The 144,179-nt window shown below is 36.7% G+C and overlaps 2 protein-coding genes, 2 non-coding genes and 1 pseudogene across 8 annotated transcripts; 2 read left to right on the top strand and 3 right to left on the bottom strand.

Moving 5' to 3' along the window:
* Positions 1–5,460: 5,460 nt before the first annotated feature.
* On the bottom strand, positions 5,461–8,879 carry LOC108394156 (cyclin-G1 pseudogene; annotated as a pseudogene).
* Positions 8,880–9,959: 1,080 nt separating this feature from the next.
* On the bottom strand, positions 9,960–10,152 carry LOC140850642 (U2 spliceosomal RNA). Its single transcript, XR_012133593.1, has one exon. It is a non-coding gene; the product is annotated as a U2 spliceosomal RNA (small nuclear RNA).
* A 13,711-nt stretch (positions 10,153–23,863) lies between these two features.
* CISD1 (CDGSH iron sulfur domain 1) lies at positions 23,864–50,027 on the bottom strand. The gene is made up of 3 exons (XM_017655525.3): positions 49,859–50,027; positions 42,978–43,183; positions 23,864–24,186 (listed from the first exon to the last, which is right to left on the bottom strand). The coding sequence occupies exons 1-3, from the start codon at positions 49,881–49,883 to the stop codon at positions 24,097–24,099; spliced, it is 321 nt and encodes a 106-aa protein (XP_017511014.3). The 5' UTR covers positions 49,884–50,027; the 3' UTR covers positions 23,864–24,096.
* Positions 50,028–51,174: 1,147 nt separating this feature from the next.
* IPMK (inositol polyphosphate multikinase) lies at positions 51,175–102,389 on the top strand. 5 transcript variants are annotated; one of them, XM_073241032.1, is made up of 7 exons: positions 51,175–51,701; positions 70,755–70,840; positions 73,502–73,597; positions 76,944–77,040; positions 85,124–85,242; positions 95,889–95,970; positions 97,336–102,389. In XM_073241032.1, the coding sequence occupies exons 1-7, from the start codon at positions 51,512–51,514 to the stop codon at positions 97,956–97,958; spliced, it is 1,293 nt and encodes a 430-aa protein (XP_073097133.1). In that variant the 5' UTR covers positions 51,175–51,511; the 3' UTR covers positions 97,959–102,389. The 5 variants fall into 5 exon arrangements, with proteins under 5 accessions (XP_073097133.1, XP_073097132.1, XP_073097134.1 ...); XM_073241031.1 differs by having other exon boundaries at positions 51,181–51,701; positions 85,124–85,296; XM_073241034.1 differs by having other exon boundaries at positions 51,182–51,431; positions 85,124–85,296.
* A 14,479-nt stretch (positions 102,390–116,868) lies between these two features.
* Positions 116,869–117,067, top strand: LOC118969255 (U2 spliceosomal RNA). The gene has a single exon (XR_005057200.1). It is a non-coding gene; the product is annotated as a U2 spliceosomal RNA (small nuclear RNA).
* The last annotated feature ends 27,112 nt before the right edge of the window (positions 117,068–144,179 follow it).

A 144,179-nucleotide genomic window follows, 5' to 3' on the forward strand; every position in this document is an offset into this window, starting at 1 on the left:
GCACCCAGAACTGCAAGGGGGACTTGACTTAAACTCTGAAGATAATAAATGCAGCATTCCTTAGCCTTTAAAAACCAATGCCTTCAACCTTAAGAAAGAGGGAAATTCTGACCCATGCTACTGATGGAGGAATCTTAAGGACATTATACTGACTGAAAAAAGCCAGTCGCACAAAAGTAAATACTATATGATACCATTTATATAATGTATCTAGAGTAGTAAAATTCATAGAAACAAAATACAATGGTGTTTTGCAAGGGCTAGGAGGTAGGGAGGTAGGGAATGGGTGATGTTTACTGAGAATAGAGTTCTAGTTTTGCAAGGCGAAAACGTTTTAGATATTGGTTGTATAAATGCAAACATTCTTAATGCTTCTGAACTGTACACTTAGAAATATTTAATGTGGAAAGTTTTGTGGGTTTTTCTTTACCACAATTAATTTAAGATTAATTAATACTCAAGAATTATTATTAAAAAACAAGCAAGTGTTGGGGAGGATATGGACAAATTGGAACCATTACACACCACTGGTAGAAATGTAAAATGGTATAGCCATTTTAGAAAAATATTTTTTTAGTTTCCTACCAAAAACATAAACTTTATATGATCCAGTAATTTCACACTTAGAGATCTGCCCAGAAGAAATAAAAATAATTCACGAACATATATGAATGTTCATTGCAGTATTACTCATAATGATCTCAAACTGGACATAATCCAAATGGCCATTGACTGGTGAATAGATAAACTGAATGTTTATAGTATATAGATGGATGCAGTGGAATATTATTAAGCAATAAGAAGGAACAAACTACTGACATGCTACAACATGGGTGAATATCAAAAACATTATGCTAAGTGAAAAAAGCCAGATGCTAAAGACCAACATACTGTATGAATCCATTTACATGAAATGTCTAGCAGAGGTAAATTTTGTGTGTGTTTTAAAAAACAATTTCATTGACATATAATTCACATACCATAAAATTCACTCTTTTTCAGCACATAATTCAGTGATTTTGGGGTGTGTGTGTGTGTGTGTGTGTTTATTTATTTTTATTTTTTATTACGGTATCATTCATATACAGTCTTATGCTCAGGTTTCAAATGAGCAATGCTGTGGTTACTACATTCCCCCATATTATCAAGTCCCCACCACATACCACATTACAGTCACTGTCCGTCAGTGTAATAAGATGTTGCAGAATCACTACTTGTCTTCTCTGTGCTATACTGCCTTCGCCATGACCTACCTACATTATGTGTACTAATTGTAACACTCCTTAATCCCCTTATCCCTCCTTTCCCACCCACCGTCCCAAACCCCTTTCCCTCTGGTAACTGCTGGTCCATTCCTGGGTTCTGTGAGTCTACTGCTGTTTTGTTCCTTAAGATTTTACTTTGTTGTTATACTCCACAGATGAGTGAACTCATTTGGTACTTTTTTTTCTCTACCTGGCTTATTTCACTGAGCATAATACCCTCTAGCTCCAGCCATGTTGTTGCAAATGGGAGGATTTGTTTTCTTCTTATGGCTGAATTATATTACATTATGTTTATGTACCACATCTTCTTTATCCATTTATCTACCAATGGACACTTAGGTTGCTTTCAAGTCTTGACTGTTGTAAATAGGGCTGCAATAAACATAGGGGTGCATATGTCTTTTTGAATCTGTAATCTTGTTTTCTTTGGGTAAATTCCTAAGAGTAGAATTCCTGGTAAAATGGTGTTTCTCTTTTTAGTCTTTTGAGGAACCTCCATATTATTTTCCACAATGGTTGAACTAATTTACATTCCCACCAACAGTGTAGGAGGGTTCCCCTTTCTCCACATCCTGGCCAGCATTTGTTGTTGCTTGTCTTTTGGATGTTGGCCATCCTAACTGGTGTGAGGTGATATCTCATTGTAGTTTTAATTTGCGTTTCCCTGATGATTGGTGATGTGGAGCATCTTTTCATGTGCCTGTTGGCCTTTGGAATTTCTTCTTTTGATAAGTGTCTGTTTGGAGTAGTTCAGATCCTCAGCCCATTTTTTAATCAGGTTATTTGCTTATTGGGTGTTGAGGTCTGTGAGCTCTTTATATATTTTGGATGTCAACCCCTTATCAATATGTCATTTATGAATATATTCTCTTGTAGTGTAGGATGCCTTTTTGTTCTACTGATGGTATCCTTTGCTGTACAGAAGCTTTTTAGTTTGATATAATCCCACTTGTTCATTTTGGCTTTTGTTTCCCTTGAATGAAGAGATGTGTTCAGGAAAAAGTTGCTCATGTTTATATTCAAGAGATTTTTGCTTCTTCTAAGTTTTCTAGGTTTTCTTCTAAGAGTTTTATGGTTTCATGACTTGCATTCAGGTCTTTGATCCATTTTGAGTTTACTTTTGCATATGGAATTAGACAGTAATCCAGTTTCATTCTTTTAAATATAGCCATCCAATTTTGCCAACACCAGTTGTTGAAGAGGCTGTCCTTTCTCCATTGTATGTCCATGACTCCTTTATCATATATTAATTGGCCATATATGTGTGGGTTTATATCTGGACTCTCTTTTCTATTCCATTGATCTATAGATCTCTGTTCTTGTGCCAGTACCAAATTGTCTTGATTACTGTGGCTTTGTAGTAGAGTTCGAAGTCAGGGAGCATAATCCCCCCTGTTTTATTCTTCCTCCTAAGGATTGTTTTGGCTATTCAGGGTCTTTTTGTGGTTCCATATTAATTTTAGAGCTATTCTAGTTTACTCAAGAATGTTGTTGGTATTTTGAAAGGGATTGCATTGAATCTGTAGATTGCTTTAGGCAGGAAGGTCATTTTGACAATATTAATTCTTCCTACCCATGAGCATGGGATGTATTTCAATTTATTGGTGTCTTCTTTGATTTTTCTCAAGAGTGCCTCATAGTTTTCAGGGTATAGGTCTTTCATTTTTTTAGTTAGGTTTATTTCTAGGTATTTTATTCTTTATTATGCAATTTTGAATGGAGTTGTTTTCCTGATTTCTCTTTCTGCTAGTTTATCATTAAAATATAGGATTGCAACAGATTTCTGTGTATTAATTTTGTATCCTGCAAATTTGCTGAATTTAGATATTAGTTCTAGTAGTTTTAGAGTGGATTCTTTAGGGTTTTTATGTATAATATGTCATCTGCAAACAGTGACAGTTTAACTTCTTCCTTGCTGATCTAGATACCTTTTATTTCTTTGTGTTGTCTGATCGCTGTGGCTAGGACTTCCATTACAATGTTGAATAAAAGTGTGGAGAGTGGACATTCTTGTCTCTTTCAGCTTTTCACTGTTAAGTATGATGTTAGCTGTGGGTTTGTCATATATGGCCTTTACTATGTTGAGGTACTTACCCTCTATACCCATTTTGTTGAGAGATTTTATCATGAATGGATGTTGAATTTTGCCAAATGCTTTTTTAGCATCTATGGAGATGATAATGTAATTTTTGTCCTTCTTTTTGTTGATGTAGTGGATGATGTTGATGGATTTCTGAATATTGTACCATACTTGCATCCCTGGAATAAATCCCACTTGATTGTGATGGATGATCTTTTTGATGTATTTTTGAATTCTGTTTGCTAATATTTTGCTGAGTGCTTTTGCATCTATGTTCATCAGGGATATTGGTCTGTAATTTTCTTTTTTTGTGGTGTCTTTTCCTGGTTTTGGTATTTGAGTGATGCTGGCTTCATAGAATGAGTTTGAAAGTATTCCCTCCTCTTCTACTTTTTGTAAAACTTTAAGGAGGATGGGTATTAGGTCTTCTTTAAAGTCTGATGAAATTCAGTGGTGAAGCCATCTGGTCTAGGGTTTTATTCTTGAGTAGTTTTTTGATTACCGATTCAATTTCATTGCTGGTAACTGGTCTGTTCAGATTTTCTGTTTCTTCCTGTGTCAGTCTTGGAAGGTTGTATTTTTCTAGAAAGTTGTCCTTTTCTTCTAGATTATCCAATTTGTTAGCATATCATTTTGCATAGTATTCTCTAATAATTTTTGTATTTCTGTGGTGTCTGTAATGATTTTTCCTTTCTCATTTCTGATTCTGTTTATGTGTATAGATTCTCTTTTTTTCTTGATAAGTCTGGCTAGGGGTTTATCTATTTTGTTTATTTTCTCAGGGAACCAGCTCTTGTTTTCATTAATTCTTTTTTTTCTTGCATTTCAGTAACTTTATTGAAAGGTATATCCTTTAGTAGCAAAACTTAATGGCAGTTTGTTAGGTTACCCCTGCCAACTCAAAATTAACACTGATGTATTAACAATATTGAAATATATCAGCCTTATGTGAAAAATGAAAAGTTATTCATAAAACACAGTTTACAAAAGTGTAAGATATACTGTGGTTCTTTGGTTTATTATTGAGTTATTTATCCATAATATGATGTCAGAATTGGGTACTGCCATCCTGGATAGACTTGGGCTGCACACTGCATTGAGTAACTGTTTACAACACTTTTAGCACTATAGATCTCCTTACACTGACTGACTTAGTAGGACATCCTGAACACTACCTTTGCAAACTCATAATTAGATCTCCTTACACTGACTGACTTAGTAGGACATCCTGAACACTACCTTTGCAAACTCATAATTATGAAGATACCTACTTACTTGTCTTAAGATTTTCTTTTTGGCACAGTAGAGGCAAATAGTATATTTACTTCCTTTTAAACAAAATTCAAATTTAGAAACAATGGCAGTTTTATACCAATAGTCCTTAGTATAAAAACTTCTGGAGTGTTAGTAAATTTTTGGAGCGATGTTAATTTGAGTTACTAATACAAAAAAATTTTTCTCACTAGGACTAGATTGAGGCCAATTTTGTATAAAAATTTGTCATGGATACAAACACCGCCTGTTTTCTTGAAAAAAAAAACATTGAAGATAATATGTCAAGATTACTCAGTCTGCAGGTTTTTGCTTTATATAAAATGCTCTCAGATTTAAATGTAATTCCTATGTAGCAATGAAGTCCACATTTCTGGATAGTCAATTACTTACTTTAGGTGACAACAGACCACTTTTACTGCCTAAAATAGTAACACTTGTTATACCTTAAAAGTGCACTCCTGTAATGTTGGTTTTGATATAAGCCTCATAAATTTAAAATTTAAATTGAGTAGGTCACCATTTTTAATATCATCTAAATACAATATATTGACCCAATATAGAAAGTTGGATCAATGTTAGAAATGAAGATTCACAGTTTATCTTGACAGGCTTGTCATTAGCATCTCACACTTACGCTCTTAACCTTGATTTTATGCTTCACAGATTAATTCAAATTTTAGTGTAATTCCACTTCAGCATAATATTAGGCAGTTTTCCCAAACCTGAGAGGATCAATGCTACTCTAGTTGTAATGTTTTGAGGCCTCCCAGCTTAAATCCATTATATTATTATAGAATCCATAGCTCAGGATTTTGAAGAGGGCTTCAGAGGAGTTTTCATTGCCATAATAATCCAGTTAAGGGACCATTTCAGGAATTGTTGGAAGGTGGGTTATTTTATAGTAACTATGCTTCAATTGCTGTGCAGTACACCCAGAAACAATCCATTTCAACTTCTGAACATTTGGTTTGGAACACTTGTTTGATGAATATTCAGTTAAATACTTGGATACGAGTTCTTGTCAGAAGGTCAAATCTCTGCCGTTTATCTTGGAGTGTGTCTGAAGACATTCTACTCCTTCTGTTAACTCTACATACTTCTGTGCTTGGATCTCCAGTACGGTGATAGACAATGCCAACACAGAAGGCTGTGCTTTAGAAAATATGATCCTACAGTGGCATGCCTTAAGTTGAGCTTCTAGTCTTTCAAAATTAAGGCTATTCCTCCTTTCAAATGACAAGTTCTCTTGAATAAGTAATAGAGTTGTAGAAATTGAAAGGCAGTAGTAGCTTTAACTTTCCAACACACCTTCTCCAGTACAATTTTTTTACATTCTCATCAAGTCTGAAACCATGAACTTATACTGGCTTATTTGTATAAAGTCAGTTGCCAAGGGGACATTCCTTTCCTCTTCTATTGCTTTTACAGCTAAATAGAAGCAGCTCAGATCAACACACCCAAGGTGTTCAGGCTGTACCTTGCTTGAGACTTTGGCTCCTCAGCGATAGGTACCCTCCACAGGCCTGCTCTCACCTCACCCCATGATACTAGATCTGAGAGGCCTACAAGACTAGGGAACTTGCGGCGAAGAGGGGTGAGACCCGGGGAGGGAGAGCTGTCCTGGGTGGAGGCCTCTGCAATGCCACCCATACACACCACCCACCTCAGGGTCAGGTGGAGCTGCTCATTGATTCTTCCTATTGTTTTATTCTTCTCCATTTTATTTATTTCTTCTCTCATCTTTATTATGTCCCTTCTTCTATTGACTTTGGGCCTCATTTATTCTTCTTTTTCCAGTTTCATTAATTGTGAGCTTTATTCATTTGGGATTGTTCTTCCTTCTTTAAATAGGCCTGGATTGCTATATACTTTCCTCTTAGAACTGCCTTCATTGTGTCCCACAGGAGTTGGGGCATTGAGCTGTTGTTGTCATTTGTCTCCATATATTGCTTATCTGTGTTTTTATTTGGTCATTAATCCATTGATTATTTAGGAGCATGTTGTTAAGCCTCCATGTTTGTGGGCCTTTTTGTTTTCTTTGCACAATTTATTTCTAGTTTCATACCTTTGTGATCTGAGAAGTTGGTTGGTACAATTTCAATCTTCTTGAATTTACTGAGGCTCTTTTGTGGCCTAGTTTGTGATCTATTCTGGAAAATGTTTCATGTGTACTTGAGAAGAATGTGTATCCTGTTGCTTTTGGGTGGAGTGTTCTGTAGATGTCTGTTAGGTCCATCTGTTCTAATGTGTTGTTCAGTGCCTCCAGCAAAGGTGAATTTATAAAGACCAAAGTAAAGCAGAGCAGTGGTTGAATAGGCTTGGGAATGCACATAGGAATTAACCATAAATAAGCACAAAGGAGCTTTTTGGGCTGATGGAAGTGTTCTAAAATTGGATGGTAGTGATGTTTGTACTTGATAAATCCACTAAAATCCATTGAAATGCACATTTTAAATCAGTGAATTTTATAGTATGTGAATTATTCCTCAGTAAGATGAATGTTAAAAATTAAAATAAAAAATAATGCCACACCCCACATATGGTAAGCCATCTGAGAAGTAGATCCTCCAGTCCTATTCAAGTTGCCAGGGCAAGTGCTTCCTGGAGCAGAGGTGAGTGGTCTCAGTTGAGCTCTGCCCAACATGACAACGTGTGAGCAAAATTCACACGTCTACACAAACCCACATCCTCAATAATAAAAATAAAAACCTCAGGTTTTCACAGATTCTTACATGCCTCCCCTACTATCTCAAAGAGAAACTGTCTGTCATGGAAGAATTCCCACCAGTGATGTGCACCTTACACACACAATCACCTCTCGGCCTCTTAACAACCATAGCAGGTAAGCACTAGTATAAATGAAATAACGAAAGAGCACAGGTGTCAGATATCTTAATTTCATAAACATTAAAATACAAAAAGTCTACCTTTCAATGAAAAAAATACTTATTAGCCCCATGTTATATATATAGAATCTGAAATTAAAGAGAAAAAAATAATTTCATGAGGTCATGCAGCCCATAAGTGACCAAGCTAATAGCCATGCTGTTAGCCACGGTACTTCACTATAACACACTACAATATGCTTTTTCTAAATATATATATATATGCTGTCCCCACAAATACCCCCCCTCTTAAGAATAGTCAATCTCCTGTGAGGTTGGGATCTGGCATTCACTCTTCCAAGGCTGGCTCTGGACAGTCAGGCTAAGAAGTGTTGCTTATCCCTTCTTTAGAGAGAGCAAGATGGGTGGGTGACTCAACTCTGAGCCAGTCCTCTTTACACAGCTGCCTCTCTGACTTGTATCTGTCAAAGAACTCCATCCATTGCTGCCTGGGGAAAAGCAACACACTCTATCATTAGAAGATTAGGAAATGGAAAAAATGAGAAGAGACTGAAAATGAAGGAGTCAGTCCACTTTGTCAAGCTTGAAAGTAAAAAGAGTACAGCTGCCTGGGAAACAGAAGAGAAAGTATATCTGACCAGAGAAAAAGTATGTGCCTTTGGGCAGAGGCCCTTTGTTTGCTAGGCGGTAACTGCTGTTTTGATGATCACCTGTTGGGAAATAGGAAGAAGGCAGTTGACAGTTCCTGGGTTTTGACAGAAACATCCCATAATGTTGCCTGTACATAAGTGACTGTTGTGTTGTTAATTTCTTCTGTCTAGCCAGCCCACCACCCTAGTGGGGGATGGGAAACAACTGTCACATCTTAACTAACATTACCATCCCACCCACCTGAAAACAAAGCAAACTTTTTGGTGTCTGGGTTGAAGTTTCTCTTGTCTTTGCAGGAAAAAGAAGTGGAATTAGTGTGAACGTAGGTGCTGTAGCTACACTGCTGCCATAGCCTACATACCTTAAAAAAGAAAAACACCTTATTCTGCTGGTGTTAAAGTTTCAGGCAACTGACAGATTTAAGAACATTAAACCTTTTGGAATAATTTTCAGATGTTTCTAACACAGAATGCTAGGGAGGGGAAAAGGGGAAAAGAGAGATCAAGTGAGGGGGAGAGAGAGAGAGGAAATGCAAAACAGAAAATTCAGTATCAGAGAAGGTAAACTGCAAAGTCACCCCTGACTATGTCATTTAATGCTGGATTCCACCACTGCTTGTGTGGCTTAGCATTTGGACAGCCGTAATACAGCTGCCCTGAGTTTAGAGCATAAGGGAGCAAAATTTAATAGCAATTACATTACACAGAATTATGGACACATGAACTGATCCAGTGGTGTGCCAAGGGTGCTCTTCACCCTCATTACAGGTTATATCGAGCTCATTGTATAGAGTTTAAGAATATAAAACTGCCAGCAATTCTAAATAACACTAGTGATCAGATGCTCCTACTCCCCAAAAGCTTTCACTGATTTTAATTCTAAACTATTCCTGCAGTTCCTCTTGAGTTTTTCTTTTCTTTACATCTTTACTGTGATATAATCCACCTACCATAAAATTTACCTATCCAAAGTATACAATTCAACAGTTTTTAATATATGCACAGACTTGTGCAGCCATCACTACCAAGTTTAGAACATTTTCATCATCTGTTGGAAATAGAACATTTACATTTCTTAAAAAGTTCAAAGAAGAGAAAAAAACGAAAGATGCTGGTCAGTTTTTACTTTTGCACTGACACCATTTTAAAGCAATAGATCAAAAAGTGCCAATATTTACTACTATTTTCTCAATTATTTTTATGAAATGAAAAACTTGGGAAATTTTTACTAAATTGCATAAAAAGTAATTGTTGGCAAAGATAACATTTTAATGGGAATTTCCTCATTGTGCAAACACTGGAGAGCCTCTAGAATCAATCCCAAAGACAAAGACATGAAGAATATTGAAATTTCTGGAATTTCTTGTTAAACCCAACATTTAAGACTGCCAAATGTGTCATCCTGTTTAAGGCTTTCCCTAAGTTTTTTTATGTCTTCTGCTTTGTGTGAAAAAAGTTTTCCGAGTGAAAACTCTTAAAACATGTTATTTGCTCCAAAGATGGATTGACAAATCTGGCTATACAATCTATTGAATATGAAGATACAAAGAAGGTCAAATTTCATGCAGTCATTGACAAATTTTTCTAAGTTTTTAACATTCAGAACAGGAAATGTAATGTTATTCATTTCTGTGATAGACCAACTTGCAGGTATTTTCCCCTTCTTGCAAAAATTACAGTAATGTAATTAAAAAGCATTTGATACTCTCTTTTCCTTTATTTTACTGAAATATTTAAATTTTTATTTTTATTTTTATTTTTACAAGCATGCTTATATATATGAAGTTAAAATAAAAATTTCTCCATCTGCATTTTTTTTTTTTCTTCTTCTTTTTTTTTTTTTTTTTGGTGCACCGTTCCCGGAAGTACTGCAATACCAGGTCGATGCGTGGAGTGGACGGAACAAGCCCCCACTCCATCTCCCCGCTCCAAAAATCCATTCAATACACTGTCCTCGGACAGAGGACGCATCACACATATCAAACCGACAAGAACAGATACTACACTTGATCCCAGCCAAAAGGCCGAGAAGCGATCCATCTGCATTTTTTTTCTGGCCATTATGATAATTCACTTTCAAGATGATGTTACTGAAATTGATTTGGCCATATGGAATGGGGGGAGGCATTGTGGGGTGGCATTTCAAAACAACAAAACAATTGCTCTGGATGTCATATATGCAAGATATTTAACCACTACATTGATCACTAATCAATCTTTGAAAATTACTTTTGTGTTTGGTTTCCTTTTTTTTTGGATCCATGTTATCATAAATAAAATTACATGAATGACTTCCTAGTTTTAAGCTGCCTGGAAAGAAGGACTGAAATGTTATTTTTACTTTTCCCTCCAAAAAATAAATACACACACACACACACACACACACACACACACACACACACACACACTTTAAAGGAAATTCGATATGTGATGAATCTTGATCCATCTTTCAGTTTGCCCACCCCATATCAAAACGTCACAAGGAACATCCCGAAGTTACAAACTCCAAAAGCAAAGACCTCCCATATACAAGGAAGGGAAATAACCAGTCTCTTTTAGGAGCATAGACTCATCATAGACGTGAGGCTGTAGGGAGGGTGGAGACTTGGCTCAGTGAAGAATGTGAGTAGAAAGTACTTAAAATTATTTCCTTACAGTGATGACTAAGGCTTTGGTTCCAGATTGAGCTTGCCTTCTTCCCTTTCTCCCTTTAAATGACATATTTTAAGCATATAGAAAATGCAAAAATTACATGACTCCCTACTCCTATGCCTACCACCCAGATACAACGAATGTTTATATTTTGCAATATTTACTGTTATAGATAAAGACATTTCATTCTCCTACTTCATACGGACTGGGAATTCAGAACACAACATTCACTTAAAGAGTATTCCTAGTGTCTATTGTGGGCATGATGCATTTTAAAACATTGGTGTGTTCTAAAAAAATGAGAAAATATTTTGTAGAGGAAAGTAGCTGTATAAATTAAGAAAAAAGAAACCATTTCTTATATTGTTTAAAAAGACAAGAAAAAACAGAATACACAAGAGGTAGCTCCTATCGTGTATTTTTAGAACTTGATTACACATTTATGAACACATAGCTATATATTACATATGCAATATATTGCTATATAAATATTAAATATTATATACATTGGTTTATATAAAATATTGGTTTGTCTTAAAACATTAATGATATTGTACTTTATCAATCTGTAGCTTCTTTGCTCAACAAAAATGTTTTTGAGTTTTATTCATTTTGATGCATATAGAGCTTGCTGAGTGTTTTTAATTACTGTATGATATATGTAAACATTCCATAATTTATCCATTAGTTTATGTTATGCACAGATTGCTTCCATTTTTTGCTACTACTAATAATGTGTCACTAATGGTGTTGGTTTTTGGATCTTACAATGAAGCAAAACTTTTTCTGAGTTGAAGTCTAGAGCTGAAATTGACAGGTCATAGAGTATACACATCTCAGTCTCACGCAATATTGCTAAATTGTTCTCCAAGCTTTGGAGCCAACTGCACTCCCTCATTCTCTCCCAGCATTAGTGTTATCAGTTCTTTCTTGGCAATCAGATGAATGTCAAATTTGTATTACTTTAAATTCTGCATTTCCCTGATTACTCAAGAGGTTGAGCCTCTTCTACCTGATTATTGGTCATTTGGTTGTCCTTGTCCATGAATTGCCTTTTCACATCTTCCAATTTTTGTATCTTTTCTTTCTTTATGACCTTATAGCTCTTTATATACTTTGCGTACTAGAACAGTTGTCTTTTGTCAAGCAGAAGTTTAAATATCTGTGTGATCCAATATCTATGAGATTTATTTAATTAGACCTGTCCCTTCAGAATTTGCTTTTCGGGACTTAGGAAATCTCTCCATATCTTAATGTCATTAAAATGGTCTGCTATATTGTTTCTGAACATTTTAAATTGGTATTTTTATATTTAGTTCTTTTAAAATTTACCTGGGACTTGTTTTTGCATAGGATGATACAGGAATACAATTTTCTGTCTCTCCATATGCTTAGACAATTGTTCTGCATCTGTTCACATGTGTATGTTGAACTGGTATATGCTCTATTCTTTTTCATGGGTGTTTTTGTCTCACACAAACCATGCTGTTTCAATGACTCTTACCTTACAGTGAGTTTTGCTTTCCTGTAGGACAAGTGCCAGCTTTCTTATTTGCCTTGAAAATTAAGTCTTGTATTCTTTACCCTTTCATAGTCTTTACCTCACAGGCCTGGTGATCATTGGCTATTGGTTCACATTTAAGAGGAGGCACTACTAAAATGCTAGCTTCTGTCTCTGTGTGCATAAGCAGGTTTTGCTGACGAATGGATATTACTTTAGTGTCATCTATATAAGTTACAGTCAGTATTTTCTATTATCTATTGTATTGGAGTGGGATGGTTCACTGAACTGAATGTTTGTGTCCCCCAAATTCATACGTTGAACTCCTAATGTGAAGGCATTTGGAGGTGGGGTCTTTAGGAGATAATTCATTTGTGAAGATAGAGACCCCATGATGAGATCAGTGTCCCTATAAGGAAAGGAAGAGGATTAGCTCTCTGTCTGCCATGTGTAAATACAATGAGAAGACTTCTATCTGCAAACCAGTAGGTAGGCTCTCACTCCAGAACCATGAAAAATAAATTTTTAAGCCACCCAACCTGAATAAGGTGGGGAGGGAACATGGGAAGAAGTTATAAGTAACCCTTTAGGAAAAGGGGCTGCAGATCTTGCCATTTTATAGACAGATTTTATCCTAGCCCTCCTGTTTTAATCCAGCCTCTTACCAAGTCTAGAGTCCTGGGATCTAGTACCCATACATAACAACCTCTCCTCAGAGTAAATCTCACGTCATTTTTCAGAGAATGACGGGGAGGGGCAGTCACCTCCCCATGTGGGCCTGACAGGGAATTTGGTGGGGGTGTCTACAGCTTCCTAGTCACATGTTTAATATATCCTCTTGGTCTAGTGCCATTACCTTCTCTTTTCTTCAGTTATCCCAATTCCTGAATCTATTTTTCTTCTTCTATTTTATTATGAGATTTAAAAAATAATTAATTTTATTAATACAGAAAAGTTGACAAATCACATATAAATGATGTGTGGTCTGTGTTACTTGCAAATATAGCGTCCCTCCCCGTTTCTTGTTTATCTTTTGATTTGCAGAAGATTTTTGGTTTTTTAAAGTGAAGGCAAAAGCTATGGCCTCTGTGTTTTGCATTATACTTGTAGAAGTCTTTTTCACTTCATGAATTAAAAAGATTGTCTTTTTTTCTAGAACTTTTTAGTCCCTTGCTGTCTTTACATTTTTGGGGGAGGATTATCAATTATTGTAAGATATCAGGTAGTGGTAGGTAGCAATGTTATTCTTTCTTCCCAGCTGTCTATTTAGTTGTTTCAGTGTAATCCTTTGAATTATTTATCCCTTTTTTTGGTGATTAGAAGTGCTACTTTTATTTTAAATTCTTATTTGAATTAAGGTCCCTTTCTAAGCTTCTGTTCTTTTTCCTAGATTTTCTTTAGTGTAAATTCATGATCCATTATCATACCATTTCAATTATTATCGTAGTTTAATAATAGGTTTAACTATCTGAGGTTGCTAATTTGGGGTTTAATAATAGGTTTTGCTATCCTCCTACAGCAATCTGGAGAACATTGCAGCAAACGCTCAGGTCAAAAGCCTTGCAGTAATCCTTTCTCTTTCTCTCACATTCTACATCCAACCCTTCAGGAAATCCAATCCTTCTACCTTCACAATATATCCTGAGTCTGACCCATCTGGCCAAGCTAACATCACCATTCCATCCTAGATGAAGCTGCCATCGTTTCTTTCATCTGGCTTATTGCAATCACCTCCCAAATGGTTTCTTTGCTTCTGTGCTTGGCGTCCCTACAGTTAATCTCCATAAAGAAGCCTGAGTTACATGTAAATCATCTGTCAGCCTCCTGGTCAAAAACCTTTCCATAGCTTTCATCTTACTCAGAGCAAAAGACAAATATTCACACAACCCCAGTGACTTCTCTGACCTCATCACCTCCCACTCTCTCATTCACTCTCAGCTCCAGCCCCAGCTCCTTGCTTTTCTTCAAACAAACACATAAACAGAAAAACTTCCTGTGTTTTACCCCAGGCCTTTACAGTTGTGGTTCTGCCACAAGGAATTTGTTTCCCTCAGATACCTATTTAGATTGGTGGCAGAGAGGGAAAAAAGGGAGAAGGAAGTTCAATTATGCTTATGTCATGCTTTCTGAATAGGTAGTAGCTAGACATTATCTTAATAAATAGGAGATAAAGTGTATTTCATAATAAAGGTAGTAACAAAAGCAAAAACACAAACTTTCTAAATTGTCAGAAGAAACACACACATACCAACACAAGCAAAGAATATATAGTGAAAATTATTTTTAAAAAGCTAAAACTAAGAAAAGAATTCATTAAGAAATGATAGACTCATCTGACTATTACACCTAGAGATGTAAATATGCTAAAACCTACCTATTAAAAAAAAGCCTCTGGTTGAATTATAAAACAAAGAACATTCTACATTGTGTATTCTGTACGTAGAGAAAGCACTAAATTAAAATGAGTCAGAAAATTTGAAAATGAAAAGATGAACTCAGCTCCAGCCCCAGCTGGAGTACAAATCAAATAAAGTACAAATCAAAGAAAGTAGGGATTCTAATGTTAATATCAGATGAAATTAAACTCTGGAAAATAAGTACAAGGACACTTTATAAAGGGTGCAATATACAATGAAGCCCTTAGAGATGTGCCCAACTTATGTGTACAATTTGACCAAGATTGTTAGAAGTTACAAGTGAGGATGGGGGTGGCAGTGGTAGAGAATCTGGAAGCCCGTGTGTTGTTTTCTATGGACTTGAACCATCATTTAAGTACCAGCTACACTTTTTAGACCATATTCAACTACTGCCTGTGCAGTTATTTACCTGATGTTTTTCTTTACTGAAATAAGTTTTTTTTAATATAAGACTGGTAAATGTGAGAGTTAGTGCCCTATCTAAAAAAGACAGCTGTTCCTAAGTTCTGGGAATACAGTTCCATGTTACCAAATTATTCAAATGAAGCCAGAAGTCCATCTTTTTATATAAAATCTTCTGACTTTTCAATGTGAGCTTAAAGTATGCCAGTGGTTCTTTTGGCTGTGGGTCTACCAGTTTTCAGTCTTTATGTTAGTAGATGCTGGGGACACACAGAAGGAATCTCCCTCTTGTCTCCTCCCTGCAGTCTCTGCCAGTGGCTCCTATGATTCAGTGTCTTATCTCGTCCCCCTTTAACCTCAGCCACTGATACACCACTTATGACTTACCTAAACTGGAAACTCTTTAAGAGCAAGGATGAATTCTTATGAGTAGGCACCCCTCCCTGCTTCCAGAGTTTCTGGTACTTAGTAGCTGTCATGCATTCATTCGTTTTGGTTTGTTCATGCATTCAGAAAATGTTAAATATTAGGGAAACAGAAAAGACTTCATAGCTTAAGTGAAAAGGCTTATAATAAGTGTAATGAAGACTAGGACAAAAAAAATAGGCAAAATTCTGTAGGCTGCAAGGATGGGGCACCTAATCCTTACCGAGGCTACCCAGAGGAGGCAATATATGAAATGATCCTTTGGTTCTTGAACAAGTTGGATATATCTAGGAAGAAAAATAAAATGTGTGGGAGGCATTCAAGAAGGAAGAGCAGTTTGGTATGGGATCTAAGTGAGACTGGAATAGCTGAATCCTAGAGCATGGGTTGGGAATGATGAATGATGGTGTGGGAGGGTAGTCAGACTTGGTCACTGAATAACTTCATGCGATACCAGCATGCTACGCAACCTAATACCTCTTAATTTTTTTTTCCAGTGGGTTTTCTCCCAAGTCTGTAGTTTCTTCTTATTCTCTGGAAAAATCTTACTTATCCTTCATGGATATGCCAGTTCAAATGCCAGTTTTTCTTGAAGGATGATTTCAACTTCCCTGTAACCCTCATGAACAGAATTTGAATTGACTGAAAGACTGTACTTTGCACAGTTTCATTTTACCTCTAATTATTTTGATTTGTAATTATTATTTTTAATTTCCAGCTAGGCTGGAACCATTTTAAAGTCAAGGACTGTTTTTAAGTTCATCTTTTTATCCAAAGCATCTGTAAGGCATTTTGTATTTGTTCCTTGAAAGAATAAATCTCTGCATGTTAGTGTCTGCGAGGTGCAAAAGGAACAAGAGATAATCATTGATTTCTCAGAGGAAAGAGCATTTGAGATGGATGTTGAGAATAAGTACTATTAGACACAAAAAAGAGTGAGGAAGAACATACCATGCAAATGAAATAGCAAGAGCAAAGATATGATTTCTTATTCAATCATTTAAGTTAAAATTATTGCCCAAATGACTAGTGGGGATTAAGAAAATTTGATGGCATTTGCACCAGAGGACAGTAGTCATGAAATTCCATTTCACACTGAAATCTTCTCCCATTGCTTTGACCTATGTTCAAATATTTTTGAGTGGATAAGGCTATTTGTTTATTTGTGCTAGTGCAGCTGAGCAGACAACTGTGACAGTGTGCCTTTTCCTTGCTGTGTGTATTTTAGGACCCAGTTCATGTTTGACTTTCTCACGCAGTCTTGTCCAAGTATTGAAACCCAAAGGGCTCCTTTCTTTTTTCTGAATCCCTCTGTACTTTCTACTGGTACATCTTCCAATACAAATTATAACCCTCAAAGGCATGTTTACATCTTTTGTAATTGTGTAGCATACTTTATACTTTGTTGTGTATTTGTAACGTCACTTTTTGGCTTGTAGTTCATCCTTGTAAGGCATAATAATTATTTTATATATACACACATACACATACACACAGGAAGTTGACTCATTCACTTTACCCTCCCAAAGAATTATGAATATATGGAATCTTTTTTACCAAGGAGGAGAAAAAATCTCATTGCTCTTTGGAGGTTTAGAAGGTAAAGGCAAGAGAAATGTGCTTTGCTCAGGAAGTGTATTATTTTAAATGTTTCCTATTGTTTCAGATATATTTGAAGGCAATGCAGATGAGAATTTTTTAAAATTAAAGTGTAGTTGATATATAATATTATATTGGTAGAATTTATAGTTGATATTACACATGGAGTTTATTGGAGTCTTATTTTTATGTGCCTACTCATAAGGAACAGTCTGAGATTCTCTTACTTTGACCTGCTTACTCTCTGGAGTTTGATTCTGCCCTAAGGGTTTACATTCTCCTTTTTTTTTCTCAGGATACTAATAAAATTTAGCTGGTTGAAACTGCTTCTTGGAAATCAAGTGGTATTCTCCCATTAGTCAACAGTACAGCAGTTTTTCAAATCTTGTTAATGTTAGGAGAAACTTTCACAAAGATTTTGCTTCCCTCTACCTTTACTTTGCTATAGAAAGGTGTGGCCAGGACTCCCCCTTGTGGTGAACAAGTACATGAGACTTTAGAACCTTGTCTTTCTCAGTAGGTTTTCACCCTATGAAGAGAGCAGATTATTAACAGAGGCTGAAAGACATGAAGAGAAAAATGTAGGAATGTTTGGGTTATTTCCCATATTTGGGAAATACAAGTTTAAATTTTCAATCTCATCACCTTTGTGTGGGGTGTTTTTTATTCAGTTCTTTTCCAGTTTCTTGTTCTAGGTCTTCAGATTAAACAAAGGGTCTAACAATTAAAGCAATTTATCCTCAAACCAACTATAATTGGTTGACTATGATTCTAACCAAACTGTAGTTTTTAATCAAGAAATTGGTTTCTTTGAACTGCAATGGCCATGGCTGTGAGTTGTAATAACGCCTACAGCTTTTGATATGCTAAAGCAGCATCATTAGCCAATGATGAAAATACATAGTATCATTTATTTAACTTCTTGGGCTGTCTGGTGAAGTGATCAAGGTTGAATATACGACCTTTAAGATACAAGATCTTTATGCCTAAAGCAGTAAGGGCCAGCCTTTTCTACTTGGGTTTAATCCTGACTTTGTCCTGCTTTCACCTGATGAGTCTGGGTTAACAACTGGATTTCATCTTGCACACTAAAAGTCAGGGAAAAGACTATTAACGAGCTGTTTCCACAGGAAGTTATACTGCATGCATAAAAGTGATAGAACTGATCCAGGCCATCTAGAGAGCGCAAGGTGGACTACTCTGAGATGGTCTCCCAGACTTGAAACTTGCTCACCTTGTTTCCCCTTCACTTATTCTTCCTTCAGCTCTTGCTACCCTGACCTCTGATACTGTATTTTTCCCTTCTTGCTCTTAGTTTTTGTACTTATCACCATCATCTCACATGTCTCATCATATTGATGAATAATAGCCTGATTACTTGTCAGTGACACCAACCATCCCCCTTCTAAGAGTAGGGAGTCCATGAACTCCATAAGGGCAGGGATTGTTTCAGTCTTGTTATGTGTAGCCTGGCCAACAGTGGGTGCTCAATAATTATTTGCAAAAATTACTATAGAAAGACCATGCATTTTTTAAAACTGCTTTTTTCCTCTCATGGAGAAAGACTGAGGACCTTTTTTGAAAATTACCTTGGGAATGTTAAGTAAATCTACCTAATGTTCAACCTTTATATTATTGTCTACGTAGAAAACAACCCTAATTCTCTTTCTGTACTACTTATGGCAGGGGACATTTTAGAGTACAGAAGCCAAGCTAGTTTGTGAGATACCATGGTAGATGCTTAAATCTGCTAACTCTAACCCCCTCTTGAGAGGTTGACTCCCCTTAACATGTTTACAAAATAATAAAGGGGACTATATTAGTTAGAGATATGTGGAGTAATATCCAGAGGAACACCTAGAATAACGTTTGACCGACTACCTGGGCACTCTTTGGCCCAGTCAAGTTAACATATACACTAACCATCAGAGAGGCCCACAGAAAATGATTTCCTCAAGTGGCAGAGCAGGGATTTGAACTTAAGTCTGATTTAGAAGCCTGTGATTGTTGTACAGTCCACACACTGCCCCAAAAGAGATAATAAATAAAATCAGGAATCCTTCCAGGTTGGCAAACACTAGAACCTGTGGTCTTTTTCATAGCAGCTTTCTCCTCTCCCAAAGCAACATCCACAGATTTTAAATAGCCCCAGTGATACATTTTCCCCCAGTTATGATGCCTGATACGCATACTGGCTTAAAACAAGCTGAATTAGCTAGTGGTAGCATTTATTTGTTGATTTTTATGCAAGTTGAGGCACAGACATATTGGTTAGACTAAATTATGGCCAATCTTGTCAAGATAAGATTCAGTAAACTTTCCTAATAGGCATGTTTGATAAGTCTGTAATACAGGATGTAGAGGAGCAAATTTGAAAAAAAGATCAGGATTTGGGGGCAGAGCAAGACAGAAACACTGACCTTTTGGCTATTACCTTCGCAACCTTTTGAAATTACATTCAAATATTTATTAAGACAAGTATTTACTGAACACCTGCTATGTGCTTATAACTACTTTGGGTACTGAGTATATTGCAATGATCAAAAGTTGGACCATTTTTTCAGGGGTTAAAAAGTGAGTTGTGTAGCATTATGATGACTTAGCCAACAAGATGCCAAAAGCATAGGTCACAGAAATGACTGCAAGTGGCCAGACTTCTGGGGATACAATGGTACTTCAGCGTCAGGGACTTACCTCAAGTGTATATACTGGATGGTATTGTTAGATTGAGAACTGTAGTTTATGGTTTAATATTTTCATCATCAGAGACTCTACACTAGGTGGCGTCCAGGGTCAGGGAAGCAACCAGCAATAGAAAGTCAAAGTTATTTCAGCTTCTTTACTAGAAGCAGTTCCTGATGGATCCTAATATTTAAAAATAAAAGGGATGCAGATGCTTTAAGTGATGATCAAAATGGTCTTCATTGGATGGAATGCAGAGATGAAGAGGAAAGGAAAATACTCACATGATGCCTACAGGGCAGACTGCAAGTTGAAAAGATGAAGGCTGAGAAAATGTAAAAGTATAAAATCATATTAAGGTGAACACACAGCCTCACTGTCTGGAATGAAGGGAGGTAGCCGGTTTCAAGAAAGTTTAGGATAAAGAAAAAGGATTGTCATATAGAGATAGGAGTACATAAATGTAATTTTACCTTTCATAGTTCAGAGATTTTGAAATAAACTTAACAGATTTAACTAAGTTTAATGAACAACAGAACCTGAACAGATATCATCTCTCATTTCTATGTGTATGGAGTTAGATGAGGCATTGCCTAACCCCAATAAGGAAAACGTTGGCAGGCTGTATTGCTAGCAAAAAATAATTTATCTCACAGTAATGAGCATGTAGGCAGGTGGGTAATATTCAAAATTATTTTAAACATAAATCTGGGAACCTATACAACTCTGTATACTCATAAATGGAAACAACTTTTGAAATAACACCTGAAGAACCACATCTTGACAGAAATTGATTTCTGTATATCTCTAAAAGACAAGTTGGAAGAGCTGGAAAAAAACCAGACTAACCTCAAAGACACAGGTGTTACTGAAATTTGTGAAGACGGCCTAGTTTACACAATGCCTAACTGACAGCATTCTTAGCTCAGCACTCCTCTGTTCCGCGTTTGAGGTTGAACTGCCTTTTTTGTTTAGAGCCTTAGGGGTAACACTGTATCAGTACTCCTAATTTATAATATTGATTATATTCACTGATTTACTACCGACCAGAACCTTATTCCCAGTTTTTCCCCTTTGTCATGATTCCTGACAACTTGTTAATATATGCAGCTTTTGTTTATGAAGTCAAGCACATAAAAAATAGACTTTTCTCAATAAAGGTAGATGCTCAGTTAACAACCATCCTTTGCAAATCTCCTGTATATTTTACTTAATCTTTAAAGTTATAGGTTGTGATGGGATTAGGATGGATTGGCATTACTTTGTAGTTTGGATCTGGGATGGTAAACTGAATGGAAATAGAAACCATCTTTTTTACACTAACTTTGCATGAAGCCTCAATGCATTGTGGTAACAATTATATATGAAAAATTTCAAACATAAACTAAATATCAAAATCAATAAAACTATTGTTTTAATATCCTAATAATCAGTAAATCCCAACTTTAGATAGGACTTTGGCTTTGTGGTTCTGACTTTTAGACTTCTTGGAGCAGTTAAAAAAAAAAAAGTGGGGACCAATGTAGAGCTGCCAACTTTTTATTTTGCTAGGTGAGGATAAAGCAACTATTACTACTATCAACAGTTCATAAATGGTACTTCAATGCCACAAAAGTTGGAATGACCTTAAAATAAATTTGAGTTGATAACCTATTTTTTTTTCTTGTGTAGATGCTGAAAATTTAATCTTGGTCTAACATTTTGGATTAAGCCTAAAATGCCATTTATTCCATCCACTTCAATTCGATGGCTGAGAGGTGAGTGGCTTTGCCTTGAAATCAGTAAGTGTTCAAATCTGGGAGAGAAAGCATAGTTTCTGACTACAAGTAGAGTAATACACCCTCACAGATACCCAAGCACTAAACATGTTGCTAATTAGGAACCTTAATTATCTTAAAAGTAAAATCCTCATAACTAATGTAAAATCAAATAAACACACCTACTTTGTAGTGGAAACACTTGGTTTACATGTATACCTGTTGTAATTTCTCAAGAAAAATAATCCCAAATCATAAATTATAATTATATGACCTATGTTATAAGTGATACAATCTAATCTATGAACTTTTAAGTCTTCAAAATGTTCCATTCTCAATTACATGATCTATGGAAGATGCTTAATAAATGTCTGTTGCATGAACAGACGAATGTCACCCTAAATCATGATAAAAGAAATTTCTTCATAACATTAGAAACTTCTAAGGTTGCACAAAATCTTATTGCAGGTATCAGTGGAACATAAATGATATAGAGAAAAAAAGATGGTGGTGGTATAGCAGCACCCCACTTATCCAATTTCTCAAATGAAAAAGTCTCTTAGAAGCTTCAGTGTGCTTAAATGGTACAGGAATCACACACACTGATTTTTATAAAAACATCTCACATTAATGTAAGTATACCCACTTTACTTTTTAGGTTAATTAAAGTAACATGAAAAAGTTTGAGTATCTTGAAGGAAATATAGTTCAAAAGCATGTAATACAATTTTAACATGACCCAGGGAAAACATTTATCTAATTATTTGACTATCAAAAATGCTACAGTACGTTGCATTTCAGTTAGGTGATCATTTCCAGATTCATCAAAATATGCAAACCCATACACTCTTACACATTTCAAAGATAGTTTTGAATTGGCACTTTTCTTTCCCCCTCCACTAGCTATAAAAATGCATGGCTAATAATAACAAATTCAAAATTAAGTTCATTTAGTTTGCTAAAAGGATGTCTCTTTATCAGAAACTTTAGGAGTTCATGGATTTTTCTTTAAAACAATTAACCTTTAAAAGCATAATGCTCTCTTTTGCTGTCCCATTCATAATTATTTTTAAAAGGGGGAAAGGGCATGGAAAATATTCACCTTAGGAATCTGGTAAGTAGAATCAGGTTTTGTATAGTTTTAAACACATGGCTGAGTCTCATGGGCTACTTAAAACCAGTAGACATAGTTTTGGTATCAACTTTATCTACTGTAATACACAAAACTATACACTTAATATGAGCAATCACACACAATAAAGGAATGCTGTAGTTTTCATTTATCCCTGTGACTTCCAAGGTAATTCTGGATCTTGGCAAGTAGAAACTTGTGATTAACTACTACTGAGAAATTCAAGTATATACTAAAGGAAATGATGAGAATGTTTACCTGTTACCTTTGTCAATTTCAAATTGCTCCTATATATATATATAGAGAGAGAGTCATAATTTTTCTCCTAACTCATAAAATCCAAAAAACTAAGCTTTAAAAAATATATATTTACTACTTCTGTCTTAATTATTTTATTGCTCCTCATTATTTTCAGTTTTCACACTTTTTTCTGAATCAGTAAGGAATGCAATGTTTCTGGTCTGAGTTTTTGAAATTATATAAACACTTCAAATTTAGCTTTTAAGAAAAAGATTATATAATTTAAAGGACGATCTAATTTCTATTTTCTCCCCCAAATAGTTTCTTTGCTAGAATTAGTCACATGCCTGATTACTGAAAGTGGGAAATAAAAATCTCCCCATGCCTTTGGTCCAATGGCTACTATTTGTCATGGACATGTGGCTTTCTGCTTCAATGTCCCTAGGCTAGAATTCTGAATATTACATTTTAAGACTTCCTTCATGACTACTTTAAATCTAATATCACTTTGATCTGTAATTTCCAGTATTGGTTCTTTTAATCAATCGATCTGATGTCCAGGAAGATGAATACAAAGAAGTTACTATCTCTTTATTATTGACCTTGTCCTCTTATAAGTAAGAAGAATAACATTCAAACTTTATTTGGTTGAAAACTGTGAAAACCCAGAAGTTAGATTTTCTCAGTGTCATTACTACTGTCAAGAAAATCAAGGTCATAACAGGTTTTTCCTATATTGCATTAAGTGATTAATGTAGCTTAATTACACTGACTTTCTTTTTAGGTTAACTGTAATATTATAAGGTGATAATTTTTCTTTGAAACTTAAAACAATCTACATATACATGATTTTGATAATAATACATTAACTTCAACATCCAACTGTATTCTAGTGTCATTATTTTAAATGTAAAGAAACGGATCCTTTTACGACCAAAATAACGCACAGGCCATGAGGTTGGTTTTTACTTTTTCTGTTTTTTTTTTTTTTAACAAATGTACACCACAATGGTTCAACAAGTAAGGCAAATGCTGTGAATATGAAAGCTGCAGTTTGCCGTATACCACATCTAGAACCCAGGGGAGGTGAATCAGACAGAAGTGGTAATCATTCTAACTAAACAATCAGGTAACATCATGACAAGCTGGTTTGCAGCATCAAAACTGTCCACTTAAGTTTCTTTTTTCTTAATGATCAGAGGTCCCACGTTGTCTCCAGTTTCTTCATTGTGTTTTGTGTGAGCTCCATCACAGAATGGGAACTAGGAAATGAAAGAGAGAATATGAAATGCCTAATTGCAAAATGAGTATTATGGTTGGCAGAGTGGAGGAGATATTTAATTTGCATATATATCATGGTAACTCTTAAAAAAGATTTTTCTTGCTCCTTCATATAGGTTTTCTTAAAGAGCATTTATAAAGTGTATATACTAAGTAGGAGGAAGAAAATCGACTTGTGAATAATACACAGATCAAACTGCAATTCCATATGATATTTGATTATGGATGTTGAAAGCATTTTCCATGTTTATGTACTACTTATAGTTCCTTTCTAGTGAACTGTGTCCATTTTCTATTTATTTGTAAGAGCCTACATGCCCTCATTTAAAATAAATTTGTAATGTAGTCCCTCTGTTGATCATCTTTGTAGGAATTTCCTTCCAAACCTTTTAATTTTGCTTATTTTGTCATTCCTTAATTTCTCCATTTAAGCCAGTATGCCAGAATTTCCCTTTTTAACATCCTTTATGGAGACATCTTTCTCTTAAGAGATGTGATAAACTTCCACTCCTTTCCATGATTTCACATTTTAGACATAACTGACATTTTGGAGTCCAGTGGGAGGCAAAGCAACAAAACTGAATTTCTAACACAATGTTCTCTAGAGTTTGCCCCAGAGAAGTTAAGTCCTGCAAGATGTTCTGATTTGGTTTCATTCTGTGTTTAAAAAACATACCTCTTGATTTGTAGAACACATTATTATTTAAAAGAGGTCTTGTGAAAACACTATTTCAGCCCAAAAATTCCCAGGCTAACTAAACTATGGACACTTTTAACTTTGACATCCATTATCATAGTGTTCAATAGAGCACACTTTGCAAAATGTTCTAAGATCCTATAGCTTATGAGGCTATAAAGTCCCAAAGTGTTATATTACTCATAATTTTATCAAAATAAATCCTACATATAAAAATGCCTATGTATAGGTCTATATTATCACATTTATCAGCCTACTCCAATGAGATACTATATTTAAAATATGACTCAAATCAAAATAGATTTTAAGACAAAGAAAGTAACAAGAGACAAGAAGGACATTATATAATGATTAAGGGATCAGCCCAACAAGAAAATATAACAATTATAAATATCTATGCACCCAACATAAAAGCACCTAAACATGTAAAACAAATACAAACAGAATTAAAGGGGATATAGACTGCAACTCATTCATATTAGGGAACCCTAACACATCATTAACATCAATAGCCAGACCAAATAGACAGAAAGTAAGTAACGAAACAGGCACTAAATAACACATTAGATTAGATGGACTTAACAGATATCTACAGAACATTCCACCCAAAAGCAGCAGGATACACATTTTTCTCAAGTGTACATGGAATGTTCTCTGGAACAGATCACATACTAGGCCACAAAAAAAGCCTCAATAAATTCTGAAAGTAGAAAGGGAGGGAATACTTCCAAACTCATTGTATGAGGTCAGCATCACTCTAATACCAAACTAGACACAGATGCTACAAAAAAAGAAAGTTTTAGATCAATATCCCTGATGAACATAGATGCAAAAATTGTCAACAAAAATATTAGCAAACCGAATTCAAAAGTACATGAAAAGGAGCATCCATTATGACCAAGTGGGATTTAATTATTCCAGGGATGCAATGATGGCACAATATTTGTAAATCATTCAATGTGATACACCACATTGACAAAAGGATAAAAATGATATGATCATCTCAACAGATGCTGAAAAAGTATTTGACAAAGTTCAACATCCATTCAAGATAAAAACTCTCAACAAAATTGGTACAGAGGGAACATACCTCGATACAATAAAGGGTATATACGACAAACCCACAGCTAACATCATACTAAATAGTGGAAAGCTGAAAGTTTCTCCTCTAAGATCAGGAACAAGAAAAGGATGCCCACTATCACCACTTTTATTCAACATAGTACTGGAGGTTCCAGCCATGGCAATCAGACAAGATGAAGAGATAAAAGGAATTCAAAGTGGTAAGGAATAAGTAAAACTGTCCAATTTGCAGATGACATATTACATATAGAAAACTCTAAAGACTACACCAAAAAACTATTAGAACTAAATAATTGGATTCAGCAAAGTTGCAGGACACAAAATTAATATATAGAAATCTGTTGCATTCCTATATACTAACAAAGAACTAGCAGAAAGAAAAATCAGGAAACAATTCCATTTACAATTGCATTAAAAAGAATGAAATACCTAGGAATAAACCTAACTAAGGAGGTGAAAGACCTGTATTCTAAAAACTATAAGATACTCATGAGAGAAATTAAAGAAGACAAACATAAATGGAAATCTATCTCAAAATGCCCATCCTTCCCAGAGCAACTTACAGATTCAATTCAATCCCTATCAAAATACCAAGAGCATTTTTCAATAAACTAGAGCAAATAATCCTAAAATTCACATGGAACCACAAAAAACCCTGAATAGCCAAAGTAATCCTGAGAAGGAAGAATAAAGCTGTGGGTGATTATGCTCCCTGACTTCAAGCTATACTACAAAGCTACAGTAATCAAAATGTGTGGTACTAGCATAAGAACAGACCCATAGACCAAAGGAACAGAATAGAGAGCCCAGGTATAAACCCACACATAACTGGTCAATTAATATATGATAAAGGAGCCATGAATATACAATGGGGAAAAGAGAGTCTCTTCAATAACTGGTGTTAAGAAAACTGGACAGATACATGCAAGAGAATAAAACTGGATTACTATTCTAACTCCACGCACAAAACTAAATTTGACATGGGTTAAAGACTTAAGTGTAAAAGATGAAACCATAAAACTCTTAGAAGAAAACATAGGCAAAAATCTCTTGAACGTAAGTATGAGCAATTTTTTCCTTGACACATCTCCTCAGGCAAGGGAAACAAAATAAAAAATGAACAATTGGGTCTACATCAAATAAAAAGCTTCTGTACAGCAAAGGACACCATCAACAGAACAAAAAGGAAACTTACAGTGTGGGAGAATGTATTCATAAATGATTTATTCAATAAGGGGTTAACCAAAATATAAAAATAACTCATATACCTCAGTACCAAAAAAAACAAATAACCTGGTTAAAAAATGGGCGGAGGTTCTGAACAGTTATTTCACAAAGAAGAAATACAATGGCCAACAAGCACATGAAAAGATGCTTCATATTACTAATCATCAAGGAAATGCAAATCAAAACCACAGTGAGCTATCACCTCACACCAGTCAGAATGGCCACAATCCAAAAGAAAAGAAATAACAAGTGCTGGCAAGGATGTGGAGAAAAGGGAACCCTCCTACATTGTTGGTGGGAATGTAAATTGGTACAGCTACTATGGAAAGCAGTATGCAGGTTCCTCAAACTAAATATAAAAATACCATATGACCCATTAATTCCACTTCTAAGAATTTACCCAAAGAAAACAAAAGCCATGATTCAGAAAGATGTATGCACCCCATGTTTATTGCTGTACTATTTATAGTAGCCAAGATATTGCAGCAATCAAAGTGTCCATCAATAGATGAATGGATAAAGCAGATGTTGGATATATACACAATGGAATATTATTCAGCCATAACAAAGAAAGAAATCCTGCCATTTGCAACAACATGGATGGACCTAGAGGGTTTTATGCTAAGTGAAATAAGCCAGATGGAGAAAGACAAATACCATGATTTCACTTATTTGTGGAATCTAAAAACAACATAAAACAAAATGAATAAACTAGTAGTAGACTCGTAGACACTGAGAAGTGACTCATGTTTACTATTAGGGAGGGGTTGGGTTGTGTGGATGAGGAGTGTGAGGGGGATAAAAGGGCATAAAAATTCTCAATCATAATATATGTTGGTCATGGGGATGGTGGTACAGGATGGAGAATAAAGCCAATGATTCTGTAATTTCTTCCTATGTTCACAGTAACTGTACTAGTGCAGGTGAGGATTTAATAACACAGGTAACTGCTGAGTCACTGTGTTGTATACTTGAAATCAATATAAAATTGTATATTAACAATATTTCAATAAAAAATACATAAATCAATATTTGGTTGGGAAAGTTTTCTTTCATATTATTCTTCATTAAACCTTCCTATTTATTCTTTACCTAACTTTATTAAGCTTTACCTATTTACCCTTCCAGATAAACTTGAGAATTTCTTTGCCAAGTCCAATTTTATTTCTCTTGTAGTTTCCTCCTCAGGTCTCACACATATTCTGATATGATTATTTCAGCTTTATATGATGTATGATTATTAAAATTACCATATTATAATCATATTTCAAACCTAACTACTCTTGCTCTATGTGTCCTTGGTTTTTGCAAGCATTTCCTTCCTACTGTTAAATGATAAAGATAAGAATTCAAAATATTTTAGGTGTCTCTTCAGGATTTTATACTCCTTCCTTCTATATTTTATCTTTTATTTCTGTTCCATGTCAAATGATGATAGCTAGGATCTCTTTTATTCTTGATGTCTGGAATGTACCCACACTCTAAGAACCAAGAGTTCCACTGTTTAGTGTAAGGTACACTGTTGCCCTGGAAGAGCCTATTTAAAAGAGTAAAGTAACAGGAGTTTTGACCTTTAGAATAAAATCGCCACATTACTCAGTGAAAGGAATATAATTTTAGATATCTGAAACTAGACAAGGATGGTATATCATCTTAAACTTTGATATTAGATGTGTCTATTCTAAGACCTACATAATATTTTATGTTGAAGAAATTCAATTTTATTTTTACTATCTATATATAATTCCAAGAGGCAGTATATTTAGTTAAAAATTATAGAAAAAATCCAAGGTATCAGCATATCTTATATTTCCAGGTATAAATTCTATCTCGGCATAGATGATAATATAAATGTAATGTACATAAAGCTCATGCTATTTCTTTAGAGTCAGTAAGATGTGGTATACAATATATTCATATTAAAGAGAAGTCCTTGCAGCAAAAACATGAACCCAAGCTTTCAGTTCTTTCTTGGCATGGATAAGGAAAGAGACCATAAATATTAAACTAAAATGTATCCCATAGCAAAAAACAGCATTTCAAAGTGACATATGTTTAATAAACAAACACAGATGACTTTATGATAAGAATAAAAGTTTACATTTTAAGACTCCATTTTTATAAATAGCACACAAAAAAGTTACAATATAGTTTTATGCAAAGAGGTTATAAAAATGAAAATGTTTGTAAATTAAAAAGCCTCAAATAACTTACTGAAATAGTATGCTTAACTTTTTAAATATCATCTTGAAAAAACAGTAAAAATAATATATTTTCTCATATTATTTTCCTCCATATATAGAATGAAAAATGAAAAATCTATATACATACGAAGAAAATTTTATACAAGATTAAGAAAGTCATATATCTAAAACAAGAATATATTTTATAATAATCTAGTTCTTAAAAGGTGAAATTTACCTGTTTCATGTTTTAAAAGTAAATAAATAAGAAACACAAAGGGCATATTTAATAGTTAATGTAGTATCAATATTTAAAAGTAAAACTAAAGGATCAAACAAATGATGAAAAAGAGTTTAGCTCATAAGTTTTATGATTCTCAAGTTTGTTCAAAGATGCCAGTGTTTATTATCAAATCCTGAGAAAAAGTTTGTGAATTAAACTGGATGAATTTCCTGTATGTCCAGAAAATATCCTATTATATGTCTGTCAACCCAATTAGAAAGCTACAAATCCCAAATATCTTTAAAACTAGGGAAGAGAGGGTATGAAGAGATTTTAATACATGTTTAGAAGAAAAAAACACTAGAGGTCCTTGCTGTCCCACTAGACCCACTAGAGGTCTTTGGAAAGCTACCAACATTACTGGGGTCTTCACAACAGCACAAGATTTGTTTCTTTTTAATGGTCCCACATCTCAAGTTATGATGATTCTGTTTTTAGGGTGATTCAAGATGGAAAATGCTCCTCCCTGAGTTATCTTTTCTACTTGCAAAAGTTTAAAAAAAATTACCTTCCTTTTCCAAATTTTGTATTTTTAACGAGATTGGAGCCTATGTCCTGAGGAAATTGCCTGGGCTATTTTGGCTCATTACCATAAACTGTTCTAGGAAACATGCTTGCTTTGGTTGAGAAACAAAAGCAACGAGATCTCTGAAGACTACCTAGGAGTGTATGACATTTTATGCCATTCTTAGGTACGTAGTTTAGTAAGATATAAAATAGTAGATATAATAGAAAGAGAAGATTTTACAGGACTATCCTTATGTGGATTGCACAAGCAATGTAACCAGCATTCAGATTTTGTTTCTATAAGAAATGAACCCAGTGCAACCCACTTCCAAATCATTAATAGGACAGAGACCTTCTGTAACACACAACACACACACACACACACACACAAGTCCTTTACTAACAAAAAAACCCAACTCAAATCCTTTAGTTTTAAAATGAAAGAAAGTCTTTCTGCATATTATGTCCAGTTGCATTTCATTTCAATTTCAGTCGAGCTCCTGACATTAACTGGCAGGCCTCCTCTATTTCTCATTTATTTCTAGGTCTGCATCCTTCTGTTATCCTTGTTAAAACTCCTTCCTGCATCCTAGATGGCTACTGTACAACTAACTCAGCAAATTATGTACCTGAGGTAAGTAGGGGAGTGGAAGGGGGGAGAGAGAGTGGGAACCTAGCAAGATTATGTTGCCATATTCTTCCTTCTTACGTCAAAGTTCTCTCATTTTCTTCTTTTGAAAATAAGACTCTCATCTTCCTTTTTGAGGCTGAGTTTCACATGTGTGTTCTTACTCTCATTTCCTTCCACCCTCTCTGAAGACACAAGTGTCTCAAGTGGTTAGTATCCTGTTGTCAGTATTTCTTGTCTAGGGGCTCCTTTCCTTCTTACTTCACATATGGATAGTACTTTCATAAGATACTAAGAAATAGGTCAGTTTCTAAAACAGCAGAGGGCATACTAATTGTGAGAGAAGAAAGAAGGAATGAGGCATGTTTAAAAATGTAATTTCTGCATATTACTAAGAGTTTTGATTCATTGAGTCTGAGGAAACTGCTCAAAATATTAGACATACATAACAGGTTACTAGTGATTTTACCTCAAAAACGAATTAGGATTGAATGAGTTTATATCACATAAGTTCTTTTTAGATAGGTAAAAAGACATTTAAGTTTTGTTACATTTTAAACACAACTAGGTTGCATGAGGAAAAAAAATTACTGAATATAAACAAGAGAGCCACTAATCAAAGGTACAATTACATCTGTGCATTGGCATGTAAGTGTGTGATTTGGCACCTTCAGAACCTCAGGAATGTGGGCAGTTTCCAAAGATTTCTGGAGAATAAGAACATCCATTAGCTTGAATAATATTTAAAGTGAATGTTTGATTGATTCATATAGGAATAAAAAGTGTCCAAGAGCAGTAAAACTTCAGAATTGATAAACCTAGATGCGAAGAGGATCACTAGTAGCATAAAAGCTTAAAAAAAGACTTTGAGAAACTTGAAGATGACTAGTCTGACATTCCTTTTCTTTAAGTCTACCTACCAGAAATGGTCATTCCTAGTTTCACCATCTGGGAATTGTAAATTGTATGATGAAAGAATAATCCTGGAATGTTGTGAATTATCAAGTTTAATAAACATTTAAGCCACTAGCTTGTATCCATTTGTGATTCTTCCTGAAATACTAGAGATCTTAGTCCATAAAAGTCCCTATTTGCTTTCTTGACCTTTTACCCTCTGAGAAAACTCAACCAAAGCAAACACCCTTTATGTGACCTCAAAACTAAGCTTTAGAATTCAGGTAGTAGTCATCTTATTTCTTTTTCTTTCCATTCACTGCCATATTTACTGAAATTTTGACGTATACTCAGACTTACAGCATTTCTTTTTTCGTAATTCACATTTTAACCCACTTGGACCCAGCTTCTATTCTAATTATTCTGTTGAAATGACACCAAAAGATGAGTTGCCTTATTGTTTAATCCAATTATCTTTATTCACCTGGTGTCTCTGCATAATCTGATTTTTATAACCTAATCTCTGAAACTTTTCCCCTTTCCACTGTGAAGCCATGCTCTTCTTGGTTTTCTTCTAACTTTGACCCATTTCATCTCCTCTTTTGGCTCTTTTTCTTTCCAAAATGCAGAAAATTCTCTAAGATTTCATACTTAGCCCTTGATTTTTATCTGTATCAACAATCCATTGCATTTCTATGCTTGACTCATCAGTTTTGCTGATCTCTTATCTCCAACCCTGATGTCTCAGCCTTAGACCCACATTTCAGATTGTCTGCTGTACATTTCCACTCAACTGCCACCTCAAACTCACTCTTTGAACCTGAGCTCCTTATCTGTTGTAGAAAATCAGCTTTTTAGCCTGAATTCCTTATTCTGTTAATTGTACCACCTCTTCTAATCCTATAGGCTTAAATACTTCAGTAAGCTTGAGTTCTCCCCTATGCTCCTATACAAATCAGTCATTGAATGTGGCTGATCTTTTCCTCAAAATGTTTTACGTATCTCATAATTTTTCTCCATTCACACGGCTAGCATTCTCATATAGATATCATACCTTTATGTCTGAAATCCCTGACAAATCACCTTCTCCCATATCTGGATACATAAACTCCTCAGACTGGTATTCAGGACCCTCCACAATCTGGACTTATTCCTGTGAGGAGGGGGTGCAAGGACCAGACGAGATTCTTCACTGATCCCACCTTTGCTCATATGAGTCCTTTCTAGCACATTTTGACAAAGAGTCCTTAATACTTACTAATTTATTCAAATGACACCAATATTTTCAGGGGCAATTTAATTCCCATGCATATCACTATGCTTTCCCAGAAAATTCGCAAAGTAAGCCCTTTTATTAGAACTTGCACTGCATCTACGATACCTGATGTTTTACTATATAACTTTCCTTTTAGTATGTAAGTTGCATATAGTAGACCCTCAATGAACTACTTAAGATCACTGACTAAAGAATTATTACAGTTCTGATTTAGAAATTCCTTAATTTCTAAAGGTATTGCTTTCTTTATTTTGGTGAGCAATGAGAGAATGAGACCTATTATAGTGTAATTTTTAAAAACTAGTCTAGTCTATAGAATATTATTGAGGATTATTTTCTACCAACCTCACTAGTACTTACAAACCATCCCACATTCCAAATGAACAGAGCTCTTCTTAAGGTATGACTTGTAAAGAGTGGGGCTATTAATTTTTGGTGCATATTCTGTATGTCCACCAAGTGGTTTTCAGATATAATGACATAATCTAAGTACTAGATCACTGGATTATACATCAACTATATTGGGAGAAGGGGGTTAGTGGAATATGCTTCCCAAGTACCTAGTATGTGATGTCTTCCTTATTTGTGATATGTGATTTGTGATAGTGGCTTTCTACTGTGGAAAGAGGTCCCAGACATAATGTGCTTTCAGAAATAGTTACATCTTTTTAATTGTCTATTTTCTTAGGCCTTATAGTGTATCTTGAGTGAAATCCATTTTTTTGCAATGCTAATAGTGCCAGTAGATACAGTATTCTCACCATACTTTTTACAACACACCAGAAATTCTGAAGTCATTCAGGGTAAGATACTTTTCAAGATGACCTTAAGAGAACATTTTACCATCTCCAGATCACTAGCTGTCAACACTGTCTCAAAGCTGCTTTAACACTGCAGGTATCACAGCTGACACTTTCAAAAGGAACTTGATAAAATGCAATTTTCATAAAAGAAAATAAGATTTCAAAAACTCTTATGTTAGGCGGAGCCAAGATGGCGGCGTGAGTAGAGCAGTGGAAATCTCCTCCCAAAAACACATAGAGCTATGAAAATATAACAAAGAAAAATCTTCCTAAAATAGAGACCACAGGACACAGGACAACATCCAGACCACATCCACACCTGCAAGAACCCAGCGCCTTGTGAAGGGGGTAAGATACAAGCCCCAGCCCGGCGGGACCCGAGCGCCCCTCCCCCCGGCTCCCGGCGGGTGGAGAGAAACCGGAGCGGTTTTTTTTTTTTTTTTGGCGAGCGCTTTTTGGAAGCCTTAGAGGGACGGGCCCCCGTTGCTGGGGAGGCAGGGTGGCGGGACCGGTGAGGAGGTGCCTGGGAACGGCGCCGGAGGACAAAGAATATCCCGCGTTTCTCCCTGCGAGACCTGGGGGCGGGTGCCTGAGACCGGTGCCTGAGGACGGAGGAGGTCGCGCGTTTTTCCCCTTTTTTTTTTCTCTTTTTGGCGAGCGCTTTTTGGAAGCCTTGAAGGGACGGGGACCCCAGTGCTAGGGAGGCACGGTGGCGGGACTGGTGAGCGGGTGGCTGGGACCGGCGCCTGAGGACAAAGAATATCCCCCGTTTTTCCCTGCGGGACCGGTGGGCGGGTGCCTGAGACCGGCACTTGAGGACAGAGGAAATCGCGCGTTTTTCCCCTTTTTTTTTCTCTTTTCTGCGAGTGCTTTTTGGAAGCCTAAAAGGGACAGGGACCCCGGTGCTAGGGAGGCAGGGCGGCGGGACTGGTGAGCGGGTGCGTGGGACCAGTGCCTGAGGACAAAGAACATTGAGCGTTCCTTCCCTGCGGGACCGGTGGGTGGGTGCTTTTTGGAAGCCTTGAAAGGACAGGGACCCTGGTGCTAGGGAGACAGGGCCGCAGGACCAGTGAGCGGGTGCCTGGGACCGGCACCTGAGGACAAAAAAAAAAAAAAAAAATCGCTTGTTTTTTCCTTTTTTTTCCTTTTTTTTTTCTCTTTCTTTCTGTTCCCTCTCTCATTGTTGCTGTTGTTGTTTTGGTTTGGAGAGTGCTTTTTGGAAATCTTAAAGGGGCAGGACAGGTCACTTAGACCAGAAGCAGGGAATCTGGGGATCTCTGGGCACTCTAACCCCCTGGGCAGCAGGGAGCACAGAGGCCCCTTACGGAGATAAAGTCTCCTGGCTGCTCCCCCTCCAACGGGGCTCCACCATTTTGGAGGAACAGCCCCAGCCAGGCCAAGCCCACAGCAACAGCGGAGATAAACCCCAAAGCAACTGGGCAGGAAGCAGAAGCCCTGTCTGCGCACAGCTGCCCAGCACAAGCCACTAGAGGTCGCTATTCTCCCAGGAAAAGGCTACAAACCAACAAGAAGGGAAGCTCTTCCAGCGGTCACTTGTACCAGCTCTGCAAACTATCTCTATCACCATGAAAAGGCAAAACTACAGGCAGACAAAGATCACAGAGACAACACCTGAGAAGGAGACAGACCTAACTAGTCCTCCTGAAAAAGAATTCAAAATAAAAATCATGAACATGCTGACAGAGATGCAGAAAAAAATGCAAGAGCAATGGGATGAGATGCAGAGAAAAATGCAAGAGCAGTGGGATGAAGTCCGGAAGGAGATCACAGATGTCAGGAAAGAGATCACAGAAGTGAAACAATCCCTGGAAGGATTTATAAGCAGAATGGATAAGATGCAAGAGGCCATTGAAGGAATAGAAGCCAGAGAACAGGAACGTATAGAAGCTGACATAGAGAGAGATAAAAGGATCTCCAGGAATGAAACAACACTAAGAGAAATATGTGACCAATACAAAAGGAAAAACATTCGTATTATAGGGATACCAGAAGAGGAAGAAAGAGGAAAAGGGATAGAAAGTGTCTTTGAAGAAATAATTGCTGAAAACTTCCCCAAACTGGGGGAGGAAATAATCGAACAGACCATGGAATTATACAGAACCCCCAACAGAAAGGATCCAAGGAGGACAACACCAAGACACATAATAATTAAAATGGCAAGGATCAAGGACAAGGAAAGAGTTTTAAAGGCAGCTAGAGAGAAAAAGGTCACCTATAAAGGAAAACCAATCAGGCTAACATCAGACTTCTCAACAGAAACCCTACAGGCCAGAAGAGAATGGCATGATATACTTAATGTAATGAAACAGAAGGGCCTTGAACCAAGGATACTGTATCCAGCACGACTATCATTTAAATATGATGGTGGGATCAAACAATTCCCAGACAAGCAAAAGCTGAGGGAATTTGCTTCCCACAAACCACCTCTACAGGGCATCCTACAGGGACTGCTCTAGATGGGAGCACCCCTAAAAAGAGCACAGAACAAAACACACAACATATGAAGAATGGAGGAGGAGGAATAAGAAGGGAGAGAAGAAAAGACTCTCCAGACAGTGTATATAACAGCTCAATAAGTGAGCTAAGTTAGGCAGTAAGATACTAAAGAAGCTAACCTTGAACCTTTGGTAACCACGAATCTAAAGCCTGCAATGGCAATAAGTACATATCTTTCAATAGTCACCCTAAATGTAAATGGACTTAATGCACCAATCAAAAGACATAGAGTAATAGAATGGATAAAAAAGCAAGACCCATCTATATGCTGCTTACAAGAAACTCACCTTAAACCCAAAGATAAGCGTAGACTAAAAGTCAAGGGATGGAAAAACATATTTCAGGCAAACAACAGTGAGAAGAAAGCAGGGGTTGCAGTACTAATATCAGACAAAATAGACTTCAAAACAAAGAAAGTAACAAGAGATAAAGAAGGCCACTACATAATGATAAAGGGCTTAGTCCAACAAGAGGATATAACCATTCTAAATATATATGCACCCAATACAGGAGCACCAGCATATGTGAAGCAAATACTAACAGAACTAAAGAGGGAAATAGACTGCAATGCATTCATTGTAGGAGACTTCAACACACCACTCACCCCAAAGGATAGATCCACCGGGCAGAAAATAAGTAAAGACACACAGGCACTGAACAACACACTAGAACAGATGGACCTAATAGACATCTATAGAACTTTACATCCAAAAGCAACAGGATATACATTCTTCTCAAGTGCACATGGAACATTCTCCAGAATAGACCACATACTAGCTCACAAAAAGAGCCTCAGTAAATTCCACAATATTGAAATTCTACCAACCAATTTTTCAGACCACAAAGGTATGAAAGTAGAAATAAATTCTACAAAGAAAACAAAAAGGCTCACAAACACATGGAGGCTTAACAACATGCTACTAAATAATCAATGGATCAATGAACAAATCAAAATAGAGATCAAGGAATATATAGAAACAAATGACAACAACAACACTAAGCCCCAACTTCTGTGGGATGCAGCGAAAGCAGTCTTAAGAGGAAAGTATATAGCAATCCAGGCACACTTGAAGAAGGAAGAACAATCCCAAATGAATAGTCTAACATCACAATTATTAAAACTGGAAAAAGAAGAACAAATGAGGCCTAAAGTCAGCAGAAGGAGGGACATAATAAAGATCAGAGAAGAAATAAACAAAATTGAGAAGAATAAAACAATAGCAAAAATCAACGAAACCAAGAGCTGGTTCTTTGAGAAAATAAACAAAATAGATAAGCCTCTAGCCCAACTTATTAAGAGAAAAAGAGAGTCAACACAAATCAACATAATCAGAAATGAAAATGGAAAAATCACGACAGACTCCACAGAAATACAAAGAATTATTAAAGACTACTATGAAAACCTATATGCCAACAAGCTGGAAAACCTAGAAGAAATGGACAACTTCCTAGAAAAATACAACCTCCCAAGACTGACCAAGGAAGAAACACAAAAGTTAAACAAACCAATTACAAGCAAAGAAATTGAAACAGTAATCAAAAAACTACCCAAGAACAAAACCCCGGGGCCGGACGGATTTACCTCGGAATTTTATCAGACACACAGAGAAGACATAATACCCATTCTCCTTAAAGTGTTCCACAAAATAGAAGAAGAGGGAATACTCCCAAACTCATTCTATGAAGCCAACATCACCCTAATACCAAAACCAGGAAAAGACCCCACCAAAAAAGAAAATTACAGACCAATATCCCTGATGAATGTAGATGCAAAAATACTCAATAAAATATTAGCAAACAGAATTCAACAGTATATCAAAAGGATCATACACCATGACCAAGTGGGGTTCATCCCAGGGATGCAAGGATGGTACAACATTCGAAAATCCATCAACATCATCCACCACATCAACAAAAAGAAAGACAAAAACCACATGATCATCTCCATAGATGCTGAAAAAGCATTTGACAAAATTCAACATCCATTCATGATAAAAACTCTCAGCAAAATGGGAATAGAGGGCAAGTACCTCAACATAATAAAGGCCATATATGATAAACCCACAGCCAGCATTATACTGAACAGCGAGAAGCTGAAAGCATTTCCACTGAGATCGGGAACCAGACAGGGATGCCCACTCTCCCCACTGTTATTTAACATAGTACTGGAGGTCCTAGCCACGGCAATCAGACAAAACAAAGAAATACAAGGAATCCAGATTGGTAAAGAAGAAGTTAAACTGTCACTATTTGCAGATGATATGATACTGTACATAAAAAACCCTAAAGACTCCACTCCAAAACTACTAGAACTGATATCGGAATACAGCAAAGTTGCAGGATACAAAATCAACACACAGAAATCTGTAGCTTTCCTATACACTAACAACGAATCAATAGAAAGAGAAATCAGGAAAACAATTCCATTCACCATTGCATCAAAAAGAATAAAATACCTAGGAATAAACCTAACCAAGGAAGTGAAAGACTTATACTCTGAAAACTACAAGTCACTCTTAAGAGAAATTAAAGGGGACACTAATAAATGGAAACTCATCCCATGCTCATGGCTAGGAAGAATTAATATCGTCAAAATGGCCATCCTGCCCAAAGCAATATACAGATTTGATGCAATCCCTATCAAATTACCAGCAACATTCTTCAATGAATTGGAACAAATAATTCAAAAATTCATATGGAAACACCAAAGACCCCGAATAGCCAAAGCAATCCTGAAAAAGAAGAATAAAGTAGGGGGGATCTCACTCCCCAACTTCAAGCTCTACTACAAAGCCATAGTAATCAAGACAATTTGGTACTGGCACAAGAACAGAGCCACAGACCAGTGGAACAGATTAGAGACCCCAGAAATTAACCCAAACATATATGGTCAATTAATATTTGATAAAGGAGCCATGGACATACAATGGCAAAATGACAGTCTCTTCAACAGATGGTGCTGGCAAAACTGGACAGCTACATGTAGGAGAATGAAACTGGACCATTGTCTAACCCCATATACAAAGGTAAACTCAAAATGGATCAAAGACCTGAATGTAAGTCACGAAACCATTAAACTCTTGGAAAAAAACATAGGCAAAAACCTCTTAGACATAAACATGAGTGATCTCTTCTTGAACATATCTCCCCGGGCAAGGAAAACAACAGCAAAAATGAGCAAGTGGGACTACATTAAGCTGAAAAGCTTCTGTACAGCGAAAGACACCATCAATAGAACAAAAAGGAACCCTACAGTATGGGAGAATATATTTGAAAATGACAGATCTGATAAAGGCTTGACGTCCAGAATATATAAAGAGCTCACACGCCTCAACAAACAAAAAACAAATAACCCAATTAAAAAATGGGCAGAGGAACTGAACAGACAGTTCTCCAAAAAAGAAATACAGATGGCCAAGAGACACATGAAAAGATGCTCCACATCGCTAATTATCAGAGAAATGCAAATTAAAACTACAATGAGGTATCACCTCACACCAGTAAGGATAGCTGCCATCCAAAAGACAAACAACAACAAATGTTGGCGAGGCTGTGGAGAAAGGGGAACCCTCCTACACTGCTGGTGGGAATGTAAATTAGTTCAGCCATTGTGGAAAGCAGTATGGAGGTTCATCAAAATGCTCAAAACAGACCTACCATTTGACCCAGGAATTCCACTCCTAGGAATTTACCCTAAGAACGCAGCAATCAAGTTTGAGAAAGACAGATGCACTCCTATGTTTATCGCAGCACTATTTACAATAGCCAAGAATTGGAAGCAACCTAAATGTCCATCTGTAGATGAATGGATAAAGAAGATGTGGTACATATACACAATGGAATACTACTCAGCCATAAGAAGTGGAAAAATCCAACCATTTGCAGCAACATGGATGGAGCTGGAGAGTATTATGCTCAGTGAAATAAGCCAAGCAGAGAAAGAGAAATACCAAATGATTTCACTCATCTGAGGAGTATAGGAACGAAGGAAAAACTGAAGGAACAAAACAGCAGCAGAATTACAGAACCCAAAAATGGACTAACAGGTACCAAAGGGAAAGGAACTGGGGAGGATGGGTGGGCAGGGAGGGATAAGGGGGGGGAAGAAGAAGGGGGGTATTAAGATTAGCATGCATGGTGGGGAGGGAGAAAGGGGAGGGTGGGCTGCACAACACAGAGAGGACAAGTAGTGACTCTACCACATTTTGCTAAGCTGATGGACAGTAACCGTAATGTGGTTGTTAGGGGGGACCTGATATAGGGGAGAGCATAGTAAACATAGTATTCTTCAGGTAAGTGTAGATTAAAAATTTAAAAAAAAAAAGAAAGAAAGAAAGAAAAGGGGGATTACTCCTTAACAGGATAAAACTATTGGTAAATCAAAGATCAACGCATGCTTTAAATATCCTTAATGTTGATCACTTAAAGGGTGTCAGATGATCAGCTATGGAGGTACTCTTTTCTGATAATATTCCTTCCTCTTAATTAAAAAAAAAAAAAAAAAAGCAGTTACTGTGTGCTGACCTCCAATGAGTTCTGCACAGTGGTATAGAGGGCATGTCAAAGTGTGGGCAATGGGTCTGTTTGTTTCTACGCAGAAGATCAAGGCCTAGCTTGGATACCCAGAAAATGAACTAAGATACGATATGAGGAGGAGCTTCCGGCATCAGCACTCTCTGGAGGACTCGTGCTGGGGGATGATCATCAAAAAGCCTCCACAGGGATCCGGACGATGCTGCGGTTGTGGCTGCATCCAGCCCACCATCTCCTGGACTTGCCATAAGAAGGAGGAGGGAGATGTCTAGGCTGGCATGTGCATACAGTGAGACAACGAATTTGACTGGATCTGTACTGTTGGAACTCAACCAGGAGTTGGGAGGGGTGCAAGTTGTAGCACTCCAAAATCTCATGACTATAGACTATCTATGGTTAAAAGAACATATGGGATGTGAACAGATCCCAGAAATGGGCTGCTTTAATTTGTCTGATGGTTCAAGTACAGTTGGACAATATCCATCATATCATAGATAAATTTTCACAAATGCCTAGGGTGCCTAAATGGTTTTCTTGGATTCACTGGAGATGGCTGGTAATTATAAATTTGCTTTGTTTATGTCACCGTATTCCTATTATGTTAATATGTGTGTGCAAATTAGTTAGTAGTTTAAAACCTATACATACTTAAGGTACTATACAAGAAGATATGTCAAAGAAATAATCAATCCTCCCAAGTTTCCTTCATATGCTACATCTATAGCTTTTCTTCTTCCTTCCTAATTACAAACCTTAAATAGAATTCGTGCCTCATATCGAATTTACCGAGTATCATAATTCCTCCAGGTGGTAAAGATACCTCGAGACAAGTGCTGGGCATAGAAGCCACAGGGCATAAATCTGCAAAGAAGTAAAAAGCTAACCTTTGCAAACAATATGGCTTCTCTCTCACTTACCAACTTTACATTTCCCTGTATGGCCCCGGAAGATGACTGGTTAGCCAGAGACGGGTAAGATTCCTCAAGGGAGGAACAACCTAAGACAGGCACAGTCGCAGGGGGGCCATCAGGTGAGAATTTGGGGATCAACAGAGGTGAGGCTCAGAACCTCACCCCCCCTGCTTTGAGATAAATCTTCTGCATCCGTGGATGTCTTGCTGCCCTTGTCTAGCCTGGATTAATACTTAGTCCATAGGCACACACCTGATCATCTGATCATCTACATTTGCCTTCTTACAGCACTAAACTATGTTTTCTACCTTTATCTTGCATCTACCTACCACTTCAGCATTTTATTAAAAATAAAAATAATAATAATAATAGGAGAAATGTGGGATCAACATATAAATCAAGTACAAAAATCAAATGAATATTCATATTTGACCTGATGGTTTATAGGTCATATTGCATGATCAAAACCGAAAGTTTCTGTGATGAATGCCCTTGTACTGTTCACCATGTAAGAATTTATTCACTCTGTAAGAATTCGTTCACCATGTAAGAACTTGTTCGTTATGCTTCAGAAGATTGGAGACTGACGAGAATTAGGCTTGAGATGGATTAATGATTGTACATTGAGCATTGACCCCCCCTATACTGAATTTTATTGTTGTTAACAACCATTTGATCAATAAATATGAGAGATGCCCTCTCAAAAAAAAAAAAAAAAAAAAAAATCTTATGTTAGAGATTTATCTATGGGAGCTGCAGCTTAAAGAAAGCCTAGGAAACAGGGTCAATATATTTACCAGACAAGTAATTTTCAAGGATAACTTTCTAAAAGTTTCTATTGAAATTTCTAAAACTTGTCCTAAAATCCAAGAGCTTGGAAGCTCAAGAAAAGAAGTTACATCTTCTGTTTTTGTTTGTTTAGGCTGAATACTCCCTTTCCTGGGAGAGTGGAGGCTAAGATACACTTAAAGAGGAAATTCTAAGAGTAAATAAAGGGATTTTTCTCTTTGGTCAAGAAAATGTTCACCTTAACTCAGTGAGAATATGATCCTATTTTATTGAATAGTGGTTACACATATATAAACATATTTTTAAGTATATTGCTAAAGACTTCATAGAAAGTGAAGGACAGGATCCATCAAATATCCAGTGATACAAGTTTGGTAGAACAGTTTAAAAAGAAATGTTACATTAAGGTTAGCACTAATATAAACAACTTGTTTTTCTCACCTTTTTGGATCTCCAACAACGGCAGTACACAGCTTTGTCTCCCAAATCCTCCACGTCAAAGGCATGTACTATCTTAGGGTTGTCTTTCTGGATGTGAAGGTTTACCATAGATTTACTGCGGTGATCTTTAACATAAAATCTCTTGTAAGCTAGATAACCAATTGCAGCTGTCCCAGCAGCAAGGGTAACTGCTGCAATCCATTCAGCTAGAGCAGGGAAGGAAACAGAAATAATCACCAAAACTAAAATATATACTAATCATCTAATGTGAGCGTTTGGAAAATCCAGTTTTTGAGTACTGAGCATCCCAACAGTCAAAGGTTTTCAATGTTAGCAGAATGATCAGAACATACTTGTGTAATACTCTTTTGTTATGACTTTTCCCAACCCTTACTTAGGCAACTATATATTTTCTATTGAGTGATGATAGCTAAACTAAGATCAAAGAGGGATACTTAAATATTTTTAGATGGAAAAGTAAAACCAATGCTTAAGAATCTTTTTAAAGTGTTCATAAATAGATTTAAAATAAAGTGAGCTTGCAGATGCAACAAAAAAAACAAACCCACAGAAACCTGATACATTAAAAGATTCAGATTATAAACAAGACCCTTGCCCCCTTCCCCAATCAGGAGGTGATTATGTTAACAAAATGACTCACCAGAGTTCATTTAAATAGTAGGTCTTTTAGTGATTTTTAAAATGCATAATCACAAACAGAATCGATATCCAAAGAAAAAGACAAAACTACCCTTAATATTAAACATTCAAAGAAACATATCCAGCAGGATCCTTGGATTCAAAGGCATTCAAAAGTTTTTCTTTTTTTTTAAATTTCAAAGTGCTTTTTCATTAACATAAAAATCAAAATGCATTAATTTCATACTTCATAAAAAACATGATTAATATAATTACAATTATATTTCTCACTTAAGTTCTAAATTTCCATTATCCACCAGTGGATGGATGATTATCTGAATTCCCTCCAAATATCACTTTAGATTTAATGGCATTTTTCTACTCATTTGCTTGACTAACAGGCCATCTATTTATTCTTTTCACGTAGCTTTTCAAGGAGCCTTTAACACTTAACAACTACCCCAGTTCCAGAGAATGCTGGAGAGAAGAAAGTTCTGCATAGTCTGGTTAACCTCAGCTTCAGAGGAGAGTTGCCTATTCCCAGCATGGAGTGGACTGCCCAGAGAAGTTGAATAGGGGTCAGGATAAACACACTGGACTGCTTCCCAGCACTTCACAGTGTTTGAAATAAGTTTCCAGACTATCAAATAAAGCCCTAGAGAGATAAGTTCAAAAACACATTCTAAGGCCAAATAAAAACATACACTGAATAATTAACCATATGGCTTATTTGCATTGCTGAGTCAAATTTCTTACTGCACTAATGTGATTAATCACCACACCTAACCGTGCCTTGGAGTCCATTCTTATAAAAACTCCAATGGAAAGGAACAACCATTCTCAAACTTAGTTCCTTTTAGCTTGGTCTTCTGGCTTATTTAATAATTTAGTTTTTATCAAATGTTTCTAATTAGCATGTCCCTTGGATTCTATTTTCAACCACAGTATTTTTCTCTATACTTCAGTGTTTTCTATCTCACAACATTTTCAACCCTCCTTGCTATATAATCCTCTAAAATAAACAGTATGTCCTTCCCAGGTACTGTATGACTCAGAAAACAAGTTAATAAGTCATTTAACAGCTTCAAACCTTTGGCTTCACTGAGGGATATTTTTTAACTACACAATTTGGGTAGATTTGTCTGGAATTTTAGTGCCGCTTCATGTTATTATTATGTGGCATTTCCAACCAGGGCTGAAATTTTTTGCTTTGATTTCTAGCTGCATTCATGATCTTCCTTTTTGATGCATTATTTACCATGGAATCCCTTGAGGAAATATTCTCTATGTCTGGAGCTATAGCAGTCCACTTCTTAGCTAATGGAAAGCCACTTTGAATAGTTAATGTACCTATTGCAAAATGAGCTAAAATATTGATTTTCATACTATATGTTCAATTATATTTGCTAAATGTTATCTTTAGTATAAACTTAAAGGAATAAATATACCAAAAAACTAAAACAACACAACTCCCCAAATGCTGCTAGTTATACCTTTTTAGGTGTATTATGAAGTAATCTCAGATTTGTTTTAATGGTTCCTATAGATTACACAAAGGCCTGAGATCCAAAGAACAACTATAATTGGCTAGTATTACTTTGTCTCATGACATAAAAAAAAGGATCCTATAGGAATTTCTAACTGAAACTCATCCTAGGCTAAAAAAGAATCTTTCTTAACCAGTGAAACATTCTTCTATCCTTTTCTCATATTACCAACTGAATCAATCCATATGGTGACACTGAAAAAAAAAACCTTTACCTCCTCTACTTTTTTGATGGTGGAAATGACAGAATAACTGACATGGGAAAAGAGGAAACAGCAAATTAAAGAAATGGGAACTGCCTCTATTTATTAGCTAGGTGTGGCTGCCCCATGGGGAATCATAGTATGCACTCTGTGACCATACTCCCTAACAAGCACCACTTAAGACCCTATGTAAATATTACAGCACCATGTGTGTGTTAGGAAAATAGCTTTGTGTTTTCTCCAATGAGTTTTTAGAATCACACAGCTAGATAAGGTCTTAAGCATTTCCACTGCCTCCCTTCCTAAACTCCAATTCTCTCACTTCATTAGAGACAAATGTAAAAGTGCTCAGAATAAGAAAAAATGTTGCTGTTTTATTATCATTTCATTACTGCAGCTGTAACCAGTCTTTTCTGGCAAAAAGCTGTAGATGCCATTGGCAACATTAGGAAAAGAAGGAAAAGGAAACTGTATGAAGATAGACAAGAAGGGCAATAGATTCAAAAGTCAACAATTAGAGAAAGAATTGAAAACTGGAGACAATAAACAATTAAAAAGAATAAAACTCAAGTAACATTTAGTTCTTGATAGTGTATATACCTATTAAGAATAGACACATTCTCAGAGGCAACAAGAACTTTATGAAGACCCAATTTTAAAGGTATTTCAATCGGCTCCTTTTAGACACTCTTTCAGAACTGGGGTCCAGAAAAATACTGAGCATTATTTCTGCCTCTTCTGGTTTATCCTCACTTCCCTTTTCTGTAGCCATCTCTCAAGACAGTGTCCTACCCAACCTTACTTAACTATGCTTTCTATCTAGACAAACAGTATGAATATAAAGAACAAAATACAAAAAAATACATTTCTAAATAATCCCTCCCTGTCTTACTCTTCACTTGGCCTACTTTTGCATAACTGCTGGTGTCTCTCTTAGAATTATCCAGAAATTGAGTAAATATTAACTTGCTCCCAAATCCCACTCCCTTGTTGATAACCCATTCTTCAGCTTCTATGTACTGTGGGAACTATTTTACTTCAACTTAGAAATCTCACCTTGCTTCTTTTCCTTTAGCCCCTTTTCTGCCCAAAACTGTCCTCTCCTGCCCAGTTGTCAACTGCTAGAGAATCAGAATGTTCCTGATTCTTTCATCTCAGGAGAGGGGGATGAGAGTTGTGCTTAAACCTTTCCTCTCCTTAGGTCTCTTTCAGAGAGGGAGGCTTGTCTGGTAATGTTTTTCTCTCAAGGCCTGGTGTACAAGTGGTGTTCAATGTTAGTTGAGTAAAGAGCAGTAATAGATTACTGATTTGAATATGTAACTCCATCTGTCCATCCTACTGCTGTATTGCTCTTGCACCAAATGATTCATCTTTGGCCTCCTCTTAACCTAGTATATAAACATGTGGACTTGAAATACTTCCTGAGATTAAAAACTGAACATTATAGAACACTTCACACGTATATACACAGATAATTCTATAATGAACTCCAATTTACCCTCACCCAGCTCCACCAAGTATCAACTTACTACCAATTTCGTTTCATTTATAGCCCCAAATCCCCTCCATTGTTTGTTTATAACCTATAGGATCTAGTTTCTTTATTCTCAGTATGATCAGTATATTCCTTCTCAGGCAAAAAACAATTAGTAAATTAGTAAAGTAACATTAAACAGTTACTCTAAAAGAGTCAGTGAATTTACTGAACCCACACAGTATTTTCATATGTTGAGGTTCAATGAATTGGAAATTATGAATTAGTATCAATAAAACAGGCAACGATACAAAACTCAGAGAAAAAGAACTTAAAAAATTTAGTTTTGGTTACATGCATTGTAGTGTTCAGGATTTGGGATGGATAACACAGTGCAAGGATGCCTATTCCATAACTTGAGTAAGGCAAAGTATGAAAAAAAAATTATCTGAGGTGATGGGAGAGTAAGTAAGGCCTAACTTTAAATAAAGACTTGGTTTCGTTCACTTTTTCTTTTTAAAAAATGAGGGTGAATCATGAGTGACTTTGGGCCGAAGAGAAGAAAATCACTGTGAGTGAGAGGACTGAAGATGTAATGAGAGCAATAGGTATTGTTAGTGAGGCAAGAGATTAAGAGAGCAGGAGAAAATGACACCTCGAGGACAAGGTAAGAGAATGGCTTTTGTTAATCTCTTCCTTGCTAATAAAGCTAAAGGATTAAGGATGGGAACAGATTCAAAGTTTTGGCAGTATCAAGGAGCAAGACATTGAGAAAACTTCCTAAAGATCACTTATTGGTATGAGGAAGGGTCATTTACTATTTGTTAGAAATGATAATAAACTAATATTTGGTATCAAATAAAAAATAAGTTTAGTATAAACCTCAATAAGAGAAAAACAAGTCTGGTATCATCAACCAAACAGATTGTCAAAAGCCATCTCATGGACTGGGGTCTTCAAATTTCAGTTCCAATCATTCACCCTCATTGCCTCTCCCAGATCCATGTCCTGGCCTGATCTGCATTAGTTTCATTTATAACTCACCCATTATTTTTCTTCTGAATATAAAGAAATTTGAAGGCATATACACACCTTTTTATTTTTTAACATATACAGTGCTTACTATTGTCAAATGCCATTCTAACCCCTTTCTAATTATTAACTTATTTGAGAAAACATGGTTATCCCCCCAAATCAAAAGATCTAGACTGATTCTCCATCTATAGGATTTAATAGGTTTGGCTTAAAAATTGAGAGAAAAATTTGAGATCTAAATATTACAAGGTGGACTCCCAAGACTGTCCCTGCCTTGCCACACCACTGTACTTGAGGAAAAAGGTGCTGGTAGAAGACATTTACAAAGGCTTTGAGACTCTGTTCATAGTTCTCACAACAATCTTTCTGCTTTTAGGTGAAATAAAAAGTAGTTACTTCTCAAAAGTTGAGCACTTCAAGTTTAAGCTGATAACCCTCTTTGCTGAGCAATTTCCTATCCCTTAGAAAATGGCAACTAAAGGGAAAGTCATCTTTGGATTCTTAGATTTAAATCTTAGATTTTAAAAAACCCAACAAACTTGTCTTGTTTTCAAGAAAGGTTAACCTGCAGATAGTGTTAGGTCCTAGGGTTCACCTATTCCACATTTCGATGTATGCTACCTAAGTAGAGTCAATGCCCATTTATACAAAATGACTCAACATTTTAAAAACACATTTTGGAATCTTCCAGTCTGAATCACACAAGTGAAAATTGTCTTCCTACAAAATTATCAGGGGCTCAAGTCACATGAATACTTCATTTTATACAACTGTGTTATTCCTGAGATGTTTGATTTTTTTTTAAAAAACAAAAAAACCCACTCCCTATTTTGAATGCACCAGGTGCCTCTATTTATAGGAGCTTCAAGATGAGTATCCTTTGAAATAATTTTTGCAAATCGTCACCTTTTGTATTATTCCATTAGTAACTTTATAATGTCATGGGTTGTCACTCTCATTCTACTAGGTAACTTTTGGCAACTCAACTAGAATTCTCCAATTTACAGAATCTATTACAAAATTAGAGCTCAAGTTACTAGGGACACTCTAGGCTCTCAAAGAATGCTCGGTATTTACTAAATGAATCAGTGGGGCTATTTTTAATTAACTTCTGGACAATCTCTTTACCTTAATCACTATTACAGGTAACCAAACCTTGAGGTGTGGCGTTTTATACATGGGCGGAGAGATCAGTCATTACGTAGCTGGTGCACAGTACTGTATTAACAATTATACCACCACCAAAAATTGTTACATGGTGAGGCTCCCCATTAATCGACCTATAGAAAGTCTCTTAATTTTAACGGTACCGTGGGGGTGAAGCAATGCTTCCAAACGCTCGGTACTAGCACAATATAAACAAGGCGGAGAAAGCCGAAAACTCCATGAGCTTGGTTATCAATCCTCTCTCCTGCACTACGCCACCGAGCGCCAGAAAGAGACAATAAAAAACGGGGGAAACTGGAGACCTCGGATTGAGTTTCGTCCCTTAAAAAAAATGTGTGCAAAACGAAGATGTGTTTAGTCATGCATCGCTTCAGGGCTGCAAGGAAATCGACGTCTCGCTCCACTGTGATTTACACGTGAGAAGGGGGTAACAGGGTTTTGTTTGTTTTTTCAGCTTTCCTTTCTTCTAGGCTCTGAGACTTAAGAACACAGAGGCATCTGAGAGAAGAAAAGCTAGCAGTGGGATCACAAGGTTTTAGGGTTTGGCGTGAGGGGAAACGTGGTCCAGACCTGAGTATATGCCTGAATGATCCCCACGCCACTTTTGCCAGGGGATATCACCAATTTATACCGTGACCTCGCCCTCTTTCCCCGTCCCTCAGGGAGCCCGCAGGCCCGCGTGCGCTTGCCCTTCTGCATCTCAAGGTTATAGGACTGTCCGTCTCGTAAGGGAGCGCTAACAACCCAGAGAGGAGCTGAGGAAGCTGCAACCTGCGCGCAGGTCGTCAGCCTCACCCGCTCCCAAGCCCCACTTCACCTCGTACGCTGGAGGTCAGAGTCATGGCGCCGACGCTTGCAAGGCTTGTGCACAGGACACAACACAAACGGGCTCGCGCGGACAGGAGTCGAGATGCGAAAAACGTCCTACGGAGATCGACTCCAGGCTGCTACGACGCAGGCGCTGCGGCCAGCCGTAAGCACGTGTGTATTAGCCCCCTTGATGTTGAGCATGCGCAGAGCTGTTTAGCGGGCCTTAAAATCTGAAGTCCTGATTTTGACAGCAGCAGCTAGGGGAGGAGGAAGAAGCCTCGAGTGATAGCAACTGAGTTTGCGCAACTCTGAGGGGCGGGGTCTGGCGCTAAGGGGCAGGGCTTTGGGAATCGCCACCCCTAACCAGATTCTACTGCGCTTCCAGGTGTGTGGATTTCTCGGGGTAGAGGAGAGATGTTGACATAACACTTGTCATCATCAGATATCTAAGATTTTACCCCAAAATTTCTTGCTCAGTCTGGAATATGCAAAGCCAGGTTCAACTTTCATATGAAACGCCGGTGGCAGTCACACAGGAGTCAGTCGTGGAGTCCCGTTCCAGACCCTCTTGTAGCTCCCGGGGTAATATCTTTCTTCTGCCTTTGACCCAGTTAGTCATCCATTGAGGACCTTGGAACCTGCGCTAAGGGTCGAGTAGGAGAGAGAAAAAACGCTCATTTATTTTTAAAGATGTGCTCACTTAAAAATTTTGAGATGATTTTCCCTGGTCTGAAATCAGTGTCGTTCCATTTTTTTTTTTTAAATAAACGCGCTTTTAGGAGCACCAGTTTGCGGAAAGGGGCTACGATTAACTTGGAGGGTGTTTTGAAGGTGCGTCTTCTAAGAAACTGCCTGTTTTTAATTCTTTATGCGGGGTGGAAGTTGGAGGGAGTTATTGGAGTTAAAGGGTAGCCTCCCAAGCCACCCTTGGCACAGCTGCTGCCTTCCGACTCTCCTAACACGAGACTGCTCCTCACAGGTAGAAGCGTCGTAGAGCCGGACCTCGGGAGGCTCTGAAACGCTCACTGAATGAATGAAGGCAAACAGCCCTGTTGGCGTCCCAGTGCCAGCCCAGGGGTCGTGATCAAAGGAATCACATGGGCGCACGCACCATCCTGGCAGCCCTCAGCGGGTCCCGGCCGCGCCGCGCGTCCGCCCTCTGAGGGGTCCAGACGGCGGCCTCTGGGCATGCTCAGTAGCGGCGGCGGCCGCGGGTCGCGCAGTCGGAAGCTCGCGGCTGCGGCGGCAGTACAGGCGGCGTTGACGCGCGCGCGGCAGCGGAGGGGACTGGAGGACGGCGGGAGGGGGCGGGGGCGCGGGAGGTGGAGCCGCCGTCGCCGTCAGGGCCCCAGGGAACGCGGGGCGCCGCCGCCGCTGCAGCCGCTCGTCGGCTGGGTTCCGTCTGCAGGGCTGCTCCGGGGCCGGTGGCCGCGGTGGCAGAGCAGCGGAAGCTCTGCCGAGAGTTGGGCAGGGGAGCGCCCGCGCCTCCGCGGCGGCATGGGCTCCCTCCCCGGGCCTCAGCGGGCACCAGCCGCGGGAACCCCCGGGCCTCCTCACGGCCAAGCCTGAACGACCCCCAGGTTCTCCGGCGCCCCTTCCCTCCGCCTTATTTTTTTTCCTGCTCTCTCTGCCGCTACCGCTACCGCTTCAGCTCTCCGTTATGGCAACGGAGCCGCCATCCCCCCTCCGGCTCGAGGCTCCCGGCCCCCCAGAAAGGCGGACCCCACCGGCGAGCGAGCCCGCCCCTGAAGGCACCCCGAAGCCAGCGGGTGGCAGGCTCCGCTTTCTCAACGGCTGCGTGCCCCTCTCGCATCAGGTGGCCGGGCACATGTATGGGAAGGACAAAGTGGGTAAGTGGGGGTGGCGCGGTGCTCGGCGCTCCCCTTCCGCCTCCGGGAGCCCCCGACGGGCTGGAACTGCCTGGCGCTCAGGGGCCTGGCTGGATGCCCCTCCGGGTCTGCGCGCCGCGCCTCCGACCCCTTCCTCTCTCCAGAGCTTCCCGACTTGTGCTGCAGGGGCTTGAAAAGTGAGGCGATTTTTAGGGTGTGGGGAGTCAGGCTTGAAGCGGGAGGTGTAGGGGAGATGAGTGTCTGGTCTCCCCAGGGAGGATGGGTGTTGATTGGAGACGGCGTTGTTAGTGAAAAATAAGGAACTTCATTTTTACTGGACGGGGAAGTAAATTCTCCCCTAAGCACAAGGTCTGTTTATTATAGGCGGGTAGCTATTGCACAAGTAAAGGAATGAAATGCAGATGATGCTAATCTAAGGCTTCTCTTCTGGGTGCAGCTGCATAGCTAGAGGGGAAGCAAAAACATAGGGTTTCTTTTTCTTTTCTTTTTCTTTTTTTGGAAAGCTTATCTTGGCCTATCCAGGATCTCTCTTCCTGCCCCCTTGGGAGGTTTTTTTGTTTTGTTTTTTGATATCCCCTGGATTTGTCCGGGAGGCGTGGTTCCAGGAGTGCAGAAACTCGTATTCATGGTGGGAAATACCCCATTGTGCTGTACTAGAATGGTACACAGATAAGACATTCAGTTATTTTTGATCATCCGTGTAAGACTGTATCATGGCCTGGGTAATATATTTTGTGAGCTCCCACCGTTTTTAAAGCACAGTGCAGGGCCTATCTCATTTTATTGTCTTGGCGAAGTAAAAGTTCTGTTGAGGACCTGTAATTCACCTAGTTTACTCACGGGTTCGCTGGGCCATGATTACTGGGGAATCTGATGGATGAGCCTGTGAGTAATGCTGATGTTAGTTGTGGAAACCACTAGAGACAGTTTGGTTTATGCTGTTAAAATGATTCGGGTTTAAGCTGGGAAGATAATACTGCATTTTTAGACAAGATAACCAAGGCCAAGCCCGGTGAAATGACAAGCCCGAAGTCACACAGCTACTATGTGTTAGAATCAGGAAGCCAAGGGTCCTGTCTCACGGCCCTGTTTTTCTCCTGTGTATTGTGCTTGAAGATAACTCAAACAGTTTTTGAGAATTAATGATACTCAGTTGAATGTATGTGTATTATTTCTTAAAGAACATTTACTACTACTTTTATATTTACCTTTCTTTTTCTCTTGTTGAAAATTAGGCGTTAATGATTTTGTCATGTAGATTTGTGTACCTTTTTCCCCACTGAATTATGAGTTCCTTGAGATGAGAGACCAAACCTGTTTTATCTCTGTACCCTTGTACACAAACTGGAGCTCAGTTAAACTCGGGAGATGTTGAAAGAGTGAAAATTGTTCTTTTAGTGTTTTTAGTTATATCTAGGTAACGAAACAAATATGGTTCTCAAGGGGCTTAGCTTCAGTGTAAAGAACCTTCTCAAGATGCTTAGCATAGACATATTCTCTTGAGTATCACTTCTGGTAATGAAAATTTGAGGTTATTTATGGAATTACTGTTAATACATTTATATTGCATACCTATTGATTTATATTAATGAATCATAATGATAATCTTCCTAATATTCTGGAGGCTTGAAAAAATAAATAATTATTCCCTTAGTGGTCTCTAGAAATTGACTTCTGTGCATATGAACAAAAAATCCCAGAAAAAACATAATCTTGATGATTGTCACTTAAGAATGTAACCACTGGTTATCAAAGTATGTCATGGCCTATTCAGAGAGTTATCTGACTGATTACAAAGGTACCCTGAATGGTGGCTGAAAGAGTTTAATTTTTCATCTAAATTACCTAACTAAAGAAGTGTGGAATCTTTAATTATGTTTATTACTGTGTTCAATTTAAAATACCTCCCACCCCCCAAGTTGGTAAGGTTCTTTTTTTTTGTTTTGTTTTTTGAGAGGGCATCTCTCATATTTATTGATCAAATGGTTGTTAACAACAATAAAATTCTGTATAGGGGACTCAATGCACGATCATTAATCAACCCCAAGCCTAATTCTCAACAGTCTCCAATCTTCTGAAGCATAACGAACAAGTTCTTACATGGTGAACAAATTCTGTAAGGTTCTTTTAACTATGGACTGTCTTTGGATCACCAGTGTACAATGCCTCAAAGGTACTGTGCTAGCAACCTCATAGTTATTTGTTGAATTTAATTTTATCATGTAGATTGTGTATCTTTTTCCCCACCAAATTATGAGTTCATTGAGATGAGAGACCAAATCTGTTTTATCTCTGTACCCTTGTACACAAACTGGGGCTCAGTTAGACTTGGGAGATGTTGAAAGAGTGAAAATTGCATATACACAGTCTTGCATATATAATTCGTGAAAGGACACCTGAATGATTGTAATTTTCCCTATTCATAAAGTGGATAACAAGATAATAATTCAAAGTTCAAGAATTTACTGTGTCTCTCTACTGTCATAAATCACTTAGAATTGTAAAGTGCATCGCTTAGATCATTGTTTGGCTGTCAACTAAACTCAGAGTAAACTTTCTGAAAGACATTGTGTAGATGCTGTTTTAGTTCTAAAAATTTTTGTTACTATAATTAAACATCCAGGATTTTCAGTTTAGGATTGATATCTTACCTATTTTCAAAAAGGAGATGCTGGCTTTGTTAAAAATTAAAAACATAAAACCTATAGCACAAAGTACTGGAAAAAATATATATATCTTGTTATGTTGTTAAGTAATAATATGTTACAGCTTTGATATTAGTTATATTTTATGTTCTTCAGTGAAATCATACTTCATCAAGTACATTTAAATATCATTTCTAAGAATGCGAAGTGTTTGGGTTTTTTAAATTGTATTAAGTAGCACATCTTTTAGGAATGCATTTCAAACAGTATGGTAGTGCCCTTCCCCCATACTCCCTCTCCTGGGGGTTATCACTGTTAACTATTTACGGTGCTCCTTTTATGCCTGTTGTTTCTGGGCCCATACATACGTTAACACAATTCTGATTTTTCATACAAGCAGATATATCAGCCAGTTTTGTTTTCATTGTGTATTATGTTGTATATCCATATTTTTGTTATTATATACTTCATTGTTTTTAAAAACTTACATTTTACAGTGTGGGTGTGTCATAATTGCTTTAGTAATGAGTTTTTAGATTTTCACCTTTTTTTTTGCTGGTATAAGTAATGTATTAAACATTCTTGTACATTATAGTATACCTAACACATCTTGCAGCTTTTCTTTACAGGTTTCACAAAAGTCTGATTGCTACCAACGTAATGTCCAAAAGCTTGCCAAAAGCTGGCATAAAATCTTTCTTCTGTTTTAAGTATTGAACATGTACCATTAATTTATTTTAAAAGTCTTTAAAGTTTTAAACAAATTGTTGAAATCTGGTATTTGGATCCTAATACAACTTTGGATATAGAAATGAGAGTGTATAGGGAAAAGAAGGTCTTAAACTGAAATTGTCTTCGGGGGTGATACCCCAATTGTTTTGGCTTACTGGTCTATATTAGTAGATATCCTCTGAAACTAATTGACTTAAAATAGTTTCAAATTTGCAGAAAAGTTGAAAAAACAATACAGAAAACTTAATATTTTGTTTATCTTTCTATGCATATTATTGTTATTTTTTTGGAACTATTTGAGAATAAATTGCATACATCATGCCCCTTTACACAGTAATACTTAGGTGTGTATTTTGGTAACCAGAGCATATTTATCAGATATGGGAAATGTAAAGTGGTATAATGCTTTTATCTAATCTATAGTCTATATTTTAATTTGTCAGCTGTTCCAAAATATCTTCTATTGTATTTATTTTTCTCTGTTCATGAGCCAGTCCAGGATCATTTATTAACATTCAGTTGTCATGTCTCAGAATCCTTTAATTTCCAAGGGTTCCTCAGCCTTCCTTTGTCTTTATGACATTTTCAGTTTTGAAGAGTACTGGCTAATTATTTTGTGAATATTCTTTATGAGACTGATGCTCTACCTGCTGCACTGAGGCACCTTGAATATTCTTTAATTTGGATTTCTGATGAGTTCTTAAGGAGATTCAGGTGATGCACTTCTCGCTGTAACATTATACAAGTGTATTCATAAGGTATCACATCTGGAGGCCCATAGTGTCCATCTGCCTATTGTTAGTGATACTAGTTTAATCATCTGGTCTAAGTGTCGTCTGGCTTCTTTAGTTATATAGCTGATATTTTCCCCCTTGCAGCTAATAAGCTGTCTGGTGGGGGAGAGACTTTATGGTCATGCAGATAGCCAGATCCTCATTGTACTTCACCCCTAGATTTGGCATTTATTGATGATTCCTGCCTGAAACAGCCTTTACTTGGATAGTTGAAAAGTTGTGATTTCATTTTTCCATTCTACCACTCCCTCTATTTTACTAGCCAACATTCTAAGAAATAGCCCTCATTTTAGTCCTGTGTATGTAGTCCTTTTTTATGATCAGTTTAGATTAATGGATTCTTATTTTATAAGGCGTTGTAACACATTATAGAACTATTTGTTTTGTTCAGTTTGTCCCAGATTTGGCCAGTGGGAGTACTTCTTCATTTCTATCCCAAGGTATTTTAGAATTGTCTTCCCTTCCCAGCTCCACAACGAGCTATTTCTCCAAAGAGCCCTGCTTCGTTTTTAATGGAAAATAATATTTAGAAATCAAGATATGGGTTCTAGGTGTGGTCATTGCCAAAGGGGTGTCTCATTGCTTCTGGGCCTTTCAATGGATATAACTGAAAAATATGTATAAATATTTTAGAAATCATAGTTTCATACTGATGCTTCCAATTTCATTCCAACTCCCCAGAATTCTTTCCTATCCTGGTTCTAAATTTGTGTTTCCCATCTACCTCAATGAGAACCCTGGCTCCCAACAATATTGATATGTTTATTTTTTTTTCTCAATCATAATTTCAGAATTTCTATACCCATGCTTCTGTAGAAAACAAACCTAAAATAAAGAATCCCCTTTATACTGAGAGTATGAGTTGGAAACTCTTCACAAGTTTTTTAGATAAGCATTTTTTTGTTGTTGTTATTTTTACTTTTTCTTCTTTATGGTAATATTTTCCATTTGAAATACAGTTATGTTCATTTGTTTCTGTTTAAATTCAGCTCCCTCCCTTCATTTTTATCTATTACATATTTTTGAATGCTTATAAAGTTAACATGCTTCCAAAAGTCAAAACTTTACAGAATGGTGTATCAGGTGTTACTCCATTCCCCATCATGCCTTCTCATTTCTTAGCATCCCTTACAGGCAACCAATTTCATTGTTTTCTGATTTATCCTTTCTGAGTTTCTTGTTGCAAAAATAAGCAGATTTATATAAGTTTCCTCATTTCCCTTTCTGACTCAAAAAGTAGTATACTGTATGTACTGTTTTGCATTTTGCTTTTTAAATTTAACAATATATCCTAGAAATCACTGTTCATAGTGCTTCTTCATCCCTTTTTTACAGATCATTTTTACTCCATTGTTAATATATACTTGTTTTCTCAATTTCCTACATTTGCTTTTGGAGTTTTATTTGTTTTCATTTGTTTATTTTTTTATCCTAGCAGTAATACCTCACTGTGTTAATTCAAGTTGCTTTATAATAAGTCTTGATGTATAGTAGAGTAAGCATCCCACTTTCTTTTTCCAGATTGTCAAGACTCTTTCTCTTGACTATTTGTGGCCCTTTGTATTTCCATATAGATTTTAAATCACCATGTCATTTTCTCCAAGAAACATAAGATGTTTGTATCTGCTTTGAATCTATAGGTTGCTTGGTGAGAATTGTTTTTTAATAACAGTCTTTAATATTTGAACATGGTATATCTGTTTATTTAGGCTTTTAATTTGTCTTAGCAAGTCATAATTTTCATCATAGAGGTCTAACATAGCATTTACTGGATTTTCCTTAAGTATTTGATTCTACTATAAATTGTATAGCTTTTTAAATAATTTTTTTAAATTTTGGAAAAATCTCAATCTTACAGATAAGTTGGAGTAGTACAGTGAACTAATGTATACAATTTTACTGGATTTACCTATTCCTAATATTTTGCCATGTTTGCTTTAACACTCTATGTGTGTGATAACTATTGACTGATTTGCAGACATCAGGACCATTTTCCTCTACATAGTTGTGTCTCCTAAACATAAGAACATTTTCATATGTAACTATGGCAAAATGATGAAATTCAGAATATTTAACTTGGCATTTGCTATTATTCCCATAATACCCTAATAACAATCTTTCCCTACCCAAGACTACACGTTGCATTTAGTTGTTACCACTCTTTAGTTGCTTGTCATTTGGAGCAATTTTTCATTTTTTCTTTGTTTTTCATAACTGTGAAATATTTGAAGAGTACTGACATGTAGCTTTTTAGAATATCCTTTAAGTTTTTCTGATTCTTCATAATTAGATCAGATGAATGCATTTATGGTAAGAATGCTGTATGAGTTATGTTGTGTTCTTGGAACATCATATAAAGCATAGGGTGTCAGTTCCAGTACTGGTGATGAAACTTTGATCACCTGTTTAAGTGATATCTGCCAGGTTTTTCCACTATAAAGTTTCCATTTTTTCTACTGTAATTAGTTATTTGAGAGAAATATCTTGATACTATTAAATATCCAATTCCTCATCAATGTTTTCACCCAATGTTATAAGCATCCATTGACAATATTTGACCCACTCATTTTTTACTGATAGTTGCAAGATAGTAATATTCTGACATTCCTGTTATGTTTATTAGTTGTCATTCTGTTTTAAAGAATATAGGTGTCCCTTCTCTCTTTCCCTCTCTGTCACTATCTCTTTCTTTCATGATTAAGATGGACAAAAGGATTTTTCAGACTTTATGGATGGGTCTTATTCATTATTGTTGCTGCTAATTTTAATGTTCAAATTGTCCCAGATTTGGGTGGTGGGAGCTTCTTCAAGCTGGCTCCTGTGTCTTTTCAGTATTTCCCACTTTTATTTTTTTTTTAAATAGCATTTTCTCACTTTCTAGCATAAAAAGGCTCCATGTTTGTCTTATACTTTTCCTTTTCCAGCTCTAAAATGAGCCATTTTTTAATTTAAAAACCTGGTACTTTTAGGGATAAATGGTGTTTAAAAATCAACATCTGGGCATCAGGCATGCTCATTGTTCCTTAGTATGGTTGCTCTTTGTCCTTTCAGCAGATTGAACTAAGAAATATATAGTTCCATTTTCTTAAATATTTCATTTATTAAGGTATTATTGATATACACTCTTATCAAGGTTTCACATGAAAAAACAATGTGGTTACTACCTCCACCCATATGATCGTGTCCCCCCACACACCCCATTGCAATCACTGCCCATCAGTATACTAAGATGTCACAGAGTCACTATTTGCCTTCTCTGTGCTAACACAGTCTTCCCCATGATCCCTCCCACACCATGTGTGCCAATCATAATACCCCTCAGTCCCCTTCTCCTTCTACCCTCCTCACCCCTCCCCTTTGATAGTCTCTAGTCCCTTCTTGGAGTCTCTGAGTCTGTTGCTGTTTTGTTCCTTCAGTCTTGCTTTGTTGTTATATTCCACAAATGAGGGAAATCATTTGCTACTTGTCTTTCTCTGCCTGGCTTATTTACCTGAGCATAATACCCTCCAACTCCATCCATGTTTTTGCAAATGGTAGGATTTGTTTCTTATGGCCAAATAGTATTCCATTGTGCATATGTACCACATCTTCTTTATCCATTCATCTGTTGATGGAAGACACTTAGGTTGCTTCCATGTCTTGACTATTGTAAATAGTGCTGCAATAAACATAGGGGTGCATATGTCTTTTTGAACCTGAGAAATTATATTCTTTGGGTAAATTCCTAGGAGTGGAATTCCTAATCAATTGGTATTTCTATTTTTAGTTTTTTGAGGAATCTCCATATTGCTTTCCACAATGGTTGAACTAGCTTACGTTCTCACCAGCAGTGTAGGAGGGTTCCCCTTTCTCCACATCCTGGCCAGCATTTGTTGTTCTTAGTCTTTTAGATAAAGGCCATCCTAACTGATATGAGGTGGTATCTCATTGTGGATTTTATTTGCATTTCCCTGATAATTAGTGATGTGGAACATCTTTTCATTTGCCTATTTGCCATCTGAATTTCATTGCAGAATTGTCTGTTCATATCTTCTGCCCATTTTTTAATCGGGTTATTTACTTTTTGGGTGTTGAGACGTGTGAGTTCTTTATATATTTTGGATGTTAACCCCTTGTCAGATATGTCGTTTACAAATATATTCTCCCATGCTGTAGGATGCCTTTTTGTTCTGTTGATGGTGTCCTTTGCTGTACAGAATCTTTTTAGTTTGATATAGTCCCACGAGTTCATTTTTGCTTTTGTTTCCCTTGCTCAAGGAGAAGCATTCAGAAAAAAGTTGCTCATGTTTACATTCAGGATGTTTTTGCCTATGTTGTCTTCAAAGAGTTTTATGGTTTCATGACTTACATTCAGGTCTTTGATCCATTTTGAGTTTACTTCTGTGTATGGGGATAGACAATAATCTAGTTCCCTTCTCTTGCATGTAGCTGTCAAGTTCTGCCAACACCAATTTGTTGAAGAGGCTGTCATTTCCCTATTGTATGTCCATGGCTCCTTTATCATACATTAATTGACCATATATGCTTGGGTTTATATCTGGACTCTGTATTCTGTTCCATTGGTCAATGGGTCTGTTCTTGTCCCACTACCAAATTGTCTTGATTACTGTGGCTTTGTAGTAGAGCTTGAAGTCAGGGAGAATAATGGATATTATGCTTTTTTCTTCCTTCTCGGGATTGCTTTGGATATTCGGGATCTTTTGTGGTTCCATATGAATTTAGAACTATTTGCTCTAGTTTGTTGAAGAATGCTGTTGGTATTTTGGTAGAGATTGCATTAAATCTGTAGATTGCTTTAGGCCTTCATTGTGTCCAGCAGATTTTGTGGTGTTCAATTATTGTTGTTATTTGTCTCCATATATTGCTTAATCTCTTTTTATTTGCTCATTGATTCATTGGTTATTTAGGAGTATGTTGTTAAGCCTCCATGTGTTTGTTGGCTTTTTCGATTTCTTTGCATAATTTATTTCTACTTTCATACCTTTGTGATCTGAGAAGTTGGTTGGTACAATTTCAATCTATTTGAGTTTACTTAGGCTCTTTTTGTGACCTAGTATATGATCTATTCTTGAAAATGTTCCATGTGTACATGAGAAGAATGTGTATCCTGCTGTTTTTGGGTGTAGAGTTCTGTAGATGTCTGTTAGGTCCATCTGTTCTAATGTGTTGTTCAATGCCTCTGCCTCCTTATTCTCTGTCTGGTTGATCTGTCCTTTGGAGTGAGTGGAGTGAAGTCTCCTAGAATGAATGCATTGCGTTTTATTTCCCCTTTTAATTCTGTTAGTATTTGTTTCATATATGTAGGTGCTTCTGTGCTGGGTGCATAGATATTTATGATGGTATATCCTCTTGTTGGACTGACTGCTTTATCATTTTTAATGTCCTTCTTTGTCTCTTGTGACTTTGTTTTGAAGTCTATTTTGTCTGATACAAGTACTGCAATACCTGCTTTTTTCTCCCTATTAGTTTCATGAAATATCTTTTTCTATCCCTTCACTTTTAATCTGTGTATGTCTTTGGGTTTGAAGTGAGTCTCTTGTAGGTAGCATATAGTTGGGTCTTGTTTTTTTATCCATTCAGTGACTCTGTGTCTTTTGATTGGTACATTCAGACCATTTACATTTAGGGTGATTATCAGTAGGTATGTACTTATTGCCATTGCATGCTTTAGATTCATGGTTCCAAAGGTTCAAGGGTAACATCGTACTATCAAAGAGTCTAACTTAACTCACTTAGTATGCTATTACAAACACAATCTAAAGACTTTTTTTCCCCTCCTTTTCTTCCTCCTCCATTCTTTATTTATTAGATATCATATTCTCTATTCTTTGTCTATCCCTTTTTATTACCTCTGGTGACAGCTGTTTAACCTTAGGAACACTTCCATCTGTAGCATTCCCTCCAAAATACACTGTAGAGATGGTTTGAGGGAAGTAAATTCTCTCAGCTTTTGCTTACCTGTAAGTTGTTTAATCCCTCCTTCAAATTTAAATGATAATATTTCCAGGTACAGTATTCTTGACTCAAGGCCCTTCTGCTTCATTGCGTTAAATATATCATGCCACTCCCTTCTGGCCTGTAAGGTTTCTGCTGAGAAGTCTGATTATAGCCTGATGGGCTTATATGTGATCTTTTTTCTCTCTCTGGCTGCTGTTAATGTCCTTATCTTTGATTTTTGCCATTTTAATTATTATATGTTTTGGTCTTCCTTGGATTCCTTGTGTTGGGAGATCTGTGCACCCTCATGGCCTGAGAGACTATCTCCTTCCCCAGATTGGGAAAGTTTTCAGCAGTTACCTCCTCAACAACACTTTCTATCCCTTTTTCTCTTGCTTTTTCTTCTGGTACCCCTATAATATGAATATTGTTCTGTTTGGATTGGTCACACAGTTTCTCAATATTCTTTCATTCTTAGAGATCCTTTTTTCTCTCTGTGCCTCAGCTTCTTTGTATTCCTCTTCTCTAAATCCTATTTCATTTATCATCTCCCCCATCATATCTAATCTGCTTTTAAAACCTTCCATTGTATTCCGTAATGATTGGATCTCCATCCTAAATACGTTCCTGAGTTCTTGAATATTTTTCTGTACCTCCAGGAGCATGTTTATGATTTTTATTTTGAAATCTCTTTCAGGAAGATTGGTGAGTTCATTCTCACTCACTTGTTTTTCTGGTGGTGTTGAGATTTTGCTTTGAACCAGGTTCCTTTGACATTTCATATTTGTATGTGGTGTACTCTAGTGCCCAGAAGCTCTAGTCTCTGGAGCTGGTCAGCTCCTGGAGCAATATCAGGGTTTGCAGGGGAATGCTGTTGGTGTGTTGGGGGAGGAAAGAGCTGCTTCCTGCTTCCTGGCTGCTATGCCTGTCTCCATTGCTAGAACCAGTGGGGCAAACACACTGGTATAAGCCTCTTTGCTTTGCATTTGTAGCTGCTATAGGTGGGGCTCCCCTCTGGCTGGCCTGATGCTATGGCAGGGTTTGCTGATTTGCAAGCCTGGTGCAGGCTGGCCAGGAGGAAAGCACAGCAGGCTGCATATCACGATGGAGGGCCTTGGAGCTACATAGCCAACCAGGGGGATGGAGCGCCTGAATATCGTGAAAGTTCCCAGCCTCCTGGGCTGAGTGCACCTGAACAATTTTGTCTACCTTTCCTTTCTCCTGAGCAGTAAGCTCTGTGCAATTCTTGTCCTTTTAGCAGGCCTCTCCCTTTTAGGAAGTCTCTCAGACTGCCCACCCATATCAGCCAGATATGGATCCCTGTTTTCCACAAGCAGCTGGGATCTCAGTCTCTCAAGGTATTCCACCTGTCTTAGCTTTCCAACCTCACTAATCATAGAACACCATGCAATGTAGGTTCATGCTCTCACAGCAGATCTCCAGGGCTAGGTCTCTACTAGCCACCCTAGGCCTTCAGCAGCCCCAGGCCTCTACTCCCTCCCCACTCCATTTCTCTTCCTCCCGCCCCAGTGAGCTGGGGTCTGGGAAGGGCTTGGGTCCTGCTGGGTTATGGCTTTGGTAGTTACCCTGTTCCGTGTTCTTTTCTCAAGGTGTATGCAGTCTGGTGCAGCCTTCTTTGCTGTTGTTCTTTCAGGATTAGTTGTATTAATTATATTTTTGTATTATATGTGGTTTTAGGAGGAGGCCTCTGTCTCACCTTTAATGCCGCCATTTTTAATCCTCTCTCTCAATGTTTTGAGTGCATACACATCCTATAATTTCAGCCTAGTACTATAGGGTGTTCTTTGCCTTCCCTAGTTCTTTATTTATATCTCCCTTCTTTCTTATTGAGAATTCTGTCTCCCCAAAACATCAATATATTTACGCATTTTGAAATATTTAAACCAATGTTGCATTCCCAGAATAAAGTCCACATGGTAATGTTAAATTATCCATTATATATTGCTGGATTAGGTTTTCAAATATTTGATTAAAGATTGTGTTTATTTGAGATAGTTGTCATTTTCTTTTAAATCTTTGGGTCATTAAAGATCAAGAATACGCTGGCTTCATAAAATGAGTGGGCAAATGTTACCTACTTTTCTGTTTTCTGAACATATTTGATAAGATTGGTATTTTTTTCTGTAAATGTTTGATAGAATTTATTAGTGGACCCATTTTGGCCTGCAGTTGTCTCAGGTCATTTAAAATTATGAATTTAATGTTTTTCATAGGCATAAGGTAACTCAGATTTTCTATTTCTTTTTGTGTCAATTTTAATTATTTGTATCTAAAGCAATTTGTTTCATCTAAGTTGGAGTTATTGGTATGAAGTTTTTAATTCTCTTATCCTTTAATGTTTGGATTTGTAGTAATATCCCATTTTTCATTTATTCCTAATAATGGTTATTTATGTTTTCTTTCTTTATTCCTCCATCTGCCTAGGTAGAGGTTTATCAGTTTTACTGAAAAATTTTTTGGTTTCACTGATTTCTATTTTGTGTAATGGTTATTTCATTTATATTTTTTGCTCCTGTCTTTCCACTTTTGTGGGGTTAATAGGTTCTTTTTCCAGCATCCTAAATTGGAACCTTCTCTTTTCTTTTCTAATACAAGCATTTAAAACTACACTTTTTCCTCTAAGTACTAGCAGTATTTTAAGTGCATTCCACAAATTTTGACATGTTGAGTTTTCATTATTATTTAGTTAAAAATATTTTTTTAATTTCTCTTGTGAATTTTGATTCATGGTTTAATTGGAAGTGTGTTTACCTTCCATCTATTTGGTATTGTTCCAAATATCTTACTATTATTTCCATTATGGTTAAAGAATGTTCTCTATGTGATTTCAATCCTTTTAGCCTTTAAACTTGTTTTTTATAGTCCAGCACATGGTCAGTCTCAGTAAATGTGTCCTTTTTATGTGAAAAAAAAAAAATGTATATGTTGTTGGATATAGGATTCTTTAAGTGTCAATGTGGCCAAGCTCTTTAATACTGTTTAGGTTTTGTATATCATTACTAATGTTGTATGTTCTTGTTTTATCATTTATTGATAGAGTAATTGTGGATTACTATGTCTTTTCAGTTCTTTCATTTTTCTGTTTCATGTATTTTGAAGCTCTGTTACTATGTATGTGCAGTTAGGATTGTTGTGTCTTAATGCATTGACATTATCATTATGAAATGTCCTTTATATATGATAATGTTTCTTGAAGTCTGCTGTGTCTGACATTAGCACAATCTGTTATGTAATAATATGTCAACTTTCTTATGAATGGTACTTGCTAGTATATCTTTCTTCCAGCCTTTTACTTTAAATCCATCTATGTCTTTATATTTAAAATGTCTAGAGATTTGTTTTTCCATTCTGTTTAGGATTCACTGAGCTTTGTGGTTTTGTATTTTTGATTTTTGTTAGAAACATTTTAGTTAGGTATTTCCTCAAACCCTTTCTGTCAGTAAAAAAAAAAATTCTATCTTTTTCAGTAACTAATTTGCAAAATATGTAATTATTTTAGCATACATATATTTTCTTACGTATTTTTTTTTCTAATAAAAGTAGTGTATGTTCATTATAGAAAGTCTGGAAAAAGCTGCCAAAAGAAAAGAAAAAAGAAAAACTACCTAGAATATCCCATCCACAGATGAAATTTTAACTTGTATTTATTTTACAAAATTGTAATCTCACCAAATACACAGTTTCTTTTTTTATTGTGGTAAAAACATAACATAAAATTTGCCATCTTAGTGTTTAGTAAAATTTAGTAAAAATTACCATTTTTAAGTGTACAGTACAGCAGTGTTTCCTGTTTGTACATTTTCGTGCACTATATCTCTTAGAACTTTTTAATCTTGCAAAACTGAAATTCTGTATTCATTGAACAACTAATCCCTCTGGCCTCCTCCCTCTTACTAGCATTTTAATTGCTGTTTCTAAGTTTGACCATGTCAGATTCCTCATATAAGTAGAGTAATGCAATATTGGTAATTCTGTGATTGGCTTATTTTATTTGCATATATCCTCACTGCTCATCCATGTTGTAGCATATAAAAGAATTCCCTTTAAGATCTAATAATATTCCATTATATGTATATGTGACATTTAAAAAATCATTTCATCTGTGGTGGACATTTAGGTTGCTTCTGCCTCTTGGCTGTTGTGAATAATGGGTGTACATTTCTCTTTTTTTTTCCTGGAGTTCAAATGATAATTATCTTAAACGGTTTGATACTATTCCACAGATGTTTTCTTCTGACTTTTTCTCACTCTTTTCTTTTTTTCTTTGTGTTTCAATTTGAGTATTTTTTTTTTCTTTTTTGAGAGGGCATCTCTCATATTTATTGATCAAATGGTTGTTAACAACAATAAAATTCATTATAGGGGGGGTCAACGCTCAATGTACAATCATTAATCCATCTCAAGCCTAATTCTCGTCAGTCTCCAATCTTCTGAAGCATAACGAACAAGTTCTTACATGGTGAACGAATTCTTACATAGTGAATAAATTCTTACATGGTGAACAGTACAAGGGCATTCATCACAGAAACTTTCGGTTTTGATCATGCATTATGACCTATAAACAATCAGGTCAAATATGAATATTTGTTTGATTTTTGTACTTGATTTATATGTTGATCCCACATTTCTCCTATTATTATTTTTTTTATTTTTAATAAAATGCTGAAGTGGTAGGTAGATGCAAGATAAAGGTAGGAAACATAGTTTAGTGCTGTAAGAAGGCAAATGTAGATTATCAGATGATCAGGTGTGTGCCTATGGACTAAGTATTAATCCAGGCTAGACAAGGGCAGCAAGACATCCACGGATGCAGAAGATTTCTCAATTTGAGTATTTTTTGTTGACTGGTTGTCACATGCACTGATTTCTTGCTGTTTTATATTTACTGATGAGCCCATAGAAAACATTTTTTGTCCGTTACCACATTTTTTACTTACAACATTCCATTTGACTCTTAAAACTTCTCTCTGAAATTTCCTATCTTTATACATGTTTGTTACCTTTTCTGTTGAAACCTTTAACATAGTAAAGATGGTTGTTTTTAACTTCCTTGATAACTTTAATATCACTGTCATCTTCAGAAATTTCCTAGAGCATTATTTCTTGGCAGTGTTTTTTATCTTTTTCATATGTCTCGTAATTTTTTATTAAATTCTGGACATCATGTGCAGGGCAAAAGCACTTGAGGCAAACAGTATTATGCCTGAAATAAGTACACCTTTTCTACTAGGTTGTTACTGTTGGTGATTGAGCCAGTCTAGTCAGGAGTAGAGCCACTTTTGAATTTTGTTGTTGTTATATAATACCTTGTGTTATGGGCTGAATATTGTGGTTCTTAAATTCATATTCTGAGACACCAACCCCCAATATGATTGTATTTGGAGATGGTTTTTTATGGAAGTAATCAAGATTAATGAGGTATAAGGGTAGGGGGCTCACCCAGTAGGATAATTGGTCTTACAGAAAGCACCATGAGAGAATATCATTCACCCTCTGTCTCTCTGCCATGTGAGGACACAGAGGGAGGGGCAAGCCAGGAAAACAGCTCTCACAAGGAACTAAGTTGCCTTGATCTGGGACTTTTAGCCTTTAGAACTGTGAGAAAATAAATCTTTGTTGTGTAAGATATCCAGTCTGTGGTATTTTGTTAAGGAATTTTGAGTAGACTGATACACCTTCAGTGCACTGTGGGCTTGAAATTTCTGTTGTAAGCTTATGTTTACAGTGAGGCTGGTTTGCCAGAGGATCTTTTTCAGTATTCCTGTTTAGTCTTCTTTAAGTTTTCCTTGTGCACCCCATGCCTCAGAGATGGTTTTTCTCCATGTTCATGCATTTCCTCCAAATGAAGGTTAATGTTGCCTATTACTTGGTGATTAGTAACCTAATGCTAGACTGTAGAGATGTTGTCTGTTGTCTTGGTTTAACTTCAATATTAGGTAGGCCCTTTTCCCCATGCTCTTCCAAAAGTGAACCAATCTTGGGATGGGGCTTTTTCAGTGGTCCTGCCCTTTTTTTATGTGCTATTCAAACTCTTAGCAGGTGATTTACATGAGTTTCCTTTCCCCTCTCCAGCAATAGGAGATACCTACAGTCAGCACCCAGTGTTTTTCTATTTTCTCACCTCTGAGAATTAGAGGTTTTTTTTTTTGTTTTTTTTTTTTACCATTTCCCTTTCTGTGGTGGGTCATCTGTACCTTGGGGGCCTCATGTTTACTGCCCTTATCTCAGAAGTCTAAGAAATTTTTTCACAGAAGAAAAGATTTTGTGAGAGTCTTTACTGTAGAAATGGTATCTCCCTTCTTCAAGGGCTGTACCTCTGACGGTCACTTATTTTGGTGGTGGTGGGGGGCGCTTACCCCAATCTTTCTCTTGAGTGTCTGGAAGACAGGTCCCTGGGGAAGGTGCCAGAAGTAGTTGCAGCTTCTCAAAGTTCTGTACTTTCTAATGTACACTTGTCCTTTAGCCATTTGTTAAGTTTCTAGCTGAATTGTTCTTACTGCTTTGTAAGGTGGCCCCATCTTTTTCCCATGCTCTGCCATAAGTGAACCAGTGTTCATATCCTGCTTTTTCATAGTGGTTTGTGTCTTTCCTTAGATTTCTTTTTGTTTACAATCTCAGTGCTCTGATGGTTTCAAGAAAAGTTATGATTGTGTAGATTATCTAGCTTTTTCTTATTTCTAGATGGGAGGGATGGCTTTTGCAGCTTTCCATATCCTGGGTAGAATCGGAAATTCAGAATTTTTTTTGTCCCATTCTCTTTTCTCCTTATGATACTCCAACAGCATGTTTGTTAGAATGTTTGATATTATCATACAAGTTCCTAATGCTCTATTCTTTTTAGATATTTTATCTCTCTCTGTTAATTTAGATATTTTCTATTGACCTTTGTTAAGTTCATTGTTCTGTTGCCTATTCTTAGTCCATTAGTTGACACTTGATATCAGATATTAGAATTTGAGTTTTAGATTTTCTTTTGGTTCTTTTTTAGACTTTGTTTCTCTTCTGAAATACCACATCTGTTCAGAATTTATGTACACTTTTTTCTATAATTCTTTAGTGTATTTATAATTGTTTTAACATCCTTGTGTGCCAGTTATAATTCATTGATCATCTGTGTGTTAACTTCTGTTGATTGTTTTCTTTTAATTATGTATCACATTTCCCTGATTTTGTAGTATGTCTCCTTTTTTTTAATTGGATTTTGGGCATTATATTTAAAGAACAGCGGGGAGTAAAACTTAGAATTTTTGTTTTGCTTTGCTTCACGTAGGGTATTAGTCCTTCCCTCTATTTAGGGTGAGGAGTTGATAAGTCTTAGATTTAGTTCATCTATTATGGGCTCAGCCATCCATGAAGCTTCTTTTTTCCTTTTCTTTTATCTTGACAGCTTTTCAGCTGGGAGGAACTTAATACATTATTGGTTTACTTTGGGATCTTGGAATTCATTCCCTAGGAGAATGCCTGTGATTGTCATGTTTTCTTTCATGGCTACTTTCTCTAAAAACTTGGTGGGGGGAAGGGTGTTGCAGAGTGAGTAGTGTGGGAGAATTACTGGGTCAAACAATCAGTTTTTGTGGTAGGACTATTGTCTTTAATTCATCCTGCTACCCCATTCTGTTGTCTAAAATCTGCTTGGCTGCTAAAATATATTTGTCTAATGGCAGATTTACCTGTATCTAGACTAGTTGCCTGCCCCAAGATGTTAAGCTGCATGGTTCTCTCTTCATTTATGCTGCATCCCCAAACCTCCAACATACCCTATTGGAATTTAGTTCCTCAAGGCATCTTTCAATCTGCATTAGCGCTTAGAAAATGCCCGTTAAAATGCCTGTTACCAGGAGAGTAGAGCTTTACTTGTTTTACATCCCAACTTTTAGGAACAAAATTTCTTTTCAGTAATTTTTAGTTATATTAGGCTACTCCTTGAAGTCCTAAATTTTTTTGACCACTTACTAACTAGTCTTATCCATATGAATTAATATTTACCTTTTTCTCTCCTATGTCTAGGTGTTAAAACAAATATACTTGATTGTCATCTCTCTTGAGACTTTCTGCTTCAGTGATTAAATTCTGCATTTTTGTCATGATTAACAGTTCCTGACACTTGCTAAAAGGAATAGAATGCTAAGTGGCATATTTTATCAAAATGTGAATAGATTTATTTGAGTGCTCTTTGTGTTCTAGTTAGTATGATTTTGTGAAATCTCAATATATGAAAATTTGAGATTTTAACATATAAATTTGGGAATAAGTGAGTCTTCATTGCATAGGGACAGGGCCAGTGTTAGTACCTATATGATGACTTTAGAAAAAGGCTCCCCCTCTCGTCATAGTATGAAAAGGTGACCCTTTTGGTTCTCAGCAGAGTGCCTGATTTCAGCCCCCCCATTTCCTATTGGCTAGGTGCTCCCATACTATCTGTACAATTCTACATAGTTCATCTGAATCAGTAAAGTTCTTTAGTTCCTTTTGTGAAAATGAGAGAAACTTATAAAAAATCACAAAGTAGGGCATTCACATAGGACTACCATTAAAATTGTTTTCTGTTAATTATAACTAGGATCAGTTTATGCTACTGCTTTAAACTTGCTTGTTGTGTAAGTATAAATTAGTATCTCCCAGAAAGTCTATTACTAAAGAAATTCTACAAAAATTTACACATACGTTCTATTTATTCAGCAGTTCCAAGGACTCTAAAAGAAACAGTGAATGGAGACAATAAAAAACCAAGCTACTTAGAATTTGTGTTCTGGTGCTTTGCATAAAACAAGCACTGAAATATGTTGATTGTTAAAATTTCTGAAATAAGAAAAAGGAAACTTAAATTTATGAAAGTGGTTTATCTGTAACTTTAGGACCAAATCTATGATGCAAGGTACACTGTTACTACAGCATTTAAAAAACATGTTAATTTTGGTCTATAGGTATACTACAACATCCAGATGGCACAGTTTTGAAACAGTTACAGCCACCTCCAAGGGGTCCAAGAGAGCTGGAATTCTATAATATGGTAAGTGAGGTAAGATTTGTTTTGTTGTATAATCAGAGTGTTTTTCATAGTTTTCTGATGGTGACTCAGGAAGAAGTACATTTGATGGCATATATATATATATACTGTGTATGTGATTGAAACAAAAATTACTGAAATAGAATGACCATCTTTACTGATACAGTCTAGTATTTCTGTTCTACTTCATTTTTTAAAGATCCTTATTCTTATCCCAAAATTGACTTCCATTAATGGGTTGTAACCTACATTTGAAAAATAGTTAACTGAGATTATGTGTTTCTCAAAAATGTTGAGTTTAAATAACTGTTTTTACTATAGGATTTCTTAGAGCTTTAAATGTGTTAAATGTGTACTGTGAATCTCCAAAAGGGAGCAAAAGGGAGAGGGGGAGAAGGTATATCCTTAATATCAAATTAACCATATGACTAGGAATACTTTTTAGTACATTCAGGTGTTTTGCAACCACCACCTCTATCTAGTTACAGAATGTTTTATCACACAGTGATCCCTTAAGCCAGGATGCTTTACTCCTCCTCCTCAGTCACAGCAACCACTATTGTGCTTTCTGTAGACTTACTTATTAGGGATCTTTCATGTAAATGGAGTCATACATATATAACTTTTTGTGTCTAGCTTCTTTTGCTTAATGTTCATCTACTTTATAGTATGCATTATACTTTGTTCCTTTTTATGTCTGAGTAATATTCCATTGTACTTATATAGCACATTTTCTTTATGCATTCATCTGCTGAGGGACGTTTGGGTTGTTTCTGTCTTTTGGCTTTTGTAAATAGTGCTGCTATGACCATTCATGTAGAGATATTTCTTTGAGTACCTGTTGCCAGTTCTTTTGGGTATATGCCTAAGAGTGGATTTGCTGTCGTGATAGTTCTACATTTAACTCCTTGAGGACATGTCAAAGTATATCCCAAAGCAGCTACACCACTTTATATTTTCACCAGCAATGTGTGAGGGTTTTAATTTCTTCACAGCCTCACCAATGTTTTTTGTTGTTGTTGTTTTTTAAATGGCCATTCAAGTGAGAGTGAATTGTTAATCTCATTGCCATTTGTTTTGATTTTCATTTCTCTAATGGCTAATGATGTTGAGCATTTTTTCATGTACTTACTGGCCACATGTATTTCTTCTCTGAAATAATGTCTATTCAGATACTTTTTCTTGGGTTGTCTGTAGTTGTAGTTTTCCATATTCTAGATACATGTCTCTTACCAGGTATATGATATGCAAATCTTTTCTCCTGTTCTTTGGGTTGTCTTTTTAACCTTCTTGGCAGTGTCCTTTGAAGCACAAAAGTTTTTAAATTTCGAAGCCCAATTTATCTGTTTATCTTTCTTTTATTTTATATTTCCTGTATGTTTTATCTAAGGTCATGAAGATTTGTGCTTATGCTTTCTTTTAAGAATTTTATAGCTTTAGCTCTTTAAAGTTGGGTGCAAGTGAAAAAAAAAACAAACCAAGGCAAAACAAAAAACAAGGGCTGCTGCAGACTCAGAGACCCCAAGAAGGGACTAGCGGTTACCAAAGGAAAAGCGGGTGGGGAGGGTGGGTGGAAAGGGATAGAGAAGGGGACTAAGGGGTATTATGATTAGCACATGAAATGTAGGCGGGGCACGGGGAAGGCAGGATAGCACAGTGAAGACAAGTAGTGACTCTATAGCATCTTACTATGCTGATGGACAGTGACTGTAATGGGATATGATTCATAAGATTGTATTCAATGATAAACCTTCATAAGATTATATATCAATGATACCTTAATTAAAAAAAAAAAACAAGGGCTGCTGTAAATGCTTTCCCAGGATTGACTCATTTAATCTAAACAACATCCTGTGGATTAGGTACTGTTCTTATCCTAATTTGATATATGTGCACACTAAGTCATGATTAAAAATTTGATCAAGATCATTCAAGTAGTTAATGATGGCCCCCAGATTTGAATATAGGCAGTTTGGCTCTAGAATATGTGCTGTCAACTGCTACACATTACCCCTTTTTTGAAGAAAGTATTTTATATTTACTTTGTAGAAGTCTTGTACATAATTTGTTGGATTCATTCTAGGTACCTTATTTTTTGTTTCTGTTGTAAACAGTATTTAAAAAATTTTTTTATTAAGGTATCATTGATATACAATGTTATAAAGGTTTCATATGAGCGACATTGTGGTTATTACATCTACCCATATTATCAAGTCCCCCCAACCCACCCTGTTGCAGTCACTGTCCATCAGCATAGTAAGATGCTTTAGAGTCACTACTTGTCTTCTGTGTGCTGTACTGCCTTCCCTGTGACCCCCCTATATTATGTGTGCTAAACATAATGCCCCTTAATCCCCTTCTCCCTCCCTCCCCACGTCCCCTTCCCACTCCCTTTCATTTTGGTAACCACTAGTCCCTACTTGGAGTCTGTGATTCTGTTGTGTAAACAGCATTTTTTGAATTAAGTTTCCAATGATTGGTAATATGTAAGAATGAAATAGGTATTTGTATAGTGTTCTTATATGTAGTAATCTTATTGAACTCTTATTTACTTGTATTTATCTGAGAATCCAACAGTTCTAATTGTTTTCTATATAGATAGTTATATCTTCCTGTAATTGGAACTTTTGTTTGTCTCTTTTGAATCCATATATTTTTGCCAAGGACTTCCAGTTTGTGCTGAATACAAGCAATGATGGGGGCATCTTCCTTCCACTTAACAGAAGTGCTTCTAACATTTCTCCATTAAAGTATGACTTTGTAAGTTTTTGACAGATACTTTTTCCTAGGCTAAGGAAATGGCCTTCTGTGTGGGTCAAGGTTCTGATGAGAAACAAATAGTACACTCTGTTAGCTTAATAAAAGGACCATTTACAAAGGTGTGGTTAGAGTTTAAGGCCACCTGCAAAAGATAATGCCATACCATCCCTGGGCTTGAAAGGGCAAGGAGAAGGAGTGGTTACTGGGACACAGGGAAGGTAACTTTATGAGAAGGCATGAACTGATAAGGAAGAAACTACAGAAAAATAACTGGGCTTCCAACTCTTCTCTTACCCTCTGGTCTTTTGCACCAGTCAGACTATGGCAAGAGGGTAAGGACTCCCACTAATGCAGTTGATTCAAGTCAGATTCTTGAGAAAGGGGAAGATACACAGCATCCTTTCTATTTTTATTTCAAGAAACAATTTAAAGCATGAATGGGTATTGAATATTCTTCAGCAATCTTTCTGTATCTATTGAAATTATCATATGTGTTTCTTCCTTTAATCTGATAATGTGGTAAATGACATAGTAGATTTCTACTATTATATCACTTTTCATGTTTGGATTAAAACCTAGTCAGATTTTGTCTTCTCATTTGTTTTTAAATAATATGCATTAATGAATTTTGTTTGCTGCAGTTTTATTAAAGGTTTTTCCAGCTATGCTCCCAAGTGAGATTGAACTATTATTTTCTGCACATACTGTCCTTGTCTGGTTTTTATACCAAGTTTCTTTTAGCTTCATAAAGTGAGCTGAGGAGCATTTATTTTTCTATTTTGTAAAAGAGTTTGTATCAGATAAAGATTTTGTTCCTTAAAGGATTGATAGAATTATATAGTTGGCCTTTGAACAACATGGGTTTGAACTTCTTATATATGGATGTTTTCCAATAAATATATTGGAAAATATTTTTGGAGATTTAAGAGAGTTTGAGAACACATTTTCTTTTCTTTGGTTTCGTATTGTAAGAATACCTTTATAATATACATAACATACAAAATATGTGTGTTAATAGACTTAATGTTATTAGGCTTCTGGTCAACAGGCAATTCTTTTTTTAATTGAAGTATAGTTGATACACAATATTATATTAGTTCCAGGTATATAGAATAATGATTTGAAAATACACAAATTACAAAATGCTCACCACACAGGTGTACTTACCATCTGTCACCATACAGAGTTATTATAGTATTATTGATAATAGTCCCTATGCTGTACTTTTATCCCTGTGACTTATTTATTTTATAGCTGGAAATTTGTACCTCTTTATTCTTTTCACCCATGTCATCATCCCCCCCTGCCCTCCTCTACAATGGCAACTACCAGTTTTTTGTATTTATGAGTCTGTTTCAACAGTAAGCTCTTAGTCGTTAGGTTTTTGGGGAGTTAAAAGTTATAGGTGGATTTTCAACTGCACAGGGTGTTGGTGCCCCAACCTCTGCATTGTACGAGGATCAACTATATAAATTCATCAAAGCAGCTTGTCTGTCACTTGCTCTTTATTTCCTCCTTTCCAACCTTCTTTCTCCCTTTCATTCTTTCCTGGGAAAGGATATATTTTTAACCAGTGATTCAGTTTCTTAAATATCTTGATTTTTTATTTGTTAATGTGATAGTAAAATATAGTTGAATTATATTTTTATATAAAATTACCCACTCAGCAAAGTTCTTCATAGTATTTAAAAAAAATCTCTGCTAGTCTAGTTATGACTCTATTTTTATCCCTAATAATGTGTGTTTGCTGCTTCTCTCTTTTTCCCAATCAGCCTGACCACCAGCATTCTTGGGTTATAAGGAAGAAGGATGCCCACAGTTTTACTGTTCAGTATTTGGATTTTCATTTACTCTCCCTGTTTCGGTGTGGTAACTGTCCTCATCTATGCCTGGTTCCTAAGTTCAGAGATCCTTTGGTTCAAGTCTCAGGGTGGACCTCTGTGAAGCCCAGATATCACTGCTCAGCTTAACACTTTGGGTTTTCACTTTATTTTAGTTACCTACGAATTTCTTTTTTTTCCCCCTTGGGAAATTAGCTATGTATTTCAGAAAATATTTGGTACATTTTATCCTATATTTTTAGGTACAAATGTTTTTAGGTTATTTTGTCTGGCATATTGCAGTAAATATCAGACCTAGTACTTCAAAAAATGCATACATAATGTAAGAAGAGGAGTTTACCTTGGTACTCTTCCATTTCTTTTATCTGTTTACTTACATTGTGGACTTATTTAGGTAAGTACACAGAGATACACTTGGTTCCTCCATCTTCTTGTTACATCATCATGCACACTCTGCCCTTACTGTCATTGTGCCAGGAACAGAGGGGTGATAAAGTACACTCTGCTCTTAATTACCTTCACCTGGGATTGACCCATACCACTTCTGCTCACACTTCAATAGGGGTGGATGGGAAATACAGTTTAACACGTTGGTATTTGGTGAGTCTCTTCCACACTTGAGTTTATTCTGTAGAATTATGTAACTACTTGACATGAGCATGGTTTGTCATATATGATTAGATCTCTAATACTAAGATTTTATAAGCATTTTACACCAGTAAACCTTAATGGCTTTGGTAATTAGGTAGGCCATATTGTGAGAGTTCATTGGATAAAATGTCTTACAAGTTGTTTTTAAAACAAAAATATTTTCTTTCCTCTTCTAGGAAAAAAACCTTTGAATCTAGTTCCAGGATATCTGAACATGTATAGTATTTTTTGGAACTATTCCTGGTTATAAACTTAGGAATTAAATGAGCAATAATTAGACTTACATTGAGTTAAAGGATAATTTCTTTTTTTAAAAAAGAAAATCACACCTCCCTTACTGATATAAAATAAATATATGTTAAAGATTTGTTAAACTCATTATTTAATGAGGGAACCAGGCAGATATTAAAACTGGTTGAAAGGAGAAATCAGAGAAGTACAAATTTGTATGGAATAAAAGGAAGTTGAAGTGAAGTTCCGTACCAGCACTAAACTTTCCCCACCCATGGGGTGTTGAGAGAAGTCAAGTTGAACTTCCTCTGGCCAGAATTTTTTTGCATGTGTATGGGCAAGAATTACTACATTTCCTAGGAGTTATCTACTTAGTTGTAAAATAGTTCAAGGACAGTGAAAGAGTAGAATTTGATAGCCAAGAAGAATGGGCTCTAAACAATGCATAGTTTTTCATTGGAGACACTGAGTAATCTTTTTTGCTTAGCCCAAATGTACTTCCAGTTGAAACTTCTACCAGATAAATTATGATTCACCAGTACTGTTTGATTTGAAAAATATGTAGGGCAATTATAAAGCATTGTAAAAAATTAACATGCAAATGTTATATTCCTCTCTTCTAGGTTTATGCTGCTGATTGTACTGACAGTGTTTTATTAGAGCTACGAAAATATTTGCCAAAATATTATGGTATCTGGTCACCTCCCACTGCACCAAATGGTAATCTTTTATTAAAAATCCTTATTTTTAGGCTTAATTCATGAGAGTGGCTATTTTAAAGGCTTTATGTAAAACCTAACCCTCATATTATAAAAACAGTATATGTGTGCTTTCCTTTCTAATCTTGCTCTACTTCATTAAAGAAAAATTATTGATACTTACGCTTTTCATAACTGCTTTCTTAGGTGGTTATATACAAGTTAATGACCAATCTGTTATAATTGAATGAAAATATATATGCTGGTACTTAATACTATATTAATTTACAGATGTTCTTTTTTTCCTAATTTATTGGACAAATTTCTTTTTCCCATTTTGAGTTGGGAAAAAAAATCAAGCAAAATATTTTCTTTGCCTAACTTCCTCCCTAACTGCTATCCCATACCTTTATCCCCCAGCCAGGCTTTAAACTGCAGTCTTAAAAAATAGTGGTAAGTTTCATGGTTAGAGAACAGAATGATTTATGTAAGGGCACAGCATTTCCCTCTTAATATTGGTTAATACTTAAAGTAGTATTTGCCACCTCAAGGCCTTTGACAGAGCAGACTGAACAGAATTTAATCAAACAAGCAGCATGACTGCTTATGGGTTGAAGAAGGTTCCTAAATGGGGTAAAAGTTTCAAACTTGACTGAGTTTAAGAATAACCCATAGGCCTGTTAAAATGCAAATTAATGGTCCCAACTACCCCACATTTTGATTATGCAGATCTATGTTGGTTTGGTGCTCTGCTTGTTAAATAAAAGCTGCGACTTTTTTGATGTAGATACTGCTTGAACCACATTTTGAGAAAAGGAAGAAAAGTGGCTCCAGTTTGAACTTCTTATTTTCCTCAGTTCTTTGTCTTCCTTCTACTCATTCTCTGTGTAGATAAGGAATCATAGTATCTCTTTGTGAGTATCCTCAGTAAGGTAATAACAAATCAGTGATTCCCCTGGATATTTAGGATTCTTTTGTACTTTAATTGTATAAGGAAAAAAAGTGAGCTTAGCCCTTTTCCTTTGTCTCTTTTCCTCTCTTCTGTTCTCCTCCCCCCAACCTCTCCTCTCCCTCTCCTTCTCTTTTCTCCCTCCCAACTTTCTTTCCATTCTTCCTTCTTCCCTCCCTTTCTTTCTTTGTCTTTTAGTCCCAAATATATATATATCTGATATATGATACTTAAATTTACCTGATATCATATATATGATATGCATGATACTTAAATATCATATCTGATATGGTACTTTACCTGATACATATATATCTGATATATGTTACTTAAATTTATTTCACAGATGCTTATGATTCCCTTTGCTTTGTAGAGATTTCCATTGTAATATAAGATGTCTAGATTCCAGTTATTTTGTTACTGGTTGCTGTTTAAATCATTACTCCTTATTAAAGTGACACTGAAAGATTAACAAAGGTTGCTGAGGATGGTGCTGGCTTAGAATCTAGGTAAGTAAAACTCAGTTAAGCCGCCTGTGCCTGTAGTCCCAGCTACTCGCTGAGTGAGGTAGGAGGATCGCCTGAGCCCAGGAGTTCTGAGCTGGAGTGCGCTCTGCCGATAGGGTGTCCGCACTAAGTTTGGCATCAGTGTGGTGACCCTCTGGGAGCAGGGGACCACCAGGTTGCCTAAGGAGGAGTGAACCCGCCGAGGTTGGAAATGGAGCAGCTCAAAACTCCCGTGCTACAGAGAAGACAAGTAGTGACTCTGTGGCATCTCACTACACTGAAGGACAGTGACTTCAGTGGGGGGTGGGGGGACTTGATAATATGGGTGAATGTGGTAACCACAATGTTTTTCATATGAAACCTTCATAAGCATGTATATCAATGATACCTTAATAAAAAATAAAAATGTAAAGATCCAAAAATGTTTTTACAAACAAAACAAAAAAACTCCTGTGCTGATCAGCAAATGCTCAGTTGAAAAAAAGGATTGTTAGAAGGGGTAGAATAGCAGAAATTAACATCATTATTTTGAAAAGTAGAGCATACAGAAAAAATTTGGGTAAGAGAAGAAATAGTTTAATTTAAAAAATGACATTCTATAGTTTAGGATTATGAGCACATGACTTAAATATCAAGGACTTGCTAGCAATCAACAGCCTTTTTAGTCTTAAGGACTGAATAATCTTGAGGGACATCTGTGCTGATACAGAAAGTACAGTAACTTTGAAATCAACAGACTTGACTTCTACCTTGGTTGTTTCCAGACTTTCTGAACTTGGCTGACTCATTAACCTTTCTGAGCTCTTCTTTTTCTTCTATAAATTGAAAATAATACCACATAGAGTTGTAAAGATGCATATTATGTGAGAATGCTTTGTAAACTCTACTGTCCTTATTTCAATATAAGTGGAGATACTGGTGCTGTTGAGATGAGAAGATGTGAGGAAAATGAGAGAAGAGAAAATGTAAATAGAAGAGGAAAAGACGATGGGAAATTAAAAAGTATAGAAATATAGAGTGGTTCAGTAGTAATACCAACAGGTGCCTCAAAGAATTTCCAATTCCTTTTCAATTTTTTTCCTTTTGGAAGAGTTGGACAAAACTTGTACCATGCATATTGGTTTAGTTTAGTTTTTCCTAGTAACTTTATGGAATCACTTTGTTTTTATCCTTTTAATTGAAAACAATTGTAAATGAAACAAATATAAGATGGTAAACTTTTATACATGTATAGCCTACAGGATCATGAAAACAACTATTTTCATAATTTTAGGTTAATACTGTGGTTTACATTACTATAATTTAAATAGTATTAAATTAATGACATAATTTACTTCATGGCCTTTTTTTTTCTTTTTACTTTTTATTTGGGCATCTTTTCCTATGTGCTTTGGGCAGAGCATTATAAAGTTTTGATATAGTTTTTATAATCCAAAGTAGTAAAATGTAGAATGTGCTGACCAGTAGGTTTAAAAAAATTTTTTTTATGATACCTTTATTGAGATATAATTTATATACCATAAAATGCACCCATTTAAAGTGTACAATTCAGTAGTTTTTTTGTATATTTATAGTTATACAATCATCACCATTAGGTTACTGGCAATTGTCTTTGAGATTTTGACCTAGTTATATATTAAAATGTATGCATGTATGGACTTTTTTTTTTTTTACCTGTATATGAACACATAGATGCCTAGTACCTGTTCCATTAAAAGCTTTTTAGTGATAATTATTTGGAGGGATAGCAAAGTACATCTTTAAGTAGGCTTGAACAAATTGAGAGTTCAAATGTAATCTCTAGCCTGATTGATTGGTAGGTTTCTGGATCCCCTGCTAGTCCAGTTTCAGGAAGCATGGACTGAAATACCCTGGTATACGTGTCTGTTCTCTTCCTCCTCCTTTACCCCAGGTTTGTAGGTTCAAGCTTTCCACTTATAATTCCTTCTACTTTGAGCATCTCTTCCTCTCAGAAATGACTGTTGATGGATGTGGAAAGCAAAAGCAAGGCCTTCTCTGTGTTTCCATTTGACCTTGTAGTTGGGCACAGGTACCCCACCTGGCTTTTTCTTCTTTGCAGGAGGTTCAGAAATGAAGATGGTAGCTAATGCCTAGTAGACTTTCTAGATACAGTGGGGAAGAGCTTGATGAAACTTGGAACCCACATTTTCATAATTTAACTGATAAAATATTTATTAATGGGATCTAAATGAGTCTTCCTTCAATTCCATAAATGTCTGTTCCCTTGTCTTTCCTTTAAAGGAACTAGTTATCTCATCTTTACTGTTCATTTATTTGTAGGTCTTTGATTTTTACATAATATTTCACCTTTCTTAGAATGTCAGCACTACATACTAGCAGTAGAAAATTTGCTATAGGAATTTTTATGCTTAATGTATTATGAAACAATGTAAGTATTATACTAAAATTATATTTAAAATAAGTATATATAATATGTATTTAAATAGAAAATATATTTAAAATAGTTTCTTCATAGTAAGCTTGTGTAATCTTACAGTATTGTCAATAACATGAAGTAGATAAATATTTTGTACATGCTAACCATATTATTGGTAAATAGTTATTTTCATGATGTTTAACTTAAAAAATTGAGGAACTGTAGAAATTCTTTATATATTTTCTATAAACTAATAGATAAATAGTACAATTATCTCTTATGCCCATAGCCTCTTATACTTAATTTATTTTTAGGCATTGTGACCTCTTGTAATGAGCTCTGTGTATTTATGAAAAGTAGATGTCTTTTCATTTATTATATAAATACCAAGATTAAGTTTTATAGAACATCTCTTTTAGATGTGAAGTTCACAAATGCCAGTATTTGGACCTCTGATCAACTGGCTTTTTTCAGAATCTGTTGTCCTAAATAGAGCTTTTGAGAATTTAAAAAGATAAACCTAGTTATTATTCTGTCAGTCTTTGTGATTTATACACACATGCATATATGTGTATATATATGTGAAAATCTGCTTTTTTTAATATTCAAAATTCTGTCTTGTAAGAAATGCCATATAAAATAATCATATAATTCTTTTCAAGATGTTTTCTAAACATCGTATTTAAGTACTTTAAATTATTTCCTTGACCTTGGTCAGAATAAACTTAAACTATTCCAGATAGAACCTTTATCTCATTCTAGACCATCTGATTTTTTGGATGAGTTTTATAGCATATTTTCTATCTACCTAAAAATTAAAAAAATACTGCTGTATTCCATAGCCAGACTAGTCTTGCTGAAAAAAACTGTCCTTTGTTATCTAGCCTGTGGCATTGCCTTACAAGTGCGGCTCCCCTGTAATAAAATTCCTTTATTCACTTAACTTACAGAACGTCGATTGTCCTATTTTGAATTAAGCTCTACTCTAATGAAATAATTGGCTAATAGCATTTTTCAGAGAGAGTCAGTATTCAGATTTCCTAGTGATGACAGTCTATTAAAAAATCAGTGAAGGTCACAATACTCAGATCATACCTCATTTTCCTATTTACCTATTTCCTCCAAAAGCACTTGTGACAAGCTGCTAGATACATAACATCATATTCTTTCTTAAAAATTATATATGTCTAAAGCAGGCTTTGATGTTTACTTTTATAATTTGGAAAGTTAAATGAGAATCTCAAATTCTTTTAACTTAAAAAAAAAAAAAGGCCAGAGAACTAAAAACAGTAGAGCAACAATCAGTAGGCTTTAAGGATTATTAATTTAAGAGTAATAATAGATGATCTAGCAGTTATTTGGTAATTCCAGTCATCTCAAACATCAAGAACCTGAAAGTAAGGTAAAGAAAAAGTAAAGTTAAAATACTAGTTGAAATAAATGTCAAATAAAACATGGTACTCAGGTATGTTTACTTAAGGAATGACTCAATTTATTATAGTATGAGGAAGGCCAAACCCAAGTCTCACTGGACAGTAGGAATTAAAAGGGCAAACATTGATTTGTTTAGCAAACTTTTTTTGTATTCCTACTATATAGAGCATTTGCCTTTTTATTTTCTTCTTCCCAAGAGAGAAGGAAGAAATAGGGATTTTATATTCATTTGCAAAGTCTCTGTTCTAGCTTCTGTCATCCCGTATTATGATAAACAGTTTATTGTTTTTTTTAAAGTTACTACCAAATTGGCAATTAGAAAATAATAACCCTGCACTGAGAATTGGATGTTGTGATATCTAGATTCAGTTTTTGTACTCTGATTACAAAGCCTCACCTCAATAAGAGTTTGGGGTCTCAGAAGTTATGGAAATTAATAATGAATTTGTGAATGTTAGTGATTTACTGTACTGATCTAATTACTCTTTTTTGATATTTGAAATACAAGCCTGTTACTGAAAGTTTATATAGCTTAGAGAGGATGGATCTGTTTCCTTCCCTTTTGCTCAAGGGAGTTGGAGATAGGAGGACAGTCTGAAGGGCAGTGTCCTGTGCTGTTCCTTCCCCATCTTCTCATCCATCCTGTAGTTCTCTCTTAAAGCACAGAAGCTTGGGTGGGTTCCAGTTCCTTAATCAGGATATTCCCACTTTCCATTGCCTTTCACTGTCAGCACTTTCATGTCTGCGTCCAGATCTTTTGTTTTCTTTTATCTTGTTGAATGTGTCTTTTTGTACAAACCTTTCTTTAAAATGTGTGACATATTCCTTCTTGTATGTCATTGTTGTTCTCTTAGGCTGCAGTTCATTCCTTTTTTCACCTCGTTATATACAGTCATATCTTCCTTTGACTTCCCCCCCATCTTCCTTTGACTAAGGGGTAAAATTTACGTCTTTAGTTCTTAGCCTTTTGAGGAAGACTTATGCCCCGTAAATCTGAGGGACTTCAAACTTTCTCAAGCCCTACCAGTGCTGTTTTCATTTTTGGTTCAGCAGAGACTTCTTTGTTATAATTTAATAACTATGTTAGTCTTGGTGGGACAGGGAGAAAGAAGACATTAGATGTAGGTCTTCTTTTTTCCCCTGGTAGCCTTTTATTTAACTCATAGAAAATACCTCCTCTGAGAAAGGGGAACCCTCCTACACTGCCAGTGACAATGTAAGCTAGTTCAACCATGTGGAAAGCAATAGGGAGGTTCCTCAAAAAACTAAAAATAGAAATACCATTTGACCCCAGAATCCCACTCCTTGGAATTTACCCAAAGAATGCAACTTCTCAGATTCAAAAAGACATATGCACCCCTATGTTTATCGCAGCACTTTTTACAATAGCCAAGATATGGAAACAACCTAAGTGTCCATCAGTAGATGAATGGAAGATATGGTACACATACACAATGGAATACTATTCAGCCATAAGAAAGAAACAAATCCTACTATTTGCAACAACATGGATGGAACTGGAGGACATTATGCTCAGTGAAAGAAGCCAGGTGGAGAAAGACAAATGCCAAATGATTTCCCTCATTTGTGGAATATAACAATGAAGCAAAACTGAAGTAACAATGGCAGCAGACTCAGAGACTCCAAGAATGAACTAGTGGCAAAGGGGAGGGATGTGGGAGTGTGGGTGGGGAGGGAGGGAGAAGGGGATTGAGGGGTATTATGTTTAGTACACATGGTATGGGGGATCGGGGGACAACAGTGTATCACAGAGAAGGGACATAGTGGATCTCTGGCAACTTGCTGCACTGATAGACAGTGACTGCATTGGGGTATGGGTGGGGACTTGATAATATGGGTAAATGTAGTAAACATTGTTTTTTCATATGAAACCTTCATAAGAGTATATCAATCATACCTTAATAATAAATTTAAAAAATAAATAAAAATGAAAGAAAATACCTCCTCTAACTTTGCTACTTTGATAAAAAGCAGGTGTAATCTCTTCTATCTTTGAAGAAAGTTTTGAGGAGAAATGCTTCTTATTACACTCATAATTGAAAAATATGATCTCATTCAGGACTTTGGGAAGATTGTTTCACTGAGGAAAGGAGGGAAGGATTTCTTTCCTTGTTGCCTCTCTCAGTGCACCTAGACCCTTACTTTCAAACTAAAGCTGCAAGTAGTTCGGTCACGGTGTGTGGTAATGGGGACTTCTGTAATTTTTAACTTGAATCTCCATTTGTAATAGTTTTAGGTGGGAAGATGTATACAAGATGAACTTTTGAGGTTTGCTTCTGTTCTAAAAAGCAAGATGCTTGTTTTTCCTTTGAGACTAATAAGACTGGAATGTGTATTTGGTAGTGCCCATCATTTGGGTTGATATACTTTCTTAATCTATACTTCTGTTATATACTCTGTGGGAGGGATTTATTCCTGTTAGTAATTTTAAGTAAAAAGTGATTAAAATACTAAGATCTGCTGAGGCATAGATGACATAAACTGTATTCAAAAGGGGAATGCATTCTGGAACATCTTTTGAAATAAACTCACTGCCTTTCCAATGTCCCTGGAAACCTTTTTCTACTTTATATCTTTTGCTTATGATTGAATTCATTACAAGAGTTTCTTCTCTGTGATATTTATACTTGTAAATTTGTTAGTCTTTTTTTTTTTTCAGGTAGAGTCATAATTATTGACTCTGGATTTATTTTCACATTTTTCTCAGTTTTAAGATTTACTCATTTTGTTTTCCTCTGGCTGTTACTTGAGTAGCAATGTTTACCCATTACTAATTAAGGTTTTTCTTTAATAACAGATTTATACCTAAAACTGGAAGATGTGACCCATAAGTTTGATAAGCCCTGTATAATGGACGTAAAGATAGGGCGAAAAAGCTATGATCCTTTTGCCTCATCTGAGAAGATTCAGCAACAGGTCAGCAAGTACCCATTAATGGAAGAGATTGGGTTCTTGGTGCTTGGCATGAGGGTAAGAGTAATTATTAGTGTACATATATTTATCTTTACATGTTCTTCCCTTGAAAATTGTTGATGTCATATTAATACCAATATATCAGAAGATAATATATTTTGGAATTGGGTTGTCTGTAATTCCCCAGTGCAAGGCAGACATTTTGATATCTTTTGTTCACTGATAAATCGTCAGTGATTCTGGAATGATTCTGACACATGGTATAACAAATAAATGAGTGAATGGCTGTACCCCAAGACTCTGACCTGTCACTTTGTTTTAAAGAAGCTTTAAGTTTAGGTGCAAAATAAATAGTGTAACAAATAAACATGATATTATTCATGATATTTCCATGAGAAAAGTGCTAAGGTTATATATTCAACATTTTTTCTATATTTTTTAATAGGAATGGGAAATTAAAAATTAGGTCATTGTTTCAGACTGTGGTAAAAGTTTATTTGCTCATGATTCTGTGGGTTGTCAATTCAGGCTGGCTTTAGGTGGACTGTTCTGCTGACTCACCAAGGGTCCCTCATGTGGTGGGACCTAGACGGTCTAAAATGACCTCACTTTCATGTCTGCAAGTTGGTACTGTTGGCTGGGCCTTTTCCCACGTGGTCCCTCATCTTCCAGAAGGCTAGCTGGAGCTTCTTCATGTACCACATTCCAGGAAGGCAGTAGTAGCAGCTACAAGGGCTCTTAAAATCTGGGTTGGAAATTCACTTGGTCCACTTCTATAGAATTTTATAGATCAAAGAATATCACAGGGCCAGCCCATACTGATACAAAGGAGAAAGATTTTACTATTAATGGTGGGAGTAGGGAAGTCACAGTACTACAAGTGGCAATGTGCACAAGGAAGGATTATTGAGGCCATCTTTGCAAGCGATACACCACAGTAAAGAAGTAATGTGGAAAAAAATCCTCTGAACAAATAGTATGTCTTCTACAGTGTGGAGGTAAAATTTGTATATATGATAAATGATTGCTTACCTATACAAGCATAATGGATAGTTTTGAAATTCATTTATGTAAGATGATATACATATCTTTGAGTTTTAAACGAGAGTTAACCGGATGCATTATAGATGAATTATTAATGTGATGGTTGTAATAGCACAGTTAGTTGAATTTTGTATTCTGATTGAAAATAAAATCAAAGAAATTGTTGATAAGAGTTATTTCATATTAGAAAATTATAATTAAATGTGGATATATAATAAAGGGAAAAATGGGATATGTTAAAACCAACAAGGAATAAACATCCCACAGGAATCTAACAGACAACTATTTAAACCTTCACTGTTTTCATATCTCTCATCCTCCCACTTTCCTTCTCACTCTTAGCAGATTACTTTGCTTCCTCCTCCAGAAAAAAATGAAAGCCACCAGACAGGATTTTTTGAATTTCCTCTAAGAGATGTACATACCTAGCCTAGAAGTGCTTTTATTCCCTCATTATTCCTTCCTGTCATGTTGAAGAATTTTCCATCTTTCTATCTAGGGACATCCCTTCCCTCTGTCCTTTGGATGTCATTACCTCCCACCTCTTCAGAAACCTAATACTATTGATTCTCTCTTGTTTTTCTTATATCTTCATCAGCTCTTTTCCTTTTGCTTTGAATATGTTTAAATCTCGATTTTTAAAAAAAACATCAAAACTCACCTTTCCTCTTCTCTGCTCTCCAACAATAGATTAACTTATTTCCATTTCACAGCCAAACTAGTTATTTCCGTTTCCTTACTTCCTAGTCAGTGTTCTTCAGCCCATTTCAGTTGGGCTGCTTCTCCATCGTGCCACCAGATTGGCTCCTCACCACAGTCCCTAATGATACCTGCATGTCACTAACTCCAAATGGCATTTTTCATTACTCACCGTATTTCACTTTGAAAACCAGCCTTCAGTGCTGACTAGGTCCTTCTTGAAACGTTCCTCTTTGTGTGCATGACACTACACCCCTTTTCGTAAGGCTACTTTGCAGTCCTTTTTGCCAGCTCTTTCTTGTTGCAGTTGTTTATTCTTTAAATGTTGAAGTATTCTCGGTTCCATTTTACTGCTTCCCTCTCTTTCCTTTCTTTTTCTTCCTAAACAGTGTCCTTTGTTCTCTCATTGATTAAGTTTCTCTTATAACTCTCAAACATGTATCTTCAGCTTCTGGTTTTTCTTTGATTGTCAGATATGTATACCTTATCAGCCTACTGACATTTTACTTTGATAACTTAAAGGTATCTAGAAGTAATACATAAAAAAGTGACGCACAGCCTCTCATAAACTAACAACCACAACATTAACAACAAATTTATGTCATTCTTTATCTCAGTAATTGGCATTACCATATATCCATATTTACAAAGGAGAAACCTCATACTATGACCTTTCATATCCATCCATCAATACTGTTGATCTTAATTCCCAAACATCTCAGAGTCCTATTATCACCATTATCCCTCTCCAGACATTAGTCTTTTAATTGATCTCTCAAGTTCAGTTTTGTTCTCTTCCAGTCTTTTCTCCAAACATGGCAAAATGCATATCTAATCATGGCATTTCCCTGTTTAAAAACACTTCAGTGAGTTTCCATTCCATTTAGGGTACATGTACAGGATAAGAAAAGATGGTATCACATGATTTGGCTCTCCTGATACTGTTTTTCCTCAAATAGTTTCCTTTATTTATATTTTTTAATTAAAAATTTTACTGAGATATAGTTTACATCCCATTCAGTTCACTAATTTAAAGAATACGATTCATTGATTTTAGTATATTCATATAGTTGGGCAACAATCACCACATTCAACTTTAGAACATTTTCATCACCCCTAAAAGAAATGCCTTCCTTATCTGTTAGCAGTCATTCCCCATTTCCTTCCATCTTTCCAACCCCACATCATTTGGAAATGATGCCCCCCAAGCCATAGGCAACCCTAATCTACTTTCTGTCTTTGTCAGTTTGCTTCTATTTCATATAAATGGAATCATGTAATATAATAGGTGGTTTTTTGTGACTGGCATCTTTCACTTAATGTTTTCAAAGTTCATCCACATTTTAACATATAATTATATTTTATTCTTTTTCATTGCTGATTGATATTCCATTGTATGGGTATACCACGTTTTTAATCCTTTCATTCATTGATGGGCTTTGGGTTTGTACTTTTTGACTGCTATGAACATTCATATACAAGCTTTTGTGTGCATATGTGTTTTTATTTCTTTTGCATAGATTCCCAAGTTTGAAATTGGTGGGTCCTGTGGTTAAGTTTAACTTTTTAAGAAACTGCCAAAGTGTTATTTCCAAAATTTCTGCACCATTTTATATTCCTACTAGTGATGTATGAGAGTTCCAATTTTTCTACATCCTCACCCAACCCTTGTTACTATCTTTCTTTTAAACTACAAGTCCACCTTGTAGGTGTGAAGTGCTATCTCATTGTGGTTCTGATTTGCATTTCCCTAACAGCTAATGATGTTGAGCATCTTTTCCTGTGTGTATTGATGATTTGTGTATCTTCTTTGGAAAAATCTCTATTCCAGTCTTTTGCCCATTTTTTAAGTTGTGTTATTTGTCTTTTATTCTTGAGTCTTATACAAATCTCTTATCAGATAAATTATTTGCAAATATTTTCTCCCATTCTGTGGGTTTTTCATTTTCTTGATAGTTCTTTGAAGCACAAATGTTTTTTACTTGGGAATCTAATTTATTTTTGTTACTTGTGCTTTTGGTATCATAGCTGAAAATACTGCCCAACCAAAAATGAGGAAGATTTACTCCTAGTTTTCTTCTAAAAAATTTATAGCTTTAGCTCTTACATTAGATATATAATGTATTTTAAGTTAATTTTGTGCATATGGCTTGATGAAGGGAAGGGATCAAACTTCATTCCCAGCACCAAGCACCATTTGTGGAGAAGACTATTCTTTACCCCCACTGGATGGTATTTATACCCTTGTTGAAAATTGACCGTAAATATGAGAGTTTATTTCTGGACTTAAAATCTGTTCTGTTGGTCCCTATAGCCTATTTTTAAGTCAGTACCACACTTTTTAAAAAAATTTCTTTGTTGAGGTATAATTAATACGAATTGTAAGATACTAAAAGTGACATTGTGACAGTTTGACATATGTATACCTTGTGAAAGGAATCCCCTCAATTAACATGTCCATCACCTAACATACTTAACTTTTATGTGTGTGTGTGTGTGTGTGTGTGTGTGAACATTTAAATACTGTTAGCAAATTTCAATTATATTTTAGAGTGTTATCAACTGTAATCACTATGCTTTACATTAGATACTCAGACCTTGTTCATCTTGTAGCTGAAAGTTTGTGTCCTATTTTCACCCCTAATTCCCCCACCTCCCAGCCCTTGGCAAACTACTTTTTTTGTTTGTACAAGTTTTTTTTTTTTACGATTCTACATATATGTGATGCCATACTAATTTCAGTTAACCTAATGCCCTTAAGTTCCACCCATATTATTTGAAATGGCAGGATTTCCTTCTATCTCATGGCAGAATAATAATTCCATTGTATATGTATGTATAATAATATACATGTGTATGTATATATAGATAGATACACACCTAAGTATACATACACACATACCACATCTTCTTTAGCTATTGATGGACACTTAGGTTGTGTCCATATCTTGGCTATTGTGCATAATGCTGCAGTGAACATGGGAGACATCTCGGATATATCCTGTTTTTATTTCTTTGGATGTATACCCCAAAGTAGAATTGCTGGACCATAGGATAGCTCTATTTTTAATTTTTGAGAAACCTCCATACTGTTTTTCATAGTGGCTACACTAATTTACATTCCTGCTAACAGTGCACAAGGGTTCTCTCACATTCTTGCCGACACTTATTATCTCTTGTTTTCTTGATACTAGCCATTCTAACAGGTGTGAGGTGATATTTCATTGTTGTTTTATATGCATTTCTGTGATTAGTGATGTTGAGCATCTTTTGATGTTCCTGTTGGCTATTTGGATATCTTCTTTGGAAAAATGTCTGTTCAGTTTCTCTGCCTATTTTTTAATCAGATTGTTTTCCCTATTAAATTGTGTGAGTTTTTTACATATTTTGGGTATTAACCCCTTATCAGATATATGATTTGCTTGTATTTTCTCAGAACATACTATCTTGATTAATGTAGCTTTGAAGTGAGTTTTGAAATCAGGAATTGTGAGACCTCTGATGTTGGTCTTTTTCAAGATTGATTTGATTATTCTGGGTCCTTTAAATTTCCACATGAATTTAAGTATCGACTTCTAAGTTTCTGTAAAGAAATGATATCTGAGATTTTGCTAGGGATTGTGTTGTATCTGTAGATCAATATGGTGTCCCCTTATTTTTGTTCTCATAACTTCCTTTATATAGTAGTTGACAGTTTATAATTATATATCTTTTACTTATCTGAGAAAGGAGACAGTTGAAGTATGAAGTAGTAAATAGAAAAGGTAATGTGAATATTGATTTAATTATACAATTCTAGAATATAAAAATTGTGTTGTAAACCTTGAATTTTAATAGTAATGTTAGGATTATTTTTTTCAAATAGTGTATTTCTTCAGTAGGTGGTAAGTTCATTGAATTTTAAAAATTATATTGGGTTTATAGAGTCATAATTAAAGTACACTCCAAATTTTTTAAATCTCCCCCAGAACAGTCATGCCTTTTACATTAAAAAAATCCATTAGTTGACTGAAGTTTACCAAATATATCAGTTTTTAAATATATTTCAGTTTCACCAGTAGTAGAAGAGGTTTAGTGGGTAGAATAACTTGCCAATTTTCTGTGCTGATTTACATTTAAATTTTTAAATGACTTTCAGGAATTACACTGTATTTCCTTGATTCCAAGATGGTGTAAATGTTAAGACTCACTATTGATTTAATAACAAGATTTATAGAGGTATGTTTTACAAAAGAGTACACCTATAAAAGCAAGGAGGTCAAGACAGGAGTGGTATATTGGAACAGGTGACCCAGATTTACCCCACTATTTGAACATTTCTACCCCACTATTTGAATATTCTATAGGAGAACATTTCTATAAACCTTTCGTAAGCCAAAATGGTGTAAAGTGAAGAAGCAGTTACCATTAATTTATATGGGAATCTTTTAGCTTTCCCAGACCTAAAAAATACCACTTTTCTGATACCTTAAGAAACATCTTTGATGAAGAGACAGTTACTGTGTCTGATGTGTAGTGTATAATGAGGAATAATCTTGTTAGACTTTGTAATATTAAGCAGACTCCTTTAAGCTAACGGATGCACAAAATAAAGCACAGATGCTGACAAACAGTTGAACGCTATGGCACTTCGATGCTGAGTGTATTCTCAGGGAAGGAGCTTGGTGGGGCTGCTCAGGGTGCACTGCCTCAACAGCTTGCTGCAATACAAATGCTGAATAGTATTTTCACTTCTTTCATAAAAGTGAAAATCCTCTTTGGGTTTCTTTTGGTTAGCAAAAACATACTAACATAAGCCTTTTTTTGTAAAAGGGAAAAGGGAAGTGGCATAGTGAGAACTTTCAAAAAGCAGGGAATATCTGTATTTTGAACTGGCAACAAGGGAAAATAATAGAAAACCCAGGAAGAAGCAGAGCATATTATGAAACAAATTGATGTAAAGTGACTGGAACATACCTTATATAGGTAGGTCGGATGTATATTAAAGTATCAGACATGAGAGAAGTTAGTATATCAGCAACTTGCTTTGGGACTTACTGGGTTTTTGAAATTGTGCCCTTATGGGTTAATTATTGTGTACATGGTTGTTCAATTTTCAGTTTTCCATTGACTCTGAAAACATATGCAGTGTAATTATGGATTTAATGTATTTATTAAGTAAAAGTAATTGAAATATAATTTGTAGAGAATCACCTGAAATTTCTTTAAAACACATAATTCAAGATTGTAGATGATTTAATTTTTAGATGTTGCAGTATTTTTTGTCAACAACTTAAATTTTTTACAAAGAAATACCCTTTGGAGAGAAATAACCATTCTTAATTACTGATTCCTAGTTACTTGGGGAAAAGGTGCTTCTCTTTTGATCTTTATTGATCCTATTTTCTAAAAATCAGACTTTTTGCATGTCTTTTTTTCTTTATAATAGTGGATGACAGTAACCCTTCAAATCTCACAGTTCCCTTGAACTGATTTAATAGGAAATGTGCCTTGCTAAAGATACTTGAATTTGTTTACTCCTGACATAAGTTTACATAAAATAAGAAACTCATGTAGTGAAATATGATCCAGGAAGTATTGGAGCTTGCTTTACTTGGCTTTCTGTCCTCCTACATATTTTCACAGCTTTCCTTTTCATTAAAAAAAAAAAAATAGATGCTTTTTTGGGTTACATATTTAAATGTTTTCAAGAGGGGAGTATAACTTGATTTATAAGTACCTTTGATACTAACCAACAGATTGGAGAAACTCACTGATCTCTTTCCATTCTAGCTTTAACTAGTAAAGTAGAAATAGAGGAAGAGAAAATATCATTAAAGGAGTTCCACGAAAACTGTTTAGCTTTAGTCTATATGTGAAATTTAGTTTCTTATGTGAAATTTAATGTACCTCAGATAATGCACTCCTGATGTGGGAATTTTTATTTTGAGAAACCTCTTTTTTTGTTTATTTCCTAGTTTGTAGTTTACATGATTCCGTATTTGAAAATTCTTCTCATTGACTTTTTGTATTCATATTTCAGATTTTCATAATTTCATCCTTTTTTATTGCAATATGATTGACGTACAACACTGTAAGTTTAAGGTTTAAGTGTTGATTTGACGTATATAAATAAATATATACGGTAGTATGATTACCACCTTAGCATTAGCTAACACATATGTCATGTTGAGAATCCACTTTTAAACATACTTATGTGTATAGAGAACATAAATGTTATTTTTTTAAATACATTTTGGATATGTTTAACTATTTTTATAAAAATAGTATTTCCTGTAGTCAAAGTAATTTTTGGTGTTTATAAAGTGCTTTCTTCCATTTCATACTAAACACTACTCAAGATACTGTCTTTAATATGCTACATGTATGTATAAGAACATGGTTATATTTTAATTTTTTTAATGAAGTAAAGCATTTGAGATAAATATAATTAGTTATATTAGACTAAAAGTTATGAAATATTTATTTCTAAATCAATATATGCTTAGTGCTTCTTCAAAAATATTTAATTAAAATTTGAAAAGATAGATAGTTGTATTGTTCAAACTCCAAAAAATAGAGAAAGGTACATAGAAGTTTCCCTCCACATAGGATATCATAGCTGTAGTTATTTTTACTCCCAGTGTAGCCTTCCAGAGATATTGTAGACATATACAAATATTGCATATATGTGTTCTTTTATCATAAAACCACTTTGAACACTCTTCCATATCTTGCCTTTTTCTCCATTTAACATATCATGGAGATCTTACTGTACTGGCACAATGTTAATATACCAAAATTTAACTAGTTCTCTTTGATGAAGCCTTTGTTACCAGTCTTTTGCTATAATAAATAATGAGTATAAATGAGTAACCAGAGGTCTCCCTCATTCCATTATGGGTTAAGTTTCTAGAGGGGAATTGCTTGGTTTACATGCATTTGTAATTTTGATAGATAATTGGAAATGTGCCTAACATGGAGCAGTGGTTTTGAACCAGAGGCAGTTTTGCTCCCCAGGGAGAGATTTGGCAATGTCTGAACACATTTTAGTTGTCATAATCTTGGGAAAGTTCTACTCCCAGTATGATTGAGAACTGTTTGATTTGTGTTAACTCTTCAGATCCTTTGTTACCCTTAAGAGTAAACATTCCCTTTGTTCATCATGTAAATTTCCAATACCTTTTCCCTGCTTGTCTTTTAATTTCTGCATGGCAAAAAACACTGAATATTTAGTAACACATATTGTATGTGGTGGGAATTTCTGAGTTTTGGTTGGAAATGCCTTCCTTACTTATCAGTCAAGAATTCTTCCATTTGGGAGGGTAGGCCACTGTTATTTCATTTTATACATTTCTATCTGTGATATATTTGGGATTTATCCTGGTATAAGTTATAAGTACAACTTACTTTTTTCTAGATTATTGCTTTTTCTAGATCATAATGGCACCACTTAATAACTAATCATGTTTTCTACTGATTTAAATTCTGTTATCACATACAAGTTTCTCATACATATTTAATTCTAAGAAAAGTTTTAATGGAATCAGTATCTTGGAGGTATCTACACTCCCATGCTCACTGCAACATCAGTCATAATAGCCAAGATAAGGAAACAGCCGTAGTGTCCATCTGCAGGTGAATGGATGGAGAAGATGTGGTGTATATACCTATAAAACAGAACATTATTCAGCCATGAGAAAGAAAGAACATGAGCAAACCCAGAGGGCATTTTGTAAAGTGCAGTAAGGCCAGACAAATAACAAATAAACACAAATAACTTATGGCACCACTTATATGTGGAATTAAAAAAAAACTGATGCCATAACAGAAAACAGAATTGGCTGAAAATAAATCTTAAGTGTTCTCACCATACACAGAGAAAACTAGTTCATTATGTAAAGTAATACATGTGTTAATTATCTTGATCTTGGCAATCATTCCACGATGTATATGTACACCAAATAATCATGTTGTATATGCCAAATATATACAGTTATATTTGTAATTTATTCCTCAATAAAGTTGGAAAAATATAATAAAATACGTTTTAAGATCTAGTAGGATGGCAAGGTTATTATTCCCTTGTTATTAATCTTATTTGAATTTTTCCTGGATATTGTTTTTCTATATGAACTTTAAAATTAGCTAATATAGTTTAAAACAGTGTTTTATTATAACCTCATTTTAGTTGTTGCTTAAGTAGAATTGACATTTTTTATGATGTTGAGTCGTGCTGTCTGAGAGCATGGGGTGTGTGTGAGGAATGTTTTAAAGATGTCTTTTTGCTTACTTAGTTTACTTCCATGTTTTATTTCTCCTTTGATGCATTTGTAAATGGAATGCTCCCTTACATTTTCTAATTTGTTACTTGTATATATTAAAGCTTATTTTCTGTTTACTACTTTGTACTGTCACCATTTCAAGTTTTTATTTTATTAGTTTTAAAGTTGATTTTCCAAGATAGCATTATTATCTATAAAGAGTAATATTTTTATCACCTCCTTTCCAAATTACTATACCTCTAATTTTTCTCTTGTCTGTTTGCATTTGCTAGAAACTCCAGAACAATATTAGACAGCCATGATGATAAAAGACGTTGTGGTAGAATACTTTATGTGGAGGCTTCTTGCATTTTAGAACAGATGCTTGCTTTTTACCCACATTATATTTGAGGCTAACTTTGGATTACAATACATAGTTTTTTTCATATTGGAAATATTCATTTATCCTCTTAAGAGTTTTCATCAATAGTGGATGCCTTTTTATCATCCATTGGCATGACAATATGATTTTTTTCTTCTTAAATCCATTAGATTGAATTATGTAAGTAGATCCTCCCATCTTTAACCATCCTTGCATTGCTGGAATAAACCCCATGTGGTCAAGGAATATTAGTTTTTAATATTCAGTGCTTTTTCTGACAGGTTTATCATGTTCATTCTGATAGCTATGAGACACAAAACCAGCACTATGGACGAGGCTTAACAAAAGAAACTCTAAAGGATGGTAAGGATTGAAAAACCATTATTTCATTGCTTTCATTAGCATAAATTTATCATAACTCTAAAGTGATTTTAGTTTTAATTCTCTTTTGGTATGTTGATTCAATTCACAATAAATAAACTTTTGAAAAGAAATGAACCTTAGATTCACAGAATTGGGTTAATCATGATATGCTAAAACCATGGGCCTATGAATGGCCCCTTTTACATTTTAATTCATTCCTTATTAATATACTTTAAAAAATCACATATCTATGAACCAACTACCTAGTTGGTTCATATATATATAGTAATACATATAGTATATTAAATCTTTAAATCTTAGTATATATAGTATATTAAAATTACTACATAAGAAACTTTAAAATGTCTATTATAGCATAAAGTGTATTTTTACTGAAATTTCCTATGTATAGGTGAGCTGTATATTTTAAGCTTCTAGAACTACATAAATACTTCTTAAAATAAGAAGTTAATTCTTAGCTCTGCCTAAGATGGGAAAGAGCTTATGTGTAGTATAAATAGTTTGAAGAGGAATTTTTATATATGTAAAAATAAATATCTGCAGTGTAATCATAATAGTTAGTATTTGCCTGGATATACTTAACCATAACAAGAAAATAGTCATATTGACTCTATTAAAATACTACTCAGGCTGATTTGAATATATTTTTCTTTTTATCAGTTTTTGTCCCAAAGTAGTGGAACAAGTTATTTAAAAGCAGAAATCAAATTATATATACTTAAAAACTCCCAAATATGATAAAATAGTCAATGTTTTAAATAATTTTAAAAGAGGCCTAATTTGATAGGTTAAAACAGTTAAGTCTCAGTTTTGAAAAACATATCCAACCTGGAGTAGTATTAATCTTCAGGTGAGTTGAACTTTTATAAAAAGATTAAGAACAGAAAAAATTTAGTAGTTATGATTTGGTATTTTGGTATGGGCTGTTGACACCATGAAAAATGATTTGACTCTAGGTTTAGATTAGCTCTTGAATGTGATCCGAACAAGAAATCTTACTGTAAAATATCTAACAACAGGAAATGAGGCAGTTTTTTAGAATCACATAGCTTAAGAGAATATATGTAGAGAAAAATAAACTACTTAGTCTACTTATAATTTTTTTTTGTCTAGATATATTTCACTTTACATAATTGTCATTTAAATTTTTCTACCGGAAGTATCTTCACCAGATATTAAATTGAGGTCCTAGTTTCTATCTAACTAGAATTCTTACCTGTTCAATTAGTTGTAAGGGGTAATGGGGAAAAAAATTGAAGAATTGTACCTTAGAAGAGATTATTTTCCATGTGATAGCTGTTTCACAATTTCATTATAATCCTAATATTTTCCTTTTTATAATAGGCATGTCCAGGTTTTTTCATAATGGATTCTTCTTAAGAAAAGATGCTGTTGCTGCCAGTATTCGGAAGATTGAGAATATTCTGCAGTGGTTTGAAAGCCAGAAGCAGCTTAACTTTTATGCAAGCTCATTACTATTTGTTTATGAAGGTTCATCTCAGCCAACTACTACAATATCAAATGACAGAACTTTGGCGGAAAAGTTTTTGTCCAAAGGACAAATCTCAGACACAGACATACTGGAGTATAATAATAACTTTCATGTGTTAAGTTCCACAGTGAATGGAAAAATAGAGACTTCAGTAGGCAAAAGCTTGTCCAAAGTGTATTCTCGTCACAGAAAAATGTATTCAAAAAAACATCACAGTCAGACTTCACTGAAAGTTGAAAATACAGAGCAAGGCAATGGGTGGAAAAGCATGTCACAGGAACATTTAAACGGAAATGTACTTTCCCAACTGGAAAAAGTTTTCTACCATCTTCCCACTGGTTGCCAAGGGACTGCAGAAGTAGAAGTGCGAATGATTGATTTTGCCCATGTGTTCCCTAGCAACACAATAGATGAGGGATATGTTTATGGGCTGAAGCATTTAATTACTGTACTGCAAAGTATTTTAGACAATTAAATCCTTTGCTGCAGTCTCTTTAAGGGGTGGGGCATCCATAAAGAAGAGCAGCAGTCAGTATCTGCACTTGTAATGCTATGTAAAAAATTCGTGTGACAACATTCTATTCATCTTTATACTTTTGGTAGAAGGGTTAACTTTTTTATAATCTTACTCAGGAAAACTTACTTGTTCATTAGAAAACTATGAAGAATAAAGAAATTTAGGAAATGTTAAGCAGGGAATGTGGTGGTACATGATTCAAACATCTACTTGACTCAAGCAAAATATAAACCATTTATTCAGTCATTAAAAGTTTAGCTTTCTGTAACCAATTTACCATGAAATCTCTGTCCACCCAATGAGCCATATCTAAACTCATTACATTATTAGAATACTTTAAAAAATCTAGAAAGCACAGGTTGATGTCTTTCATATTGATGTATGAAGTTATTAGAACTGGAGAAAATTCTACTTTAGAAGTAAGGACTGTTTAGGTATTATATGGAAGTTCAGACCAGCTTATCAGAAGGTGCTTCTTAGTAAAATTATTTAGAATTATTTCATTCCAAAAGCAAGTTTTCCCTTTAATTTCCATTTATATGCATATTTCAAAATATTTCATGAAAAGATCATTGAAATGACTAACAACAACAACAACAAAAATCTTGAAATTCAGGGCACTGATTATTATTTCCAAGGTCAGGAGAAAAGAACTTCTTTGCAGGGAACAAAATATTTTTCTTTTAAAAATCTTTTCATTTATGAAAAAATTAGGATATATACTTACTACATTGTAAAAAGTGTTACAAACCACATAATACCTTTTCTTCTAATTGCAGCTTCCAGAAGGTGGATAGATTGAAGCTTTTCTTTTTTTTTCTCCAATAACTTTTGAGAGTTTTATCTTCTAAAATTCATGAAATTATATGAAATTATATATCCCCATTTAGTTAAGCAGTAGTATAAAGTAAATGTTGCTGAAATGTGTTTTTCAAAATTCTAATAAGCAAAGGACAACATTCAGTGTATTATCAAAAGTAATATGTGTAAATTAGTGCATCACATCGAGTTTGGTGCATATCTAAATCCATGCTTTTATTTCACTCTTACAAAACAGTTTTATATCATATTCAATAGAAGAAACTGTAGTTTTATTTTGCAGGGTGGTGTGGGGGAAATCCATTTTTCCCGGAAAAATTAGACTCTTAAATATTATCTGTGTTTCACATCCATTACCTTTAAAAAAAAAACTAGTTATTTGTTGTTGAAAACGTTTAAAACTTTGAAATTAAATTTGTAAATATGTTAGATGTTTACGTTTTCATTACTTGCACTTTGATTCACTAATAACATGTCTAAGTAGTAACAGTTTTGCTGGTAAACGTTTTAGAGTTATGAATTAGTAGACTTCCCTCCCCTCTGTTTTCCCCTAGAATTACAAATTAAAACTTGTAAATCCAAGTACCTTTTTTTGTTGTGGAGAAAAGTATCAATTTTATGTTTATTTCACCTTCCCAAACTTTTTCCCAGTCCACTTTGCATGTATCTGAGCACAAACAGAAGTACCAAATGCTCTGTGAATTCTATGCTTAGTAAGTCTATTAAACCTAAATAACTTTAAAATTCATATGCATTTTGTTATATCAAAATTTGTTTTTAATTTTTTATTTAGAGTCACTGTAAGTATTTTCCATTAGGACTTCATGTTTTTCTGTACTGCCCAAAAAATCTTTTTTGAGAGGGTGAATTTCAAGTCATAATTAGTAGTCAGAAATTTTTTAGTTTTACTTTTTTTCTCCTGCAATCTAGATTTTTGTTGTTGTTGTTATTTGGGTAGTGGTTCAGTTGATCTTAAGTTCAGATAATTAAACACTATTTTGAAACTTAAGCTTTTTTTGTATGGGATGTTATCAGCCTATGTACAATGGATTTAATAAATTTAAGTGTTATCAGACTTTTTGCATATTTTAGCTCAATAAAGTATGAATCAACTGTTGTAGATTTTCTTTATCCATATTTGGACATAAGTTTTTGTAAAATCAGTGTCTTACCTTTTTGATACAACAGATCATGTTTTTTGTTTTAATAAAACAAGAAGCGCTTTTTATGTTTGTTTTTCAGGGAAGGGATTAACGTTTAATTCTGTTTGTTTACATCTTTTATCACTGTTCTACAATGCCCATTTTATCTTACCCATTTTTTTTACTTTTTTCTATCTAGTCCAGTCACTTAACATTACACTGAAATTACCACTGTGGGGATGGATGATCACTATTCACCAAGCATATTTAAACATGTAAATGTTTAAGAAATAAGCATAATAAGGATATAGTTTGGGTCAATAGGATCATCATAGGTTTCTTCCCCTAGGAAACATAAATAATGATTTCGGTGTTTCTTATGGAATGCACTCACAAAAGGACTTCAAGAAATTGTGGACAGTGAATAACACATTTCTCTAATAAAAATTTAAATTGTCTAATAGTTTTATAGTGTATTTACATTAATATTTTAATATGGGTGAAGCATAGATTAAAATAAAAATTGATAAATGCTAAATATTTTATCTAAATAGTTTTTCAAGAAACAGTTGTGCAAATGTGTATATTAAATGGCTCTAACATGGAGCTTGTGGTATTTTCACCTCAGTATTCATTATTCTTAGTTTTATGTGTCTGGAAAGATTGTTACTAGGCCTCTTTACACTACAGTTTGCTATTCTGGGGCTTTAGATTGTGTTAATCTGAGTAACTTTTTTAGTGTAATTTACAATTTTATGATTTTCAAGATGCTTGTTATATCTATATAACTGAAAAATTAATTTTCAGAGATATTTCAGTTGCAATTTTCTTGTTTCACTCAAACAAAAACGTTTGTTTCTAGGATTTGGAATATTGTAGATGTAGAATAAAAAAAACAGTGGAAGATTTTTATTTGTGGAATTACAGAAATTTCGTCCACTATTTTTAAAGCATCATCATCATTTTAGTACTTAGCAGTTTGGCATTTGATACTTTAAAACTTGATTTGCTTTAAGAAATGCTTACAATGCTTTGTAATAATCTACCTTATCCAGTGCCTTTAACCCTGATTTGATATATTTGTAGCCTCATTTACCCTTCCATTACATCCTATAATATTTTCATAGCCTAACCATCGTTTTCTTTTTAAAAAAGTTGTCAATTTGGTTGTTTACGTAAAGAGGTAGTAGTTGTCTTTTAATGCTTTGAGAAAACGTGTAGAGTTGCCTGTGGAGGCCAGGCTTTCTCATTCAGAAATATTTACTGTATGTCAACCATGTGCTAAGCATTTTTAACCCCTGAATATATATCATGAACCAATTAGACAAAGCCTTAACCATTTCCAGCTTCTGCTGGAATGGGTTTGAGGTTGGGTTGGAGGCTTAATGAAAATGGAAATGAAGAAGATGCATTTAAAGATAGTTACTATTTGACTTTATGTAAAGATAAGGTAATTATTGATTTGAGATGAAGCAACAATATATTACATTAAAAATAATACTTTGCAGCATTATTATCTCTATTTGACTTTGAGTTCAAATAGTAATTATGAATAGCAAAAAAGGCCTTAATTTTTCACTTTTCTTGCTGGCAAAGGTACGTTTACTTAGACTATCCATTTAAAATAGTATTTTAACATAATATTACTGTGAACAACATTCCATTCTGTATTCACAAGCAAATTACTGCACATTTTTAAAGTTGTATTTTACAGTTTAGTGCAAATATTTTAGGCCTTAGTCTTCAGGTCACTGGTATTTTGAATTTGGCAATGAATATGAAATTACTTTTTGACTTACAGAGTGATTGTATTGTTACTTAAAATGCTTGTTAAAGTTCTAGGAAGGATGGAGTCTCCATTTTCTTTGGAATTAAAATTCTTGTTTTGATAGTGTCTAGTAAGAGGAAATAGTATTCATGCAACTAAACAAATACAAATAAACTCATAGGAATTTTTTTAATTGTTAAATTTTGCTATTATTGGGCCTCGTGTTCACTTACAATATATGTTAACAGATTTAATTATGAAGTGAAATAGTCTTAAGTGTGATGTATAAAGCACCTGCATATAAGTGGAAATGGTGTGCACAAAGACACTTTACTCTGGGGAGCTGTACTGGAAGATTTATGACAGCATGTGAAATTGTACCTAAAATTGTGTTATTAGTGACTATGCTAAATCTATTGTACTTGAATGAATGTATTTAGTCAGAATTGCTTTGATTTAAATGTCTAAACAATGTCTCTTTTTAATGTGTTTGTAATTTGTACTATGATGGGGGTATTCTTGGACTGCAGGGGTTATTGTCAACATGTGATTTGTGTTTTTATAGAATCATCTAATGTGACATACTGATTTTTATAAGTGATATTTAGATAATTCTAATAACTGTATATTTGACAAACTATTAAAATGTTTTGCATTGGAGCTTTTCTTCATTAATTATAATATGCTAACAAACTCATGATAGTTTTAAAATGACATTCAACAAATATTTGAGTACAAATTATGTCCTAGAAACCATAGGAATCATTAGGGATTCAAATATGATTGTAAGAAAGGATGTTAAAAGAACCATATGCATTGGAAATGAAAAATTATGTAAACTATTCAGTATGAATATTTATTTTTCTATCATGGGCTAAACTCTAATCAACCTAATAAGAGGAGAGGTGGCCTGTAGGAGAAGCAAATTGACGTGGCTGTAAAAATATTACAATTTTAAAGCTTCAGAAATATGTGAGATTTTTGCATGTATTTGAAATTTTATGAATCTATTACTTTTCATTCATTAATTAAAAAAAGAAAGCACTGTCGAATACCTACCCTTTATCAGGCACTGTATCTGACTTTGAAGATTTTAAAAAGTTGAAGAGATTCAAGACCTATCCTCAAGATTTGTACTGTCTTGTAGAAAGAAAAAAATGTGAATATGAGCTAAAATGTTATTGGGGCTATGACTGGTGTTTACTAATATCTAGCAGTACTGTGGAAGAGGAGAGTCCTAATAGCATACAAGAGGAAGAAGAGAGTGCTATTGATTCATAACCTCATAGTAATCATGAGTCTAGGCTCTACAAGGTTGTATGGCATTCTTTTATGCCTGCTACTGTGCACTGTAGGTAGGAGCAGTACTGTGAAGTAGTTTCTTGTTAAGATGGGCTACCCAACTGCTGAAAATAACAGAATCCCACTGCCATATTCTGCAAGTTACAGCTAAGTGTAAGAACTAAATAAAAGTTGGAATGAAATAATAAAATTAAAAATGAAAGTAATCACTTACAGGTTTTGTAAAAAATGCAGGCCCCAATTCAGACCTGGATGGGGTCTTGACACTCCTGGTCCATGAACCACACACTGAGTAGTAAGATTCTCAAAAAGTTCTTTGGGGATGGAGTGTGCAGTAGAACTTGGGTCACTGACCCAAATGACGAGCTATTTCAAAGTTAGGAGAGTACTAAGAAACAAATGGATTGAGAATTTGAGAAAATACAGCCCGTAACGGCTCAAGATAATACTGGCCATTATCAATTGGAAGAGAAGGTCAGCTATGTCAGGCCACTAAACTTTCCTCCTGCAACAGATCTTAATATGAGTCCTGTAAAAATAGATGTGTCCTTTTCTACTATTTATACCATTGGCCTTTTTAAATGTGTGAATGATGACTACTTTGCCAACTCTTGCATATGCTTGCTCATTTTGCTGTACTTTACATCTAACAAAATTCTAGAGATGCTTTAGGCATAAGTGACATGGTCGAGTTGGTTTGCATACTCTGAAATGTGTTAAGTCAAATCTGCGTTTCTGAGAGAAGTTAGGAAAGTCTTAAAAACTGTCATTTATAAAGTTAGTATAATTTGACGAAGTGCCTTGGGATGGACACAAAGATGAACATGGAAGCATCATGTGGACACTTGTTAGTCTATGGAAGAAGAAATGGTATGATTTTAATACATTTTGAAGATTGTAAGCTTAAGGTAAATAGGCTTAATTTAAGCTTATAGGGCTTGGATCCTGTTCAAAGAATATATTTGTAAATTGTAAAGAAACTAATACCATAACTTTTAGCTCTCATCAGTCTTAACTTCCATTTTTCACTCCTTGTTATGGTTGGCCCTAACCCACTGAGGTTATGCCAGAGGTAAGAGAGGACAATCTAAATAATGGGCTAGCCTGACCACTCTGCAGTTATTGCCACATAACACCCAAAAATGCAAGTGGCTTAAACAATTGCCCTTTATTATTTGTATGGATCTGCAAATCAGTTGGTTTTGACTGATCTAGGCTAGACTTATGTTTCTAAAACGAACTGGCAGATCATCTGAGTTGGGGGTCAGGGTGGAAGTAGGTTGTGAGCCAGTCTAGGATGGTTGGGATGATATGTCTCTCACATTCTTCCAGCAGGGTAAGCCAAGGCATTTTCTCTTAGTGGCAGGAGGGGTACCTAAGAGAAGATGCTCAAACATGCAAACAGGTCTCAAGCTTGTTTGTGTCAAGTTTGCTACTACTGCCAAACCAAAAGTCACTGGGAAGACACTGAAGAAGGGCATGATGCGGGGAGGCCACAGTACAATCAACAACACGCTCCAATCTCAGACCAACTCACAGAGGGCACCAGGAGACTGTCTTGGCTTGTTATGGTCCATCGTTTCATCAGGCAGCAATGTCAGATCACGTGAGACAGTGTGGGTAACTTAATTCTGCCTATCAGAAAAAGCATCATATGCAAATTTTAAAATCTTTGCTTGTTCCTTTATTTAATTTCATCTAGGTTTCCACCCATTAATTCCCTACATGAAGATGATGCTGGGGTTCTTGTTGGCGGAGCCGAAGAATGAGCTTCACAAACAGTCAAGGTAGGAGAGCAAGGTACAGGCTTTTATTTAGAGATACAGTGAAAGGACAGAGCTCCCGGCTCATGCCAGGAGGAGACAAGAGAGTCCATAGTGGTGCGTTGTCTAGGGGGTTTTATAGGCAGCTGAGGATTTTTCGAGAACATGAAAAAAACTTAGGGGTGTGGACTTGTTAAGTGGTCTCTGAATATTTAGAATTAACTTAACACAAGCAGCTTCCTCTGATGATTTCTCCCTGAGATACCAGCATCTTGGTCTGGGAGCATAAGAAACAAGGACACCTGCTCAGCTCCCCAAGGTGAGCTGAGGTATCGTTTGCTAAAGAGTAAGTTAGGAATTTCTAATGTCTTAACTTCTTGGGTATTAAAATGCAATCTTATCTTTAAGGTGGAATTTTTCCTGCCTTTTACTGTATTGTTAATGCCTGGGCTTACTTGCTAAATTAGTTGTCCAGTTTGCAAAATCACTTCATCAGATCTGAAGGAGAAAGACAGCACATAGGCCTGGGCCTTTTAGTATGCTAAAGAGAACTTTACACATGACTATAAATGGTTAGCATAATAAAACATGTGCTACTCTTCTTTATCTGGGGAACATTAACTGATTTCACTGAAGAATGATTCTAGAGCTCAATGTTTAACATAGAGTTTTAGCAGGGGGGTTTCCTTGCATGTAGTTACATTGTTCTGACTACAGATATCCCGCCCTGCCCCCTCCAGGGGCCTTCACCCTACTCTGACTACATCTACGTTCCCTGTCTCAGAACCAATGGGTAGTCTGTGTTGCCACCTTCAATTTATGTTACAACAGTGTTAAATTTCCTACAGTTTGGGGAGTGGCTTAGTATCCTAGGCAAGCAATCTTGTTTAGTTCCTGAGCTTCCTGGGTGAAAACTTGAATGTCAGTGATTTCTCCCAAATGTGTACAGACTTATGTTTTTATAACAAGTTATGTAAAAAAAGGTACGTTCTGTTACATATTGTAGACATCCACCAGTTCGTGATAAATTTATTTTTTCCGTTTAACTAGTAGTTTTGGTTCAGATTTTGGGTTCAGGGGCTACTTAACTCTAAAATACTTGATTTTGAATGTGCTGTTTTGTCAGTTTAGCTGGATTTTAGTTTTCTAAATCAGTATTTCACATCATAATATATTGTCATTTTATTTTTTCTAATGTTAGTATATAATATACCAATGAGGGTGAAAATTCTTAGGAAGAATGTCTGCTTACTTCATAATTTCCCTTTCCTATGCATTTCCCATTCACTTTTCCCAGAGGATATACTATTAGAGTTTCTATCCTTTTAATTTGTTCTGAATATATTTCATGGAGAAAATTAAGTCTCCTTAAAAGGAGACTGGATGTAAACACTCTGGACTTAATTTATCCAAAGCTGTATTGGATTTATCCCTAATTTGTACTTTTTAGGGCTGTGGCAACTCTGTAACCTCCAAGAGGATGATTAGTCAAACTTGTGCTCAGTCACTATGCAAATATATGCTATGTAGCTTTTCCCAGCTGTTTAATTTTAATTTTTTCTTTATACTTTTCATAGAGACCTTGCTTTTACAAAAGGACACAAGTATTTGACTCTCTGGAATATGATATTCATATACTTCTGAGTTAAGTCATAAATAGCTGATAATGTATTTCAGAAGCTTCTACATAACAAATCTACAAATAACTTGAAGTATCACCATGTTCTTAAACTGTTTATAGTAATCCTTCCAAAAGACATTGCACAAGTCCTTGTATTTTCAGAAGATATCGAAGATAAGTAGTGACTTTTTTCCCTCTACCTAAATAACTTAAGGCCAGGAGATGATACGTGCCAAAGTCATTGTTATTCCTGTGTCCTTCCTTAAACAAAACAAAGCAAAAGCAAACTCCAATGAAGTACTCTCCCTCCTTACTGCAGCCATCTATTCCCAGCCCCTCCAGTGATGTCAAATATATCACTGGGCTTATACTCATACACTCCACCCACGTTTCTGAAGTTATTTTGGTGATTTCCATTTATGTATAGATGAGCTTCCTAACAACCAGCCCTCTCAGTTCCTGACTACTTTAGTGCTTGTGATTTTGTTTCCCACCCTCACTTAAGCTACTCATTCTTATGGGCATACCCTACACATTTCTAATTATTATCCCACTCTTGACTACCTCCTATACTTTGAATTCCCTCCTCTACTGCCCTTAGGTCGACTTTTTAAAAATTATTATTTTTATTTTTATTCTTATTTTTATTTTCTTTTGCCTCTCCAGGATCTCTGCTATATTGATCCTAACTTTGCATCATCCATTATCTTCATGTGTCATTTTCATCCTTACACAAATTGGATTCCAGCGCCCTTCATTATAGCCACTCTCATACACACAGCCACAAACTCGCAGCCCTGATTACCTTCAGCTTTTCAACCAATCAGTACCTATACCTTAGAACTGAAAATGGTAGGGAAAAAATACAGCTAACTGGTATCACTTTGAGGTTTTTTGACATCAGACTCCCAAGTGGTCACTCAATACTGTGAAGGCAATCCTATACTTCCCAATTCATTCCACTATTCTTCCAAACAATGGATCACTATGCCTCCTTCTTCATCTTGTTTTAGTCCATGATATTTCTTTTTCAGTAAGAAAATGGTGCCAATCCAAAGAACTTATTATCACCTCCCCTCCTATCTCCCATTCTACCTGCTTCTAGACCCACACATTTTTTCTTCTCTATTGTTAAAAATGGATGAATATTGCCAGTTGCTCTGTGAAGTCAACTCCTTTACTGCTGTCCTTAGATCTGGTATGCTCTCACATATTAATATCACTGGTGCAATGGTGCCTCCTCTTGGAACTTAAATTTGTCACTCTCTATTGTATTATTCACATCAGTATACATGTAAGATCTTACATGTACTTACCCAACTTAAACATCATTCACTGACTTCCTCCATACCACCCCATTCCCTTTGTTCTTTTAAAAGCAAAATTCCTCAATTTATCTCTAATTCTTCTCCTCTTCTCTGTTAACCCACTCCAATCTCTAACACACAACACTTTAATAGAAACAATTCTTGACAAGGTCATTGGACCTCTATATTATTAAATCTCAAGTTCAGTTCTCAGTCCTCCTCTTTCACAACACAATAGCATTTGACACAGTTGATCATGCTGTCCTTTATAAATGCCCCCTTTCTTCATTTGGCCTTGTTGATATCTCCTCCCTGTTTTTCTTTAACCTTCTACCTTCTCAGCCCATTTTGCTAGATCATTCTCTTCACCAACCATTGCATTTTGGTGTACTCTGATGCTCAGTCCTCTCTTTTCTATAATAATTCTTTAGGTCAGATTCTCAAACTTATTAGGCTTAATAACTCTTTTAATAAGAAATGCTTTCTAAAACCACATTTTCTGTCCTAAACTAAAGCTTATAGATAATATAATTTACTCACACATGTAACTATAAAAATCAAAAGAATAGGAGATCTAAATTAATGGATGATAATATCATGTTTATGGATTGGGATACACAATATTTTTAAGATGTTAGTTCTTGCCCAACCATCCCTTCAGCACTTTCCTAGCAGGACTTTTTCCCCCTAGAAATCCACAATCTCTTTCTAAAATCTGTATGGAAAGGCAAGGGAAATAGAATAGCCAAACTCTTTTGATAAAGAATAAAGTAGGATTACCACCAGATTTCAAGAGTCTAAAGCTACAGAAAACAAAGACACTTTGGTGTTGGAGAATGGGTAGACACATAGATAAATGGAATAGGGTAGAAAGTTCAGTAGTAGACCCAAACATATATGATCAATTGGTTTTTTAACAGCTTCCTTGCCTAATTGCAATAGACTGCAAAATTTGGTAAGTTTATATGTATATATAAACTTATATATCACCATAATCACTAGTTCCATAGCAACTAGGATCAATATGGAACTATTACCATAATCAAGGTAATGAACTTATCGATAAATTTAAAAGTTTCCTTTTGCCTCTTGGTAATTTATTCTTCCATCCCTTCCTCACCATCCCCACATCCCCCCTCCAGGTGAACACTGATCTGCTTTCATATTACTATGCATTAGTTTGCACTTCCATCATTTATATACTATATATTTTTTTCTTTCTTAATTTTTTATTAAGGTATGATTGATATACACTCTTATGAAGGTTTCACATGAAAAAACAATGTGGTTACTTCACTCACCCTTATTATCAAGTTACCACCCATACCCCAATTCAGTCACTGACCATCAGTGTAGTAAGATGCCACAGATCCACTATGTCCCTTCTCTGTGCTACACTGTTCTCCCCGTGATACCCCACACCATGTGTACTAAACATAATACCCTTCAATCCCCTTCTCCCTCCCTCCCCACCCACACCCCCACATCCCTCCCCTTTGCCACTAGTTCATTCTTGGAGTCTCTCAGTCTGCTGCCATTTTGTTCCTTCAGTTTTGCTTCATTGTTATACTTCACAAATGAGGGAAATCATTTGGCATTTGTCTTTCTCCACCTGGCTTCTTTCACTGAGCATAATGTCCTCCAGCTCCATCCATGTTGTTGCAAATGGTAGGATTTGTTTCTTTCCTATGGCTGAATAGTATTCCATTGTGTATGTGTACCACATCTTCTTTATCCATTCATCTACTGATGGACATTTCAATGTTGGCCATCCTTACTGGTGTGAGGTGATATCTCATTGTGGTTTTAATTTGCATTTCCCTGATGATTAGTGATGAGGAGCATCTTTTCATGTGTCTGTTGGCCATCTGAATTTCTTCTTTGGAGAAGTGTCTCTTCATATCCTCTGCCCATTTGTTAATTGGGTTATTTGCTTTTTGGGTGTTCAAGCCTGTAAGTTATTTATATATTTTGGATTTTGGGTGTAGAGTTCTGTAGATGTCTATTAGGTCCATCTGTTCTAATATTTTGTTCAGTGCCTTTCTGTCCTTACTTACTTTCTGTCTGGTTTATCTGTCCTTCAGAGTGAGTGTAATGTTGAAAGCTCCTAGAATGAATGCATTGCATTCTATTTCTATTTCACCTTTTAAGTCAGTTAGTATTTGTTTCACATATGTAGGTGCTCCTGTGTTGGGAGCATAGATATTTATAATGGTTATATCTTCTTGTTGGATTGACCCCTTTATCATTTGTAATGTCCTTCTTTGTCTCTTGTGACTTTGTTTTGAAGTCTGTTTTGTCTGATACTAGCACTGCAACTCCTGCTTTTTTCTCTCTATTGGTTGCATGAAATATCTTTTTCCATCCCTTCACTTTTAGTCTGTGTATGTCTTTGGGTTTAAAGTGAGTCTTTTGTAGGCATCAAGCATATAGATGGGTCTTGTTTTTTTATCCATTCAGTGACTCTTTGTCTTTTGATTGGTGCATTCAGTCCATTTACATTTAGGGTGATTATCAATAGGTATGTATTTATTGCCATTGCAGAGTTTAGATTCATGGTTACCAAAGGTTCAAGGTTAACTTCCTTACTATCTAAGAGTCTAACTTAACTCACTTAATATGCTATTGCAAACACAATCTAAAGATTCTTTTCTTTTTCTCCTCCTTTTTCTTCCTCCTACATTCCTTATATATTAGGTATCATATTCTGTACTCTTTGTCTATCCCTTGATTGACTTTGGGGATAGTTAATTTAATTTTGCATTTGCTTAGTAATTAGCTGTTCTACTTTCTTTACTGTGGTTTTGTTACCTCTGGTGACAGCTATTAAACCTTAAGAACACTTCCAAGCAGTCCCTCCAAAATAGACTATAGAGATGATTTGTGGGAGGTAAATTCTCTCAGCCTTTGCTTATCTGGAAATTATTTAATCCCTCCTTCAAATTTAAATGATAATCTTGCTGGATAAAGTAATCTTGATTCCAGGCCCTTCTGCTTCATTGCATTAAATACATCATGCCACTCCCTTCTAGCCTGTAAGGTTTCTGCTGAGAAGTCTGATGTTAGCCTGATGGGCTTTCCTTTGTATGTGATCTTATTTCTCTCTCTGGCTGCTTTTAATAGTCTGTCCTTATCCTTGATCTTTGCCATTTTAATTACTATATGTGTTGGTGTTGTCTTCCTTGGGTCTGTTGTGTTGGGAGATCTGTGCACCTCCATGGCCTGAGAGACTATCTCCCTCCCCAGATTCAGAAGTTTTCAGCAATTACCTCCTCAAAGACACTTTCTATCCCTTTCTCTCTTCTTATGGTATCCCTATAATGCGAATATTGTTACGTTTGGATTGGTCACATGGTTCTCTTAATATTCTTTCATTCTTAGAGATCCTTTATTCTCTCTGTGCCTCAGCTTCTTTGTATTCCTCTTCTCTAGTTTCTATTTCATTTATCATCTCCTCCACCATATCCAACCTGCTTTTAATACCCTTCATTGTGCTCTTCAACGATTGGATCTCTGACCAGAATTCATTCCTGAGTTCTTGAATATCTTTCCTTACCTCCATTAGCATGTTAATGATTTTTATTTTGAACTCCCTTTCAGGAAGAATCATGAAGTCCATGTCATTTAAATCTTTCTCGGGAGATGTATTAATAATTTTACTCTGTACCAGGTTCCTTTGGTGTTTCATATTTGTATATGGCACCCTCTAGTGTCCAGAAGCTCTACTCTCCAGAGCTGCTCAGCCCCTGAAGCAATATTGGGGGTAGCAGGGGAGTGGTATTGGTGCCTGTGGGGAGGAAAGAGCTGTTCCCCTCCTCCTGGCTGCTGTGCCTGTCTCCACTGCCTGAACCAGTGGGCCGAGCACACAGGTATAAGCTGTTGTCCCAGAGCAGCCAGATATGGATCACTGCTTTCCACAAGTGACTAGAATCTCAGTCTCTCAAGGAATTCTGCCTGTCTTAGCTTTCCAACCCCATAATCAGAAGCAGCTAAATAACCATGAGTCTCATGAAAGCACCATGAAATGTAGGTTTGTGCTCCCAGAGCAGATCTCCAGAGGTAGGTATTCAGCAGTCCCAGGCCTTCCACTCCCTCCCTGCTCCGTTTCTCTTCCTCCTGCCAGTGAGCTGGGGTGGGGAAAGAGCTTGGGTCCTGCCGGGCCACAGCTTTGGTATGTTATCCTGTTCCATGAAGTCTGCTCTTTTTCTCCAGGTGTAAGCAGCCTAGGGCAGTCTTCTTTTGTGTTGCTCTCTCAGAGTTAGTTGTATTAATTATATTTTCATATTATATGTGGTTTTAGGAGGAAGCCTCTGTCTCACTTCTCATGCCACCATCTTTAATCCCGAGGAGAATCTATACTATATTTTTTTGATCTGGGTTTCACTCAGCATAATGGTTTTCAGATTCATTCTCTAATTGCGTAAGCCAAGGTCACAAAGATTTTTATGTCATGGATAAATCCATCCTCAGAGTCTACAGATGCAGAACCCTATTTTATGAATGATTCTTAATAAATATGTATTGAACAGATTCATAGAATTACATTCTTCACCTTTTGAATCACCCAGCTTCATATTGCAGTGCTTTTTTTCTTTTGTAAAGTACCGTCATGCTAAAATTTGTTTCCATTATGATCCTCATTGGCAGATCAGAGAGCTTCAACCCCAAATAGTTCAACAGCTTTCCTAAGGCATCAGGGACTTGGGTACAAACCCAAAGACACAAATAGATGATTCAAAGAAAGTTGGGTTGTAGTCACGAGTTAAGAATTTTAAATTATTTGAACATATATTAAGACATTCTACTTGATTTTTCTAAACTAGGAGAGACTATTAATTACAGTCTGAGAAAAGTTTAAGTGGAATTACTGCAGTTCAGTGGCCTCTCCTCTGGTGAAAATATGTTGACCTTGTATAATTAAGGCTCCAATGCAGTCTCATCAAACAACTACCATCATAAAAAAAAACCTTAAATAGACATTGAACAAATATAGAAAAAAATTAAATTGTATTTCCATATCTGTAGAAGTTATAGCTTAGAATGAAGAAATAAGTTTCTTTTCCATAAAAATTTGCAATCCCTGCATTTTTTGCTGCCATTTTTAGCTTTTTTCCCTCTTGCAATTTTTTTCCTCTCTTCGGTATGTCCATTTTGTGAAAAGGGCAACAAAGGAGTATTGGAGGGAAAAGAGAATAGCAGAAGGAAAACAGCATCTTTAGGAAGAATCTTTCTGAGGGAAATCAATTTGAGGTGAGGCCAGATCATGAGCCACTCAGAGCCACTCTATGGTTCTACAACCTGAGTGAGCTCCCTCCAGGGGGCCAGGCCTGGGAGGTGCCGCAGAAGCAGGCATGGTCCTGCCCTCTGTGTGCACTGGTTATCAGGGATGCAGATGCACAGACAGATAAAATCAGTACGAGGCCACTACTGTCCATCTCACAGATGTGCTCAGTCTTGTTAACTAACACAGTCTGATATCATGCAGTCAGTGTTTGAGCCAAGATTTGGGGTTCAGGGCTGGTGGAGGCCTATCCTTGTCCTCTTGCACCAGTCTTCTCCCTTCTCCACATTTCAGAGCACCTCATTTGTTCATCTTTTAGTAACACAAAGTTAGAAAAATCTCACCCACAGACAGATACAGGGATGTAGTTTTTAATCTCTGTAGAAGCACATGTGAAAAAGAAGAATATCAGATAAAATTCTGAAAAACTTCACTAATACCCCTCTCTACCCCTACCCCACAAACAGCAGGTAATGTCCCTCTGGAGTAGAAGTCCCCCCTTCTCCCAAAAAGAAGAAAAACTGCTGGACTCTTCCATAAACTTGATTTTCCCTGGCTGGATAGAGATGGTGACTCAGAGTTATTCATCTTTAGTAGTAAATAGGAGAAATGATCACCAGAACAGGTGGAGAGTTACTGGGAAGGAGCTGACGGCGATATTGTTGATCCTGATTGTGATGGTGAGCACATAGTTTATCTGTCATTGGAACCCCCAAATTTGTAACCAGTTGGTCAGAAATACAGTTGCCCTGGAGTCCCCCATCTTGTGCCTGGCATCTGAAGTAAGGGCAGACTTATTGCAGACTGCCCTTTAACGTGTCTGGATTATGTATCATGTACTGTCCCTGTAAAAAAAATCCATAATCAAACTATATGCTAAAATTATTGCCCAAATTAAAAATGGGGGTTTATGGGCTCCTACAGTCATGGAGATACTTTGCACATTAAAGAAGATATTAAAAGGCCAGAACTAAACATCAAATTGTTACTATTTGAATGTACTACATAACCTAGGAACAGAGATTTTAAACATATACTTAATTATACAGATTAAATACTTGTAGCATTATGTAAGACAATTTTGAAAGGATGCAGATTAAATGAGTAAAAGTACAATGGTAGAAAGCATGATCCGATTATCTAAATGAATTTAAAATTTTAACTTGTAGCTGAGCAGGGAGCTTTCTTACAAATATATGGACAAAGTATATGAATGCTCTCAAGATTTACCATGTGTGGGAAAATTTAAGCTTTTTTTCTTTTTACAGTTTTATTGAGGTGTAAGTCAAGACTTTTTAGTAAACTTGCGATTTAAGTTTGTGAGCTATCACCACAATCCAGTTTTAAAAATTTTCCATTGCCCCCAAAATGTCCCTCAAGCCCATTTATACTTTTTTTCCTAAAGGAAAACACACACTCATACACATATTACTGAAAAGAAAAATCACCTAGTACCACCTAGTGGTGTTTAAGTGGATAGCATGCTGAATTTGGGTTCAGGAATCCTCAGATTTGAGATTTCCTTCTACATGACTGAGTCAGCTACAAGTATTTATGGTTTATAATTGGAATTCACGTTGGAAATATTCATAAGCTAAAGTCATTACTAGATAATTTTTTAAAACTTTAATTTAAAAAACTAGTGATATCCTTTCTTCAAATGAGAATTTACTTGGAGCTCCACTATGGTGATCTGATAAATGCTTAATATATAATTTTGTTTGAGGCAGAGATGGGAGAAGAGGATCCTAGCCCACTTGTTCCTATGACTTGATGAAATTAACTTTATAAAGAAAGACTGCCAAGAAATACAAAAATAGAAGGAATGGTTACTGGGAATTGGAAAAGGAGTGAATTTTTCCTTTTGGTTTTTTTTTTCTCTTGAGTATGCATTTATAATTGAAAAAATGCAACAAACTTTATTTTCAGAAGTGAACATCAAATTTCAAACTATTGAGAACATACCTAGCAAAGCCCTTGAAAGATAGCAATTTTCCATTACAATTTTACTTCTGGATTCTCCCTATTGGTGATAATAACTGCATCTTTCACAGGGTAAGACTGAAAGTGATGATTAACTGGGGGGCTCCCAGTATGATTCCTTGCTGCAGACTCCACCTATTACCTGGCTTCATGGGAGATCAATATCTCAAGAATAATTAAGTCAGCGATCAATAGCATTATTATAGTGAAATACACATAGTTTTGATAGTGTTATCAGAAAATAGTGCTTTACTGCAGAAAAATTGCTCAGAGGAACAATTTTGGCAAACAGAATTATGTAATTAGAGATGTCAAATTGGATAATAATAAATGTCAAATTTAAATTCCAATTATGGCTCTTTCTTACTATCTATGTGACCTTGGGCAGGCTACTTGACCTCCTTCTGAATTTGTTTATCAACTGTAAACTGGGATAATAAAAATACCTAACTTACAGGGATGTTATGGGAATTAAGTTAAATAATACATGTATACCATATATTAAGCACTCAATAAATATTAGGTGTTGCTACTATTACTTTACTATCAGTATTATTTTCTTAGGGTGGTGTGTGAGAGATCTGGGTTAACCTGTGACTGTGGGGGAGATCTGATCACACTACTGTAGGTGCTGGTAGAAAAAGTACTGGAGAGGTGGTGCGAGGTGCTGTCCTTGGTTCTGAAACCACCATCACTCAGCAGAGCAAGATTGTTCTGAAACTTTGGTATACCGGAGATTCCCAGTCCAAACTCTTTCAATAATTTTGAAGTAGGTGAGAGCAGAAATGAAAGGAAACGTGCATGCACACATGTACACACACACACACATACATACACAAAGAGGGAGAGAGAGAGAGGGAGGGATTAGAGGCATAGCCCCTGAGAAGTTGCCTGGGTGAGGGGTGGGAAGAAACAGTGCTTGACATTGTTTTCAAATAACATTGCTAGTTGTCATAAAGAGAGAAACAGCCCCTTGCATTAGCAGAGAGTTGTATGTGTCTACGGTGTAGTTTATATATTTCTTCTCTCAAGTTATCCTTGGTGTCCTTCCCTAATGCAGTATCTAATCACCCTGAGATTAGTACCCACTAGACTGCAAATTCCCTAAGGACAGGGACTGTGTCTTGTATTCTCCTGAGGACTATGGATAATGCCTGTGTCTTAGTCAACTCAGGCTACCATAACCCCATGCCATAGTTTGAGTGGCTTAAAGAACAGGAATTTATTTCTCACGATTCTGAAGGTTGTAAGTGTAAGATCAGGGTGCCAGCACAGTTGGCCTTTTTGCTGTGAGAGAGAGAGAGAGAGAGAAGAAATAACAGTGTTTCTCTGATATTTTTTCTTATATGGACACTAATCCTATCATGAGGTCACCACCCTCATGACCTTACTTAACCCTAATAACCTCCCAAAGGCCTCATCTCCAAATACCATCACACTGGGGGTTAGGGCTTTAACATAATGAATGTGGGAGGAACAATAACATTCAGTCAATAGCAGCTTGTAAAGTGGAAAGCACATAGCATCGCTCACAGCAAAGGCCTCAATAAATGGTAGTTATATATAAAGAGGGCCGTGTAATCTGACTGCATAATTACACTTCTTTTCCATGCTGCAGACCTTGTAAGATGGATATGGTAGTAGTATGTACAGTTTTGCTGTTGTCTTTGTTTCCTCAGCCACATGTACCTGTTCAGCATATGTGCAGATTGACTGTGCTGGGCATGGTGGTCATCCCAAGGTGTGAAGCATCTCGGAATGGAGCCTGCCTGAGTGCTACAAAAGGCCTGAGTCTAACTACCCCAAGGGATGATTGTTGGCTGGAGCCTTTGGAGACTGAATCCTAAAGCAGTTTAACGTGGCATTGAAGAATAGCTAAGATAACCCTTCTTGACCTTTTGGCTAAGATCAAGTGTACTGTCTGTTCTTATCAGTTTAATAAAATACATCCTCTATTTGAGGACAATATAGTAAATGGATTTTTAGATCAGGGAGGTGGAATAGGAGCTTGCTCCGTTCACTCTTCTGGAAAAAAGAAAGAATAGCTGAGATTTACATAGCACTTTTGTGCCAGCTCTTCTAAGCACATTATATGTATTGACTCATTTTTATTTTTCAACAACCCTTCGGGGTAAAACTAGTATTATTGTAATTTTACAGGTGAGGAAACAGAGGCAAAAATATGTAAAGGACCTTGGCTAAGGTCACACAGTGCAGGTCACAGGGGAGGTTGAATGCAGGCAGTCTGGTGCTATTCCCTGTGCTCTTAACCACTGTGATACAGTGTTTTTCCTGAAATTTAAGCTACATACTGCAATTAGGCCTTTTCTTCTTGGGTTTAGTCCCCTTGCATATACTGTAGCTTCCTCTAGAGACTGTGAGGGATGGCAGAGGGAAAGTTTGGGGATAGGCATGAAGAAGCAACTTCCCTTGGCAAAGGGAATCAAGGGAATTCCAGTGTCTTCAAGAAGGTGGGAGGCAGCCTCATCAGAGGCTGATTCATTTGGATGAGGAGTTTGGGGGGTTAGTGTTGGAGGCTTGGGGAAGTCCAAATCCTCTAAATCCTGCCATATATTTTCAAATTCCTAGATATACCCCTTTGTGACCAATGCTATACTTGCCAGGTGAGAAATCATTAGACTGTCAACTCAACAACCTGAAGGAGTTTGGTCCCCAGTTACCTCAGTTTTGGTGATAAGTAATAATCTTAATTCATCCTAGTCCAGGCAAATTAAGGGTTTGAACTTTTGTTTCAACTTTCTGGTTTTTTTAGAAGCATTCATAACATAATTTTGAATTCCTCATGCTCTTCATGCTATTCTATGGCCAGAAAGCAGCATAGGTCCCCTAAATCTCCTTCAAAAGTCTATTTATTCCAGATGATCTCTGGAATTGTTTAATTAGGGGATTCATCACAGCATGTTGTGGGCTGCTAGAGCGTCGTTTCTGAGCCTCAGGTCAAATAAGCAAGGCAAGATTTTCCCATTTCCCTGAGGTTCAACTGCCTAGAACTAACTCCTGATGATGTAATATAAAAATTTGGCCCAGAAATATAATTTTCATCTGTATTAGTTTCCTAGGGCTGCTGTAACAAATTTCTATGAACTGGTGGATTAAAACAACACAAATTTACTCAGTCACAGTTCTGGATGCCAGAAGTCCAAAATCAAGCTGCTGAGCAGGGCTGTGACCTTCAGAGGGCTCGGGGAAGAAGGCTTCCCTGTTTCTTTCCAATTTCTGGTAGCTCATGGCCATCTCTACTGTCCTTTGGCTTGTCGCTGTGTGACTCCAGTCTCTGCCCATCTTCAAATGGCCTATTCCTTGTGGGTCTGTATGTCTGTGTGTCTGTGTCTCCAGATCTCCTTCACCTCATAGGGACACCAGTCATTGGATTTAGAGACCATCCTAATCCATATGACTTTATTTTAACTTGATTACCTCTTGACCCTGTTTCTAAATAAGGTCACATATTCAGGTACTTGGGGTTAGGACTTGAATCTCTCTTTCTTCCTTTCTGTTAGCTTTTTAATAGTTTAATGTTTACTTTTAAATCAAGTTATACATTCACATAGATTAAGTGCAATGTAATTAATAATTATACCGGAAGTCTTAACCTTTCTCAAAGAGTCCTTTTATACCTTCCATCCCATTTTTTTTTCTTACAGAAAACACTTTGATCACAGAAAATAGCTTCTCTCTTATTTTAGTTTTTATTTCCTGAGCACTGCTACATGTATTTCAACTCCTTCTGAAGTCTTGCCCTATTTTGCCTGAGTCCTGATGAACATTCCTTTTTGTGGGACACAGTTCAACCCACTACATTGTCTTTGCCCACCAATGGTGTTTGTAGCTCCTTTTAATCATTTTGCATTTTTGTACACCTTGTATCTGTCCATTCCTGCCAGACTCTTGTAAGACTTCTGAAGTAGGAAGGGACAAGGAAGGACAAATGCATGAGCACACACACACGTTTCAGAACTCTGGGCACAGGAAAGTATTTGTCATCTGAAAGAAGCTAATTTCCATTGGCTACCATGGAAGCCATCTCTAGAGTATAATAAATTCCTTAGCTGGCATCAGGCATTGATTCTGGTGGGCAACTAGGGACACAGTAAAGAAATAGTGCTGCCACTTCCTATGTCTTTCTCTCTTTTAAAGCATTTTTCTGCTAAGTGTAAATTTTATACTGATTTTACAGATATATCTGCATTTCTTTGAGTGGTATAGGGGACGGCAGAGAAGAGATATAATATAGAAAGTAGTATTTTATTCCTGTTCAGTCAATGGGTTGAAGATCTTGGGCCTACTGAACTTTGAAGTGATTACAATGACCTTGGGTTCTAATTCTGACACTTGAAGACTAACAGTAATTTGCCTTGTATCACAACTCTGCCTCTCTTGGCTTTTATTTCTCTCCCTGATAATTCTCATTTTCCTGCTTTCTTCAGTCATGAATCACAGGTGTCCTGATTCTTTCAGTGTTTGGAAAAGTTCAGAGTTTCCTAAAGGAAGGTTTACATGAATCCTTTTTTCTTTCCAAAGCTATTTTTGAGATTCCAAATCTGAACAGCATAGACTTTTTCACAACCTAATGATTACATGAGAATATCACAGTTGGGCTGGAGTTTTAAAAAACCTTAGGTGTGTCACCTGTGACAGAGTATGCCAGCCATCCATTCAGGATCCATTCTCTGTTTCTTCTCTGTAATAGAAAGCCTAGCTTTCCTCTTGGTGAAGGGAAGACTTGCAACAAAATGTACATCTCCCAGGCCCTATGAAGGCTCTGAGGTGTAGACATGTGTAGCCATGTGTAGCCATGTGCCCAGGTTCTGGTCTACGGTATGTGAGCTGCAGTGATGTGTGCGTCTTCCATGGAATGCCCTTTAGAAAGTGAGGTGTTGCCTCCCTTCCCCTTTCCCTTACCTCTTTTCCTGATGGCTAGAATGCAAATGTGGTAAGGAGCTATCTTTGACTATGCAGTTGCATGTAACAAACCTGCCCTGTATCTCATTGTTTACATTTGCTTATCTCTGAATACTAATGAAGCTGAGCATCTTTTTTCACATACTTATTAGTCATTCAAGCACAGAATTTAACACAGTGAATTGAAAAAGAGTAACAAAGCACATCCAAAGAGATAAGAAGGAAAGAAATAATACAGATGTCTATTTTAAACCTTTCTTAATCCCTAATGATGCATGTAAAAAAATAAATTTCCATCTAAGTACTCGTAAACTATGTTAGATTTTTACATGAACTGTGTTTCATTTGTATTCAGTTCTAAGATTTTAATTTCCTTTAGGAGTTTTTTTTAACCCCATGGGCTGCTTACACATATCTACTTAGTTCCTAAATACTTGAAATGGCATAATAGCTGTATTTTGGCATTAATTTCTAATTTTATTTCACTATTGTTAGAGCAAGTAATCTGAATTATATATTGATCTTTTGGAATTTGTTGAGATCATTTCAAAGGCCTAAAATGGGCTATTTTTATAAATGGTGTGTCTGTATCCAAAAAATATATATTCTTCATCGACTGTATGTATGTGTGTGTGTATTCCAACAATATTTAATATATTTAGCAATTTAGTGCAGTAGTAATTGTTCTTGTCTTTGATATCTTCACTTATTCTTGTCTTCTTGCTATACTCATTTCTGAAAGGATTATATCATAAATTTGTAACATAATTTTATAGTTGTTCTTTTCAGAAATGCTTTTTTTCATTTATTTTGATGAGCATCTTATATGGACTTATTTTGGTCAAACAATTATAGGAATTGGTGGCACTTATATCTTGGCTTGACTAGATTTTTTCAATTATTTTGGCATTTGGAGTACATTGTTACTTGGAGAGGGGGCTTAATTTTAGTTATTTCTCTCTCTCCTGCTCAACTCATCTGTTCTTCTGTGGTGGTTTTGCAGTTGCAAAAAGAAGGATGGAATTTCAAAAAGAAGGACTATTTTCAGGGCATTTTACCCAGAGTGCCCAGAATCACCAAAAGATGCAGCTGAAAATGTGAGGACAGTGCGCAGTGAATGTGGAGTTGTGCTGTAGCTCTGGTGGTGCTGGGAGTCTGTGGGAGGGGAGTCTAGAAATGTCAGTGGGATCCATTATAGTGGGAATATTTGAAATAAGGCTCTTCATTTTATTCTGTAAGTTTTGTAGAGTTCTTAAATACTTTGTAGCCTTGGTTCTGATTTTGATTCCTTACTAAAAGAACAGGGAAAATGGAGAATAATATTATTCTCCATAGTGTCACATAAGCTACCTGTTATACTATTTATGGCATGATTTGAAGATCTGAAACGATAAACTCCCAATGTCTAAAAAATTATCTCATTATTTTTGTCAAAGCTATGTCTCTGGTGAATGTCTAAAGCAATAGAAGTGATGTGTTTAAGTCTCTGGCTGCCTCAATTTTAGTTTCATCATTATTTAGCATTATCCTAAAGATATTCAAGTGATGTGCTTGAAGTATGTGGCTGCCACAATTTTACTCTTATCATTATTTAGTATTCTTCTGGATCAGTGATTCCCTAATTTGACTGTGTTATCAGGAGACCAATTTGAATTACAGCTGCTTAGTGGTCCATAAGTTTAAAGTCAAACACATTATTCTCTTAGTTTGTCTTATTAGCACTTTCTAGCTTATATTGTACTATAAGTATTTATTTAAATCTGCATTTTAAAACACAGTTTAAAAATCCTAGTTTACCCCTGGTATTCATCTTTCTTGTCTAAAACTCCCAATTTTTAACCCCCATTTTTTGTTTGGTGCCTGATTACTCAGAATAAAAACCGTATTTTCCATCTTCTTTAGTAGCTAGGTATGGCCATATGACTATGTTCCATTTAATGGATGTAACTGCAAGTGATGTTTAAAGTCAGGGGAGATCTGCATTTGTATATTTCCTCCTGCCTCTTGGGCTAATGAGGATATAATAGTTGGAGCTCTCGCATCCATATTGGACTAGGAGGTGACTGTTAGAAATCCTATGGGGAGCAACAAGATAATTGAGCCTGAATCTCTGACACCTTTGAGTGCCTTAAAAGTTCTGATCTAACTTTGCGCTTCATAGATATGAGAGAAAAGTGAACTTCTATTTTTCTTTAAACCACTATGACTTGGGAGCTATACTGGCACTCACATTCTAATATAATCTTAACTAATACACCCTATGTTTTTTGAAGGTCTAGCATACATTTCCCATTCTTTAGGAAACACCACCCCAATTTTCCTATTTTTGTCCATGTGATTAGGTGAGGCTGACCCTAGTCCCCCAGTTTCAGGGAACAGCATATGAGTCTTGCCTCACCAATCATAGCATTCCATCTAGTGGACCTCAGTGGTTGGATCATGGATGGTCACATGATCCATACTAGACTAATGAAATGCAATCCAGGATTGCTGACACTAATAAGAAGAGAAGCTCTCTTTCCATCACAGTTGCTCAACTGCGACAACATGAATCTTAGATTCTTATTAGCACAAAGGAGGGCCTGTCTGAAAAAGAAGTCAACTCAGGAAAAATCTTTGAATAGAGTACACACACATAGGTGCACACACCCAGAGAAACATTATGACATCATGAGCATTTTGATGGGTTCATTCCTGAGGCTAAATATTCCAGACTTTAATTGCTTAAGCCAATAACTTCCCTCCTTTTTATGTTTGTTTAAGCTAAATAAATATGTCATTTTTGACTAAAAGTTTCATATTACTTCCCCTCTTAATTTAGTTAGTTACAAAATGTTTCACCTGTGCCATTTTCTTACTTTAATTCTCAAAACATACTTACCAGTTACATAGGAAAACAAAGACTGGATCTTACTCATTTTTGTAGTTCTCACAGGGCAGGCAGTTTCTTTGAGAAAGCAGGTGCGTAGCAATGGCATGACTGACTACTGTTAGACATCTAACTAGTTTTATTTCAACAGACCAGAACTCATAGAATGACTATTATGATTTTCAAAGTAGTTACCTTGGGGCCTTTAAATCTTTTAATAAATGTTACTGCCATTGCCCAGTATATTTTGGGAGATGGTCCTATAAATTGTCTCCAAAATCTGTGGCATCTTTTTCTTTGTAATTCAGTGATGAATCTTCATCTTATAAAGATGACTTAACTTCTGCAAACAGCTGAACTTCATTTGAAATTAAGTCTGGAAAGAAAGAGGCTGATGGATGAAATGGACAAAGGGAAGTGGAAAGGAAATTAACTTTTATTAAGTTTTGTTAAAACTCAGAAATACCTACAAACGTTAATACTTCAGTTTACCTATGAGAAGTTTATAAATGGCCTGAAGATACATGTTGCCAGGGCCAGTACTCAATCATAGATCTCTCCAACTCCAAAGACTCTGCTTTTCCTTTCCACCATTCTTCCTCCTTAAGGTTGACTTTATTTGGAATAAAAATTACTATAAAGTAAGGCGACTTGAGTTTTGTCATTTAAGTGTCATGCTGTACAGCAGGGACAAACACCTCTAGTGACACAAAGGGTAAGTGTAAAGTGAAGTTTACTGGGAAGACTTAAAAAAAGTCAGCCTGTAATGTGTAGGGTGCTTAGTTTAGGCACAGCCAGATGCACTGTGGAAAGCACTCCCTGAGAATCCTGCCTTGGTACTTCTTCAGATATATATATATATATATATATATATATATATGGGAATGCTGCTTGTAGCCCTCAGGAAGTCTTCTGTTGAAAACCTAATGCCAAGTTGATGGTATAAGGAGATGGGATTTTTGGGAGAAGGACATCAAGGCAGAGCCTTCACTTGTAAGGATTAGTGCCCTTACAAGTGAAGCTCCAGACAGCTGCTCACCCCTTCCATCCCGTGAGGAAACAGCAAGGAACCAGCTGCCTGCAACCCAGAAGAGGGCCCTCACCAGAACCCCACAGTATTGGCACACTGATCTTGGACTTCAGCCTCCAGAGCTGTGAGAGATAAATTTGTTATTTATAAGTCACCCAGTCTGTGGTATTTTGTCATGGCAGCTCAAATGGAATAAGACAGACAACATGGGAGGGGAGCAGGAAACTCTTGGCTGACCATGTACAACAAGAATTTTCTGGTTGTAAGAAGTGGCCTTGCTGGAAAAAGGGAGTGTCTGGAGTCTGGAGGTAACAGTTCAGGGAGTTCACATACAGGCCCTACTATGAGCTACTTACATTGTAGAGCATCAGCTGAGCCAGCTCCATCCTGCTGAGCTAACTCTTTGCTAGACCCCCCAATGGGTGGGCAATGGTGAGGGGACAGGACGTTGGGTATAAGCAGAGACACCAGGGCCATCCAGCCAGTGGTTAGTCTCTTTCCAGCAGGTTTCCTGACATGACTGTTTTATTTGAATGTTTGTCTTTTTTATTTTATTTTATTTTTTGTCTCATTCATTTTCATCTTATCCTCTTTTATTCCTTTATGTCACACTGCATATCTCTGGGGTGTGCCCCAAATGGTAAGAGAGTCAATTCTCTTTTGAAAATGAGCTGCTGGGGAGTGCTTGGGCATATCCCATCCAGGACTCTCAGTCCGCCGTCCATGTGAAAGTCTCTCAGGAGCTTCCACGGAGAAAAGGAGTGAGTACCTCATGGTTTTCTTGAGCACCAGTGGTGATAATCAGTATCCAGAATATCCTAGGGTAACAAAAACGTCCAAGGCTCTCTGGTAGTGATATTTTCAGTATCTGTTCTTTTAAACCTAATCCAGAGACTGGAACAGAGGCAATGAGTCAGGCACCTTGATGGATGCACATGCTATTGTCTGTAGTTAGAGGCTGTTATTTTTGAAAAGGACATCTAACACTTTCAGCAGGAAGTTTTCATTTTACCTGCTGCTTCTCTGCTACTCAATGCATTTCCCATGGTGACTATCGTGAGGAGCACTGTCACATTCTGTAACTCTGTGTGTCTGCCTTTTCAAGAAGTGGCTTGTAATTTGCACACCTGCCCTCCAGGTTCTTAGAAGTTCATACAGAGGCCTTGCCTGGGTTCAGTCATGTTCAGCCCAGATGGTCTCACTCACACCTTACTCCCTCAACGCTAGGTCCTTGAAACAGCTGCGAGGGACGGAATAGCAGTTGGGATGTACATTCCCAAAGACAGGGGAGAAGCGTGAGGAGCATTCAGTTGCCTGGGTCCAGCTCACAGGTTATGTTCTGTCAGTGACCTCCTCAAATGTATCTACCTCACAGAATTGTTGAGAAGATAAAATGATTACAAGATATTTATAGAATGTGCTGTGCACAGACATCAAAGTAAGCAACAAAAATGTTGTGATGATCATGATGATGATAGTTATAACTATTAAAGGCATTATAGAAGAGGTTGGGGGTTTTGGAAGCATCTGGCCTAACTTTAATTCCTTTGCTAGATAACCCTACCTCTTTAAAATCTCTTTTTATAATAATATGGCAGCAAAACAATTTATTTTCTCTTTTCTCTGTGAAGTTGACAGGAAGGTATGAATCGCACAGGGTGAGGAAAATTGGGGGCCCGAAGAGAAACATGACTCACCTTATTTACAAAGGTTGTGAGTGGTAAAGTCAGAATGTTGATCCCAGATGCTATGACTATGAGTGCTATTTATAAAGGACCCAAGACAACATGAGACAGGGACTTGCTTTTTCATTTTTCATCTGGTTGGGCTTGGAGGGACTAGGGAAATGAATATTTTCTGGGAAAGGCAAATTAAGATGAGCTACCAAAACAGGGGTGACCTTGGAGCCTGGGAATTGAAGGGCCTGGACACCTGGGGTGAAAAGACAGCCACCGGGGCAATTCCTGCTCATCCTTCAAGCTTCAACTGCTGACACATCACTTCTGAGAAACCTTTTGTTCCTTCAGACCAGGTGTGAACAGAGCCTTGTCACAGCTGCCTGTGCTTCCCCTTGCAGCACTTTCTCATGTATTTTTGGTCTCTCCAATCAATTTTTCAACTCTGAGAAATCAAATGTTTTCATAACTGTGCCCCAGGCTGAGCTCTGTGACTGGTTCTTCACAGCAGGAGCTAAATGCATGTGGCCACTAAATGGATGAAACCAAGTGAGGCAGGGCCTGCCAGAAAGGCAGGTTGTGCCAGAGAATCTCTCAGGTTCAGGGTTTCTGTGGTCTTTTGTGAGGCCCCCAAATTCAAACATCAATTGACCCAGAAGAGGTATCTGGTCCCCAAAGGAACTGGAATTGTCATGGGTAGCCAGAGGGGAGGGGAAGTGGCAGATTTCTATCATCTAGAAAATGTCATCAGGGTCTTCAGAATTCAGGCCAGAGGATAGATAACAATGGTCAGAAGTTTGGAAATAGAGATTAACACTTATTTCCTGCAAGTTGAGATGCAGGAAATGTTTAGGAGCGCCCAGCCTCAGACCCCAGAGTAGAGCAGGAAACAGTTACTTCAGGGAAAGCTTACAAGGCTGGGCAACTCAGAGCAGCACATGCCAGGCCAGTGCTTTACAGGGAGGACCAGCACTTCACTGGTGATGGAGCAAGTCCTTTAAAGATTCCATGGCTTCTTTCTGGGTCAACACAGAAGCATTCAGGAGTTTGCCCCTCAGGCACAAAGGAAAGTCTGTTGATTTATTTTTCACCCCCACAGCATAAATCAGATTTGGAAAATACATTCTCTAGGAAGCTTTCCCCAAACCAACCCCACTGTCTTCCTTTGCTCTTTTGCCTTTTCCTGTCCTATAACATCACTTAAAAAAAATCTGACCCCCTTTAATTCTCTGCCATTTCTGTTTACCCTATTCCTTTTGCTCTTGTTCTGTACTTTCTGTAACTGTGCTGCCTGGAATGCCCCTGTTCAGTGTTTCCAAAACTCCACTTTAGATGGTGAGATCTATGAGAACTTTTTGTTTTGTCTTTCCTTCTGCAATCCCTCAGGATCTGAAGATGGCTCCTTACAACCAGAGGCAATGGCCTGAGGCCCTGGCTGCTTCAGGCTCCTTCCAAAGACTGAGGAGATCAACATGTCAGCTTACCCATGACTCATTGCAGACACCTGTGCAGGGGCCTCTGCACAGGATTGGGAAGTGCTGATTTATGTAATCCTGGGGTAGCAGGACTCCTGTGGGCACATTCTCTTCTTGCTATGGGCTTACCCTGAGGCAGGACTCAGCTTGATGCAGCCCCCAGATATATCCAAATTCCTCCTGAGCTCATGAAAATTGAGTACTTTACTGAGCATATGTAGGTGAGGACTTATAGAGCACAACAGAATAATGAAGTGCTGGATTTGCTGATCTGTTCTTTATCTTTCTGGCAAACTTATGCTTCATACCTCTTTAATTTCTTTTAACTCAGGTTATCAAATTCCCTCTGTGATCTTGAGCAGTTCATTTCTCACCCAACTTGCACATTCCATGCAGCAAAACATAACCCCTGTTGTATAACAACTGTGCAGTGATCAGGCACCATGGGTGACCTGGTTCAGTCCATGCCACCTGCAAAGGGAGTTTTTTGCTTAACCCTGTTCTTGGTGCCATGCTTCTTAGTTTGACAGAGCTATGACTCCACCTCTGGCAGGGTATATCATTCTGGGTCCCATCAGAAGACACAATGCACAAAATGATGTATAATATAAAGAACTATTAAACTATGATTAAAGTGAAACTATAAGATATAAGAGGAAACTTACAGGGTACTCTAGGACTAGGGCAAGTACACAGGAAAGACAAACTTGGAAGAGGTGCTTGCCCTCGAGGCTGGGGTTCAGGTTTTGTGGGAGGATGTGTTACAGCTCATTGGATAGCAGAAAATTTTGCTGGTCTGCATGGGCCAGAGCCAGTCTGCAGACTCCGAGTAAGCAGGAAATAATTCTTCAGGAATTGGTGGAGCCTGGGAGAATTGCAATAGGTGGGCAGGCATGCAGATATGCAGGACTGGGAGCATCAACACAGCTTGCTGTCAGTGCTGGGAGGTCTCTGGGAAGGTGATTTCTGGACCAGGCGAGGGGTGCAAGGTCATCAAGGAACCTGCATTATGGGCACATGGCTGGGGCCAAGCACTACCCAGTACCCTCACCAACACCACTGACCTACCGTGCAGTCACAGAGACTGGCAGAAGACTTCCTTCCTTCTGGAACATTGCTGCAGTACCTTCTACTAAAAATGCTTAACATCATGCTTCCTGTAAAAGAAATGCAGAAGAAAACCCATTCCTATTGCAGAACATGTATTGGGGGGAGAATTTAAAGTTGAGAGGCAATAAATTGATAACTGGCACCCAGGATTTCCTGCGCTTGCTCATAGTAAGTACTCAGTGAATGTTGGTTTGATCTTTTGTTCCAAGTCAGCTGGAAGATATTTGGCTTAGAAGACATGGAGGTCTAATTCCTCTTGTAGCATTAATTTTGTAACCTTGACAAGTCACTTAAGTTCCATAGGCCTTAGTTTCCTCATCTGTGAATGAAAGGGTAGACTAGATAGGTTCTGTCTTACACAGCAACTCCTTGCTGATTGTGTGTGTGTGTGTGTGTGTGTGTGATTGTGTGATTGTGTGTGTGTGTGTGTGTGATTGTGTGATTGTGTGTGTGTGTGTGTGTGTGTGTCTGTCTGTCTGTCTTGGCAGCCACCAAGTACCTGTGCTTCTCACTTACTGGATACAGATGAGAGGTTCTCACAACCTCCTCTGTAGGTTCCATTAATTTGCTAGAATGGGTCACAGGAAAACATATTTACCTGTTTAATAAGGATACCATAAAGGATACAAGTTAACAGCCAGATGAAGAGATGGAAAGCAATGCCCCAAATAAAGGAGCTTCTATTCCTGTGGAACTTGGGGCCCAGCTGGGTAGCACCAGGAAGCGTTCTGGTTCCCCAAGCGTGCATGCACTCTCCCACCAAGAAGCAGGATGCCTGAGCAAAAGGAGGCTGGGCTCCTCTCGGTTTTTCCGAGGGCTTTATTGTATTGTCCTGAGTGATTAAATCGTTGACAGAGTCAACCTTCAGTCCCCGCCCTTTGATGGGGTCCAAACGGCTTCATTAACATGACAAGACACCCATTTCACCTTTAAAGGCTCCGAGGCCTTTTCAGGAACTGTGGAAGAAGAAGAAATACACCTGGGAAGTGTGTGTTTGGCCATCTGGATGAGCAGATAGATATTTAACTCACTATATCGCGGTCCCCAATGCCCAACTCTAAAATATAAAACTATTAAAACACCAACGCAAGCGCCCCGGCGTCCGGTGCCCGGCGATGCAGGGGCGTCCCGCGGACGGGCGGCCACGCCGGGGCGGAGCCGCGGAGACGCCCCTTGCGGGCCGGCGCTTGGCGGCTGCGACAGAGCCGGAGGGTGGCGCCCGCCGCTCCGGCCCCGACCCTGGGGGCCTCCGCCTCTCGATCTGACACTTCCGTCACCGAAAGCCTGGAGCTCTTCGAAGGCCCGTCTCCGGCGCTCGCCCTCGGGTGAGCAGGCCTCACGCCTACCCCCAGTTCTCCACAGCCCTGCGGTCTCCTGGGCTCGCTCGTTTTCCAGGTGTTTTTCACATAGGTAGACGTTTTGGGGGATTGTCTCTCAGTTGCAGGTCTTAAAAGTTGGGGTGCCTGATGTGGGGTATGAAACCTTTGCTCCTCAGAGAGAAGCTGGTTTTGAGTTGTTTGCCCATTGTGGGTGGCCGCGCCAGGTCGGGGAAGGGGTTATGGCGAAATTGTGCCTCTATCTCTTCCCTCGTTTGTCTGATAGCTTTTAGTTTTTTTTCCTAAGGAATTTTTCCATGTGTATCTGTTAGGTAAGTGTGTCCGCGGGAAGAGAGTTCAGGATCTAACTGATTCGCCATCTTGAACCGGAATCCCTAAAATAACATTGTAATTTAAATAGCAAAATTCCTTCAGTGCTGCTGTGTGTGATACAATGTTCCATCGATTGTCTAATTGAAAATATTCTTGCAGTGGATGAGGATGCTGCTTTATTTCCTTCAATATTTAACATGCCAAGGAGCTCCCTTCACGCAGAACAGTATTCAGGCAGTTGTATTGGGAAGGAAAGGACTCAGCTTGGGGTCGCAGGGAAGTCAGATATAGTGAGACAAGAGACCAAAGTCAAGAAAGCAAATTAAGTTTTAATACACTCGGCATAGAGCAGCAGAGCGGGCCTGCCTCAGATAAGACAGTTCCGGATGCTCATTCTGAGGCTTGTTTATGTGGTTTTGGCAAGGATTTGTGATCCTTGATTGACAGCGGTCAGCTCTCTTAGCTTGTTCTGATTGGTGAAATGGGGACGGGCAGTGCTGTGCCTATGCCTCTGATGTTTCTTATCTGGCGGACCCTTGACATTTCCTCAGTCACCCCTGGACCTTGTAGCTTCATCTGATTAACTCTCTGAGTCATTTCTGGCTTTCCCGTTCCACCTGATCAACTCCCAGAGCCATCTTTAGGGGGCCCTTTCTCCTTTCCATCCGCTCATTTCTGTCTTTCTGCCTAACAGTTGTAATCTCTTTTTTTTGTGATTATGGATAAGAATTCTACTTTTTAAAAAAGTCCTTTTTCACGAATCATTCAAATAAAGCAAGTTTTTCTGGTCCCTATCACCCAACTATTGGCTTTTTCTCCAGGAAAAGAGATTTAATAAATAGAAGGTTTATTTAGAAACATTCCTTTCTCCACACTTATATAAAAAAATAGCAAGTTAGTTAAATTTCCCTCTTTCCCAATGTTCATTGTGGATTCCAGCCATATTTTGATTAAAAAGATATCAAGGAGATAATCAAATTTCCTGCTCTGTTACAAAGGCATCTAGCAATACATTTTTTTTGTGCTAAAGTGGGAAGATCAAGATCACACAGTAATAAATTTTTATTGCAAGAGGAATACATTTGGAATTTGGTGAAGGAATTTAACTTCCAAATGTTTGAAATTAAAGTGCGAAATATACCCTAAGGGTCCAAATGAGATACTGTTGCTAGTAAAGTAAATCAGTGATTTTTCATTCATCTGAGCAAACCAATATTCCTATAGGTGAAAATAATTTTATTTGCCAGTTAATGTGTTTTCTTTCCCTCACTCTTACCTGAAATTGGGTGATTTCCGAACATTTGATTAAATTATATCTTGCTTGGGATGTCATCTTGCCAGATAACATAAGAATATCAATGTCTTTGATGTGAGGCATATTAAAAAATGGCAGGATCAAATCCTTAGTGGTCCTTGATAAATACTATATATGTATATATGAGGTATTTGGGTTGCTTCTATAAATATTAGCTGCAGGGTGGGCAATATATAATTGCTCTTAGTTCAAGGAAAGCGCAGAAGAGTCATAATTTATCTCAGTGAAAAGCATTTTGTAGAGCATGCATCAGGTGAATTCTTCAGAACTCAGTGCTATAGCTCCATGTCACTGATTTAGATGAACTGGGTGGAAATTTCTATGTAAATTGAATACAATTGAAAAAAAAATTTGTAAATGAATTCAGTTTAGTTTTTGCAAGTGCTTGCTTGCACTCAGTGTTAGGGTCCAGGCTTCCGAGGCTTCCCCAGAGAACAAACTACACAGGCATAGAGATGTAAATTCAAGCAAAGTCTTTATTCAGCCAGCTAGCTGAGGTCCAAGTCAACCCGATGCAGCGGGTCTCAACAAGGACCTCGAGCACTCAGAGCCAAGGGTTTATATAGCAATTTCAAAGCACTTAACTCATAGCAATTTTCTATAACTATACATTATTCTTGCAAGACATATATCCTGGGGTTAAGCAAGGGCAGGGTAAGACTACTCCTCAATGGTTAGGGAGGTTCTGCACGATAAGCTTGGTATGTAAGATTTACTGACCAAGGTTAGCTGACCAAGGGTCCCAGCTGCCCACCACCCGGTGCTCATGATTAACTTGTTTTTCAAGGCCTTACCCAGGCCCAGGGTTTGTTTTTTTGTTTTTTTTTTTCCTCTGAGTCACACTCTCAGAAAATGGTTTCTAGGTTTCTAAGATGGCTATCCTTATGCTAATTTACTAATCTTACTAATGCTTAGATTCTACATTTCCCCACTTTCCTTTGACCATTCCAATCATGGAATGTTTGTTTCTTCCTGCTGTGTGAGTGAATGATACTGCGGTCTCAGCATTAGCACCTGAACAGCACTCACTCTTTCCCTAACAAAGGCTATTAGCCGGTTTAAGATACAGGGACCTAAAGTGAGAAGCAGTATAAAAATAAGCAAGGGCCCTGCCAGGGTGGATATCAGGGTTGTAAACCATGGGGATTTAGTAAACTAGGATTCAAATAGCCCTTGGCTGGCCTCTCGCTCTCTCTTCCTTTAATCTGGTCTCTCTCTAAGTTTAGACATTGAATCTCTTACTATTCCGGAATGGTCTGCTGTTAAGGTTTAGCTAAGTTTTATTAGTTCTTTTTCCTGACTCTTAATGCTCTCTGCACTCCTTTACATCAGAGCCCCCTGGAAAGCTTATTTTAATGAAGAGATAAGTTCGTGAAACCACCAACTTAAGTGTATTATGGTTGCATTGTTTATGTATATACATATACAGACACTTCATGGTGATGAATGATGAGGTCTGTTAGAACTGTTAGGAAGGAAAGGACTCGGCTCCATGTCACAGGGAAGTCAGATATAGTGAGATGAGAGACCAAAGTCAAGAAAGCAAAGTAAGTTTTAATACACTCTGCATAGAAAAGCAGAGCCGGCCTGCCTCAGATAAGACAGTTCCGGATGCTCATTCTGAGGCTTCTTTTATATGGTTTTGGCAGGGCAGAGAGGTCCTTGATTGACAGCTATCATCTCAGCTTGTTCTGATTGGTGAAATGGGGACAGGGGCTGTGCTGTGCCTGTGCCTCTGATGTATCTTATCTGGGGGACCCTGGACATTTCCTGAGTCACTCTTGGACCTGTGACTTCATCTGATTAACTCTTTGAGTCATTTCCGGTTTTCTGGTTCTATTTGATCAACTCCCTGAGTCATATTTGGGGGGCCCTTTCTCCTTTTCATCCCACTCATTTGTCTTTCTGCCTGACAACTATGTTTCAGTTTTGACTTGGGCTGTATACCAACCAAATTAGGGCACAGTTCCCACTGATCCAGGACCACCTCCATGTTGGTCAGGTGATTTACTCTGTACTGGGGTGGCTTGCCAAAGGGTTTCAGTCCCAGACAGTTCACTATGGATTCATTGAGACCAAAGAAATGACAGTAGAACATTCTTTGGGTCAAAAGGGTTTATACCTAACTTTATTCCCATGGTGGCAGGTCAATAACTAGAATCCTGTCCACTCACAGCGAGTCTGCATGCAGCAAGCCGGTCTCTGCCTCTGGGCCTCTCTACTCCACAGCCGTCTCAGTTTCTATCCTCAGAACTGCCCCCACTCCAGCCTCTGCTCTGCTCTCCTGCAGCCTTGCAGCTGTGCCACCATGTCACACAGAGCACTGGGTGGAGCTCTTTTTATGGAGTCAGTAACAACATATTGCTCACATGTGTGTAGTGAGCTAGCCAACCAGGGCCAGGTGAGAATCCTGGTCACAGGAACCTTCACTTTATCCACATGGGGTCATTTTTCATTGTAGATGAGCCCTGTTGGTTTAAATAGATAAAAGTAGGAGGGCCAAGGGAAGAGCCTAGAATACAGGGTCGTGGCCTACTTGCAGCATGGAAGCAGGAGCAAATTAGAGAAGATGTTCCTGCTCAGGCCTCCTTAGGAGAGAGCAACAACCTGGGGACAGGGGACAGGCCACGCAGGCCAGGTGATCTTCCCTAGCTTTCGAAGTCAAAGCAGGTCATTCTTCAGGTCAGGGAGCATGTGAGGGGAAGAGGAACCAAGGGCTGGCAGAAACTCCTTCCCTAACATGTAGGGTAAAATTCATGGTGGATGTTCCTATTTCATGAGCCATTGTAGGAACAGAGAAAGAAAGAGAAGGGTTCTTCCTCCTGTCTAAGCAGAAGCTCTCAAACCTGGCCAACCAACCGAATCATTGGTAATTTAAAAGAATTATGAATTCCTGGGCCTCACCAGAGTTAGATTCAGATACCCCAGGGTAGAACTTGGGAACCGATAGTTTCGAAAATCTGACCAAGAAGTTCTGATTACTCAGGTCTTGAGTCACTGACTTAAACCTTGGGACCTCTCTCTGTCTTCCAAAGGTTTTGCACATGTCAGAAATATATTTTTGTCTGCTGGGAGGAACTACAGCAGTCCTATATGAGTGAAAACCAAGGAAAAAGAATTAAACCATAGAAAATGGTTAGTCACCAGTTTAGGTTGTCTTTTAAATTTTTGTCTTAAATTGCTTGACAAATTATATATGTTTGAAAATGTTTAAATCAACATCTGACTGCATTATTACCAATATTGTCTGACCTAGTAGGAAGGAACTTCAATTATTATACAATGGTCATGATGTATAACAGGAGGACTGGGTCCATGAACAATGGTGAACACCATTGTTAGAGCATGACAGCCATTCCCAGCCCACTGATATCAGTGATGGTGGCTCAGGAATGGTTTTATAGTTTCATGCCTTATCATGGCACTGAGCCATTATTCAGGACCCAGCTATCAGGAATATTTATACCACTGGTAAAGAATTAGACATTTCTATAATGGTTTTTCTGTTTTGTTTTGTTTTTGAGAAAAAGCGAAGTTGTTCAGTTTCTGATTTAGGTTTAAATAGTATCACATTGAGGTATTATTTTTTTGTTTCTATTGAGCTGAGAATAAGCTGTCAAGGGAGAATGCATATCATGCTGTAAAGAGGATTGTAGTAGAATGTTTAAGAGTCTAAATTCTCAAACCAGCTGCAGACTTCCTGGGTTCAGTCCTTGCTCAGCCACTGACTGCTGTGCCATTATCTTTTGCCCCAACTAGATCATTTGTCCAATAAAATGCTCAACATTTCTAGATTTGGCTGATTTGATTAACACTTTACCCTTCATAGCATTTCTCAGCTTGTCTCAAGACCCCATATTTTCCATAAATTGGTACTTAGAACTAGAAGTTTAATTTTTAGGAAAGAATTCTTCATACTACCACATTTAAAAAATTCAAACAGTATTTGTGCTTGTATTCACGATACTCTATTATAACAAGGTTGTATCATCTGCTTTATAACTTAGGCCAAACACACCAACTAATTTAGGGGACAGTCTGGTGACAAAATGAGAAATTCTCCCTACAAGATGGTCTTTAATTTGGAAGGCTCAGTTGTCTCCTAAAGAAATATGTTTTTTCATAGGATGTCTTACCAATTTATTTAAAAGTTCATGTTAAAAGTTAGAGGAAAAATTTAAGTGTGCTAAAGATAAAGCAACTCTGTAACATAGTGGTAAAAACATATTTTGGAGACGTAATCTTTGGCAAATTTTTAAGGTCTTAGAGTGTTGGTTTTGCATATGAAAAATGGGAAAATACCTTCTTTTTAGGGTGATTTTTAGGACAAATGAAATAAAATTTTAGGATAAATTCTATAACACACATGAAACATCTACTATAGAGATAGGCCTTCAGAAGTGTTAGTTTTCATTCATTCTGCAAATATTTCTTGAATACTTACCTTACGTCCAAACGTCTATCAGTTGTTACATTGGGGGTTAAAAGAAGAGTGACAGCATGTGTGAGCATAGTCCCTGGTGCAAAATAGATTCCCAATAAGTGTATTTATAGTTTGAATTGGAAATATGGTTTCTGCCCAGAAGTGCTACAGTACAATGGGAACACACACACACACACACACACACACACACACACACACACACACACTACTAAGTGAGGCCAACAGTAAGGGCTAGAGGAGTTCTGTGATCAGAGTCACCATTGAGAGCTGATACAATGAAGAATTTCTCATAAAGGAGGTGGGGCTAAAGCCAAGATGGGAAAAGTATGGAGCATTCAAAAAAATGGGGGATTGGCAGGTTGACTCTGGATTTGAGAAATACAGTAAGCAAAGAAGCAGAGTAATGTAAGCAAGGGCCTTTTTCTCATAAGTAGATAACATGCACCTGATTAAAAGGAAGATTATGAAATAGAGCAGCAGAAAAGGCTGAACTTCTAGATTGCGGTAAGATTGAGGAAAACCTCAAATGCCACATTAAGCAGTTGAGATTTCATCCTAGAACACAGGAAATATGAAAACTTGAATGTGTTTCAATTAAGTAAGTATGTAGAAAATTTAATTTAAAGCATAGTGGATTGGGAGGAAACACTAATGGCCTGAGGGATATTGGTTAGGAGACCAATTTTAAATTCCTGGCAGGAGGTGAAAGGCTTCTGGATGACTTCTAGTTCATATGAAAGCATTGGTGCCAGAATATGTAAACATGATGTTGTAATATTTGAGGCATATTGGTTTGGAGTTTTCAGTAACTTTTTTTTACTAGTGCTTAGAGCCAAGGTGGCTTATGGTACCAAGGATAAATGAAATGCAGGATTCCCTGGGTGTCCAGAGGATCTCTGGATCCTTCCAATCTGATTGGTGTAGGGATAGGAAAGAGAATAAGCATTGGTGACAGACACAAGTCTATCTCACTGGTGAGTGGGGCTAATAATGTGTATAAAACTCAGTGCATGGTACATGGTAAGTGGTTGATTGATGCCAGCCAGTTCCATTTGTGTCCAAATGCAGCAGCTGGAAGAAGGATCAGAATGAGACCAGTGGTGGCAGGGTGTGGGTAAAATTGCATTCTTTCCAGAATCTCTGACCTGGCTTTAGTGCATCTCCATATCCATAGGTGTTTCAAGGGGTGGAGAGAAGTGGTTCATCTGCATATCAATAGGTAATTACAAGGGCATGTGAGGGTCTATCTGGACTGGAGAGGTAGGATGGAACTCTCTTCTGCTGCAGCCTGGTCAAGAGAGAGATGGGATGACTGCTTATAAGAAATAAACAGGTTTCAATTAAAGATGGCAGCATGAGAGGTGAGACAGAGGCCTCCTCCCAAAACCACATATAATATGAAAATGTAGTTAATACAAAAGAGCAACAGGAAAGGAGGTTGTGCAGACCGCATACACATGGAGAAAAGAACAGACCTCACTAAACAGGACACCAGTGCTGCTCCACTGTGACCCCTGACATTGCTCAGGAGCTGAGCAGCTCCAGAGAGTAGAGCTCTTGGGCACTAGAGGGTGCCACATACAAATATGAAACCTCAAAGGAACCTGGTTCAAACCAAAATCCCACAAACTCCAGAAAAAGGGCCAAGTGAAACTGAACTCAGTAGTCTTCCTGAAAGAGATTTCAAAATAAAAATCATAAACATGCTCATGGAAGTACAGAAAAATATTCAAGAACTCACAGAAGAATTTAGGAGTGAGATTCAGTCATTAAGGAATACAATATCTGAAATGAAACACACAATGGAGAGATTTAAAAGCAGGTAAGATGTAATAGAGGAGATGGTAAATGGAATAGAAATTGGAGAAGAGGAGTACAAAGAAATGGAGGCACAGAGAGAATAAAGGATCTCTAGGAATGAAAGAATATTGGGAGAATTGTGTGACCAATTCAAATGGAACAGTATTTGCATTATAGGGGTACCAGAAGGAGAAGAGAGAGAAAAAGGGATAGAAAGTGTCTTTGAGGAGATAATTGCTGAAAACTTCCCCAAACTGGGGAAGGAGATAGTCTCTCAGGCCATGAAGGTGCACAGATTTCCTAACACATGGGACCCAAAGAAGACAACACCAGGACATATAATAGTTAAAACGGCAAAGATCAAGGGTAAGAACAGACTATTAAAAGCAGCCAGAGAGAGAAAAAAGATCACATACAAAGGAAAACCCATCAGGCTATCATCAGACTTCTCAACAGAAACCTTACAGACCAGAAGGGAGTCGCATGATATATTTAATGCAATGAAACAGAAGGGCCTCAAACCAAGAATATTCTACCTGACAAGATTATCATTTAAATTTAAAGGAGGGATTAAACAATTTCCAGATAAGCAAAAGCTGAGAGAATTTACCTCCCATAAACCATCTCTACAGTGTATTTTGAAGGGACTTCTATAGATGGAAGTGTTCCTAAGGCTAAATAGCTGTCACCAGGGGAAAATAAAACTACAGTAAAGGAAGTAGAACAGTTAATTGATAAGCAGATGCAAAATTAAATCAACTAGCCTCAAAGTCAGTGAAGGGATAGACAAAGGGATAGACAGAATATAATACCTAATAAATAAGGAATGGAGGAAGAATTAAAAGGAGGGAAAAAAAAGGATCTTTAGATTGGGTTTGTAATAGCATACTAAGTGAGATAAATTAGATTGTTAGATAGTAAGGAAATTACCCTTGAACCTCTGGTAACCACAAATCTAAAGCCTGCAGTGTCAATAAGTACATACCTATCGATAATCACCCTGAATTTAAATGGTCTGAATGCATCAATCAAAAGACTAAGAGTCACTGAGTGGATAAAAAAACAAGACCCATTTATATGCTGCCTATAAGAGGCTCACGTCAAACCCAAGGACATATACAGACTGAAAGTAAAGGGATAGGAAAAGATATTTCATGCAACTAATAGGGAGAAAAAAGGAGGAGTTGCAGTACTTGTATCAGACAAAATAGACCTTAAAACAAAGAAAGTCATAAGAGACAAAGAAGGACATTACATAATGATAACAGGGTTAATCCAACAAGAGGATATAACCATTATAAATATCTACGCACCCAACACAGGAGCACCTACGTATGTGAAATAAATACTAACAGAATTAAAGGGGGAAATAGAATGCAATGCATTTATTTTAGGAGATTTCAACTCTCCACTCACTCCAAAGGACAGAACAACCAGACATAAAAGACATCCATAGAACACTCCACCCAAAAGCAGCAAGATACCCATTCTTTTCAAGTGCAAATGGAATATTTTCAAGAACAGATCACATACCAGGCCACAAAAAGAGCATCAGTAAATTGAAAAAGATTGAAATTGTATCAAACAGCTTCTCTGATCACAAAGGTATGAAAGTAGAAATAAATTGTACAAAGAAAATGAAAAGTCCAAAACACACAGAGGCTTAATAACATGCTCCTAAATAACCAGTGGACCAATGACCAAATAAAAACAGAGATCAAGCAATATATGGAGACAAATGACAACAATGATTCAACTACACAAAATCTGTGGGACGCAGCAAAGGCTGCGCTAAGAAGGAAGCGTATTGCAATACAGGCCTTCCTCAGGAAAGAACAATCCCAAATGAACAGTCTAAACTCACAATTAACGAAACTAGAAAAAGAAGAACAAATGAGGCCTAAAGTCAGGAGAAGGAGGGACATAATAAAGATTAGAGCATAAATATTTAAAATTGAGAAGAGTAAAACAATATAAAGAATCAATGAAAGCAGGAGCTGTTTCTTTGAGAAAATAAACAAAATAGATAAACCCATAGCCAGACTTATCAAGAGAAAAAGAGAGTCTACACACATAAACAAAATCAGAAATGAGAAAGGAAAAATCACTAAGGACACCACAGAAATACAAAGAATTATTAGAGAATATTAAGAAAAATTATATATTAATGAACTGGATAACCTAGAAGAAATGGACAACTTTCCAGAAAAATACAACCTTCCAATGCTGACACAGGAAGAAACAGAAAATTGAATAGACCAATTACCAACAAGGAAATTGAATTGGTAATCAAAAAACTACCAAAAAACAAAATGCCTGGACCAGAGGTTTCACAGCTAAATTTCATCAAACATTTAGTGAAGACCTAATACCCATTCTCCTTAAAGTTTTCCAGAAAGTAGAAGAGGAGGGAATACTTCCAAACTCATTCATTCTATGAGACCAGCATCACCCTAATACCAAAACCAGGCAAAGACACCATAAAAAAAGAAAATTACAGACCAATATCCCTGATGAACATAGATGCAATAATACTCAACTAAATATTAGCAAAATGAATTCAAAAATACATCAAAAAGATCATCACGATCAAGTAGGATTTATTCTAGGGATGCAAGGATGGTTCATCATTTGAAAATCCATTAACATCATCCAGCACATAAACAGAAAGGACAAAAACCACATGATCATCTCCATAGATGCTGAAAAAGTATTCGACAAAATTCAACATCCATTCATGATAAAAACTCTCAACAAAATGAGTATAGAGGGCAAATACCTCAACATAGTAAGTGCCATATATGACAAACCCACAGCCAACATCATACTTAACAGCAAGAAGCTGAAGCTTTTTTTTAAGATCGGGAACAACACAAGGATGCCCACCCTCCTCACTCTTATTCAAAATAGTTCTGGAGGTCCTAGCCATGGCAATCAGACAAAATAAAGAAATAAAAGGCATCCAAATTGGTAAAGAAGAAGTAAAACTGTCACTGTTTGCAGATGACATGATAGTGTACATAAAAAAATCCTAAAGAATCAACTCCAAAACTACTAGATCTAATATCAGAATTCAGCAAAGTTGCAGGATACAAAATTAATACACAGAAATCTGTTGCATTCCTATACACTAATGATGAACTAGCAGAAAGAAATCAGGAAAACAAATCCATTCACAATTACATCAAAAAGAATAAAGTACATAGGAATAAACCTAACCAAGGAGGTGAAAGACTTAAATCTTTAAAACTACAAGACACTCATGAGAGAAATGAAAGAAGATAACCATAAATGGAAATACATCCCATGCTCATGGCTAGGAAGAATTAATATTGTCAAAATGGCCATCTTGCCTTAGGCAATCTACGGATTCAGTGCAATCCCTATCAAAATACTAACAGCATTCTTCAAGGAACTAGAACAAATAGTTCTAAAATTCAATGGAACCACAAAAGACCCCAAATAGCCAAAGCAATCCTGAGAAGGAAGAATAAAGCTGGGGGGATTATGCTTGCCAAATTTAAGCTCTACTACAAAGCCACAATAATCAAGACAATTTGGTAGTAGCACAAGAACAGACCCATAGACCAATGGAACAGACTAGAGAGGCCAGATATAAACCCAAGGATATATGATCAATTAATATACGATGAAGGAGCCATGGATATACAATGGGGAAATGACAGCCTCTTCAACAACTGGTGTTGGCAAAACAGGACAGCTACATGCAAGGAATGAAACTGGATTATTGTCTAACCCCGTACACAAAAGTAAACTTGAAATGGATCAAAGACCTGAATGTAAGTGATGAAACCATAAAACTCTTAGAAGAAAACATAGGCAAAAAATCTCTTCAATATAAGCATGAGCAACTTTTTCCTGAACGCATGTTCTTGGGGAAGGGAAACAAAAGCAAAAATGAACAAATGGGAGCACATCATACTAAAAAGTTTCTGTACAGCGAAGGACACCATCAGCAGAACAAAAAGGCATCCTACAGTACTGGAGAATATATTTCTAAACAACATATCCAACAAGGGATTAACATCCAAAATATATAAAGAACTCACACACCTCAACAACCAAAAAGCAAGTAATCCGATTAAAAAATGGGCTGAGGATCTGAATAGACACTTCTCCAAAGAAGAAATTCAGATGGTCTACAGGCACGTGAAAACATGCTCCCTATTGCTAATCATCAGGGAAATGCAAATTAAAAACACAATGAGACATCACTTCACAACAGTCAGGATGGCCAACATCTAAAAGATTAAGAACAACAAATTCTGGCAAGGTTGTGTAGAAAGCGAATGCCCTTATACCGCTGGTAGGAATGTAAACTTGTTCAGCCATTGTGGAAAGCAATATGAAGGTTCCTCAAACAATCTAAAAATAGAAATATCATTTGGCCTGGGAATTCCATTCCTAGGAATTTGCCCAAAGAAATAAATTCAGATTCAAAAAGACATATACACCCTATGTTTATTGCAGCACTACTTACAATAGCCAAGATATGGATGTAACCCTAAGTGTTCATCAGTAGATGAATGGATAAAGAAGAGGTGGTACATATACACAATGGAATACTATTCAGGCATAAGAAAGAAACATTCTACCATTTGCAACAAATGGATTGAGCTAGAGGGTTTTATGCTCAGTGAAATAAATCAGGTCGAGAAAGACAAATATACCAAATGATTTCCCTCATTTGTAGAGTATAACAATGAAGCAAAACTGAAGAAACAAAATAGCAGACTCACAGAGTCCAAGAGAGACTAGTGGCTACCAAAGGGGAGGGGTGGGGGCGGGTGAGTGGGGAGGGAGGGAGAAGGGGATTAAGGGGTATTATGATTAGTTCACATGGTATGGGAATGGTTACAGGGAAGAGAGTGTAGCACAGAGAAGATAAGTAGGGACTCTGTGGCATCTTACTAAACTGATGGACAGGGACTACAGTAGGGTATTGGAGGGGCTCGATAATATGGGTGAATGTAGTAATCACATTGTTTTTCTTGTGAAACCTTCATAAGAGTGTATATCAATGATAACAATAAAAAAATAAGTAAACAGGTTTCTTAAACTTTATTTCTCCCCTTGACTGATTTCCGTTTCAAAGCTATTTTGCTCTGGATTTCCCCCCAAGAGTTCCATCCGGTAAGTTCCCGTGATGGTTATTAATCTTTTATTTTTTCCCTGTTGGCTACAGCTATTTTATCTTTAACCTGGAAGGACACAAAGAACACAGAATCCAATGTAGAGGTAGAACCATGAGGAAGAATGGACTGGTTATTCTCAAAGGCTCCTCTCTTTGAGTGCAGTGCAGATCCATAGCTAGTTGCATTATTGACAGCACATCTCTTACTCTTACTGGGAGAAAGGGCATTATACCACCGAAGTACATCTGCGTCGTGCTTCTGTCAGACCTTTTGCCCTTGCATGTATTAGCTGTTCCTCAACACCTCCTTGTGAGTGAATTCTGGCTTATTTTCCCGCTGAGGTTGAGAGAATAAGTGTCTTTATCATTATAACCTGGGAAGACAGGACTGTTCAGTCCACTGAGCAATGAGCCCAGGCATTTCCTAGGGACAGAACATTTTGATGTGAATTGTATTTTGTGAAATGTACATTTCAGCACCAAAATAGGCAGTCTTTACTGTTAGCCTCTTTTTAAAATTTAAATTACTGTAATTGGGCAGACTACCTTCAGCCAGTGAGGAGCAAAGTTTCTCAAGTTTATAGATGTGCAGGGAGAAACCACAAATTGCTGACCACAGCAAGGTTCTAGCTCTGCAGACATGTTTTGTTCTGTTTGCCAATTTTGTGGACCCGATTTAATGAGGATGAGAGTCAGGCAGATGGATCATGACTTAGGGTTGATTTTTCAGTTTTCCGTGAATTATGTGAGTGAATGAGTAGTGAGTTCAAGTGTTTGTGCTTCTACAGTTTTTGCCTAGAAATAAATACCTCTTCCTATTACCCCAAACTTCCCAGAATTGACCTTAGCTAATGAAGGGTTGGAGAGAAAGGAGTTGCTTTTTTTGGAAGGCTGATAGAATTTATGCTGGCTTTGAACACAGGGTGGCAGACGTGCTCCTGTTATGATTTGATGATCATGTTTGGAAAGCAACTTTGTTTTGACAGACGATGTGCTCTCTTAATTAAATAGTCACCGTCTCACACACAAAGGCCACACAGGATGTTCCCATTGAAATAGACATATATTTTGTAATCCACTGTATCATGTTTTTATATTATTGATGGCTTGCCTGGGGATGCTTTTTTTTTGAGGGCTTTCAATTCATTTCAGTAATGGGGTGAGGTCACAAGTACCTCAACCTCTTTTTCACCTTTTATTCATCAATGGTGAGCATTAGGAGAAAAATGAAATCCAATTTAAAGCCTGTACATCATGTTTGGTACTAAAAATTTTTGGCTAAGAATCTTGGTATCCTAGAAGAGGTTGACAGTTGGTGGGATGTAATTTTCTCTCACGATTGTGAATATAGAAATGTTTCATTGCACATCATAGAACTTAGGAGGCAGGTTAGTTCTCAGTGATCACCTAATAACTAGAATCTCTTTGAGAGGGAGTCAACCCTGGCTATGGCTGAAACTCACATGGGTGCTTTCAAAAAGTACAGGTGCCTGGATGCTAGCAAGAGCATCCCTGGAGGTGGGAAACAGGCATGGACATTTTACGATTTGAAAAGCTACACAGGTGATTCTAGATTGAAAACTCCACCCTTGGAGTAACATTTGTAATTTCTTAAGCATAAAGCAAACACATTCTCAGGTTCAGCCTTAACAATGTAACATCCCACAACAATTGTTTCAGGAGCATGCAAAGGACCCAGGGGCCCCTAGTCCATTCTTCCTTTCAGGCTAGAAGGAGGTTAAAGAGT

This window comes from Manis javanica, chromosome 7 (genome assembly GCF_040802235.1).
Source record: "Manis javanica isolate MJ-LG chromosome 7, MJ_LKY, whole genome shotgun sequence".
In the NCBI taxonomy this organism is placed as follows: domain Eukaryota; kingdom Metazoa; phylum Chordata; class Mammalia; order Pholidota; family Manidae; genus Manis; species Manis javanica.

Coding starts and splice junctions, on each gene's coding strand:
- IPMK (XM_073241031.1), top strand. CDS start 51,512: ATGGCAACGGAGCCGCCATCCCCCCTCCGGCTCGAGGCTCCCGGCCCC. Junction 85,297..95,888: donor TCTTGGTGCTTGGCATGAGG/GTAAGAGTAATT, acceptor TTTTTCTGACAG/GTTTATCATGTTCATTCTGA. Junction 95,971..97,335: donor AAAAGAAACTCTAAAGGATG/GTAAGGATTGAA, acceptor TTTTTATAATAG/GCATGTCCAGGTTTTTTCAT.
- CISD1 (XM_017655525.3), bottom strand. CDS start 49,883: ATGACTCTGACCTCCAGCGTACGAG. Junction 43,184..49,858: donor TCTGACCTCCAGCGTACGAG/GTGAAGTGGGGC, acceptor TCCCTGCTCTAG/CTGAATGGATTGCAGCAGTT. Junction 24,187..42,977: donor GTTGTTGGAGATCCAAAAAG/GTGAGAAAAACA, acceptor TTCATTTCCTAG/TTCCCATTCTGTGATGGAGC.